The 144,179-nt window shown below is 44.9% G+C and overlaps 6 protein-coding genes across 7 annotated transcripts; 3 read left to right on the top strand and 3 right to left on the bottom strand.

Moving 5' to 3' along the window:
• Positions 1–8,413: 8,413 nt before the first annotated feature.
• On the bottom strand, positions 8,414–19,966 carry SH3BP5L (SH3 binding domain protein 5 like). Its single transcript, XM_069985494.1, has 7 exons — positions 19,811–19,966; positions 16,672–16,896; positions 13,818–13,880; positions 13,605–13,733; positions 13,356–13,517; positions 11,642–11,815; positions 8,414–10,214 (listed from the first exon to the last, which is right to left on the bottom strand). The coding sequence occupies exons 2-7, from the start codon at positions 16,858–16,860 to the stop codon at positions 9,813–9,815; spliced, it is 1,119 nt and encodes a 372-aa protein (XP_069841595.1). The 5' UTR covers positions 16,861–16,896; positions 19,811–19,966; the 3' UTR covers positions 8,414–9,812.
• A 2,868-nt stretch (positions 19,967–22,834) lies between these two features.
• RPS5 (ribosomal protein S5) lies at positions 22,835–30,449 on the bottom strand. Its single transcript, XM_069942930.1, has 6 exons — positions 30,346–30,449; positions 27,238–27,343; positions 26,625–26,834; positions 23,876–24,004; positions 23,053–23,151; positions 22,835–22,962 (listed from the first exon to the last, which is right to left on the bottom strand). The coding sequence occupies exons 2-6, from the start codon at positions 27,340–27,342 to the stop codon at positions 22,894–22,896; spliced, it is 612 nt and encodes a 203-aa protein (XP_069799031.1). The 5' UTR covers position 27,343; positions 30,346–30,449; the 3' UTR covers positions 22,835–22,893.
• A 3,878-nt stretch (positions 30,450–34,327) lies between these two features.
• On the bottom strand, positions 34,328–54,269 carry TEKTL1 (tektin like 1). 2 transcript variants are annotated; one of them, XM_069942926.1, is made up of 9 exons: positions 53,983–54,269; positions 45,018–45,164; positions 42,375–42,817; positions 39,397–39,501; positions 39,178–39,322; positions 38,927–39,081; positions 36,556–36,651; positions 36,212–36,325; positions 34,328–34,615 (listed from the first exon to the last, which is right to left on the bottom strand). In XM_069942926.1, the coding sequence occupies exons 3-9, from the start codon at positions 42,798–42,800 to the stop codon at positions 34,433–34,435; spliced, it is 1,224 nt and encodes a 407-aa protein (XP_069799027.1). In that variant the 5' UTR covers positions 42,801–42,817; positions 45,018–45,164; positions 53,983–54,269; the 3' UTR covers positions 34,328–34,432. The 2 variants fall into 2 exon arrangements, with proteins under 2 accessions (XP_069799027.1, XP_069799028.1); XM_069942927.1 differs by lacking the exon at positions 45,018–45,164.
• Positions 54,270–54,713: 444 nt separating this feature from the next.
• LOC138766604 (olfactory receptor 10C1-like) lies at positions 54,714–125,674 on the top strand. The gene is made up of 2 exons (XM_069944194.1): positions 54,714–54,780; positions 124,662–125,674. Exon 2 carries the CDS (start codon positions 124,667–124,669, stop codon positions 125,672–125,674), a length of 1,008 nt encoding a protein of 335 aa, XP_069800295.1. The 5' UTR covers positions 54,714–54,780; positions 124,662–124,666.
• Positions 125,675–126,237: 563 nt separating this feature from the next.
• LOC138766603 (olfactory receptor 1L4-like) lies at positions 126,238–133,343 on the top strand. Its single transcript, XM_069944193.1, has 3 exons — positions 126,238–126,512; positions 130,700–130,713; positions 132,382–133,343. The coding sequence occupies exons 1-3, from the start codon at positions 126,238–126,240 to the stop codon at positions 133,341–133,343; spliced, it is 1,251 nt and encodes a 416-aa protein (XP_069800294.1).
• Positions 133,344–141,546: 8,203 nt separating this feature from the next.
• LOC138766602 (olfactory receptor 1E5-like) lies at positions 141,547–142,416 on the top strand. Its single transcript, XM_069944192.1, has one exon. It carries the CDS (start codon positions 141,547–141,549, stop codon positions 142,414–142,416), a length of 870 nt encoding a protein of 289 aa, XP_069800293.1.
• The last annotated feature ends 1,763 nt before the right edge of the window (positions 142,417–144,179 follow it).

The following is a 144,179-nucleotide window of genomic DNA, read 5'->3' as shown; positions in this document are numbered from 1 at the left end:
TGTGTCTATAATTGTAACTTTCTTCATATTATTAGTGATACATAGGGGTGCATGGAGACCTCTGTATGCAGAGCAATCTGTATATCTGTGTGTCTGAGATCTCCATATAGCACCCCCTGGAGGTGGTCATGGTGCAAAGCCTGCTCCCCTGGTGTCATGACGCCTCTGCTGTAGTGAGGGAAGAGCCATCGTTGCAGCAGCCAATTCCCCACAGTGTTTACAGGTGTTCCTACAGATGCTGTCATCTGTCTCTATGGTTATCCAGTGGTGAGGCACACAGAGGAGAGATGGGGCACACAGAGGAGAGATGGGGCACACGGAGGAGAGATGGGGCACACGGAGGAGAGATGGGGCACACGGAGGAGAGATGGGGCACACGGAGGAGAGATGGGGCAAACGGAGGAGAGATGGGGCACACGAAGGAGGGCTGGGGCACACGGAGGAGAGCTGGAGCACACAGAGGAGGGCCGGGGCACACAGAGGAGGGCTGGGGCACACGGAGGAGAGATGGGGCACACGGAGGAGGGCTGGGGCACACGGAGGAGAGATGGGGCACACGGAGGAGAGATGGGGCACACGGAGGAGAGATGGGGCACACGGAGGAGAGATGGGGCACACGGAGGAGAGATGGGGCACACAGAGGAGAGATGGGGCACACGGAGGAGAGATGGGGCACACGGAGGAGAGATGGGGCACACGGAGGAGAGATGGGGCACACGGAGGAGAGATGGGGCACACGAAGGAGGGCTGGGGCACACGGAGGAGAGCTGGAGCACACAGAGGAGGGCCGGGGCACACAGAGGAGGGCTGGGGCACACGGAGGAGAGATGGGGCACATGGAGGAGGGCTGGGGCACACGGAGGAGAGATGGGGCACACGGAGGAGAGATGGGGCACACGGAGGAGAGATGGGGCACATGGAGGAGGGCTGGGGCACACGAAGTAGGGCCGGGGCACACGGAGGAGGGCCGGGACACACGGAGGAGAGATGGGGCACACGGAGGAGGGCTGGGGCACACGGAGGAGAGATGGGGCACATGGAGGAGGGATGGGGCACACAGAGGAGGGCTGGACTGCTGACTCCATAACTGCAGAGACCGAACCTCAACTGGTATCAGCACAAAGACTGCTGCATGCACACCGTACATCACAATGCCAGGGGTAGATGGAGGGGGGTAAAGTTGCCAGCAGAACGTCCCCTGCTTGACTACATTGTGCCAGGTGTAAGGTTTGGTGGAGGGGGGAGAATGCTATGGGGGGGCTCCTCAGGGGTCAGCCTTGGCTCCTTACCTAAATTGAAGGGAATTCTTAATGCTTTAGCCTTAAAGGAGAAGTCCGTCGAAAATTTTTATTAAAGTATTGTATTGCCCCCCAAAAGTTATACAAATCACCAATATACACTTTCGGGAAATGCTTATAAAGGGCTTTTTTTCCCTGCATTTACTACTGCATCAAGGCTTCACTTCCTGGATAACATGGTGATGTCACTTCCTGGATAACATGGTGATGTCACTTCCTGGATAACATGGTGATGTCATGACCCAACTCCCAGAGCTGTCCGGGCTGTGGCTGCTGGAGAGGATGATGGCAGGGGGACACTGAGGGACACAGGGCACTGGAGGGACACTGAGCATCCCCCTGCCATCATCCTCTCCGGCAGCCACAGCCCGCACAGCTCTGGGAGTCGTGTGGTGACATCACCATGTTATCCAGGAAGTGACATCACCATGTTATCCAGGAAGTGACATCACCATGTTATCCAGGAAGTGACATCACCATGTTATCCAGGAAGTGACATCACCATGTTATCCAGGAAGTGACATCACCAGGTTATCCAGGAAGTGACATCACCATGTTATCCAGGAAGTGACATCACCAGGTTATCCAGGAAGTGACATCACCAGGTTATCCAGAAAGTGAAGCCTTGATGCAGTAGTAAGTGCAGGGAAAAAAGCCCTTTACGTACGTTTCCCGTAATAAGTGTACAGTATATTGGGGATTTGTATAACTTTGGGAGGGCAGTACAACACGTTAATAAAAATATTCGCCGGACTTCTCCTTTAGGACAATGGGACTTTATAGTTATAGTTATGCCTATGGATATAGAATGCACTGTTCTAGAGGCTCCTGGGGTCGCAATGTGGAGGGATAAATCCATATAGTGTATAAGTACACAGGGGGAGATTTATCAAAGGGTGTAAAATTTAGACTGGTGCAAACTTCCCACAGCGACCAATCACAGCTCAGCTTTAGGCAGTGCTGAAAGGAAAGAGGAGCTGTGATTGGTTACTGTGGGCAGTTTGCACCAGTCTAAATTTTACACCTTTTGATAAATCTCCCCCATAGTGTCCATAAGGTATATAGGTATATAGTTTCCATATAGTGTATAATGTTCTGGATACACTTATACTATGGGGTACAGGATACTGATACTATGGGGTACAGGTACTAATACTATGGGGTATAGGATACTGATACTATGGGGTACAGGATACTGATACTATGGGGTACAGGATACTGATACTATGGGGTACAGGTACTAATACTATGGGGTATAGGATACTGATACTATGGGGTACAGGTACTGATACTATGGGCTATAGGATACTGATACTATGGGGTACAGGTACTGATACTATGGGCTATAGAATACTGATACTATGGGGTATAGGTACTGATACTATGGGGTACAGGTACTGATACTATGGGCTATAGGATACTGATACTAGGGTACAGGATACTGACACTATGGGCTATAGAATACTGATACTATGGGGTACAGGATACTGATACTATGGGGTACAGGTACTAATACTATGGGGTACAGGTACTGATACAATGGGCTATAGGATACTGATACTATGGGGTATAGGTACTAATACTATGGGGTATAAGATACTGATACTATGGGGTACAGGTACTGATACTATGGGCTATAGGATACTGATACTATGGGCTATAGGATACTGATACTATGGGGTACAGGTACTGATACTATGGGCTATAGAATACTGATACTATGGGGTACAGGATACTGATACTATGGGGTACAGGTACTAATACTATGGGGTACAGGTACTGATACAATGGGCTATAGGATACTGATACTATGGGGTATAGGTACTGATACTATGGGGTACAGGATACTGATACTATGGGGTACAGGTACTAATACTATGGGGTACAGGTACTGATACAATGGGCTATAGGATACTGATACTATGGGGTATAGGTACTGATACTATGGGGTATAGGTACTGATACTATGGGCTATAGGATACTGATACTATAGGGTACAGGATACTGATACTATGGGGTACAGGTAGTATAGGATACTGATTCTATGGGGTACAGGTACTGATACTATGGGGTACAGGTACTAATACTATGGGCTATCGGATACTGATACTATGGGGTACAGGTACTGATACTATGGGGTACAGGTACTAATACTGTGGGCTATAGGATACTGATACTATGGGGTATAGGATACTGATACTATGGGCTATAGGATACTGATACTATGGGGTACAGGTACTAATACTATGGGGTACAGGATACTGATACTATGGGGTACAGGATACTGATACTATGGGCTATAGGATACTGATACTATGGGCTATAAGATACTGATACTATGGGGTACAGGTACTGATACTATGGGCTATAGGATACTGATACTATGGGGTACAGGTACTAATACTATGGGCTATAGGATACTGATACTATGGGGTACAGGTACTGATACTATGGGGTACAGGTACTAATACTATGGGGTTCAGGTACTGATACTATTGGGTACAGGTACTAATACTATGGGGTACAGGTACTCATACTATGGGGTATCGGATACTGATACTATTGGGTACAGGTACTAATACTATGGGGTACAGGTACTGATACTATGGGGTACAGGTACTGATACTATGGGGTACAGGTACTGATACTATGGGGTACAGGTACTCATACTATGGGGTACAGGTACTCATACTATCTTGTATCACAATAATTTACTATTTCTGTGACTATTTTGCTGCTGTATCAGGCCTGCAGTGTCTCATCTCTGACCACTAGGTGTCAGCACTTGCGATATTTCATGCATGACTAATGACCGCCACTGCTGATAAAATATTCTCCAGTATAACGTGTGAAGGTGATGTCACTTTCCGAGGCTCCTGTCCCTTTAAGCAAACTGAACAGTGAGACGTGAAGCCTGACTAGCAGGAGACTGCGGGAGGCAGGAGCTCTCAGTGGGCACATGAGCAGCGACACGTCACCAGCTGTGCCAGCCTGATCACTACCAACCCCTGCTGCTTCTACACGCCGCCTCGCACCTCAGGTGTCTGACACAAATGGCAGTCCCTGCGGCGTCACCCGGGGCACCGTGCCCTCCAGGATGTGGGTCACGCTCTACGCTGCGCCATAATATATTCCATCTCGCTGCGCTGTAGAGGAAACGTTCATAGCTATATATAGGATTAGTAAAACACAGCTGTTTTCTTCCAAAAACAGCACCACACCTGCTTTTAGGCTGTATGTGGTATTGCAGCTTAGTTCCACTGAAGTGACTTGAACCAAATTGTAATACCACACACCACCTGAGGTCAGGTGTGGCGCTGTTTGTAGAAGAAAGAAGCTGTATCTAAATCCCGATTAAAGGGGCACTCTGGCAAAAAGAAATTCTTCTAGATCAACTGTTGTCAAAGTTATACAGATTTGTAATTTACTTGTACTTAAAAATCTACAGTCATCCAGTACTTATCAGATGCTGTATGTCCTGCAGGAAGTGGTGTATTCTTTCCAGTCTGACACAGTGCTCTCTGCTGCCACCTCTGTCCATGTCAGGAACTGTCCAGAGTAGTAGCAAATCCCCATAGAAAACCTCTCCTGCTTTGGACAGTTCCTGACATGGACAGAGGTGGCAGCAGAGAGCACTGTGTCAGACTGGAGAGAATACACCACTTCCTGCAGGACCCACAGCAGATGATAAGTACTGGAAGACTGGAGATATTTTGATAGAAGTAAATTACAAATCTATATAACTTCCTGGTACCAGTTGATCTAAAAGATTTTCTATTTCTGCAGTTCTTGTGGCATCCTGGGTACCAGCTTCTTGTCCTGACTGGTGACCACTCTCTCCCTCCTGTGTTTTTGTTTGGCCAGTGACTATGGGTTCTAGAAGGGATTTCTGGCCAAAGCTCACTCATCCAGACACACAGCACTTACAGCCTCCCCTCCTCCTCTCTGTAGTCGGGCTGATCACTCCACACGGTAACATTGAGGACCTGTGGGTCATGTAATTTAGGTCTCTGTGTGCAGGAGCTGGATGAGAGGAGCAGGAAGCTGGATGAGAGGAGCAGGAAGCTGGATGATTGGAGCAGGAAGCTGGATGAGAGAAGCAGGAAGCTGGATGATTGGAGCAGGAAGCTGGATGAGAGGAGCAGGAAGCTGGATGATTGGAGCAGGAAGCTGGGTGAGAGGAGCAGGAAGCTGGATGATTGGAGCAGGAAGCTGGATGAGAGGAGCAGGAAGCTGGATGATTGGAGCAGGAAGCTGGGTGAGAGGAGCAGGAAGCTGGATGATTGGAGCAGGAAGCTGGGTGAGAGGAGCAGGAAGCTGGGTGAGAGGAGCAGGAAGCTGGATGAGAGGAGCAGGAAGCTTGATGATTGGAGCAGGAAGCTGGATCATTGGAGCAGGAAGCTGGATGAGAGGAGCAGGAAGCTTGATGATTGGAGCAGGAAGCTGGATCATTGGAGCAGGAAGCTGGATGAGAGGAGCAGGAAGCTGGATGATTGGAGCAGGAAGCTGGATGAGAGGTGCAGGAAGCTGGATGAGAGGAGCAGGAGCTGGATGAGAGGAGCAGGAAGCTGGATGAGAGGAGCCGGAAGCTTGATGATTGGAGCAGGAAGCTGGATGAGAGGAGCAGGAAGCTGGATGATTGGAGCAGGAAGCTGGATGAGAGGAGCAGGAAGCTGGATGATTGGAGCAGGAAGCTGGAAGATTGGAGCAGGAAGCTGGATGAGAGAAGCAGGAAGCTGGATGATTGGAGCAGGAGGCTGGATAAGTGGAGCAGAAAGCTGGATGAGAGAAGGAAGCTGGATGATTGGAGCAGGAAGCTGGATGATTAAAGCAGGAAGCTGGATGAGAGGAGCAGAAGGCTGGATGAGGAGAGCAGGAAGCTGGATGAGAGGAGTAGGAAGCTGGATGAGGATAGGAAGCTGGATGAGAGGAGTAGGAACCTGGATGAGGATAGGAAGCTGGATGAGTGTAGCAGGACCTTGGATGAAAGGAGCTGGACGCTGGATGAGAGGAGCAAGAAGCTGGATGACAGGAGCAGGAAGCTGTGAGTGAAGCGGGAAGTTGGATGAGAGGAGTAGGAAGCTGGATGAGTGGAGAACGCTGGATGAAAGGAGCGGGAAGCTGGGAGTGAAGCTGGATGAGAGGAACGGGACGCTGGATGAGGAGCAGGATGCTGGATGAGAGGAGCGGGAAGCTGGATGAGAGGAGCCGGACGCTGGATGAAAGGATCATGAAACTGGATGAGTGGAGTGGGATGCTGGATGAGTGGAGCAGGAAGCTGGATGAGAGGAGCAGGAAGCTGGATGAGTGGAGCGGGATGCTGGATGAGAGGAGCCGGACGCTGGTTGAAAGGAGCGGGACGCTGGACGAGAGGAGCAGGATGCTGGATGAGAGGAGCGGGAAGCTGGATGAGTGGAGCAGGATGCTGGATGAGAGGAGCAGGAAGCTGGATGAGAGGAGCGGGAAGCTGGATGAGAGGAGCCGGACGCTGGATGAGAGGAGCAGGAAGCTGGATGATTGGAGCAGGAAGCTGGATGATTGGAGCAGGAAGCTGGATGAGAGGAGCTGGACGCTGGATGAAAGGATCATGAAACTGGATGAGTGGAGTGGGATGCTGGATGAGTGGAGCAGGAAGCTGGATGAGAGGAGCGGGAAGCTGGATGAGTGGAGCGGGATGCTGGATGAGAGGAGCAGGAAGCTGGATGAGAGGAGCAGGAAGCTGGATGAGTGGAGCGGGATGCTGGATGAGAGGAGCAGGAAGCTGGATGAGAGGAGCAGGAAGCTGGATGAGAGGAGCAGGAAGCTGGATGAGTGGAGCGGGATGCTGGATGAGAGGAGCCGGACGCTGGTTGAAAGGAGCGGGACGCTGGACGAGAGGAGCAGGATGCTGGATGAGAGGAGCGGAAAGCTGGATGAGTGGAGCCGGACACTGACAGTCCTCTATTCTAGTTTGACGTTAGCTCACCCTGCAGTACAGTGAGGGGCCTGAACATTACAGCGGTGGGCCCCTCACCCTCTCCAGGCAGTATTTCCACCTCCACCACTGCTGCTATGTGCACCTGTGGGGCAGTCCTAGAAGGTTCTAGACAATTCTGAACAGTTTTAGAAGCTTCTTGAAAGTTCTCACATTTCCACAAGTCTATACTTATTTTACAAACACTGTTAAAAATGTCAAACATCACCATGCTGACCACAAAAGCTACGTGTATGGGGAATAATAACCACCTTCTATTTAATTTAGGTCCAAAGAATTAAGAGAACACATGGAACAAACATTTTGTAAAACTGTTACATAATGCAGTAAAGGAATAGTTCACCAATTTCTTTTGTCTTTCAGATTAACTGGTCCTAGCAAGTGCCAGAGATTTGTATTTTCCTTCTATTAAAAATTCTCGTCTTCCAGTACTTTTTAGCTGCTGTATGCCCTGCAGGAAGTGGTGTATTTTCTCTAGTATGATACAGTGCTCTCTGCTGCCACCTCTGTCCATGTCAGGAACTGTCCAGAGTAGTAGCAAATCCCCATAGAAAACCTCTCCTTCTCTCCAGACTGGAAATAATACATCACTTCATGCAGGACATACAGCAGCTGATAAGTACTGGAAGACTGGAGATTTTTTTTTTTTTATAGAAGTAAATTACAAATCTCTGGCACCAGTTGATCTGAAAGAATTTTTTTGGGGTGAACTACCCCTTTAAGACAACTGCAGTTCTTGTTGGCATCCTGGATACCAGCTTCTTGTCCTGACCGCTATTCCACGAAGAGATGCGCAGTGGGTGACCGATGATTTTAAGTTTGGGCCTAAATAAACGATCAGCCGATGACACGATCATCGGCTAATCGTTTTCTCTATTCCACCGAGTAATAATCGACCGAATCGGGCCGATTATCGCTCCATGGAATAGGCCTGTAAGAATTAGTGAGTGCCGGGATCCTCCTTTACTACTTGCTGGGACCAGTCGCAACCACGAGCACCACCCTATTACAGAGTGCCGTCCTACTCCAGTACCACATACCTTAGTTGGCTGAGAACGTGTTACCCCATGAAGTGTTTAGCGGGTGTTAGGTTACCCCACACAGGACGAGTCCTGACAGTTCAGCACACTCCAGACACCGAGACATCACAACATATTTATTGAGACTGACATAGTGCTGCATCAAACGGAGAGAGTTCTCATAGCAGCGAGACGCGTCCTCCTGCGCTGGCACAGTCCTCGTCGCCTTCCTATGTGCTCAATGCTGAAGAAGCGGCCTCCTCCTGCGCTGGCACAGTCCTCGTCGCCTTCCTATGTGCTCAATGCTGAAGAAGCGGCCTCCTCCTGCGCTGGCACAGTCCTCGTCGCCTTCCTATGTGCTCAATGCTGAAGAAGCGGCCTCCTCCTGCGCTGGCACAGTCCTCGTCGCCTTCCTATGTGCTCAATGCTGAAGAAGCGGCCTCCTCCTGCGCTGGCAAAGTCCTCGTCGCCTTCCTATGTGCTCAATGCTGAAGAAGCGGCCTCCTCCTGTTCCTGCTACAAATACTTCACTAGACCTAGAAGCGTTCTGCTGGAAAATGTCAATGGATTAGACTCTTCCCTTTGTCTGTAGTTAGTAGTTTTACTTTGTACCTCTGACTCCTCCTGGCTGTGTCACCCCGATGCCCGCTGTACTACATATACAAGGAAGCCCCTTCCCTCCTGGCTGTGTCACCCCCCCGATGCCCGCTGTACTACATATACAAGGAAGCCCCTTCCCTCCTGGCTGTGTCACCCCCCCGATGCCCGCCGTACTACACATACAAGGAAGCCCCTTCCCTTCTGGCTGTGTCACCCCGATGCCCGATGTACTACATATACAAGGAGGCCCCTTCCTTCCTGGCTGTGTAACCCCCAATGCTCGCTGTACTACATATACAAGGAAGCCCCTTCCCTCCTGGCTGTGTCACCCCGATGCCCGCTGTACTACATATACAAGGAAGCCCCTTCCCTCCTGGCTGTGTCACCCCGATGCCCGCTGTACTACATATACAAGGAGCCCCTTCCTTCCTGGCTGTGTCACCCCCCCCCATGCCCGCTGTACTACATATACAAGGAGGCCCCTTCCTTCCTGGCTGTGTAACCCCCAATGCCTGCTGTACTACATATACAAGGAGCCCCTTCTTTCTCAGGTGTGTCACCCCCTGATGCCCGCTGTACTACATATACAAGGAGGCCCCTTCCTTCCTGGCTGTGTCACCCCCCAATGCCCGCTGTACTACATATACAAGGAGGCCCCTTCCTTCCTGGCTGTGTAACCCCCAATGCCTGCTGTACTACATATACAAGGAGCCCCTTCTTTCTCAGGTGTGTCACCCCCTGATGCCCGCTGTACTACATATACAAGGAGGCCCCTTCCTTCCTGGCTGTGTAACCCCCAATGCCTGCTGTACTACATATACAAGGAGCCCCTTCTTTCTCAGGTGTGTCACCCCCTGATGCCCGCTGTACTAGTTACCTGCTCTTTGCTAACCTCTGCGCCCCCCCTCCCCCAGCCCCGGCTCACAGACTCACGCTCCTGTTATGTCTGAACAGCCCCCCTCCCCCAGCTCGGCCCCCTCCTCGGTCTCGTTCTGTGCTGCTCTCTCCTCCCTCAGATTCCGAGTCCCTGCCGTCCAAGCTGGTCACGTCGGTCAGGCCCCTCAAGTGCTCCACGGAATCGCTTTTCTGCAGGTCGGATGCTATGGTCTGCAGGCTGAGGAGGGAGACGTTGTCTGCCCCGTCTACCATTGAGGTTGGGGCTTCGGCTCCGAGAGGCGGGGCCCTAAGTGTTAATAGCGGCCCGTGCATGCGTCGGGCGTGGATCTCCTCGCTGATCTGCTCCAGGTTACGTAGCGTCCCGGAATATCTCAGCTTGGCATGGGACACCTTGACTTCCAGGGAGGTGACCCGAGCCTTGTGTTCCTGCAAGACACAGAAGATCACAGTAGTTACAGCAGTGACCCATGACCTGGTCCTTGTTCTACAGCTCCTAATCCTGCAACAACTCACCGATACACAGTAACAAACCTCAGCTGTGTGAAGTATAACTGCAGGGTCTATAGCTCTGAATCAGAATGGTCCTATTCATTGACAGCAAGTACTGATCTCCAAACCAAATCGGTTTTGATGGAGTCTGAGAAGCCTGGACGAGCCCTTTAAGGCCCAGTAAGGGCCGCTGCCTCCTAAACAAGGTCTGGTCATAGGCGGATAATTCCGTAATGGCCACTTCCCGGCCTGGACTGTGCTCTGCGGTGTTCGTAGTCACATGGGCTGCAGGGAAGGTGTAATGGCTTTGTGGTTGGGTGGGTAAATTGTATTTCCATCCCAATGGGGGAGGGGGGGGTGAGCGGCAGCCACAGAGAGCCATCCTAATGGGGGGAGGACTGTATGGCAGCCAGAGAGAACAGTCACCCCCCCGAGACCCATCCTAATGGGGGGAGGACTGTATGGCAGCCAGAGAGAACACTGTCACCCCCCGAGACCCATCCTAATGGGGGGAGGACTGTATGGCAGCCAGAGAGAACACTGTCACCCCCCGAGACCCATCCTAATGGGGGGAGGACTGTATGGCAGCCAGAGAGAACACTGTCACCCCCCGAGAGACCGCTGTGGATCTGCTCTACTTATCTGCCCTGCTGGAGGCCGGACAATGTGACGCAGAAAGGCTCAGAGCCAAAACTGAGGGAGTATATACAGTGTATACTGATACAAACAATAACCCCACAGGCATCCTGCACATATTGTCTAGAGGTCTGGGGCAATGTTGGGGTTAATTCTAGTATCCCCGATGGTCTAGGGAAGTGAAGGGGTTAATGTAAGTGCTCCTGGTGATCTGGGGCTGTCATATTGCTCATTCTGACACTTTTCTTTTGTGAATGGGTTAATACTCCATACCTGGGACTGTGCAGCTGTAACTCTATGACTACACTGTTCTCTCTATGACCATAGAGATGAGTGCAGGGAGGGGATAGAGAGGACTGTGCAGCTGTAACTGTATGACCACAATGTTCTCTCTATGACCATAGAGATGAGTGCAGGGAGGGGATAGAGAGGACTGTGCAGCTGTAACTGTATGACCACAATGTTCTCTCTATGACCATAGAGATGAGTGCAGGGAGGGGATAGAGAGGACTGTGCAGCTGTAACTGTATGTCCACAATGTTCTCTCTATGACCATAGAGATGAGTGCAGGGAGGGGATAGAGAGGACTGTGCAGCTGTAACTGTATGACCACACTGTTCTCTCTATGATCCTAGAGATGAGTGTAGGTCATGCGGATACATGGTTACACCATCACTCATAGACTTATCAGGTTAGTTTGGCTTCTGAGACCTCGGAGCATCTCTCACCTCTAATACAGTGTTGAATTGGGACTTCAGCTCAAAGTAGGGTCGGCTCTTGATGATGACGCGCTTCAAGCTCTTCTGCAGGGTCTGCACTTTGGCTTCGGCCTCGTGGCACTGGCGGGTAACTCTCTGGTGCTCGTACTCACTGCGCAGCCGCTCCTCCTCCGCCTCGTTCACCTAAAAAACATTATCTAGACTGGTAAAATAACCTCAGCTGCCGACCACAGCTCCTCGAATAACCTCAGCTGCCGACCACCGCTCCTCTAATAACCTCCGCGGCCGGCCACCGCTCCTCTAATAACCTCAGCTGCCGATCACCGCTCCTCTAATAACCTCAGCTGCCGGCCACCGCTCCTCTAATAACCTCAGCTGCCGGCCACCGCTCCTCTAATAACCTCAGCTGCCGACCACCGCTCCTCTAATAACCTCAGCTGCCGGCCACCGCTCCTCTAATAACCTCAGCTGCCGGCCACCGCTCCTCTTATAACCTCAGCTGCCGGCCACCGCTCCTCTTATAACCTCAGCTGCCGCTCGCTGCTCCTCTAATAACCTCAGCTGCCGGCCACCGCTCCTCTAATAACCTCAGCTGCCGACCACCGCTCCTCTAATAACCTCAGCTGCCGGCCACCGCTCCTCTTATAACCTCAGCTGCCGACCACCGCTCCTCTAATAACCTCAGCTACCGGCCACCGCTCCTCTAATAACCTCAGCTGCCGACCACCGCTCCTCTAATAACCTCAGCTGCCAGCCACCGCTCCTCTAATAACCTCAGCTGCCGGCCACCGCTCCTCTAATAACCTCAGCTGCCGACCACCGCTCCTCTAATAACCTCAGCTGCCGGCCACCGCTCCTCTAATAACCTCAGCTACCGGCCACCGCTCCTCTAATAACCTCAGCTGCCGGCCACCGCTCCTCTAATAACCTCAGCTGCCGGCCACCGCTCCTCTAATAACCTCAGCTGCCGGCCACCGCTCCTCTAATAACCTCCGCTGCCGACCACCGCTCCTCTAATAACCTCCGCTGCCGACCACCGCTCCTCTAATAACCTCAGCTGCCGACCACCGCTCCTCTAATAACCTCAGCTGCCGACCACCGCTCCTCTAATAACCTCAGCTGCCGGCCAACGCTCCTCTAATAACCTCCGCTGCCGACCACCGCTCCTCTAATAACCTCCGCTGCCGACCACCGCTCCTCTAATAACCTCAGCTGCCGACCACCGCTCCTCTAATAACCTCAGCTGCCGGCCACCGCTCCTCTAATAACCTCAGCTGCTGGTCACCGCTCCTCTAATAACCTCCGCTGCCGGCCACCGCTCCTCTAATAACCTCCGCTGCCGGCCACTGGTCCTCCGGCTGCCATAGCAACCCATCAGCCCCTTGTGATCTAGTCAGCGGGACGCCATTAGGGTGACGGAGAAAATCTCCATCTGCCTAATCCAAATGATACTGATGATTTTACTGAATATGACATCTTACAGGGTTATATCTAATAGGGGTGACATCTAAGTGGGGGGAAGGTGACATCTTAGTGGGGGGAAGGTGACATCTAAGGCCACTTTCATTGCTGGCCCTATCCCTTACAGTGCGGCCTGGCTGAGGACAGCTGGGATCTGGGTAGCGCTGGCGGTAGGGATGTATTTATCATTGGCTCTGCATGTATACATAGAATTTCCATCTCTCTATGTCCCCCAGTGCCGCCCTCTCCCTTCCTCTCTCACTTTGCAGGTTGCGTGGTTCAGCATTTCCTGCCACGTGGGGTCCAGCCTGTTCTTGTCAGCCGTGACTCCTTGCTCTGCAACAAACACCATCTCCCGGGCGGCGGCGTGCATGCTGACCGCCCGCTCGTACCGCAGAGCTGCGCTGTGTGTGTCCTGCTGGGCCTGCAGCAGAAAGACGAGTAAGGTTTATTCCCAATCACTGACTTCTATAGATATTTAAACAAATAAAATCACTGCTCCCTTGGTTACCTCCTTGGCCAGTCTCCGGGCCTCATAGTACGGTCGGGCTTTTTCGATACAGGCTCCAAGCTGAGTGGCCAAAGCGTTGAGGCGTCTGGCAGACTCTGTGAGTATCCGGCGGTAGGCAGTGCGGGCATCCTGCAGGGGGCAGCGTGTAAAACGTCAGCGCTCTGTAGGCTGATACAGTAATAGAGAAGGATGGAGGGCGGACGCGGCACTTACATCCAACTGCAGCTCCAGCTGGTTGATCTCCTCGCTCGCCTGGTTCAGACGCTCTAATTCTTCCTGAGGAACATAAGATAAAGAATCAGCAGGGGAGACGGAGAAGAGGGGGGAAGGGGAGTCACATTGATAAAGCCAATTTTTATGGAAACGAGAGAAGGTCTCCAGACTCCTATAACCAGCAGTGCTTAAAGGGGAACTCCGCTAAAATGGATTGATGCCAAATCCCCTGAGAAAAACACTTTAAAAGAATAAGGACTTCTATCTAGGACAGGTGATACAGTCTGATTAGTGGTGGTCCGACCACTGGGACCCCCTGATCACGAGGAGGGTGGTCCATTGTCCCCCAAGGGAATGGCAGCACCTTCTCGGCCCGGCTCCATCTATGCTCTATCGCAAGGGTAGAGAACCTTGGCTCACCAGCTAAAGCTTTGGTTATCCAGGCATGATGGGAGTTGTAGTTTTGCAACAGCTGGAGAGCCAAGGTTCCCTACTTAGGTCAGCAGCTGAGTATGCCCACCACCAGTCCACTCAGAGCACCTGTGATTAGTGGGGGGCCCCGACAGCCGGACCACAACCAATCAGTCGCCCGTCATCTGTTCTGTGAACCCTTTAGGAGGTATGTAGTCATTCCTAAGCCTGGAGCGGATCTCCCCCATCCTATATGTAAGTTACGAGCCCCCTGTTACCGCACTGCGCTGTCCGTACCCCCCTCATACACAGGAGCTGACAGCCTTCTCCTTCATCTATTATACATGGTGGATTATCGTCCCTCCCCTCGTCCACCTTCAGTAAGTGCTGACTAAGAGGTTACCCAAGGAGATTACACAGGAGCCGAGCACTTACCACCCCCGGCCCCCTGTGTATAGCAGCGGAGGACGGACTGGTCACATGGGCGGGTCATTGGGCTCTGGAGACCGATATCAATAATCCTCCATAAGGCATCACATCGTCTCCAGGTTCCTTTCGCTGTACCATCACTTTATTTCATTGACGTCAATAGGAGGACACATACGGGAATGATCAGAGCACTGATCCCCGGGGACCCCCGGCTCTTCACACTCTTCTCTCTACACTTGTTGCTTTTTACATTAAATGTAATGGCATCGAGTGTGGAAAAAGTGACGCAAACAAATCCAAGGTCAGGGCAGGATCAGAGCTGTGATACATGTAGGGCAACTATAAGATGGCATCCTACTACATACCAGTTCTCCAATATGGTGGGAAGGTCACCAACCCTGGTGCAGAACCCGCTGACTCCAATATTTGTGCCCATTAGATCATCACTTGCACTGATGTATACAGAATAACATATGGTGGTAGAGCTGAGTGCCCTCCATCCAGGCTCGGTGACTAAGGGTCCTATTACACAGGCTACAGGACTATGGCTCCATCATTTTAGTACACGAGCGCCATTGTTAGCGATGTCCATACAGCCCTTGCCCAAACACGTGCTACCTTACCTCTCCCCACTGCCGTTCTTCTCTCCTATGCTCTGTAGCTCCCCGGTCCCGGTAGCTGCAGCATCTGAGAGGCCTGTCAGCCGACATGCCACCCAGCCAATCACAGGCCATGGTGGTGTGCGGCCTGTCAGCTGTGGCCGGGACCGGGGAGCTACGGAGCATAGGAGAGAAGACCGGCAGTGGGGAGAGGTAAGGTATCACGTGTTTGGGCACCCCTGGTCGGCACCCGACGATTTTAGGTTCAAACCTAAAGCAAGCCGATAATCGTTTCATCAGCTTTACATTGTCTCTATTACCCAGGCCGATTATCGCTTGGTGTAATAGGGCACTAAGTAGCTTGTTAGTTGGTATATATGTATTTCATTGATGCCCTAATGCCGCATTCTGCCCTCTGGGGCTCTGCAGCTGTTGCAAAACTACAACTCCCAGCTTGCCCTGAAAGCATCCCTCTGTGGGAGTTGTAGTTTTGCAAAGGCTAGGAAGCTATAGTTAAAGTGAATCCGTCACTTCCAAAATCACTACTAAAATTTCAACACGGCTGTATATACGTTAGGAAAAGGAGGCCGATCGCATCTTACAATCTGCTGCCCATGTGGTTATTCCAGTAAAAAATGTGTCAAAGGGGTGTGGCCTAGAGTCCACAGTGCCCTCGGGTCACAATGACTCCACCCTGAAGCCATGCTTGCAGCCTGTTTGATAGCTGCCCAGGGCTCGGATGCTAGTACTCAGCGCATGGTGATTGCAGAGCATGTGTGGTCGGTAACTGAAGCCAATGCCAGAGCAGGCAAAGCCACTGCGCATGCTCCACAATCACAGCGCATGCACAGGACTCCAACAGGGCTCAGCACTGGTAACCAGGACTCCAACAGGGCTCAGCACTGGTAACCAGGACTCCAACAGGGCTCAGCACTGGTAACCAGGACTCCAACAGGGCTCAGCACTGGTAACCAGGACTCCAACAGGGCTCAGCACTGGTAACCAGGACTCCAACAGGGCTCAGCACTGGTAACCAGGACTCCAACAGGGCTCAGCACTGGTAACCAGGACTCCAACAGGGCTCAGCACTGGTAACCAGGACTCCAACAGGGCTCAGCACTGGTAACCAGGACTCCAACAGGGCTCAGCACTGGTAACCAGGCCCCCGGTGTCTATCAAACAGCAGCTATGACTGGCAGCCTTTACTGAAGTGTATGTAACCATGTAAGCGATTCTGGAAGTGACAGTGGGGTTGCTATCATTACCAGCAGCCAGTAATCCCCACTCGCTGTGGACAGGCTGCCGCACACAGCCATACTGACAGGCCGTGGTGGACCCCCACAGTCATAGTGTGATACCACATCCTAGCATCTGTCATCACTGTATGAGATGGGAGTACCCCTCTTAGTATATACCTGTATCCTGGGGTCCAGCTCCTCCTCCACTTCCCCTTCATCCTTCTTGGTCTCGCTGGAGTCCTCGGTTGGCTTCTTGATGTCACCATCACTCTCTCGGGGTCCCGCCAGCTCCTCGTGGATGGTGCCACCCTCAGCGCCAGGCGTCGGGAGCCTCTCCTCACAAGGGGGTCCTTCTGTCACCTCCATGGCAGGAGAGCTCAGCCGCGCATCGCACCGAGACAGCTGAAAAACAGAGAGGAGCGTGAGCGGCCTGCCCGGAGTGTACGGGAGACTGGAGTGTACGGGAGACTGGAGTGTACGGGAGACTGGATACACAGATACATCACTGCCTCACAACATGGACTCTCCACATATACCACACCTGTCTGATCCTGCCTGCAGGGGGCGCCATTTCCCCACATAACAGCCTCACGGAGACTCTCCACATATACCACACCTGTCTGATCCTGCCTGCAGGGGGCGCCATATCCCCACATCACAGCCTCACAGAGACTCTCCACATATACCACACCTGTCTGATCCTGCCTGCAGGGGGCGCCATTTCCCCACATAACAGCCTCACGGAGACTCTCCATATACCACACCTGTCTGATCCTGCCTGCAGGGGGCGCCATATCCCCACATCACAGCCTCACAGAGACTCTCCACATATACCACACCTGTCTGATCCTGCCTGCAGGGGGCGCCATATCCCCACATCACAGCCTCACAGAGACTCTCCACATATACCACACCTGTCTGATCCTGCCTGCAGGGGGCGCCATTTCCCCACATAACAGCCTCACGGAGACTCTCCATATACCACACCTGTCTGATCCTGCCTGCAGGGGGCGCCATAGCCCTCCTATAAGTCTAAGGATCTGCTTAGCTGCTGTATATGGGAGCCTGTAGCCCCCTTCCTATTAGTGGACTGTAGTGGTCAGCGGGACATATATTCCTGCTTCCTGTACCGAGGGGGTCCTAGTTCCCACATACAGGACTCTCTTACCTGTCTCGTCTCAGCGTCTCCCCACGTGGAGGATGAGGCCATCCTGCTGTACATTATAGTAACAGTACAGGTACAGCAGACCCCTCCCCATATGCCCCTCCCATTGTTACTGGTTGTCACTAACAGTTAAGCGGGCAGGGTCCCCCCAGGCACAATGTGTCTCCCGCTCTCCTGGCGGTGATGATAGAGTGTGATATAGAGAGACTGATAGAGAGCGCCCCCTGTATATAGTGACTGATAGAGAGCACCCCCTGTATATATAGTGATTGATAGCGAGCACCCCGTATATATAGTGACTGATAGAGAGCACCCCCTGTATATATAGTGACTGATAGAGAGCACCCCCTGTATATAGTGACTGATAAGAGAGCACCCCGTATATATATATAGTGACTGATAGAGAGCACCCCCTGTATATTGTGACTGATAGAGGAACCCCCCCCCCTGTATTTATAGTAACTGATAGAGTGCCCCCCCCGTAAACATAGTGACTGATAGACAGCGCCCCCTGTATATAGTGAATGACAGAGAGCTCCCTGTATATATATAGTGACTGATAGAGAGCGCCCCCGTATACATAGTGACTGATAGAAAGCACCCCCCCCTATATAGTGACTGATAGAGAGCTCCCCCCATATATATAGTGACTGATAGAGAGCTCCCCCCATATATATAGTGACTGATAGAAAACGCCCCCCTATATATAGTGACTGATAGAGCTCCCCGTATATAGTGACTGATCAGTCACTATATATACGGGGGCGCTCTCTATCAGTCACTGTATATACGGGGGGCACTCTCTATCGGTCACTATATATAGGGGGCGCTCTCTATCAGTGACTATATATATATGGGGGGCGCTCTCTATCAGTCACTATATATACGGGGGGCACTCTCTATCAGTCACTATATATATATATATATGGGGGGCGCTCTCTATCAGTCACTGTATATACGGGGGGCACTCTCTATCGGTCACTATATATAGGGGGCGCTCTCTATCAGTGACTATACATGGGAGTGCTCTCTATCAGTCACTATATATACAGGGAGCTCTCTATCAGTCACTATATATATACGGGGGGCACTCTCTATCAGTCACTATATATATAGGGGGGCGCTCTCTATCAGTCACTATATATATGGGGGGCGCTCTCTATCAGTCACTATATATACGGGGGGCACTCTCTATCAGTCACTATATATACGGAGGGCGCTCTCTATCGGTCACTATATATACAGGGGCGTTCTCTATCAGTCACTATATATATATATATATATATATATATATATACAGGGGGCGCTCTCTATCAGTCACTGTATATACGGGGGCGCTCTCTATCAGTCACTATATATACGGGGGCGCTCTCTATCAGTCACTATATATATGGGGAGCTCTTTATCAGTCACTATATATACGGGGGCGCTCTCTATCAGTCACTATATATACGGGGAGCTCTTTATCAGTCACTATATATATATATATATGGGGGTGCTCTCTATCAGTCACTTTATACAGGGAGTGCTCTTTACCACTGTACACAGGGGCGCTCTATCAGTCACTATATATATGGGGGGTGCTCTCTATCAGTCACTATATATACGGGGGAGCTCTCTATCAGTCACTATATATATATACGGGGGAGCTCTCTATCAGTCACTATATATATATACGGGGTGCTCTCTATCAGTCACTATATATATATACGGGGTGCTCTGTATCAGTCACTATATATACGGGGGGTGCTCTCTATCAGTCACTATATATACGGGGGGTGCTCTCTATCAGTCACTATATATACGGGGGGTGCTCTCTATCAGTCACTATATATACGGGGGAGCGCTCTCTACCACTGCTCACAGGGGGCGCTCTCTGTTTATGGGGTCACTGTGGGCGTGGTCAGTATGTGTGGGAGGGGCTTGTTCTCCATCTCTCCCTATATACAGCCTGTGCTCTGTGTCAGTGAATGAGTGGTGCCTGTAGCACAGTATCTGGGCGTGCTGGGACTTGTAGTTCCCCCTCAGCAGGAGGGGCACAGGCTCCTATCTCCATGGTGATCTATGCCCAGCTGGCACAGGTCAGGGGCCACAGCCCCGCCGGGGGTCCACTCACCATCGAGGGTCACATGACCCGGGTAATACACCCACCTGAGGCTTCTTCCTAAGCCATCCTGGGGCAGACCACCCGCAGTGACGTCACGGGGCTGCCAATGACGTCACGAAGCCCCCAGCGCTGCGTTGTTGTGCCTGCTAGTCCTGTTGCCTGGGATTTAGGCGGCGCCCAGTGACCCGGAAACGGAAGTAGCACCAGCGGCCGTTCCGTACGCCATGATGGCGGCGCCCACGGGTTGTACGGAATCGGAGCAGTACAGGGGAGTATAGGAACGGCAGCCACGGCTCCGGTATGAGGCTGTACCGGCGGGTATACCCGGGAACAGCGGAGACCCGAGCCTGATGGACAGCAGAGCCTTCTTCAGTTTTCATGGAAACGTCGCTCCCCGTTACCATAGAAACCAGCCGCCATGTTTATTTTTTTTGTGCTTCTAAGCAGCTGTCACCTTCTCTTCAAGGGGCGGATTATATACAGTATCTAATCCCCCCGGGGAGCAATTACATGTCACAACAGTTAAACTCAATGGGCCGTGTATCTAAGCCAATTGTGTGTGATACTGTCTGCACCTCTGTATCTAAGCCAATTGTGTGATACTTCCTGCACCTCTGTATCCAAGTCAATTGTGTGTTATTGTCTGCACCTCTGTATTTTCATGTGTGATACTGTCTGCACCTTGTGTGTGATACTGTCTGCACCTCTGTATCTAAGCCAATTGTGTGTGATACTGTCTGCACCTCTGTATCTAAGCCAATTGTGTGTGATACTGTCTGCACCTCTGTATCTAAGCCAATTGTGTGTGATACTGTCTGCACCTCTGTATCTAAGACAATTGTGTGATACGTCCTGCACCTCTATATCCAAGTCAATTGTGTGTGATATTGTCTGCACCTTTGTATCTAAGCATTTCATGTGTGATACTGTCTGCACCTTGTGTGTGATACTGTCTGCACCTCTGTATCTAAGCCAATTGTGTGTGATACTGTCTGCACCTCTGTATCTAAGCCAATTGTGTGTGATACTGTCTGCACCTCTGTATCTAAGCCAATTGTGTGATACTTCCTGCACCTCTGTATCCAAGTCAATTGTGTGTGATACTGTCTGCACCTTTGTATCTAAGCATTTGTGTGATACTGTCTGCACCTCTGTATCTAAGCATTTGTGTGATACTGTCTGCACCTCTGTATCTAAGCCAATTGTGTGATACTTCCTGCACCTCTGTATCCAAGTCAATTGTGTGTGATATTGTCTGCACCTCTGTATTTAAGCATTTCATGTGTGATACTGTCTGCACCTCTGTATCTAAGCCAGTTGTGTGTGATACTGTCTGCACCTCTGTATCTAAGCCAGTTGTGTGATACTGTCTGCACCTCTGTATCTAAGCCAATTGTGTGTGATACTGTCTGCACCTCTGTATCTAAGCCAATTGTGTGTGATACTGTCTGCACCTCTGTATCTAAGCCAGTTGTGTGTGATACTGTCTGCACCTCTGTATCTAAGCCAGTTATGTGTGATACTGTCTGGTTAGCATTCTGGGATGCAATTCAGCCTGCTTCACCTCTTACTATGGGCGAGCCTGCTGGACTGGTGTATCTAAGGGGGTGTGTACGACCTGTTCTCTGTCTATAGTCTGTTCCTGGCTTTGGCTTCAAAAATCTGTCAGATAATCTGAACAATCCATAAACCTGTTACTTGTGGTACTTGCCTGGGAGCTTCATACTATCATGTGTGATACTGTCTGCTGTGCCCCTGTATCCAAGCTTATGTGTGAGATACTGTCTGCAGTGCCCCTGTATCCAAGCTGGTTTGTGTGATACTGTCTGCAGTGCCCCTGTATCTAAGCTGATGTGTTAGATAGTATCTGCTGTGCCCCTGTATCCAAGCTGGTATGTGTGATACTGTCTGCTGTGCCCCTGTATCCAAGCTGGTATGTGTGATACTGTCTGCTGTGCCCCTGTATCCAAGCTGATGTGCGATACTGTCTGCTGGCCCCTGTATCTAAGCCGGTATTGTTATACTGTCTGCTGTGCCCCTGTATCTAAGCTGGTATGTGTCATATGGTCTGCTGTGCCCCTGTATCTAAGCTGGTATGTGTCATATGGTCTGCTGGCCCCTGTATCTAAGCCGGTATGTCTAATGGTCTGCTGTGCCCCTGTATCTAAGCTGGTATGTGTAATACTGTCTGCTGTGCCCCTGTATCCAAGCTGGTATGTGTGATACTGTCTGCTGGCCCCTGTATCTAAGCCGGTATGTGCGACACTGTCCACTTAATGTATCTGTGAAGGTTATCACTTGTGGTATGGATGAGAGTATATAGGATGCTGAGTATATACACTCTCTAATAAGGTTATATTCCCATTTGTAAACACAAATCTCTTTATTAAAGGGGTATTCCAGGAAGTAGTAACTCTCCCCCATCCACAGAGGTCGGACCCCCCACAATCTCCTACTATTCCCTTATCCTGTGGATAGGGAAGAAATTATTCATTTTTCCTGGAATAGCCCTTTAACAGCTGCAAAGCATTGCTGGGACTATCAGCAGCATCACATGACTATCACTACATAGTGGGGTGGGGGGGGGGTCAGACATATAGCGAGTTCATAATAGTGCACAAGAACACCCACTAAAAGCCTCACTACATGGGTGTCCATGGCTGAGCAGCTGCATGCTGCCTTACATCACCAAGCACAATACAAAGAACCAGATGGAGGGGGGGTAAAGCCGCCACCACTGGACTCTAGAGCAGAGACATGGTCTGTGTAGTGAGGGATCACACCTGTCTGGTGTCTGATGGAGGAGTCTGGGTTTGGTGATGCCAGGAGAATGTTCCCTACCTGATGGCATTATGCCGGGTATGAAGGAGCAGTGGGAGGATAGTGAGGGCGTCCCCTCTGCAGGACCCAGCACATGCCACAATTACAAGCACTTCTCCTGAGGGACCCAGCACATGCTGCCCTGATCACTGTAGAGCGCCCCTTTATGCTGCCACCTCTAGCAGAGCGACATGGAGATGCCTGGCAGCTTTACAACATCTCCGATCACACAAACAAGTAACACAAAGTGACTGAAATATTTTCTTTTTTTATTTGATGTGAAACATGAGCGGAGGATGGTGACACCTTAACGGTTGGATTTGGCAACTCTCTCCAGTTCATCTTTCTTCTTGATGGCGTAGGAGTTAGAGGAGCCCTGGAAGGAGAGGAATGAGAGGAGAGGTCACCTGTATATCCCGACCCTGATCCGAGACCCCCTGACCGGACACATAATGGCGGCACTCACCTTGGCTGCGTTGATCAGCTCATCAGCCACACATTCGGCAATAGTCTTAATGTTCCTAAAGGCGGCTTCACGAGCACCGGTGCACAGGAGCCAGATGGCCTGAGCGAGAGACATCCAGGGTTAGAGACATTGCTATGTAGGGACGTCATGAAAGCAACAATGGCTGCTACTAAGGTGCAGGGTTAGATATCACTAAGGGTATCCTCACAGAGGGGACCTTCCCATGTAACCTAACAGGTCTAAACCTGCCACGTGCACATACCCTAAAGCCGGGGTATCAAACTCAGGCCCTCCAGCTATTTCAGAACTACAATTCCCATCATGCCTGGACAGCCAAAGCTAAAGCTTTGGCTGTCCAGGCATGATGGGAATTGTAGTTTTGTGACAGCTGGAGGGCCTGAGTTTGACACGTCTGCCCTAAAGGTAGATATAAGCTCAAACTAGATCAGGGAGATGGGGAAAACCTTTAGCCCTTCAGGCATGATGGGAATTGTAGTTGTACAACAGCTGGAGGGCTGAAGGTTCCTCGTCCCCGATCTAGATTGATCACAAGGTCTTTTCCACTCATCTTCCACCAAATTATCGTTAACAGCAGTGTTCCCCATTCTGTAATTAAATAGCCTATCGTGCTCTGACACCTGGCGGATATTAGGGCACGATGGGAGTTGTAGTTTTGCAACAGAAAAGAATGGAGGAACACTGACCTACAGCCTATATAGCAGCAGACCCCATAGGGCTTTATGATCAGTGGGGTCCCTGCAGTCGGCAAATCACAATTAGATGCCATATCCCCCCCCCCCCTCACCCCATCTCCCCCCAATACCTGGTTGACTCTTCGCAGAGGGGACACATCCACAGCCTGTCTCCTCACCGTTCCAGCTCTACCGATACGGGTGGAGTCTTCACGGGGGCCGCTGTTGATGATGGCGTTCACCAATACTTGCAGAGGGTTCTGGGAAAGTAGATGGGATGGAAGTGTCAGTATGCCGGTCAGGACTCATACATCATAGGGACATTATCCACGATATGTAGCAACGAGCCAACAAACCACTGGAGCACATGTAGACCTCTATAGAATACCATACAGACACTGTGCAGTACAGAGCCTGGCCTCATCCAACCCTGTGTCTCCAGGAGGGATGAATAAAAGCCATGAAGAAAGTTGCCCTCAGAATACAGGAGTGCTTCTACGCTTATTTCATACTTTGGCGGCATGACCCAAATTTAATAAGCTCCTGAAGTGCTGAGGGCTGTAACACCTCCTCACTCCCCCTCCCATCCCTGCTTGACCAACATTCAGAGCTCAGCTTCCAGCCGGCTGTCAATTAAGCAGGGTCAGGGATGGGAGGGGGAGTGAGGAGGCATTACAGCAACCACAGACTGATACGAAAGGTACAATGTGTCCCTTTTCTACCTCAGCAGTCACAGCACATTGAAGTAGTTGTACATTAGAAAGCCAAAGCCCGTCCCTAATGATCCCCCCATACAGACACTGGTGGATTTTCGATAGTAACGTCAGACACCTATTAACCAGAAAACTGCTTCTAATTCTCCTGAAAATTGTGTCCCCACACGCTAGACCAAGTCCAGACATAGAACCCCTACAGATCACAGCTACCAAGCCAGGGGCAACCCTCCCGATTTACCACTTAGAATTGAAGCCATGAGTGGAAACAGAACCTTAAAGGGAATCTGTCAGCTGCAATTCAGGTACCAAACGGCTGACACTTAGGGTGCGTGCACACTGCGCAATTATAGTGGAATTTCAAGCGGCTTCTGCTGCAAAAGGTGTGCGGAATCCGCTCGAAATTCTGCCTAAAAAAAATTAACATTTCATTTTTCTATTGTGTTGGACGAGCTTTACGCTCATTCATTCACATGGCGGACTTTCTGACAGGAAAATTCCATCGCGGATGCACATCGCTTCAAGTGTCAATTCTTTGGGCGGATTCCGCTAGAGGAATCCTATAGAAGTCAATGGGGCTTGAATTCTGCTTGAAATTCCGCTCCTATTTTGCCAGAGCAGAACAGAAGAGGAATTTCAAGCAGAAATCAAATTGCTCAGTGTGCACGCACCCTTATATTGCTGTAGGGAAACACCTGGTGGTTTTCATATATCCATCCGTGCCTCCACATTGAAGAAAATGCTTTTTACCTATGGGACAAAGAGTCCGAGGCTTTTCCAAGCTCCTGATCTGCTACAAGTTGTAATGCCTCCTCTCTCCCCCTCCTTGCTTGATTGACATCTGGAAGCTGAGCCCCAGGCAGGGTCTGGGAGGGGAGGGGGAGTGAGGAGGTGTCACAGCCTGGTGCATTACAGAAGCCCGGGAACGTCTCTGACTCTTTATACTATAGAATAAAAGCTACATTCTGGAATCACAGACAGATATATGAAAGGTGCCATGTGTTTTACTTATCTAATAGCTATCTAAGGGTAGGTTCACACTACGGAAACAGAGCAGATAAGTTGCGGCAAGTTCCGTGGCTCGTACCAGTTCACGGCAACGCGCATATCCACCCGTGCTATAGACTTCATTCTATGGCCGGGCCGATTCCGCCAAAAGAATAGACGTCCGTTCTTTCAGCGGATTGCGGAAACGGCCCGGCCATAGAATGGTGTCTATGGCACGGGCGGATATGCGTGCGGCCATGAACTGGTACGAGCCACTGGTACGAGCCACGGAACCCGCTGGAACTTATCCGCACGGATTCCATTGTGTGAACCTACCCCAACAGTGTCAGCAGTTTGGAACACTGCAGCTGACAGATTCCCTTTAAGGGTGGGTTCACACGTAACAATCACACTGCAACACCCCTCCTGTCAGCATCAATAGGGTTACATACTAGCAGCAGAATTGTCATCCCGCTGTATATTAGCGTCAGCCCCTTTAACCCCCCCCATTACCTGGTGCATACACTACCCGGTCCGTGCACCAGCTTGCTTCAGGAGCTCCCAGCATCTGGACATCCCGTTCAGCCAATCAGTGGCTGCGGCAGGACAACGTACTGATTGGCTGAGCGGGATGTAAGGACGTTGGAAACCAGAGAACAAGCAGGAGCGTGGACCGGGTAATGTATGCACCGCATCACAGGAGGTTAAGGGGGCTGCCGCCTACAAACTCACAGGGATGACAATTCTGCTGCAAGTATGTAACACTATTAAAGCTGACGGAAGGGGAGCTGCAGCGTGAAATCTGCTGTGATTCCATTACCTGCAAACCCACCCTAACATAGTAAATGGAATAATCCCCAAGATACATATTACAGCCTCATAGGGTAGAATATTTCGTCAGGGTGGATATAAGAGGCGTCCCCCAGACAAGAATACAGCCTGCGTATTTGTATCCATATTAAGGACGACAAGTCCTGGCCTGACCAATAGTTGGATGGAACTTGCAGCCAGAACACAGGGAATACGCTGATCTGCGGAAAACTTCCAATCCAACGCCAGAGACGTGGAGAAGCAGTTACTGGAAGCCTGGACAACCCCTTTAGAGTGAGTGTCCATTTAAAGGCTCAGGATAGAAAGTTACCACTTTGTTATTGTTCCCAGTTTTCCGCCCCAGTCTCACCTCTCCGGTCAGCAGGTGAATGATCTCAAAGGCGTGCTTCACAATCCTGACAGTCATCAGCTTCTTGCCGTTGTTTCTCCCGTGCATCATGAGGGAGTTTGTCAGACGCTCCACAATAGGACACTGAGCCTTACGGAAACGCTTGGCAGCATAGCGCCCTCCGCTGTGAGGCAGGAACTTTGCGTACTTCTCCTTCACGGCAATGTAATCCTGGAAGACAGACACAGGGAGCATAAGTATACAAGATGCCACCATCGCCACTGCCTGAAGGTGGGAAACTACAGATCTACCCCAGCCCAAAGGTGGAACCAGACACATATGGATCAAGGAACGCAGCTAACAGCACAGCCATCCACTGAGATGGTGTAAGCCTCATGTTCCTTATTTGGCTACAGATATATTATATATATATATATATATATATATATATATATATATATATATATATATATATATATATATATATATATATATATATACACACACACACACAAATAAGGAACATAAGAGACGGATGGGCCCATTGTATTATCTTTATTTATATATTACAATGGGCCGATCCGTCTCTCCCGATTAATCCCAGCAGACACTCCTGACCTCCAGCTGACATTACCTGCAGGGAGATGTCGCTGATCTGGACGTCGTCCGTGCTCCATTTCCCAAACAGTTTGATTTCAGGGGTCTCGGCCCCGACAGGAACGGTTTCCCAGTCTGCCATTCTGTGAATAGTAGAAAGTTACATATAAGTATATAGTCACATGTAAGTACATCTATAGTCACACACAGAATCACTGCCTATGGACACAATAAGAGCCCTCCATAGAGATTGCTGGGGCTCTCCCCTCACAGGTAAGAGTGCTGATCACATGTGCAGTTACTACAGCAGGACTGGCAGGATCACTATATAGGAGTCCTGTGAGGACGGGATCTGGAGATTACAAGTTGTGTAGTTAACAGCAAAATTATTCACTTTACTTTTATTACTTAAATTGTACCTGGCGTTTGACATCTCAAGTTTTTTCAGAGACATCATAGAGACCTGTGAAAAGTTTTGATCGGTCCAGGTCTGAGTGTTCAGACCAGTACTGAGCGGCAGGAGAGGCGCTGCACTGCAGATAATCGGCCAATTGTCGCTTCGTGGAATAGGCCCCTTAGATATGGCCTACAGTGTAAAGCCAAGTGCCTTCTCTCCCAGCCGAGACTCCTATAGTTTATGGGACGGTCTCCTGTCGTGCACAGAGCAGCAGCACTAGGCCGTGTCCTACAGAGACTCCACTACATGTGAAAGGGTTTGATCAGTGGGGATTTGGGTGTTCAGACCTCAACAGGTCAATACCTTTGATTTGTCATACAGACTTGTCAGATGTTTGAAATAGAGATTATTTTCTGTACTGAGTGTGAGCCTCATATCTAAGGTGATGGGGGTATATGTGATGTAAGTGAAGTAATGTGCTGCAGAATACACTAACACTATAAACGCTATGTGCATATAATCCCTTTATGTGAGCAGTTAATGGATCAGAGTCTGATCTCTGCACTGATACATTGTAACGACAGCTGCAGTAAAGAGCGGCTCTGCAGGACTGGTGGACCACTGCTACCGGCCCATCTGATAGGGGGCGACACTGGACCCAGGTACACAGTGGTCAGTCCCTTAAAGCCAATGACCACCTTATGCCATACCTCCCAACTTTTGCTGAGAGGAAAGAGGGACAGTCACAGCAATGTGCCACGCCCCTATAGCCACCCCTCCCCATAACCACGCCTCCATAGCCACACCCCCATATCCACGTCACCTATTACCATTATACTACTATACAAGATGCTGGGAAAGCTGGGTGACCTCCATTATACTGACTACCATAAAAGATGCTGGGAAAGCTGGGTGACCGCCATTATACTGACTACTATACAAGATGCTGGGAAAGCTGGGTGACCTCCATTATACTGACTATGAGATACTGGGAAAGCTGGGTGACCGCCATTATACTGACTACTATACAAGATGCTGGGAAAGCTGGGTGACCTTCATTATACTACTATACAAGATGCTGGGAACGCTGGGTGACCTCCATTATAATGACTACTATACAAGATGGTAGGAAAGCTTGGTGACCTCATTATACAAGATGGTAGGAAAGCCGAGTGACCTTCATTATACTACTATACAAGATGCTGGGAAAGCTGGGTGAACTCCATTATACTGCCTACCATACAAGATGCTGAGAAAGCTGGGTGACCGCCATTATACTGACTACTATACAAGATGCTGGGAAAGCTGGGTGACCTCCATTATACTGACTATGAGATACTGGGAAAGCTGGGTGACCGCCATTATACTGACTATGAGATACTGGGAAAGCTGGGTGACCTGCATTATACTGACTATGAGATACTGGGAAAGCTGGGTGACCCCCATTATACTGACTATGAGATACTGGGAAAGCTGGGTGACCTCCATTATACTCACTTCAATAGATGATGCTGGAAAGCTGGGTGACCCTCATTAAACTCACTTCAATAGATGATGCTGGAAAGCTGGGTGATCTAACAGTCCGTGATAAGAGTTACTATACCTCCCGCGGGTTACATCGGGGGCGGGGCTTATCAACAGGGGGCGGGGCTTCCCGGGAGACACCGGGACCGTCCGTAAGTGTAAGTGTGCCCCCAGCCCTGGACCATTCCTCCCCCACCCTACACACCCATTACCTCCATCTGTAGTGTGGCCCGTGCTCCCTGGCCTCCAGCAGCTCTGCCCGGGGAGACACTTGTCGGCCAGACAAGCCTCAGTGCTTCCTCAGCTCCCCCACAGATAGAGCCTGCAGCAACAGCACGTGTACTGCGGTGACCGGGTCACACAGGAAGCAGCTACAGCCCGGGCACCGCAGCACACTGTCTCCTCCATCCACATCACACCAGCCCCCGCACTGCCACAGGGTACACAGGGCGACAGTTACAGCTCCTTCACTCTGCTGCTCCGCACCAGATCCCACAGAATCCGGCGGGTCCGGCTGGGGAGAGGTGTGCGGCAGCGGGACACATCGGGGCTGTACCGGGACGGCGGGACATGACCCCAAAATCGGGACCGTCCCGCCAGATCCGGGACAGTTGGGAGGTATGCCTTATGCTATACACCCGGATTCTGTGCTCATGTATAGTGCGACAAGACTGAATCATGTGACTGCGGCCTAAACACACTGGAGACCTAGATGTCACCCAAAACCTTTAAAGGGGTACTCCGGGCGGGGGTTATTCTTAGTGTATGGTCGGGGAGGGGGTGGATATAGAAGCCACCGGTCACGAGCACACCGGCCAAACACCGGACACACATGGGATGAGGCCTTAGTCACATGACACAGCTGCCTCAGAAGTTGTCAGAACTCCTGTAGGATGGCAGGGTGTCAGGAATCAGACCATGCTATGTGACCATAGAGCAGGACTCTCCATACTGACTCCCTATGACATGTATAGAGTATAGACTCCACAGCCGCACACGTGTGAACGGGGCTCATACATACTGACACGTATAAGTCACTGTACACACTATATAGACGCCACACACAGTGCGGCCCCGGGCTCATGGCGGTAACATGACGGATTTCTCCGCCGCCCCCAGCCACCCGTGCTCCAGCCCCCTCCCGCAGTTACCCCTGGTCTATCCCACACACATCCCTGGCTATACCGGCCGCCAACAGCCTCCATTGCTCCCGCTATCACTCACGTGTGTGCTCGGTTAAGTCCTAACCCGTCGGCGCTCGGAGCGGAAAGAGGCCGGGGCGGGGTCTCCTACTCAGATATACAGGGGCCCACACTTCCGCTTAGGCCTTGTGCCCACACTTCACAAGAACGCGCGCATGGTGTAAAACATAGCCGCCGGCGAGGAGCCGCCATCTTTACTGAGGGCAAAGTCTTAAACGTCACTTCCGTCCACCATTGACTGAAAGGGCAAAGAAAGTTTAGAGCATGCGCCGAAGGGAAAAGGCGTCATGTTAAGTACTGGCAAAGCGGCGTGGAGTTCTGTAGGGCCGCTGACATGTGACGTGAGCCATCTTGGCTGGATTGTGAATCAACTTTATTGAGTGTCCGTAGCTGTGAACACTCACACGTTTTGTGTGTAGTTGTTTGAAAGTAATTTGGAGTAAGTTTCTAATAGTAAAAAGGTTTTCAATTTCTGTAAAAAAAAATATAATCTTTTTAGACTAATCAGCAAATTACAAGGAGTGTTGTCATGGAAGCATGGAAGTAGAGCTTGAAGTGTATCTTTAAAGATTAGGCTATGTTCACATGCTGTACAAACAACGTCCGTTTTGCTGTGAACAGCCATTGTTTAACACTACCTACGGACAAAACGGCTGGATACAGCGTGTGAACATAGCCTGAATGTGGAGCAGTTCAAACCTGCCCATTTTGTATAAGGCTATGTTCACACTATGTATTTGTTAATGACAAGACCGTCCGTTGTAAGCCGTTCTTGTCATAAAATAATGAGCAGCATTAAAATCAAGGCAAACAACGGCCGTTGGTCACACAGTGTATTGAACAATGGACGCTGTCCACTACAGCCAACACAAATAATGACATGTCAGTTATTTGCGGCTGTTGTTCGGAAACAGCGGCCGTGAATGATTGACAGCTAACACACTGCGTGGCTGTCATGTTAGCCGCAGTGTGCCTGGATATGAAGGGTTAATTGATTTCCAGTCACACCGTTTTACCCCTCCTCCTGGTGGCACTCCGGATGGATATTGGACTCATCTCTGCTCATTAGCATAATGTCTTGGCAATGGAACCGACATGCGGAGCGTCACCGGGAGGAGAGGGTAAGTATCCAAAGCACTATTAAAGGGGTACTCCAGCGGGGGGGGGGCACTTTTTTGCTGGGACTGGGGAGGAGGTGGCCGTGGGAAAAGACGTCCACTCACCTCCCCGGTTCCAGCGGCGGGTCCCGCATCGCGGCGCTCAGGTGCCCGGTTCCCGGCCGCTTCCAGGTGTCTGACGCAGGCTCGAGACGTGACGTCTCCGGTCCACTCAGCCACTCAGTGAAGTAGGCGGGATCCATTTCAAGTCCGCTCAGATCCCGCCTCCTTCACTGAATGGCTGAGACGTTACGTCAGACATCGGGAAGCGGCCCGGCACCGGAGCGCCGCAATACGTGACCCGCCGCTGAACGTCTTTTCCCTTGGCCACCTCCTCCCCGGTCCCAGCAAAAAAGTCCCCCCCCCCCCCCCCAGACAGACTTTTTTTGCACTTTGTTGGGTTTTTGCGGTTACGCCGTTTACCGTGCGAGATCTGGAATGTCATAATTTAATAGATCAGGCGATTACGCATGCGGCAATACCAAACATGTTTGTTTGTTTGTTTATTGATTTATTTTTATTTATAAAATGGGGAAAGGGGGGTGATTCAGACTTTTATTAGGGGAGGGGATTATTTAATAATATAAACACTTTTTTTTTCACTGTATACTTTAACTTTTAGTCCCCCTGGGGGACTTTCATTATTACTGCAGTGATCTCCCATAGAGATACATATATACTGCACTGATCCCCCTGGGCGGGACTCCACTACAGCCGCTGATTGGCAGAGCTGCCTTGAGACATCACATCTCATGGAGCAGCTCTGACCAGGAAGTCGCTGCGAAACGGGAGTACCGGACGGCGCAATCCCGGCACCGCCGCTGGAATGGGGGAGGTAATTGACCTCCGGCTTCAATTTCCACCCCCTCCCCGGCGATCCTTAAAAATACCCCCCCACCCGGAGTACCCCTTTAATTGTAAACCACACCTGAACTGGAGACAAGAGAGGGGGAAAAGTGGCCATGTTTTTGAAGCGTTGGATAACCCCTTTAATACAGCAATGATTGATCAGATCATTGCTGTATTAGTCCGGTCTGCATCAGACCAGATGAATCAATTGCCGAGCCGGGATCAGCGTCAGTGCGACGCTGAGCCCCGGCCGGGTCAGTAGAAGGGATCTCCCCTCCGCGATCGCATCTATCCCATTACAGGGGGAAGATCCCCCCACTCAACACCAGGGAAAGGGCCCAATAGTACATTTAAATGCAGCTGCCAGTTTTAATAGCCGCAGTCCCGTGCTACACATGGCACCCGGGATCGCAGTGGTTCAGAGCGGGACCCCCCTCTGAACCACCCCTCCCGCATCAGGGCGTACAGTTACGCCCTGATGCAAGAAGGGGTTAAAACATCTCAAATCTTCCAATACTTATTAGCTGCTGTATGTCCTGCAGGAAGTGGTGTATTCTCTCCAGTCTGACACAGTGCTCTCTGCTGCCACCTCTGTCCATGTCAGGAACTGTCCAGAGCAGCAGCAAATCCCCATAAAAAACCTCTCCTGCTCTGGACAGTTCTCGACATACAGGACATACAGCAACTGATAAGTACTGGAAGGATGGTGTCATTTGGCTGCGAGTATGTAAGTGCCGCCCCCATCAACATCTTGCTGCCAGGAAGATACTTTACCTGCACCAATTTCCGGCCGAATCTGTGGCTTTCGGAGGTCCTGCCCAGCCAATCAGTGACTGCGGCAGGGCCGTGCACTGATTGGCTGCAAAGGACCTTATCCAGTTGCAAGTATGTAATCACGTTCACACCGACAGGTGAGGTATCCGCTGCGGATACGTTACGTATGAATCTAGCCTTACACAGAGAGATTTATTGGACAGATCTTTGAAGCCAAAGCCATTCCTGGCTTTGGCTTCAATAATCTGTCTGATCTGTCTGTGTAAATGCACCATTAGGGTCCATTTACACAGAAAGATCTTCCATAGATTTGAAGCCAAAGCCAGGAATGAATTAGAAAAGAGGAGAAATCTCAGGCTTTCCTTTATGACCTGATCCCTGTTTATAGTCTGTTTCTGGCTTTGGCCTCAAATCTTTGGCAGATAATCTTTCTGTGTAAATGGACCCAGAGACTGCTTTATTGAAACTCTGTAGTTGACCTCCCCCCCCTCTCTCTGGTTAGACGAGGGTCACACCTGGAGGACTCCCAGTACACGGACCTCCATTGATATGTTTTTTCCCTGTATAGATGGTCGCTGTGGATTCCAGCTGTAAAGTGTGTCCGTATATGTTGTGTGTATAGGTGCCATGCAATACCACTTTTCTCCTCTAGTGGCCGCTGCTTCCCCTGGTGAGAGCTGATTGCTGATGGTTTCAGCTACTACACCCGCTGAGGTCACCTGATCCACAGATCCTTTAGGAAAGAGACTGATCACATAAAAATATATCTTACCAGGTCTACTATTGTTTTTAGAGGGGTTGTTCACCAAAACGTTTTTCTCTTTCACATCCACTGGTGCCAGAAAGTTCCAGCGATTTGTCATTTACTTCTATTAAAAAATCTCCAGTCTTCCAGTACTCATCAGCTGCTGTATGTACTGCAGGAAGTGGTGTATTCTCTCCAGTGTGACACAGTGCTCTCTGCTGCCACCTCTGTCCATGTCAGGAACTGTCCAGAGCAGCAGAAAATCCCCATAGAAACTCTCGAGCGGAAAATAATACACCACTTCCTGTAGGACATACAGCAGCTGATAAGTACTGGAAGACTTGAGATTTTGTAATAGAAGTGAATTACCTATCTCCTGCACTTTCTGGCACCAGTTGATTTGAAATAAAACAATTTTTGTTGAACAATCCCTTTAATGCATTGATAAGATTGAAGTTCATTTGACCGTTTATTACACGACACAAAGAGATTCTCATTTATTGACCGTCTTCACTTCCATAGTGCCCCCCTCCCCCGGAGATGTCACCTGACCCCCCGGCTTCCATTATGCCTGGTTATTCCTCTCACAGGCACAGCCTCTCTCTCCGGCCCTTGGCGCTCCGCACCCGCAGTCTGGCAGCCGCCCGGTCGATGCTTTCTCCTCGCTGTTTGTTCTCCTGATCGGCCTTTATTTTTAGCTGAGTGTGATGTAGGAGGCCGACCCTTTCCCGGGTCGCATTGAGAGACTTCTGCAAGGACACAGTGCCCTAGGGAGAGATGAGGACCACAGGTACATGAGTATTAAAATGATTCTAGGTGCAGGAGAGGCGAGAGGTGTGCTGCACCAATAAGGATTCTGCCAAATAGGTAACACCAGGTGATCACTGCGTTTTTGTGTATGTTAAAGGGGTACTTTCACATCAACTGGTGTCAAAAAGTTAAATTAATTAGTAATTTACTTCTATTTAAAATTCTCCAGTACTTACCAGCTGCTGTATGTCCTGCAATTAGTGGTGTATTCTCTCCAGTCTGTCACAGTGCTCTCTGCTGCCACCTCTGTCCAGAGCAGGAGAGGTTTTCTATGGGGATTTGCTGCTGCTCTGGACAGTTCCTGACATGGACAGAGGTGGCAGCAGAGAGCACTGTGTCAGACTGGAGAAAATACACCACGTCCTGCAGGACATACAGCAGCTGATAGATAGGTCATTTTTAAATAAAAGTAAATTACAAATCTCACGTCCCACCTCCTCCTCTACTGAACACTCAGACCCTGACGGATGAAAACTTTTCGTGACACACATCAAAAGATTTGTTTGATGACTCTTTAAAGTTGCCTAAACAACAGGAAATAAAACCTTACACAGCCATGGGTGAACACATGGGGCGTGGTTGTGAGTGCGTGTGTTCACACATGTGGGAACGCAGATGAACAGTCCTTTATAGAGAGGAGCAAGTTATGTGACAGGACATAGAACACAACTATGGTTGAGCAATCTTTAAAGTGTATCTGTCATCTAAAATATTTTTTCAGAATTCAATAGTATAAGAGATTTTAAGAAACTCTGTAATAGGTTTAATTAGGCAAAAAAGACTCTTTCTGTACTTGAAAAGCTGTTTTCCTATAACACTTCTTATCTGTGCATTATCAGGCAAAGCCGTCTTCATTACAGAGGAGCAAAGTGAAGATGGGTTTTCTGTGTCCGTTATATCCTATGGAGGGGGGACGGGCCAAGGGGGATGAGTGAGCAGAAAGAGGAGACAAGCAGCTGTACAGTTTGCAGACTGTCTGGGCACATAAAGCGCTGGAATCCGAGGTCAGAAAGGTCATTGATTATCTGGGGCTTGGTGAGAGATTGCAGGATGATGTGTTGTGCAGGGCTGCCTTTTCTCCTCTCCGTGTTCACTCATCCCCCTCGGTCACTCCCCTCTCCATAGAGCATAATGGACGAAGATAAGTGTGTATGGGGGGAGGTAGGAGAACAGCTGTTTGAGTACAGAAGGAAACTCCTTTGCTTAATAAAACCTATTACAGAGTTTCTTAAAATCACTTGTACAATTGATATTTATTGATTTCTGAAAAATGACATTTAAATGACAGGGAAACTTCTGATCAGCATTGTCCCACAGAGGCCAGTGATTGGCTGAGACGGCTGTCACCCTCAGACCAGTCCATCTCGGTAGAGGCGTTGGGATATTCTCAGCCGGACCTGAAGATGATGTAGGAAGGCGTGGAGGAAGTGCGGAAAGGTATAAATAAGCTGTGTCTTATGTTATGGACAGCAACATATCAAAAGTTATTTCTCAGCAGAATCCCCCTTTAACAACACTGCGTTTACCTTGAGGGCTGATCTGCCGTACTGTACCTGTGAGATGAGCGTGCTCTCTGGGAGCTGCGTCCCCGGATGCCTCTGCAGGATTCTCACTAATGGACGATCTAAGCGTTCTCGTACGGTGAGGTCCAGGCTGGAGACCGGGCCCTATGAACACGAACATAAGGTATCAGTTAACCCCCAGTCTCCATGCATCTCATTGTGAGTGAGCATGCCCACTATTTCCATAACTCCCCATAATACAGGCTGCTGTGTAGTCTTGCAGGTTCCATTTCTACTATACTTGAGTAACTTCCGGAAATTTGGCATCATACAGGCATATGGTTACCCTCCAGCCAGCCATGTCAGGACCCTAGTGGTAATAGGTGTATACTAACCTGCTGTATCTGGTAGCCGGCCTCCGTCTCATCGTGAATTCTCTGCTGCCTTTGGGTCATGTTCTTCACGTCTCCAGACGTCAGGGTTAAATCCTCCTGAAATGCAGAGTCAGGAGCCATTTCTAATAGAAGTCTTGCCCACTGGATCTACAATGTTCCTGGTGGTCTTGAGTGGTTTATCGGTTGATACCAATTATCCCTGGGACTATAGGGTGGCACAGTGGTGAGATAGCATGGTGTAATAGTTGCACTCTGGTGATATAGGGCCGGTGACCGGGTTTATATTGATATATTACGGACAAAAAGAGAAGTAGCTGCTGCACCTCACACCTATGGCTGACACTAATGCCTCTCGGCGACATTTAAAAACCAACGCCAGGATGTTGCTATATAATTTGATCAAACCATATTGCCCCATGTACCATGTGCAGGTCTCCTGGTTCACATGGGTCCCTACACTAACTCAACACTGTGTTGGTCAGCGACCACCAACCCCGCAAAGCGAGCACAAGCGGGGAAGGCCCTGCAACCCCACTGTCACAGGATCAAACCCCAAGAGCCCCCCCCAAACCCAGCAGGTGCCGCCGGCGGAGAAAGAGGCCACCAAACAACACAAGTGTGAACAAGGTCTTACTACTCACCATTGCTCCTGCAGGTAGAATGGGAAGAATCTGCGGCGCCTGCTGGGTTTGGGGGGGCCCTTGGGGTTTGATCCTGTGACAGTGGGGTTGCAGGGACATTCTGTGGCCTCCCTTTCCTGCTTGCGCTCGCTTTGCGGGGTTGGCGGTCGCTGACCGACGCAGTGTTAATTTAGTGTAGGGACTCATGTGAGACAGAAGACCTGCACGTGGTACATGAGGCAATATGATTTGATCAAATTATATACCAACATCCTGGCGTTGGCTTTTAAATGTAGTCGAGAGGCATTAGTGTCAGCCATAGGTGTGAGGTGCAGCGCTCCTTTCTCTTTTTGTCCGTATGATATTGATATATTGTGATCCATGATGGTCTACATTGATTATGTGTAATATCTAAAACCCCATCAACCAACTTAGATCTTCAAGGAACACCCTAGTATGTTTCATATGGAGGTTTAGGGAATCTTGTAATGTCCCTGGTGGTCTAGAATGGTTTAATAGGGAATACCTAGCATCCCTGGTGGTCTAGGGTTGTGAAAGTGATGCTGATGTCTTTGGTTAGGGTGGTCATGGGTAACACTTAGGGGCATATGTATCAAGCTCTGCGTGTAGTGCAAAATCGAGGGGGAAAAAATGCGCACAGACTCTCCTTGCGAAAAAATTATGGAACTTTTTGCCAGTTTGCGCCCTATGCGCCATATTGGCGGAGGTGGGCGAGGAGGAGGCATGGCATATTATCAATATTTTCACCTGGAGGCATGACCCTTATGATAAATCCAGTGGCGCAAACATGGAAAAATTAGTGAGATTAGTGTGGCGCAAAAAAAAAAAAAAAAGTTGTCTCTTGATAAATAAGCCTCTTAACATGTTTCATAGAAAGGTTTTGGGGTTAGTGATTGCTGTAATGTTCCTGGTGGTCTAGAGTGGTTTAATGGTAATAAGTAGTATCCCTGGTGGTCTACAGTAGTTTAATGATTGATACCCAGTATCCCTAGTGGGGTAGAGTGGTTTAATAGTTAATAGCTCGTATCCCTGGTGGTCTAGAGTGAATAAGGTGTTAAAACTTATATCTGTGACCCATTGTGGCCTAGAACGGCTATGAGTATATATCTAGAAACCCATAAACTAATTCAGATCTTCAAATATAACCCCTTTAAAGGTTTCTTAGGTTTGGTTTATTTATTCCTGTAATGTTCCTGGTGCTCTAGATTGGTTTAATGGTTGATACTGTGTGTCCCAGGTGGTCTAGAGTGGTTTAATGGTTAATAACTATTATCACTGGTGGTCTAGAGTGGTTTAATGGTTAATTAGTAGTATCCCTGGTGGTCTAGAGGGGTTTAATGGTTAATAACTAGTATCCCTGGTGGTCTAAAGTGGTTTAATGGTTAATAACTAGTATCCCTGGTGGTCTTGAGTTAATAAGGTGTTAACACTTACATCTGTGATCCATTGTGGCGTAGAAAAGCTATGGGTATATATCTAAAAAACCCATAAACTAATTCAAATCTTTAAATATAACCCCTTTAAAGGTTTCTTAGGTTTGTTTTTTTTTATTCCTGGTGGTTTAATGGTTGATACCCAGTATCCCTGCTGGTCTAAGGGGCTACTACTGATATCTCTGGTGAATTATAGTCTACGGTCATAGCCTTTTATCTAAATACAAGGTGATCCTGTAATAGGGATCTGGCTGCACCCTTGTATATATAGTGATGGATTATTGTACACCATGTTACCCAGATGTGGGCGCTCTCCTCCGCCTTCTTGTACAGCCCTTGGGTCACACTCTCCTTCAGTTCTCGCCGGTCCTCCGGTTTATGCCAGTTTGGAGGTTGCATGTTTCTGAACTTCTCGCACGTGACCAGAGCACTGCCGATAGCGGCCCGACAGTCTGAACAGGGTCCAAGGAGAGAAGCATTAAAGCTAAGGATACATGGATCCATTGGTTCTCTGTTCAGTGTGCCCCCCCCCCCCCCCCCCCGGGTACCTGTGTTTTCGGGACCCAGTAGTTTACTGCCACACACTTGGTCCTGTGGAAGGGTTCGAGGTCGGCCGTTCTCACTGATAATGTCCAAGACGCGGCCCTTTTCTTTACAAAACTCCAAGAGCTTCTGGCGGTGAGAATAGAGAACCTGCAGGAGCACAGGACAATGGAGTCAGAGGCAAGACAGCGAACCGGCAAGAGCGATGGGGGATTTATACTGACCTGGAGCTGGCGGGAGATTTCCTGTAGCTGATGCTCCGAATGTCTCTTCAGGTCATGGAGTCCCTTCTTCTCTTCTTGTAAAAGATGATCAACTTTATCAGGATACTGAAAGCAGAGAAGGGTGTGTAAGAGATTAGGCTACAGCAAAATGGCCGTGTTCACTGCTTCTGAGTAAGCATGGATAGGTCGGTACTATGTGTTATAGGCTCTGAGACTGAAGTCTGTAGTATGCTGCTTCCACCACTTGATGTCACTCTACTACTTACATGACTGAAGGAGAAACGATGCTAAGGTTTAACTGATGACTGTATTGATCATGTGACTTGCGCCACTGTCTGCTTATGTTATGTCTAACCAATCCATGAGTTAGCTACTTTAGGGGTCCCCAACATATTATAGACGGTTATCTTAGTCCCCTTGCCTAATTGGATCCCCCCGAAAAGATATACATATAGTGAGGTTAGGACTAGTTGGGAGTGGAGTTGTTCGTGAGTATTGTATGAGCATATATTACGTATTCTTCCAGGGCCTAGTATGAGTCCAGGACCCATTTGCGGGACTTTCCTATTATGAGAGACTATACCTTATTTCCTCTACCTGGCACTACCCTAGCCATGTCCAGATAATGCCCTAATGATCACTCCAGGACTCAAGACAGTAAACAGTATGTAAGAGCATATAGCCAAAAATCTGCTGGATTTCCTGAATGGCTAGCTTCTTCCACTAGGTGGGTCTACATCCCTGATCCTGTGTCACTTGTTGCCCAAAAGATAACTAAGGCGGACATTCATTCCCATGTAGGACTCTTTTTCACAGCTCCCCAGCTGAGTACCCTAACTTCTTACTGGCAGTCCCAAATCACCACTGATGAACTAGAACAAAGGTTATTTCAAGTCACTATCACTAAAGCCAAGTATTCAAGTATATACTATAGTCAGTGACTGTCTCACGTGCTTATGTTTACTCCATTCAGCGTCAAGGCTGTGCCTGTTAAAAGTATCCTTTACTTTACCTACCAGCTGTGATTCTATGTGAATTCTGTATATATTCATATGAGTGAGAAACTACAAGTGTTTTCTCTTCTACTAAGATTATAGTAATTGTGAACAGACTGCCTATTGTATTCCAAGAGACTGTATACTGTCTATTGCACCTCAAAGATTTCATGTTATCTGGTCTACGTATCTCTTACTGCAATACACCTGTCCTACAAACCAAGAAGCCGTGTGTCAGTGTATGCAGGGGTGGGGGCATACCCCTCCTGGCCACTGTGACAAGTGCCTTGTTTGGTACAACAACACCTCGCCCCAGCCCAACACCACACCCAGCAACCCCGGGTCATGGCCTCCTATGAGGTCGCACACTTCTCTTCTGCAGCCGTCCTCCTCATTCCAGTGATCTGGCTATTGGGGCCTGGTGCAGAACTTAACCCCAACTGCTGTAGTTATTTCTAAGACCCTTCATGAGGTTTACAGCAGTCTATATGACCTGGCAATGCATATGGCGTGGTCTCTGTTCATTCCAGGCCACAATTTTCCTATGTTATTGGGATTTGAAGAATCTCAGAAGCTGGACTCCTATGATGCACTTGTTATATGTTATAACCTAGTAAATTGAAAATACCCCTTAAAAGTACGAGATGGCATATTACCAGTATATGCCCTCACTCATATGTGGTTTGACCACATAGATAAGTGCCATAATGCCTGGTCAGCCAAAGCACAAGGTCTAATTTTCCGTTGCTCAGATAAATGGATGTGTATTGCAGCTCCTTACATAGTTGCATAGTTAGGAAAGGTGGCCATACCCCTTCAATAATTTATCAGTTATCTCTCCCGCTCGCCCGTGGCCATCGTCTTCATACACAAGAGTGTTTGGCACGGCCGACCCCTATCACCAACACCACCATCTGTTAGTGGTGGTCAGGGCCGGCTCTAGGTTTTTGTGGGCCCCACTAACATACACAAACACACATGACACAGACACTGCCTGATTCTGCCTGACTGACACTGACTTACTGATACTGACTGACTCACTCATTGACACTGGCTGACAAACACTCACACTGACTGATTGACACTTACTGACTGACACAGAGACTGACAGACTGACACTCTCAGACACTGATACACAGCACTTACAGCTCAGTTTTCTCCCTCTTCCTCTCTGTCAGGTGCTCTCCACACCGTAAGGTTGAGGACCTTCAGATCATGTGATCAGGTCCTTCACCCTTTTCTCTCTATGTGCAGGTCCTTCTCCTTCTCCTGTGTCTTCTGATGTTCACCCCGTTCACCCTGCACTACAGTGAGCAGGATGAACATTAGAACACTAGGCCCCTCTCCCTCTCTGGGCCCCTAAAGGCGCTGTGGGCCCCGGCACTTGCCCAGGTAAGCTATGTGCTGATGCCGGCCCTGGTGGTGGTTCAGAACGTCTGTCGTCCGAATCAGCCACTGAATCTGTGAATCAGTTCAGCCAACAATAGTCTAAAGTGTATGAGGGCCTTAAGGTTGAAAAAAACCAAGAGTCCATCAAGTTCAACCTATAACCCTACTATGTTGACCCAGAGGAAGGCAGAAACTTTCATGGAGCTGATGTCATTTGCCCCATCACAGGGAGGAACATTCCTTCCCGACTCCACTATGGCAATTAGAATATCCCTGGATCAATGTCCATGCACAAAGGGAGGCCAGGAGCACCACTATGCTCCTATCCTATCCTAAGAGCCATAGCGGTCAGGCCCTTTCTTCTTCAGCTTGGTAGAGATCTGCGCTGGTCATAATGTTTCATGATGTCGTAGTGATATATTCTAACATTAAATCCTGGGAACATGCCTTTTTCTCTTTTTTCTAATATGCAATAATATTCCTAAATATTTAGGTGCCGTTACTATAATCTCCCACTGAATCTTATTGCAGCCGACGCATTTTGTTGACATAAAACCTTCTTAGATGGTGATTAATAAATCCCTCATGTCTCACCCTCTCGCTGGGGGGTCTCGTGTTACGGAGCTGAGTGGTCTCCTGATTTGTCAGGATGTCTCTTCTAGTATTGGCGTGAGACCTTTCCAGGACGCTCCTCTGTTTCTGCAGTCGGTGAATGTAGTGGTCAGTCTCCCACAAGGCTTGTCTCAGAACCGTCATGGAGGTTCGGGTTTCCCTCATGTATCCGCGGGCGTAAGTATTGCATGTGTCGGTTATCAGGTCCCGGTTGAAGGGCGGGGGTGCCGGCCAATATCCTCTAACGTTCTTCATGTGGGTGATCTCATCCTCTGCCCTCATCTTCTCTTGGGGATTCGCAGAGGGTGAAGGACAAGAGAAGGGACGTAACTTAAGATCCTGCGCCATCCGGATAGTCTTATAGGAGGCATCGCGCCAAGTGGCCGATCCCATAGAAGTTACCGCCATGGGGTCGTCAGAGGGGCCTGGGTTACAAAGGTAAAAAAGAGAGTGTTACAAAAATACTTACAAATCTTGTATGTATGAGACTTAATAAATACTCATAGGGTTATCGCTAACTCTGTGCCAGTGCCATAGGCCTCATAGCATTGGTGTGTATGCCCGTTATGGTAGGTATGCCCGATCCTTGCCGAAAGTGAAAAGATACTTGTTATAAGGGTAAGCCCCCATCCAAAGAAGATGCCCATTTTCTCATTGTGGTTCTGCACAGTTATGGTCATAGATTCTCCCCTCCCCTGGGATCTCTGCATCAGTGATCTCTAACTGGGAACTACAACTCCCAGCAGGCTCAGGTTGCAGATCACTTAGGTGTGGTGGAGCTCTGACATCACTAAGCATGTGGCGGTATTCAGTCTGCTTGGGAAATCCCGTCTAGACTTGAGCTTTGCTTCTGTTTGATATGATATGGCCATAGCTACAAGCAGGTAGCCAGACTGGGGCTGTGCCAGCAACACAGCAAGGCAGATATTGTGTCACAGAGAGCCAGAGACAAAGTAACACACCCAGAGATGACATCACAGGGGCCACAGACACAGGGTAACTCACCCTGCACCCAGAGATGACATCACAGGGGCCACAGACACAGGGTAACTCACCCTGCACCCAGAGATGACATCACAGGGGCCACAGACACAGGGTAACTCACCCTGCACCCAGAGATGACATCACAGGGGCCACAGACACAGGGTAACTCACCCTGCACCCAGAGATCGCACAAGGGCCACATATAAAGCCAGACCATATGAGATAGATAGATAGATAGATAGATGATAAATAGATAGAAGATAGATAGATAGATAGATAGATAGATAGATAGATAGGAGATAGATAGATTGATAGATAGATAGATAGATAGGAGATAGATAGATAGGAGATAGATAGATAGATAGGAGATAGATAGATAGATAGATAGATAGATAGATAGATAGATAGATAGATAGATAGATAGGAGATAGATAGATAGATAGATAGATAGATAGGAGATAGATAGATAGATAGGAGATAGATAGATAGATAGATAGATAGATAGATAGATAGATAGATAGATAGGAGATAGATAGATAGATAGATAGATGATAAATGGATAGAAGATAGATGATAGATCATAGATAGATACATACATAGATAGATAGATAGATAGATAGATAGATAGATAGATAGATAGATAGATAGATAGATAGATAGGAGATAGGAGATAGATAGATAGATAGATAGATAGATAGATAGGAGATAGATAGATAGATAGATAGGAGATAGATAGATAGATAGATAGATAGATAGGAGATAGATGATAAATAGATAGAGAGATAGATAGATAGATAGATAGATAGATAGATAGATAGATAGATAGGAGATAGATAGATAGATAGATAGATAGATAGATAGGAGATAGATAGATAGATAGATAGATAGATGATAAATGGATAGAAGATAGATAGATAGATAGATAGATAGATAAATAAATAGATGATAAATGGATAGAAGATAGATAGATAGATAGATAGATAGATAGGAGATAGATAGATAGATAGATAGATAGATAGATAGATGATAAATGGATAGATAGATAGATAGATAGATAGATAGATAGATAGATAGATAGAAAGATGGATAGATAGAGAGATAGATAGATAGATAGATAGATAGATAGATAGATAGATAGATAGATAGGAGATAGATAGATAGGAGATAGATGATAAATAGATAGATAGATCATAGATAGATAAATAGATAAATAGATAGATAAATAGATAGATAGATAGATAGATAGATAGATAGATAGATAGATGGGAGATAGATAGATAAATAAATAAATAGATAGGAGATAGATAGATAGATTTAGATGATAGATAGATAGATAGATAGATAGATAGATAAAAAAAAAAAAAAAAATCTTGGACTGTAGATAGATAGATAGATAGATAGATAGGAGATAGATGATAAATAGATAGATAGATAGATCATAGATAGATAAATAGATAGATAGATAGATAGGAAATAGATAGATAGATAGATCATAGATAGATAGATAGATAGATAGATAGATAGATAGATAGATAGACATTAGATAGATATAGAGGATAGACAATAGAGTTGATATGGAATTCGTATTAGATAGATACTTGATGAGAGATATGGTATAACCCTAGATATATAGTATATTACCTTCCTAGTCCTGTCCTGTATATGTGATATATCTGCAGTCTCATCCGTCTCTCCCCTCCCTGTGTCGCTCTCTCCCGGCCTGTGTGTGTGTCTCTCAGGATACAGTTACTATGTACGGCCTCTCATGTTCTCACCCCATTCAGATCACTGTAAGACAATGTCACAGAATGTCACAGAGTAACAATAACCCTGAGCCCTTCTCCAGAGATCATTACACCATATAGAGTTCCCTCAGCAGATGGCATGGTACATGGTGGCATCCTATGGGAGTCTGCGCCATACATGATGCCAGTCCTGGGTGACCAGGGAGCTGTAGGTTGTCTCAGGGGGGGTCCTGGATATAACGCCATTACTGGGGCCTTAGAGACTAATTCCACCTACAGACAATTACCCCCGTAGGATCAGCTGCTCCGGGTCATGTACTGTGACTATTACTGGGGTGTTTATATGCTCCACCTACCCCCATGACTGTCTCTGTACTAGGGCTCCTATTATACAAAGTGATTTTTAACAATCACAAATGAAATCGTTTATCATTAACCTGAAATCGTTCACCATATTACACAGAGCTATAGTTGTTAGTCACTGTGATCGCTTACTCCATCTGATCCCAGCAAATGAGGGAATAATGTGGAATTACACTGAACGATTAGTGAATGAATGTGGAATTACAGCCAACGACTGACGATGATTTTGGTGTCTGCACCAAACGAACCATGAACAATTTCTCATTAGTCGTTTGATCGTTGATGCATAGTGGTGTTTACACAGAGAGATTTATCTGACAGAATTTTGAAGCCAAAGCCAGGAACAGACTATAAACAGAGAACAGGTCATAAAGGAAAAACTGGGATTTCTCCTCTTTTTATATCCATTCCTGGCTTTGGCTTCAAAAATCTGTCAGTTAAATCTCTCTGTGTAAACACACCATTATAAGGAACAATTATTGTTTAAATTCGAACGATATAACAATAATTCGCAGAATAATTGTCCGGTGTAATAGGGCTCTAACAAGCGCAGTCAGCAGACGTGCAGTCAATCATTTGTGCCCATATAGTCCAAATGCCCCGGGTATTTTAATGTGCTGGGTTAACGGCTATAGGTGATTTTTGCATTTTCTTTTATATACAAAGTCTTCATGGGTTGCAATATTTGGTGCAGAACATCAGCTCTAATCTGCAAATAGAATTCCCCTGCAGCACTACCACAGTGAAAATGATGCATTACATGAAGCCTATTGAAATCAATGGTCTGCCACTGTAATGGATAGACTTAATGAGTCTTTCAAAGACTGAAGAGCTCATTGTTGCTGCTTTCCAACCCAACACGAGTGATAGAAGAGGTTGGTAGGTTAGTCTGGCCAATCCCAGAATCCTCTAAATTACTTCAGACCCCAGACTAGACCTCCAAATTGCTTAATATCCCAGACTAGATCTCTAAATTAGTTCAAGCCCCAGCCCAAACTTCTAAGTTACTGCAGACCCCAGACTAGACCACTACATTAATTCAGGCTCAAGACCAGACCTCTAAATTACTTCAGATCCCTGACTAGGACTCTAAATTAAAGCAGACCCCAGACTAGACCTCTGAATTAAAGCAGACTCCAGACTAGACCTCTAAATTAAAGCAGACCCCAGACTAGACCTCTGTCACGGCCGCGGCGGCGTCCCATGCTCCGGGCCGCCGCCGCGACCTCCCCCCGTCTCATGCAGCTGCCGGGGTCCCGGTGCAGGGACCCGGCGCTGCTACATGTTCGGCCCCGGGGGGCGCCTTACCTGGTCCCGCTCCTGCCTCCGTCTGTGCCGGCCGGCGCGTGCGTCCCCGCCTCCTAGGGCGCGCGCGCGCCGGCTGTCTCAGATTTAAAGGGCCAGTCCGCACCTAATTGGCCAGTTGCACCAATCACTCCCTATTTATTCCAGCCCTGCCCCACTACAGGTGTTGGAGCCTCTACATGCTTCCCATAGCGTTTGGCCCAGCTCCCTGTTGTTCCTGTGTCCTGTCCGTTACCTGGTCCCTAGTCCCTGTTCCTGAGTCCTGTCCGTTACCTGGTCCCTAGTCCCTGTTCCTGAGTCCTGTCCGTTACCTGGTCCCTAGTCCCTGTTCCTGGTTCCTGTTCCCCTGTCACTCCACCTGTTCCTGTGTCCAGCCTGTCACGTGCTCTCTCATCTGCAGACTATTGCCTGTGCCATCTCCTGCCACGCCTCGCCTGCCGACACCAGCAACCAAGCCAGGGGTAGCGACCTGGGGGTCGCCTGCCGCAGCAAGTCCATCCCGCCTTGCGGCGGGCTCTGGTGAAAACCAGCGGCCCCTTAGACTCCGCTCCCTGGTGAGGTTTGTGCCATCGCTGGTGCCGGTCCAGTGGATCCACTACTCCGGGCGTTACAGTAGGCTCCAACCATGGATCCCGGCGAGGTGCCTGATATCCGTGAGGTAGCCCGAGTGGTCGCCCTACAGGCTCAACAGATCCAGCAACAGTCACAGCTGATCCAACAACTGACTGCAGCCGTTCAACAGCATACCACAGCTCAGCAGTCATCACCTCCGGCAGCCTCTTCAAAACTACGACTGGCTCTCCCAAGTAAATATGGAGGTGACCCCAAGTTGTGCAGAGGGTTCCTGACCCAATGCACTATGTACATCGAACTTTTAAGCAGTCAGTTTGCCACCGAGCGCTCTAAAGTGGCTTTCATTATCAGCCTATTGGAGGGAAGAGCTCTGGCCTGGGCCACGCCACTATGGGACCGTAATGATCCGGTTGCTGCCAATTTTCGAATCTTCCTGGGCGAGTTCCGCTCTGTCTTTGAGGAACCTGCCCGTGCGTCTTCGGCTGAGACTGCTCTCCTCAATTTATCCCAAGGGACTTCCTCCGTTGGTGATTACGCCATCCAGTTCCGCACCCTGGCTGCGGAACTAGACTGGAATGAGGCCGCTCTGATTGCCACCTTTAAAAAGGGCCTGTCCAGCCAAGTGAAGGATGTGCTCGCTGCCCGGGATCTGCCTACCTCCTTGAACGATCTTATTCTACTGGCTACCAGAGTCTACACCAGGTTTTCCGAGAGAGAGGAGGAGGTCCGGCAAGGACGGCGTCTGAGTCTGCCCCGTCGCCATCCTCGGCTGGCACCGGTGTTCCAGAATCCTGTTGCTCCTATGTCCCAGTCGCTTCCAGAGGTTCCTATGCAGGTGGAACGTGTTCGCCTGACGACTGATGAGAGGAACCGTCGACTGGACCAGAATCTCTGCCTCTATTGCGGTGGCGCGGATCACTATCGACAGAGATGTCCCCAACGCCCTCAGCGTCCGGGAAACGCCCGCACCTAGGTCCGGTGGGAGAGGCCTCCCTAGGTGTGAATGCCACCTCTCCAAGGTTGACTATTCGACCGTCTTCGTGGTGCTAAGATCTTCTCCAAGCTGGATCTCAGGGGAGCGTATAACTTGGTCCGTATTCGTAAAGGAGACGAATGGAAGACCGCTTTCAACACCAGAGATGGGCACTACGAATATCTGGTCATGCCATTCGGCCTATGCAATGCCCCAGCGGTCTTCCAGGAATTCGTGAACGATATCTTCCGAGACCTCCTCTATGTCTGCGTCATTGTCTATTTGGACGATATTTTGGTCTTCTCCCCGGACCAGCAGACTCATGTGGCACAAGTGCGTCAAGTCCTACGAAGACTACGGGCCAACCATCTATACGCCAAGCTAGAGAAGTGTGTTTTTCATCAGCGCAGTCTTCCATTTCTTGGCTATATCGTTTCCGACCAGGGTCTACAAATGGATCCAGCCAAGCTCGCAGCTGTCCTTCAATGGCCACGCCCTGTGGGACTTAGAGCCATCCAACGTTTCCTTGGCTTCGCCAACTATTATCGGCAATTCATCCCTCACTTCTCTACCCTGGTCGCACCCATAGTGGCTCTCACTAAAAAGAAGGCGGACCCCAGACGTTGGCCTCCAGAGGCCGAACAAGCCTTCAATAGCCTCAAGTCTGCCTTTGCCTCTGCTCCTGCGCTGGTCCGCCCGGATGTCTCCAGGCCGTTTTCTCTCGAGGTCGATGCTTCTTCTGTGGGCGCAGGAGCCGTTCTCTCGCAAAGGGACACATCAGGCAAGACCAGAACCTGTGGGTTCTTCTCTAAGACTTTCTCCCCTGCCGAGAGGAACTATACCATTGGGGACCGTGAACTCCTGGCCATTAAGTTGGCACTGGAGGAGTGGCGTCATCTATTAGAGGGGGCTAAACACCCGGTTAACATCTACACGGACCACAAGAACCTCCTCTACCTCCAATCGGCTCAACGCCTCAATCCCAGGCAGGCTCGGTGGTCCCTCTTCTTCTCTCGGTTCAACTATACCATCCACTTCCGTCCAGCCGAGAAGAACCTAAAGGCCGATGCATTATCCCGAGCATCCGATGTCATGGGGCAAGAGGAATCTCCTCGTCACATAATACCTCCCGACCGCCTAGTACCAGTTGCCACTTCTGCTCTGCAGAGACTACCTCCCGGGAAGACTTATGTGCGCCCCGCACTCCGTAAACGCATCTTGAAGTGGGGGCATTCCTCTTTGGTAGCCGGGCATCCAGGAGCCCAAAAGACCGGGCAATTGATCTCCCGTCACTACTGGTGGCCCAATCTCCTCCAGGATGTCAAGGATTTTGTGGCTTCCTGTGCAGTCTGTGCCAGGAATAAATCTCCCCGTCTAAGACCTGCCGGCCTACTATTGCCCTTGCCAGTCCCGGATCATCCCTGGCACCACATTGGGATGGATTTCATCACTGACCTACCTCCATCTGCGGGCAATACAGTTATTTGGGTGGTGACGGACCGCTTTTCTAAAATGGCTCACTTCGTGGCCCTTCCTGGTCTGCCCTCTGCTCCTCGTCTGGCTCAGTTGTTCTTCCGACACATCTTTCGCCTGCATGGACTTCCTCTTCACATTGTGTCCGACCGAGGCTCCCAATTTGTCTCTAAATTTTGGCGTGCCCTATGCTCGCAACTCCAAGTGAAGCTGGACTTCTCATCGGCCTATCATCCTCAAACTAACGGGCAAGTGGAGAGAGTCAATCAGATTCTGGGCAACTACCTACGCCATTTTGTTTCAAGCCGCCAAGACAACTGGTCCGATCTACTCCCATGGGCAGAATTCTCATATAACCATTTGGACTCGACTTCCACAGGCAAGTCCCCTTTCTATGTGGTCTACGGGCATCATCCTCGTCCTCCTCTGCCTCTCTCTCCATCCTCTGAAGTCCCAGCCGTGGAGGAGTTGTTATCTGACCTGCAATCGATCTGGGAACAAACTCGACAGTCCTTACTCAAAGCCTCTGAACGCATGAAGGACCAGGCTGATAAGAAGAGGAGACCTGCCACGAATTTTCTCCCAGGTGACAAAGTCTGGCTCTCGGCCAAATATGTCCGACTCAAGATCCCCAGCTACAAGTTGGGTCCTCGATTCCTCGGTCCTTTCTCGGTGCTAAGACGCATCAACCCTGTCACCTACAAACTCCGCCTACCCCCCACTATGCGGATTCCGAACTCCTTCCATGTTTCCCTCTTAAAACCAGTGGTCCTGAACCGGTTCTCCGATAGATCTTCGTTCTCTACTCCTCAAGCCGTCTCTGACGACGTCTACGCTGTTAAGGACATTCTGGCCATGAAGACTGTCAGAGGGAGAAGGTTCTTCCTGGTGGACTGGAAAGGATTTGGTCCTGAGGAGAGGTCCTGGGAACCCGAGGCTAACATCCTGGACCAAGATCTCATCAAAAGGTTCCTGCAGGTTAGAAAGAGGGGGAGGCCAAAGGGGGGGGGTACTGTCACGGCCGCGGCGGCGTCCCATGCTCCGGGCCGCCGCCGCGACCTCCCCCCGTCTCATGCAGCTGCCGGGGTCCCGGTGCAGGGACCCGGCGCTGCTACATGTTCGGCCCCGGGGGGCGCCTTACCTGGTCCCGCTCCTGCCTCCGTCTGTGCCGGCCGGCGCGCGCGTCCCCGCCTCCTAGGGCGCGCGCGCGCGGCTGTCTCAGATTTAAAGGGCCAGTCCGCACCTAATTGGCCAGTTGCACCAATCACTCCCTATTTATTCCAGCCCTGCCCCACTACAGGTGTTGGAGCCTCTACATGCTTCCCATAGCGTTTGGCCCAGCTCCCTGTTGTTCCTGTGTCCTGTCCGTTACCTGGTCCCTAGTCCCTGTTCCTGAGTCCTGTCCGTTACCTGGTCCCTAGTCCCTGTTCCTGAGTCCTGTCCGTTACCTGGTCCCTAGTCCCTGTTCCTGGTTCCTGTTCCCCTGTCACTCCACCTGTTCCTGTGTCCAGCCTGTCACGTGCTCTCTCATCTGCAGACTATTGCCTGTGCCATCTCCTGCCACGCCTCGCCTGCCGACACCAGCAACCAAGCCAGGGGTAGCGACCTGGGGGTCGCCTGCCGCAGCAAGTCCATCCCGCCTTGCGGCGGGCTCTGGTGAAAACCAGCGGCCCCTTAGACTCCGCTCCCTGGTGAGGTTTGTGCCATCGCTGGTGCCGGTCCAGTGGATCCACTACTCCGGGCGTTACAACCTCTAAATTAAAGTAGACTCCAGACTAGACCTCTAAATTAAAGCAGACCCCAGACTAGACCTCTAAATTGAAGCAGACCCAAGACTAGATCTCTAAATTAAAGCAGACCAGACTAATGTCCAGACTAGACATTGAAACCAGACCTCTAAATTACTTCAGACCTCAAACCGAACCCCAAAATGAATTCAGACTCCAGACCAGGCCCATAAACCAATTCAAACCATATCCCAGACCATGTGTTTGTGTACGTTAAAAAAAATAAACCGATCAGCTTTGATCCGTTTTTTTGTAATGGAAGTCAATGGAAAAACGGATCAAACCGGATGTACACACATGCATTTAATTTTTTATCTGGTTTTTTTTTTGCAGTGTGAAGCCAGTTTCACCTTTATCCTCGGCATCATTCTTGTGAAGTTTTAATGTAGTACCTCCAAAATATTATTTATTAAAATTTCACTATTGTTACACATGTAGCGGTTTTATTTTTCACCTACGGAGCTGTTTGGGGTATACATTTTTGTGCATGATCTCTAGTTTTTATTAGTATCTTATTTCTATAGAGCGACCGCTTTGATCCCTTTTTATTATTTTTTTTAATACATACAATGGCCTTTTATTTCCTCTTTCCGTGTACGCTATTCACCGTGCAGGAACAATATTGTTGTATGTTATTAGATCGGACAATCACGCACACTATGATATACAATGTGGGACATTTACTAACAAATCTAAAACGACGATTTTTTTAAAGTTGTTTTGGCATAAAAATCGATCTAATCTTTTGAGTCCAATTTATTGTTAAAGTCTAATAGCATAGTAAATGTGTCTTTAAAAAAAATGGTCTTAAAAATAGTCCAAAAAAGATTGTTGTTTTTTTTTAAGCTCAATTTATTAAATGCTCAATTTGTTATACAGTCGCATATATTGGCGCATCGATACGTCTGCTCCGAACCAGGTGAATAACATTCACCTTTTCCCAGTTCAGTCTAGTTTTCTGTGAATGCTTTCCCCTTGCTGTGTGTTGCACATAGGTAAAACAGACATGTGGATAAAATTTATTGTATAAACATAATTATTAATCAATAAACATGAGGGTGAAGGTGGTGATACATACTCTATAGCCGGCGGGGTACAGGGGAGCTGTAGCTTATTCATGATCGGCCGCCGCTGTAAGCAAAGGAGCAGTGTGTGCGGCTGGAGAGTGGTCACTGTAGGTATCGGAGCGACGTGAACGGGCGGTGGGATCTCCATATAGCGGTTGCGTAGTGGGCGGAGTTAAGCGTGACCACTAAGAGCTGCTGCGGCTGTACGGAGCATGCAGGAGACCGGCTGCTGATGTGTTGGAGTGCAGTGGAGTCGGTTGCGGTCGTGTGCATGTGTGGCCGAAGTAGAACGGGTCCATACAGTGAGTTGATGTTTGTAAATATATGTAGAATGTAATTAGAAGGATGTGTTAGTAATTAACAAGGTAGAGGCAAATAGTTAGATGGTTAGTATGTAGTACATAAGAAGTGTGTAAATACATGATTAAAGGATACATAATGAATGAGAAGTACAGATGTACAGAAGTACAACACACAGCAAGGAAAAAGCATTCACAGAAAACTAGACTGAACTGGGAAAAGGTGAATATTATTCACCTGGTTCGGAGCAGACGTAGCGATGCGCCAATATATGCGACTTTATAACAAATTGAGCAGTTAATAAATTGAGCTAAAAAAAAAATATGCCTCATCTTTGATCTAATTAACAACAAAAAATCTAATTCTAAAAGTCAAATCTAATTTGGATAGTCTTGTCTAAAAAAGCTTCATAAATTCTTATTAGATTTATTTTGAGCGCAAACTAGATATATAAGACTAAAAACAGGAGCAATTAGTTTGATAAATGTCCCCCAATATGTTTATTTATTTTGACATGGGGGGATTTAAACTTTTATTGGGGGAGGGGCTTTAGCATATTTTAAAAAAACATTTTTAATTTGCACACTTTTTAAGTCCATCTAAGGGACTTTTACATGCAATCACTGGATTTCATATACTGATCAATGCTATGCCATAGCATTGCCTTGATCATCGTTAGCTGTGATCTGCTGTAGAGCCTGCCAGACTCTATTAGAAGAACACCTATCAGACTACGCAAAGGTATGTAGAACTTATCTGGTGGTCAGGGAAAATGGTCACACTAGAGGGATCCCGAATGGTAAGTGACAGGAGCTGTTCCTGTCACTTAGATGTTTAAAGGGATAAGACAGACTGCAGCATGATCATCAGTAACAGTGAGGGCAGCCGGTCCCCACCCATTATGAAGTGAGCTCATCTTCTGAGCTCGCTTCATAGCGCCACAGCACATAATGGCGTACGGGTACAGCATGGGTCGTCAAGGGGTTTGAGGTCAAGTACAAAACCACATTGTGTTCTTACCACGAAGCTTCAGAATTTTTTTCCATGAATTTCGGCACTATTATGCTGCAGTTATTGGCAATGGCGAGTTACCAGGTAAAATACACAGCGGGGGATATGATCAATAACTGTCTAGCTGTAAATCTGTTTAATCTCATAGCAACCAATCACAGCTGAGCTTTCTTGTGATGAGAGGTCGTTAAGATAAAAGCTCAGCTCTGATTGGTTGCTATGGGTAGCTGTAGAGAGATGTTTCCTGGTTACACAATGAGCCGTCAGTAACCACATTGTACACCTGAGGCCATAGACTGTGACTAATACACAATGGGGGAGATTGATCAAGCATGGTGTAAAGTCCTTGCCCTTAGCAACCAATCAGATTCCACCTTTCATTTTCCAAAGAGTCTTTGAGGAATGAAAGGTGGAATTTGATTGGTTGCCAGGGGCAACTAAAACAATTCTACTTTACACCAGTTTGATAAATCTTCCTCCTTGTAATCACAGCTCCTATACATAGAAGTATCACAGTTACCCATAATAACCAATCAGATCACACCTTCAGTTGTCACACCTGCCCTGAAAACCTAGAACCACTGATCTGATTGGCTGCCACAGTGATATAACACCATGCTTGTGGCTGTGGGATCAGACACAGATCTCATACACAGCTGGCTGCCACCAGAGACAATACACCACCATATATCCAGTGCAGGAGCGCCCTCCATCTCTACAATGTCCTACATGTGTCTGCTGGGAGTTGTAGTTCTGCAACAGCTGGAGGGAGCGCCACAGGTTGGAGACCACTGAACTATAATAAAGGTGGGTACAGTATATCTAGGCAGATTGTGTGCAATGTGGGGTGATAGGGGATGATGGGGATGTGTAAGATTATAACTAGAGATGAGCAAACTTAGAGTAAGTTCGGGTTTACACAAACCTGAATGCTTGGTTATCAAATCCCGTTGGCTGGAGAAGATGGATGCAGTCCTAAGGCTGCCTGGAAAACATGGACACAGCTTATGGCTGAACCTAAATTGATTTAAACCCCAGTCCAGACCCATACATTATTCAGACTCCAAACCATACCCTAAATGAAACACAGACCCCCAAGTGAAATCACAGAATAAATACAGGCCTCAGACCAGACTCGTAAAATAATTAATTCTAAGAAATTGAGACATCGTACTAGACCATTACACTGATTTCAGACATCAGACTGCTTATGAAATTCAGATCAATTCAACCAGACCAGCTTCCCTAGGTTAAAGGAACCCGTCACCAGGCCTGTATTTAGAGTATCATGCTGCCCTGGGCACCGTGGGGTACCTGGGGCCCACCAGAGGAAATGATCCTTGGGACCCACCTATATAGAACCAGTGAGACACGACACGCTGACCCCGCTCCTTTCCTGGATTAATTTGTATCTGTGACAAATTCCTTGTGAATGACATTTTCAGTTGCACTACAACTCTCAGAACACCCTACAGAAGAGGGGAAGAGGGAGCGTCTGGAGGGCAGGGGGAGCAGCCAGGGGCAGGGGGAGGAGCCGGAGGGCAGGGGGAGCAGCCGGGTCAGGTGCCCCCCCCCAGTGCAGTTACGGGGCCGGGGTGAGCTTCTGGCACAGACAGCCTGTATCACACAGGCCCGGAAGCTCACAGCTTCAGCCCTGCGCTGCCCAAACTTCTGTGTGATACAGGCTGTCTGTGCCAAAGGCTCACCTTGGCCCCGAAGCTGCACCCCAGCGGACCCTATAACCCAGCCCCACCTCCCGGGCGCAGATGTTAGCGGCAGCAGGCGGTGGAGAAGGTAAAAAGAAAAAAAAAATTTAATTGTTCCCTGCATGTGCCGCCGCCCTAGGCACTGGACCACGGGTGCCTAGTGGCAAATATGGCCTTGCCCATCAAAATGCTGTCTAAATTATCGGCATCATGTAATAGCGCAGAAGGAGTTGGGCTGAGTGATATATAACTTTATGGGAAAAGATTCAGTGAAACCTGTAATTTATTGATATAAATCTATTATGTTTCCATGCTAAATAGTGCTGTCCATTGAGTGACTCCGCCCACTGGACTCTTAAACACAGAATGAGCAGGGATTTCAATCAACAATTTACAAGTTATACTGAATCCTCCCCACAAAGATATATATCAATCTGCTCAGTTCTTTTTTATTTTAGAGCCTAGACAAGACTGGACAATGTTAATTAGTTAAGAACCCAGACCAAACCCCAACAACCCAGACCAAACCCCAACAACCCAGAACAAATCCTAACTACCGAGACCAAACCCCAACTACCCAGACCAAACCCCAACAACCCAGACCAAACCTCAACAACCCAGACCAAACCCCAACAACCCAGACCAAACCCCAACAACCCAGAACAAATCCTAACTACCGAGACCAAACCCCAACTACCCAGACCAAACCCCAACAACCCAGACCAAACCTCAACAACCCAGACCAAACCCCAACAACCCAGACCAAATCCTAACTACCCAGACCAAACCCCAACTACCCAGACCAAACCCCAACAACCCAGACCAAACCTCAACAACCCAGACCAAACCCCAACAACACAGACCAAACCCCAACAACCCAGACCAAACCATACAACCCAGACCAAATCCTAACTACCCAGACCAAACCCCAACAACCCAGACCAAATCCTAACTACCCAGACCAAACCCCAACTACCCAGACCAAACCCCAACAACCCAGACCAAACCCCAACAACCTAGACCAAACCTCAACAACCCAGACCAAACCCTTACAACCCAGACCAAACCCCAACAACCCAGACCAAACCCCAACAACCCAGACCAAATCCTAACTACCCAGACCAAACCCTAACAACCCAGACCAAACCTCAACAACCCAGACCAAATCCTAACTACCCAGACCAAACCCCAACTACCCAGACCAAACCCCAACTACCCAGACCAAACCCCAACTACCCAGACCAAACCCCAACAACCCAGACCAAATCCCAAAATAATTCACCAAATTAAGACTGCAAATCCCTAAATATATTCAAACCCCAATAACAGAGAATACCAGAGAAGGAAGCCCATTGCCAAGGGGTGCCTCCTAGTGGGGAGAGCACCAAACCACCCTGATACGTAGTCCCTCAGGTCCTCACTCTGTTGCGAGCTTTAGGACCCAAATAGGGAAACACCAGGGTGGCCCCTGTGAGTCAAAGTCTAACTCTGTGGCGAGTATAACAACATAAGACAAGGGTAACCATGGCTAGGCATCCATCCACAGACTGCAGTTTCAGGGTATTTGCCCCTTGTCAGTGTGGAGCAGGATTCTGGCTACTGGGGCAATGATAAATAGACCAACAAAACACAACAATCACTGAACTCAGGGAGAACAGTGAAAAATTCCAATGCAGTACTCATTTACGAGTCTCCATTGATTGTCCCATACAAAATTTGAATATGCAAAAAAGGGGTCCGTGGAGCCTCAGTTACGAGTCTCAAAACACGGGAATAGCCAGCGGCAGCAGTTCGCTGCTATCCTGGTCGTTTGTCTTTCAACATTTTGAAAGACAAACGACAATGACATGAACGATGTCGGCTGATAGTTGTGTTCTATTACACCAGACAATTATCCGCTGTAACAGCCGATATCAGCCAAATACGGCCAATAATTGTTTAGTGTAATAGGGCCTTTAGAGATATATAGATGGCCAGGAGTGAATAGGGCATCATTGTGCTTTTATATTGGATAAAGCCAGTAGATGATGGTCAATGAAGAAGAAAACAATTGCCCCATGGCTTCCAGGTCAGACTACTAGGCCAGACAGATGTCTGACTGGATGTGAACAGAGCCCTAGGTAAATGTATGATATTTTAGTAAGTTCACAGTTTTATTTGGGTCTGGAGAAGGTAGTCTTACACTTTATTATGTCCATCTACTTTCACATGTCATTCAGATTACGTTATCTTGTATTTCCTTTCGTCTCGGCCTCAGTGGGATCTTATTGCAACATGAAGTGATTAAGGGCTGGAAACCTTAGAGATTTGGCTCAGTGTTGTAATAATTAGCAACATTTCACTAAAGTGAAGAAAAAAAGAAGCATCACCCAGACGTATTGGCGTTGTGTAAACAGCTCATTAATTACCCCTCCGCGGGACGTGTTAATTGGGAGGCGATTATTGCTGTGAAATCACAATCCTAAATGATATTGAAAGTGCAAGTCAATTACCTGGAGGATACAGAGACGCCGATGATGTGTTCCTGGTGGAAATCATTACTGACGATGTGTGAAATAATGAAAATTTGTTAACCATTTGCCTTGATATTTGTTTTGTATATGTTAGATTACTTGTATGGCATATCTTATCACATAACAATGGTGGAACAATGCGGCATCTTCTCTTATAGCAGTCGCTTTTTTTGGGTCCTAGCGTTGGCTCCCAATACTCAGCTACCCCCACATCATATGGTATCGTGGAACCATCAGCAGTTTCCTTTGGTGTAACATTGATGGGTCACTAGACTGCAGAACTAGACTTCTCCTATAGTAGTCACCTTTCCTGGGTGCTACCAATGGCTCCCAATACTCAGCTACCCCCACAACATATGAAACCATCAGTTGTTTCCTTTGGTGTAACAACATTGATGGGTCACTAGACTGCACAAGTAGGATTCTCCAATAACTCCTTTTCTGGGTCCTAACAATGGCTCCCAATACTTATTACCCCCATAACATACGGTAGGGACGAATAGTGGATATGTGGTAACCCAGAGCAACTAATTTCTGCCCAAAGTAAGGTAGAAGGAGATGTCCTTAGGTTTGACTCTGTGGTGTGGTGTATTTTACTGCGGAAGCCTCTGTAGAGCCCTCCATTTTGTTTGTTAGCTATCTCAGCTCAGCTACATCCATGTGTTAACATGTGCTTGTGTATTTCTTGTCTGTATACCAAGAGTTAACAAGAGATCTGTGAGGTAAGCCTTGTATCCTTGGTACCAAGACAGGACTTCTCTGATTGGGCCAAGAGATATCTTGTCCCTGGACTCCACCCTTCGTCTGGAAGGAGTGAGATTCCCTGGTTAGGACCAGTGTAGTGTGTAGTGTGTAGTGTGTAGTGTGTAGTGTGTAGTGTCTGGCTCTGCCAGGTGAAGTGACCACTGTTCTCAGTCCACCTTTAGGTCTGGGAATTAGAAGAGAAGCAAAGCAGCATCTTTTTTTTCCCACAACTACTAGATCCCTTTGGTAGAGGAGCCTGGATCATCTGTTTGGGACCAGTGTAAGAGTAAGTGATCTACTGGATAGAATCCCCAAATGCCACAGGACTTCTCTGAACTTACCAGTATACCAAAGTGTCCCACTCCAGTTCAAGCTACTGAGATATCTTCCTCTAATTTCTGCAATTCAGAAAACTTCAGTCATTAGGTCCACCCTGCTCCAGAGACCTTCTGCACAGGCACAAGGTAAGTATTGATGAGCGAACTTGTTAAAGGGGTATTCCGGGCAAAAACTTTATTGCCCCACAAAAGTTATACAAATGCTCCATAGACACTAATCACGGCTTCTGCCCCTATAGTGCTTTTTATACTACACTTACTGCCACAGGAAGTCTTGTAGTCCTGTCTGAAATCATGTCGTCACGGCACCCTGCGCCATCTTGGGGCCGTGACGTGTCAGTGTAGTGTAGGGCAGGGCCTCAATCTGGGGGCGTGTTGCAGCTCCCCGCCTACTTCCCCAGTCTCACCAGTGCAATGAAAGAGCAAGGGGCCGTGACGTAACGGCCCCGCTCTAATGTCTGACAGCCCCCAAACTCCCAATCCCTGACGCGGGCTTCCCCCCTCCCCTCTCGGTGGCCGGCTAGAAGTGCTGTGGCTGCAGAAGACATGATCCCGTACTGTCTCGTCATTGCGCCCTGCAACCCTCGCCTGTCCCATCCCTCAGTGCGCCCTGCGCCAGTGCATCACCGTCCCCCCCCCCCCCCGCCCGTGTAACCATGAGTGCCGCGGCTGCTGTGGCGGAGTGAGCTCAGCCTACGACGAGTCACCCCCAGTATGTTACAGAACTTGAGAATCTGCATACTGGTACAGGACAGAGAAGGGACCTCCATCCTGCACCGCCATGCTGCCAGCCCCACACACACCACGGCTCTAGTGCAGGGTGGGCTCTACTGGGGAGCTATGAACTCCATGCCTCTCCACACACTTTCAGAGGGTCTGGCAGCATGGCGGTGCAGAACGGAGGTCCCTTACCTTGGCGGATGGAGCATGGCTCTCCCTCCTGTCATGGTAGCAATGTCGGTACCTTACAATACCTGAGAGTAATGTAAACCTATCCTGTACAAGCATAAAAAACAAATCCTCCACTCCAATCACTGGGTAAGATCGGCACTGGTGCAAGATAGGCCAAAAGTAAATGATGAAAATAAAAAACTATTTATTAAAACACAACGCGTTTCGAAGTCGTGCTGACTTCTTTCTAAAGTGCAAGCGCCCGATCTTACCCAGTGGTTGGAGTGGAGGATTTGTTTTTTGATGCATTACCGGTTTGGTTCTGGGAGTGGCTGCGGTCCACACACATGTGATCATTGAGAGTTGGGCCTTGCATTTGCACAACCACGCCAGGTGAGAGTCGTCCTTTACTCCACTGCATCTACCTATGTCCTGCAGACCTCACACATTGGAGCGCTGTTCACATTTATCTCTGTACAAGCATAGGGATCCTCATGTTCTGTAACATGCTGGGGGTGACTTGTCCTGGGCTGTGCTCACTCTGGAGCTGTGTCACCATGAGTGCGACACCGCACACATCACAGCAGCGCCGCACCTCTGGGACTTACAGCAGGGACAGGAGGGAGAGCTTTGCAGAAGGGTGTGGGGAAAGTTTACATTACTCTCAGGTATTGTAAGGTACCGACATTGCTACCATGACAGGACGAGAGCCATGCTCCATCCGCCAACACAGACTACCACAATCATCATGCATTACAATCAGAAATGATGGTGGTAATGATGGTAACTACAACCACCATCATTTCATGATTATAATGCATGATGATGGTAAACCCAGCTAAGGATAGAGGGCGGAGAGTGGGTGGAGACTTAAGTGGGAGGGAGACATGCACAGTAAAGTGAGGCATGCTGGGAGTTGTAGGCACTGGCAAAGACTGAAACAGAAAGTAGGGGGCACTGACAGCAACCAAACCAGACATAAACTGGACAGAAGGGAAGCCAATGTGCAAGTAGTTTTTATTTTTCAGGGGGGTGGGTGGAATTCTTCTTTAAACCGTACTAAAACAGCTAAATGTCAGGTAAATTTATGTATCAGTCAGAGGTTATATTGTCTAAGTCCATCTTAGTCCAATACAAAGAGCTGATGGGCATGGTGGTGTACTAAAAAACAGGCTTTGGTTTGTAAGAAATGTGGGAAGGACCAGGAGAACAAGGAACACAGGCAGGGAAACCGAGGGGGTTTCCAAAAAATATCACAATTCATAAGGGGAATCTGGCCATTGGAAAGAAACATTGATACAAATGTTCATTTGGCCAGTATTAGGGCAAGGTAAAAGGCCTTTAAATGGGTTATCCAGGATTACAAAAACATGGTGTCCTGTCCATGTTTGTTCAGACCTCAGCGCGGTCCTCTGATCGTAAAATACGTCTGATTCAGTGCTTCAATTCTAATTGGAACTCTTATCATCATTAGCGTGTGAGTTTGACACCAGGAGGGAAATGTATCAAGTGGCGTATTTTATTTTTTCGGCAGAAAGTGCCGATTTGCGAATATGTTATTCGCAAAATGGCCATTTGCGAATGAAATATTCGCAAATCGCCACTTTCTGCCAGGTACGCTAGGGGGGCGGGGGGAGGTGTGAAGGGGGGCGAAAAAGGGGGCGCGGACTCAGAGTCCGCGCAATTCATCTTTAGTTTCACCAACAAAAAAAACAAACAGGAAACCTACTCCATATATTGATGTGATGGTAAGTGAGTGTTTTTGTAAGACTTTAGTAATTAGAAACAGCACCGGCACAGCAGGAATGACCTTTTAATGAAACACACTCTTGTTTTAAGCATATAGTGAGTGAGTATTTGCAGGTAGATGTAATAGGTTAAAGGCTATGTGGGGTGCTCAGCTGTTCACTTCACAATATCTCATAAAAGGAAATTAGCGGCACTCACCACTTTAGTAGCAATTCCATAGTTCCCTTATTGACAAAACCAGAACATCATAACCGCAGGTGAGACGCAGGTGCAAGCCAAACTGTGTTGCCGGTTACAGCTGTTTTGCGCCCCTTTCCGCTCTTTTACAGACCCGCCCCTTCTCCTTACGTTAAGGGTATATTCACACAAACGGACTGAACGACCGCAGCGAGTATGTAATTCTTCCACCCTTAACCCCTTCTGCTCCGCCCGGCTCCCCTGTATGACAGTAAATGAAATCTTTAACTTTCAATGATACTCCCCCTGTTTGTACATGTTTTAATAGGGTAAAGTAAGAACACCACTTACATCCCCCACATTTAAAGTGTCACAGTGTTTTTTTTTTTTTTTTTTTCCAGAGATCAATAGTACGGGAGATTTTAAGAAACTTTGTAATTGGGTTTATTAGGAAAATATGCCCTTATCTGCATTCAAAAAGCCTTTCCCCAGGTCCCCCCTCCCTTCTCTCTCTCATTCACTGCTCATTATCAGGAAATCTTGACTAGTTTACATCAGACGTGCCCTGTCTAATCTATGAAGAGGGGAGGAGGGAGGAGGAAGATTAATTGCCAGCAGAGAGCAGAGATTGAAGGATTACACAGTGGGAGCTGTGTGAAAGCCGGTATTTAGAGGTCAGCGAGGTCAGTGCTGACTTTAGAGGAGATAGGCAGTGATGTAGCTGTAAAATAACTCTTTGGTGCCTCATCTCCCTCCACCCCTCCCCTCTCCATAGACAACCATGAAGACAGGGGGGAGAGCTTCAAGCTGCTTTTTCATCATAAAAATAAATTTTTCGGCTAATAAACCCAATTAATCATCTGTACTATTGATTTGTGCAAAAATAAATAATTAAACAACAGTGACACTTTAAAATTACCTTTTGAAGAAGTTTTTTCTAACCAGATATCTTGCTTTTTTGGGAACGAATAAGACCGTGTTCAGTTAGGCAAAAACGCTTGCAACAAGCTTAAGCACGTTGGATTCTTAGGACTGAAGCCCAGGGTAACATAGGGTTAAATGATAAGTTGGACTATAGTGTCTTTGTGGAACAATGTGTTTTTAATACGTTTTTAATTTACTTTTGCACGTTGTAATAATTGCCAAGCCCCAAGGAAGAGATTCAAGGGTATTTAACTTATGACGTAAGAAGAAGTGGCGGGTCTGTAGAAGCGCCGATAGGGGCGCGAAACAGCTGTAACCGGCAACACAGTTTGGTTTGCACTGGTGTCTCACCTGCTCGCCTGTTATGATGTTCTGGTTTTGTCAATAAAGGAACTATGGATCTGCTGCTAAAGTGGCGAGTGCCGCTAATTTCCTTTTATGATGGTTGTCACTTATAGTAAGACTGTTTCTGGTGGGTAAGGTCCACCCAATCTGTGAACCAATAAACTTTGCCTGGTCTTATTATGTTTCTTATTTTAGGAATAATAATTTATATAATTTATATTATAATGATAATAATTTTTGTCCTGAATGTGGGGTAATACAAAGGGTAATACAACCCCAAAATGTGTTATTTTTGGACATAAAAAGTTACTGGGGAATATCTTTGTCCAACTGCAAAGAGCACAATCTCCAGATCGTTTTATATTGGATAGATTACTTCTATGTTTTTACCAATTCCAATCGGAAGTTCGGGTCACAGCTCGTATGAAGACTGGTGCACTGGTGGACCATTGGAGGTGTGGTGTACACAGTGATTAATATGTGCTTGTGGCTGTTGTGGCTCTGGATTCCATCACCCCAAAAGGTGAGCGGTTTCACTATTTTCTGCTATGATCAATATCAAATATCTATCGAGTGATACTACTGAATGAGGCACTCATTGTTTGTTTTATCTTTTTTCAATGTTTTTGTAGAAAGATTATTTTATTACTATATACCAAGGCACGATGATACAACGATCAACTGTAGATGTTGGTGGTCAAGGAGCACCAGATAGTGTGGTCATGGAATGGCATCCATCTACCTGAACATGTGGTCATCTGCATAACACAATAATGAAAGCCTTCAAGTGTACCTGTCGTTTTTATTGGTCCGGAGTGTTCAGATCCATACCGATTGGGAGATAGAGCAGGAAGAGGACCGAAGCTGCAGTGCTTCCTCTCCCCACCCTGGGTTAAAAAAAACCCAGTTGTGCTCCATAGGAGTCCATTATAAGTACAGAAAGGGGTTGCACTGCAGCACGTCCTCTCCTGGTCGGTACAGGTGTAAACACTCAGACCTGGACCGATAAAAACTTTTGACATGTGTCTATGACATGTCAAAAATGTTTCATAACGACAGAAACACTTTAAGGGGGACATGTATCATCGTGCGGTCCGGGGGTTTTCGGCGGAAATTGCAGATTTGCGCAATATTTTATTCAAAAATGGTCGATTTGCAAATAAAATATTCGCAAATCGGCACTTTCCGACGGGTACGCAGGGGGGCGGGGAGGGGGTGTGAAGGGGGCGGAACAGAGGGCGCGGATTCAGAGTCCGCTCAATTCACCATCCGTTCCGCAAAAACATACTCCAAAAACCTACTCCAGTCCTCAGCTGGCGTAGGTTTTCGGCGGTGCGCACCAGAGTGCACGGGATTTATGTAGAGGCAGTCCGCCTCTACATAAATCCCCGTAGCGCCGGAGATGCGGGGACATTTATAAGTCCGGCGTAAAAAAAACGCCGGACTTAATAAATGTCTCCCTAAGTGTTCAAGAAATAATAAAAAGTAGTAATAAGTAAAAAAAAAAAAAAAAAAAGAATGTATAGCATTAACTTAGGTAAAACCTATGGGGGGGGGGGGGTTTCACCTCTTGGAACACTTGAAAAAGTGAGAATGGCAAAAATTGTAAATTGATTTATCTTAACATACTTGAAATCTCAGTAGTCTTATTACATTTATACGGACAAGGAGAGAAAGGAGCGCTGCACCTCACACCTATGGCTGATACTAATGCCTTTTGGCTACATTTAAAAGCCAACGCTAGGATGTTGGTATATAATTTGATCAAACCATATTGCCTCATGTACCACGTGCAGGTCCATTGGAACACGAGTCCCTACACTAGCTCAACACTGTGTCAGTCAGCTATCGCCAACCCCGCAGAGCAAGCACAAACAAGAAAGGGAGGCCATACAATATTGCCATATTGCCCCATGTAGCACGTGCAGGTCTCCTGGCATAATGTATAGCATTAACTTAGGTAAAACCAAGAAAGGGGGGGGGGGTGTTTTCACCTCTTGGCACACTTTAAAAAGTGAGAATGGCAAAAATTGTAAATTGGGTCTATGTCTAGTCAAATTCAGAATTTCTGTAAGAATCAGGAACTGACATTGACCATGTGACGTATTATCAGAAAACATGGCTGGAATTCAATCCCTTATAGGAGATTTAACTTAACATACTTGAAATCTCAGTAGTCTTATTACATTTATGATTCTTTTATCTCTTTTGATTGTGTCCTTGATGGGAATTTAGTGACATTTTTAGATCTCTAGAGTTTATCTCTCGAGAGTGAAGATTGCTGTTGACTGTCTTTAAAATCCTAGATACAAGCAGCGTTCAAACATATCACCTATGTCAGTTTTGGTTATGATGGGAAAGGAGAATAAAAATGATAGAAAATTTCACCTGCGTTTTATCTGTTCCTATACTTTAAGCTAGTAAACCCAATGACTCAGAGGCTTAGTGGAACCCCATGTTCAGTAACCAGTCTTGGTCCTGCTATCTACCTATGGATGTCACCATGACAGATGTTTTATTCCTTTGAGAGTTTATGGTGGACTGGTAAGAGATAGCTGTCCCATGTCTATGGCCGGCATTAGTGTTTGAATCTATAAATTGGTGAAATCTTCATGTCTTCACTTGTTTTGTAGGGTCAGGACATACAATGGAAAATAAGACCTTAGCCACCACCTTCATCATTGTGGGGTTCGAGACAACGCGTGACATTGAACTCTTCATATTCTGTCTGTTCTTTGTTATGTATTTAGTCACTATCGGAGCTCATATACTTATTATAGGACTTGTAGCTATAGATAAGCGTCTTCACAAGCCAATGTATGTGTTTTTAGCCAACTTTTCAGTAGCAGAGGTTGCCTATATAACATCTACGGCACCGAAAATGCTTGATGGTCTCCTGACCAGGAACAAGAAGATCTCTTATACTGCTTGTCTTGTTCAGTTTTATTGCTTCTTTGCATTTGGTGCCACTGAAAACTGTTTCCTTGTAGTGATGGGATATGACCGCTATGTAGCAATATGTCGGCCGCTGCACTATACTACCATGATGGCCAAAAGGACAAGTCTTGGCTTGACAATTGTAGCCTGGATAAGTGGGTTAATGGCGGCCGGTTCTCCTGCTCTCTGGGTTTCTTCGTTGAAGTTTTGTTATCCCAACCAGATTGACCACTTCTTCTGTGATTATGCTCCTCTCCTAAAGCTCTCCTGTGAGGACACGTCCAAAAGTGAATTTGTATTTACTGTCGCGTCTTGGACTATAATTTTGGGATCCTTTTTTCTAACCTTATTGTCTTATATATTTATAATCCACTCTGTTTTAAAAATTCCTTCAATTGAGGGACAGAAGAAGGCCTTCAGTACTTGTGCGTCCCACCTTACGGTAGTGTCCATATTTCATGGCACCATTATCTTCATGTACATACGTCCCAACTCCACCATCCGGTTCACTTTTGACAAGGTGGTATCTATCTTCTACAGTGTGATAACACCACTCCTGAACCCCATGATATACTGTCTGAGGAACAAGGATGTTAAAAAAGCTTTGGACAAGGTATTACAGAACTGTGGAGCTTGACGTGTCCAACATAATATGATGAATATAAATGAATATTATTTCCGTTCTCTTTGTTCCAGATTGTTCGGGAGGCAGTGTATATACTTGATTTGTATCAATTATACATACATGATTTTGTACCATTTGTTACAGCTGACCTGGGCCTGTATGTGTAGGGAGTATAGTATATTGCCATTATATGGTATTTGTGACCCTCATGCGTTTCTTTAGGTTTTGTCTTTTATACTCCTGTACAAGAGCCCTAATCTTCTTGGTGTCAATACCAAGAACTATCGTATTGAATGATTTAAGTTAACCCTCCACTGGGTTCTCAATATATAATGTAAATTCTTGACAAATGTCAAGAAACCAACTCTTAGTATCTTTGTTTTCTGGAAAAGTTCTGATAGATGTTTTTATGTTTTGCTGCTGCCTAATAATTCCATAGTTAGATCACTGATGGTTTCTTAACACTCTGCCAGCATTGACCTTTTTACTCCAGAAAGGTGGAGAACATTCAATAACTCAGGTCTGTTGTCTTTACCTTCATAAATCATAAACCGTACGTGTAACTTAATGTAGCCTTACACAACTTACCTATCTTCATGCCATACCTTGCCCTCTTAGGGTATGTGCACACTACAGAAAGGAGGTGGAAACTTCAAGTGACTTCCGCCCCGTGGCCCCACTTGAAAGCAAAATCTGCCTTAGCACAGAATGGAGCCTATGAGACGGGCGAAATTTCTAGCAGGGGCCTGCAGCGGAATCCATGTGAAGTCCTCTGCCAATAGTCCATAGTGTGTAGATACCCTTATTGGGCAATACTGGCCTTCATTTAGGGATTCATGAACAGAAGTGCACATCTTATAATATAGGTCTGCACACACTTGGTGCTGGAATAGCTTCTGGCCAGACATACTGTGGGATTGCTTTGGTGAGCCAGTGATAACCTAGGTAATTTATCGTCAAGAGTAGATTAAGCTTGTGTTCTCTCTTTTTTAATACGAGAAGCCAATGAAATGAATTTGCCCTTCAACGAGCCCTTGAGAGCCATCCACGTTCAGCCAGGGTCCAAGTCAGGACCAATGGTAGTTGAAAAATTTTGAGTGAGGGATCAGTCAGACCTCAGGTCTGGATAGGAGGGACTCATTGAGTCTCCATTGGAAGGGAGTGACCTGCCCACCAACCAGGTCAAATACTGCTAAAACCATGCCCTGGTCCGACCATGCACACTGAAAGCATAAAGAAGTGCAACAAAAGTGTTTGTCCACATATGGGGTACTTCTTTAATCGGAAGGAATTGCTGGATACATTTTGGGGTGTGTACATTCCTTTGTTCCTTGTGAAAGGTCGAAATTCTGAGATACAGACATATAAGAAAAAAAAAAATTTTTTTACGGCCTACTGCTAAAACATTTCCTCAAACACTTGTGGAGTCAAAATGCTTACTAAACCCATAGATGAATTCCTTGTGTAGATCTATACAGGCATAATGATAGTGAGTAGGAGAAGTAGGGAGTAGGTGAAGTAAGTATCCCCTTTGTGGACCATTATGTTCACGCAAAACATCTGCATGGAACAATTGTTTAGAGCTGGATAGATGGTGCGTTGTTGGGACCCTGTCTGCCATAGCAGGGTGGGGTGGAACCTATGTAAAGCCTGTTCAGTGCAAAATCTAAATCGCCACACCGTATTAGATGGTCAAATTAGAGGGGATATGAATGATGGGTGAAATTAAATTCTTCTAGGCACATGATATCTGTATTTGGAGTGATCCAAGAAGGCCTTTTTGCATTTTTTAGGAGTGAATTAAACCCTCTGAGATTATTCAAGATATTTCTACGCATTATGGGAGAGAGACAACAGAAGTTAACCAAAACCAAATGTAGGTTACCAACAGGACCTGAATCATGGGATTATGAAATTTAGGTAAACGTCCATCAGTAACCCAATGGTGTGAGACACTGTGTGGCACCACAGATAGGAGGAGGGTGTGATGGGAAAAAATGGGGATATTGGGGTCAGGTGTGGGGAGGGTAAGAATGGCATAGGTCTAATTGCTCAGGCCAGGTCAGGAAGGCAAAATAACGCCACCATCTGGTTAGTAAAGCAATAAACATAACATGTAACAAATAAAAACCTGTCCCAGGCATAGACCAGTCCTCCTTCTGTGAGGTCAAGTGCTGGTGGATCAGACACACAGGGCCTTGACCAGGCAAGCAGCCCTTGCAGACCCCAAATGGCACACATATGCATATGAGGTTCAAGGGTTCTACAGTCCTCAGGTTACACTCTGACCCATAAGCAGGAATTTTGGGATCGCATGGGTTGGAAGCTTTACGACTTCTTGGGTGTCCGGTCAGACCTGTCTGGCATTTATGTGTGGTTTAGGAGCCAAAATGTAATGGCAGGTTACAGGTCAGACCCTCAGACTGGAGCGCATCTTGTGCTTTCTTTAGTTTCTTTCTGGAAGGCAAATGTACATCTGGTGTCATCTCTCCAGTGTGGAGGGAGCTAAGTCGGCAGATCGATGAGGGCAGGCCCAGTAATTTGGCCAAGTTTCTTGCTGCACCTAGGAACACGTCCCACATTTTAGCGTAGTGCAGGCATAATATTATACATATACATACAATATACATATAAATACATATCATTTTGGCCAGTGTTTCTGACAGTCTTTTGGTATTTGTAACCAAAATCAGGATGGGAACGACAGCACAGTTCCTTTGTTTCTTACCCACTTCTGGTTTTGGTTGAAAAAACAATGAACAAAATACTAAGCGTAATACTGTGTGTGAACGTAACCTACAATGGAACACTTATTAGTTGCTACTAAGGTGATCTGATTCATACTTGCAAAACCAGTGCTGTAGTCCAAGTGTTCTGAGTATTGGTGGGGACTAGTGACGGGCGAAACGAATCCAGCAAAGCTTGCAGAACTTTGGCTTAGTTAGCAAAGCAAATTTCCGCACACTTTGTCGAAAAATCTGCAAAAAATTATATGCTCACCTGTCCTTGCTCCTCCGATGTCCTCTTCTTTGTCCCCAGTGTCTTATTCGGCTCTGGTGTCCTCTTCTGAGCTGCCTCCAGCACGCTCATACAATTACTGACTGAGGCAGGAGAGAGAAGGTCACTGATTGGCTAAGCAGGCTGTCATTTTCCAGACAAGTTTGACAGCCTGCTCAGCCAGTCACTGGCCATAGTGCTGTCCCGTTTATGGAGTGACAGCCTGCTCAGCCAATCAGTGACTGACTTGAGACGGGAAAGTACAGTTGCCAGTGATTGACTGATTGGGCTGTCACTCTCCGGACAAGAGTGACAACCCACTCAGGCACTTACTGGCCCATCTCAGTCAGTCTCTGATTGGCTGAGAGGGCTTTTACTCTCATCTCTGTAGTGACAGCCCATTCAGCCAATCAGTGACTGACTGAGACGGGATAGCGCCACAGCCGTTGATTGGCTGAGCAGGCTGTCTCTCTTGTCTGCAGAGTAACAGCCCACTTAGCCACTTACTGGCTGCCGCTGCCCTGTCTCAGTCAGTAATCGCCTGAGCAGACTGTAGGTTGCTCAGAAGGGAACACCAGAGATGCAGAGGACATCGGGGAGAATGGACTGGTAAATTTAGCTGTTTAAGTGTGGTTCGTTAAGGTCTGGTTCGCAGGTTTGTAAATTTTACAGCAAAAATTTGCAAACCTGGCGAGCCGAATTTAGGAAAAATTTGCTTATCTCTTGCGGGGACCTCAAATCATCATAGGATTATACGATAGGATAAGATAGGAACACCCATTTAAGACGGACAAAGAGACTTATGGGTTTTTAGGTTGCTCACATTTAGGACACTCAAACCCCTTATAAGGGTACAAACACACTGGGCGCATCCGCAGCAGATTTCTCGCTGCGAATTAGCAGATCTGTACCCTGTACACTCTATGGGCAGACAAACACGAAGTGGGATGGACATCCTGCTGCGAGTATGTCAGCAGCCCGCCCCGTTAACCCCCCATCGCCAGAGCGTATACATCACTTTGTCCACGTTCCGGCTTGCTTCGGGGGTTCCAGGCAGGTCCCTCACAGCCAATCAGTGCGCTGCCTCGCCACAGCGCACTGATTGGCTGAGCGGGACGTGAAGACGCCTGGAGCCCCGAAGCTAGCCGGAGCAGGGAAAAGGTGATGTATACACTCTGGCGGCGGGGGGTTAACGGGGTGGGCTGTCCATCCGCTGCGGATACGCCTAGTGTGTTTGTACCCTAAGTCTGAATTTGAGGGTATGTTCTCACACACTGGAGTTACTGCAATGAAGAGATTCAGTAACACAGTGATATCATGCAGCACTGCAATTAAATAATCAATTACTGCAATTAAATTATGCATTCACATTGCATTTCCTGCATGTTACTGCATGTGTGAACACAGCCTAAGGAAATATTCAGAAATACTCAGAATACTCAAACTTAGGGCTCTTAATTTAAGAGGCACCAAAGGAACTGTGAACTTTAAAACACAGAGTTTTGGAAGACCCTGTCTATTCCAAAAATGGTAAAAGAAATTATCCCCTAGAATGAATGGAGAGCACCACATGCGTATAGCAAGTTGCTTAAATGATTCTCTTGGAATCTTCCAAGCATTGCCAAGCTCAGCACTAAGCAATGTTCGAAAGCCACAAAGAGAATGAACTGGGAGCTGGCTGTGCATGCATGGTGTTCTCTGTTCTATCTCAGGGACATCACCCCCTTTATTGTAATTGGTTGAGGTTCTTTGGTCGTTTAGACTTTTGAAGGACCACTGCCCTTACAGACCCCAAATGGCACACATAGGTGTGGGATGTCCAGGGGTTCTGCAGTTCTCAGGTCACATTTCAACCCATAAAGACGAATTTGGGTTAAAATGTGACTTGGGTTGAAAGCATTGTGACTTCTTGGGTTTCCAGACAGATCTGGGATGCTGTGATTTAGGTGCCAAAGCCCAAGGCGGGTCCCAGGTCAAATCCTCAAACTGAAGTGTGTCTTGTGCTTCTTTGGGATTCTTGACCACGTTGTCATGGCCATTCAGACCAAATTGCAGAGTGAAGGGGGAGCTCTATCTGTAGTGGACTTCTGATGAGTTGGCCAAGTTTTTTTTTTTGGCTGCCCCCAGGGGCGGGTCCTACATTTCAGCATGATTCAGGCATAATATAATGTGCATCTACCTGTACATGTGGTCATCTGCATAACACAATGATGACAACCTTAAACGTTCAAGAAATAAAAATTACTAGAAAGATACAGTGAAGAAAGGTCTTTACCATTTTGATCCTTTAAAAAATAGTAATACAGTAGCTAAAAGAAGAAAGTATTGCATTGCCTTAGGTCCAATAAGATATACTAAGAGAAGGGGAGCAAAAAAAAAAATAGGTCTATGTGTGGCCAAATTCAAAATTATTGTAAGAATTTGGAACTGACATTGACCAGATGATGTGTTATCAAAAAACAAAGATGGAAGTCAAGCCGGTATGAAAAAGATTTATTTATTTTTGAACTCTCAGTAGCCTTATTACATTTAGAAGTTTGTTATCCATTTTAATTGGAACCAAATCTAGTGAAATATTTAGATCTCTCGAGTTGATCTCTCGAGAGTGGAGATTGCCTATGACTGTCTATAAAACCCTCGCTGTTATTTTCCGATACCGGCAGGATTTAAGAATATAACTTACATTCATATTGACTACGATGCGAGAGTAGATGCTGCCAACACAGAATAAAAAGGGATTGAAGATTTCACCTGTGTTTTATTTATTCCTATTATTCAGGCTTAGAAAAACATGGCCACTTTCTTTTAGAAACAGCATAACTCTTGTCTCCAGTTTGGGTGCAGGTTTTTCAGCTCAGTTCCATTAAAGTGAATGGAGCTTAATTGCAAATCTACACCCAAACTGCAGATGAGTTGAATTGTTTCTGACAGAAAGCGGCCATGTTTTTCTAATCCTGGATAACCCCTTTAAATGGAATTGGTTAAATCCTGAAACTTGTCTGCGAGACACAGTGAAACCCCATGCTTAGTAACCTGTCTTGGTTCTGCTACGTACCTATGTTGGACATGTCGAAAGTCAGCGTGACAGATTTTTGGCTCCTTCGAGAGATTAGCCATTTTCAGAAAAAATGAATGGGAACAAATAGTTATCCCATGTCTATGCTTGGCTTTACTATTTTAATGAATATATTGGTGAAATCTTCATGTTTTTACTTGTTTTAAGGATTATGGCATCCAATGGAAAATAAGACCTTAGCCACCACCTTCATTATTGTGGGATTTGAGACAACTCGGGGGACTGAGCTCTTCATTTTCTGGCTGATCCTTGTTATGTATGTCGTCACTATCGGAGCTCATATACTTATTATAGGACTTGTAGCTATAGATAAGCGTCTTCACAAGCCAATGTATGAGTTTTTAGCCAACTTTTCAGTAGCAGAGGTTGCCTATATAACATCTACGGCACCGAAAATGCTTGATGGTTTACTAACCAGGAACAAGGAGATCTCTTATACTGCATGTCTTGTTCAGTTTTATTGCTTCTTTGCCTGTGGTGCCACCGAAAACTGTTTCCTTGTAGTGATGGGATATGACCGCTATGTAGCAATATGTCGGCCGCTGCACTATGCTACCATGATGGCCAAAAGCACGAGCCTCGGCTTGACAATTGGAGCCTGGACAATTGGGTTAATGGCGGCCGGTTCTCCTGCTCTCTGGGTTTCTTCGTTGAAGTTTTGTTATCCCAACCAGATTGACCACTTCTTCTGTGATTATGCTCCTCTCCTAAAGCTCTCCTGTGAGGACACGTCCAAAAGTGAATTTGTATTTACTTTCTCATCTTGGACTATCATTTTAGGTGCCTTTTTTCTAACCTTATTGTCTTATATATTCATAATCCACTCTGTTCTAAAAATTCCTTCAGTTGAGGGACGGAAGAAGGCCTTCAGTACTTGTGCGTCCCACCTTACGGTAGTGTCCATATATCATGGAACTGTTCTCTTCATGTACATACGTCCCACATCAACCATCCGGTTCACTTTTGACAAGGTGGTATCTGTTTTCTACAGTCTGGTGACTCCACTCATGAACCCCATCATATACTGTCTGAGGAACAAGGATGTAAAGCAAGCCGTGTACAAGGTATTACAGAACTGTGGAGGTTGACGTGACCAACACGTTCTAGGTTGAACCTGATAAACTCTTTCAACCTTATTAACTATTTAACTATTTTAACACAGTATGCCAAATGTAATGAACTAATTTCAGTTTCTTATAATCCAGATTGTGCGTGTATGGTGGGGGGGGGGGGAGGGTTGTATATACTTTTATTATCAATTATCAATATACATTTTTTATCAATTATGCAAATTAATTATGCATACCTGTTTTTATATCATTAGGTAGAGCTGTTTCTATATCGTATTTGTGTCCATCATATTCTCTTAAATTTCAGGTTTACCTTTAGGTTTTTTCTTTCATACTGTGTAATAGAGCTCTAACTTTCTTGGTGTCAATATGTAAGGAATTGTAGAATTTAAGCTAACCCTTCAATGTGTTCTCAATATATTTTACACGTGAAGTAATCAACCCTTTATATCCTTTGTTTTCTGTGTAAGGCCGCCAGTCTTAATAAATGTCCCTCAATATGTATAAGCAATCTAATAAATGTAATGTGCCAATAGCCGCACTGTATGATTAGTGTCCAAGACCGCTGAGTCGCCAGTCCCAGCACATTTCCAAGGTACGGGTTTGTCAACTGTTTGAGCGTAGGGCGGAGGCGCACATGGCATCCAGTTCCCGTCTTTACACTGCAGCCGCAGCGCTCATCAGCGGACGCAGTCCACAGAAGAGTCTTACTCTCTAGGGAACAGGATTGTGATGTCAGACGGCACTATTGCTTCACGAACCTGTTACCCAGAGAGTGAGAGATTCCTATGGAATGCATCCCCCAATATGTATATCCAACATATTTATCATTTCATGTTTAACTTGTCTTTTGTACTCTATATCTACATACTTTACAACATGAGCCCCATTATTGTCATTCATGTAGACCATTGAAGAAACTCTTCCAGCTTCACTGTGGCGTGCCACCAGGTGATGTTAGTACTGGTGGTTGTTTCAGCTCAGCCGAAGGTGTTAGTGTTGCGACGCCAGTACTAGTCCAGCACACAGGTGGGATGTTGATACCTGTTTGTTCTGCGTCTCGCTGTGTTCCCCAAATGGTCGGTAACCTGCTGGGCTTTATTGTAAGGCTTCTCAGATAACAGTACATGTTTCACACAAGAAATAAATCTTTACACAGACTAAAGTGTTTGACCTTTTGTGCTTGAGGAGGTGCTTGAGAAGAAGTAAGAGAGGTAGCTGTAGCGGTGCTTGTAATGTAGAGTAAAGTAGAGGAGTTGGCCAGAAGAGCCCCAAGGCAGTGTAGCAATGTACTCTGCCAGAACTTGAGAGTATCTTTGTAGTGAAAAGTCTACTTGTATTTGTGCATAGACTTTGGTCTGACCACCTTCTGCCCCCTGGTATCATCTAACCCCTCCCAGTAGGGTAATAGAAGCAGTCGTGGTTATCTGGGTGTAGCTAAGTGTCCAGGGGTGTCCCAGTTACCTGCACCGCGCGATAGGATACCTAGGCCTGCATCTATACATTGTGGTGTCTAGACTAGAATGATTTTCTCCCACATGGAGCTAGCTAACTCCTCCTATAGGGAGTGAGTGTGTAGATAGCAGGGATAGGCAGAGAAAGAGAAAGCAACTCCTATTGGTCAATAACAAACACATGGTACAAAAACAACCTTAACCCATAACTTTCTGCAGCTGTGCAATACATAGACATATAGAAAATACTGACACCTAGTGGTGAAACTTTAGAATACCTCATCACCACTTTAACCTGAAAGAGAACTTTGTGACAGGTGCATAAGGCACTCAATAGTGGGATACCACATCACCACTCCCGGACCCCCATCGGCCTCCTCTAGCTCCCGCTCCTGCATTGTCATGACCTGGGCTCAGGAATGCCAGCTAGGCCAGTCTGTAGATTTTTTAGGAGGACTACAACTATCCCAAAAATTGGGAAAAAATGTCCCCCTGGAATGAAGGGAGTGCACCACATGTGTTTTGCCAGTTGCTTGAATGATGCCCTATGGAACTAACAAGCATTGCCAAGCTCAGCACTCAGCAATGTCCAGAAGCCTCATAGACAATGGAGAGTTGGCTGTGCATGCATGGTGTTCTCTCTGGGGGAACGCTTCACTCCTGTTCTTATGATCGGTTGAGGTCCTGGACCCTCACCAATGAACTTGTTGTTCCTTATAATTTGTATAGGGGATAATTTCTTAAGAAAAGAATACTCCTTTAACCATTTTTAAGAATTTAGCTATATCTGGCCTTCAGAACACAGTCCTATTTTTCTACGTTGACCTGTCTCACTTTATGTAATTAATAACTGCAGAATAATTCTACTTAGCTATTCTAAAATTGTTGTTTCTCAACATTTAGGTTATTGTTAATTTTGGTTCATATGTTTTAAAATTTTTCAAAAATTGTTTTTTTTTTAATATTTTAAGTCCTTTGATTTTAAAAAGAATAATTATATGACACAAATTACTAAATAAACAAGATTTACTAAATGTCTTTTAAGGATCACAATTTCACATTTCCAATAACGTACTTAAAGAGTAAGTGGCCTTATAAATAGTTTTTGACATCAGTCAAAAGCTGTTCATTGTGGAGACTAGCTGCAATATGAAGATACAGCTGTAAGGAGAGCGCAGCAGCAGTGCAAACCACTCCCTGGCTGCATGCTAATTCCCACACTTTCGCAGTCCCTGCATGCAAGTCCAGGTCCTGCCTGTAGTTTACATGCACAAGCCGAGGTGGCAAGATCAGAGCACCCATAAAGTGCTGAAAGGCATAAACATAACCACAATTTGGGAACTAAGCCCAACTCTTGACTTGCCTCTCTCTCCGCTCCTGGGGGCGTTGGTTCAGGGCATCAGAAGTCAAAGTGCCTAAGGCAGTATGAACTCCAAATACAGGCCTGTTTATGGGTTTTGGGGATTGCTTAGACATTTAGGATACTCAGACCCCTTATAAATCTGAATTTAAGGAAATACCCCAAGAGAACTTGATAACCCAGGCTTGGGCTCTTGTTTTTGAAGGGCAACAAAGGAAATGTGAACTTTAATACATGGATTTTTCTTGAGGACCCCAACTATCCCAAAAATGGTGACAAAATTACCCCCTGGAATGAATGGAGGTCACCACATGTGCATGGCCAATTGCTTAAATGTTTCTCTTTGGAGTTGTAAGCCCTGGCGGGCAGGGTCCTCTTCCCCATGTACCAGTCTGCCATTTGCCTTTATGTAATGTGTTTTGATCTTGTGTTGTTTCTGCTCGTTACCCCTATCTATTGTATAGCGCTCTATAAGGGCGCTCTATAAATAATAATAATAATAATAATTAGAGATGAGCGAACCTGGAGCATGCTAGAGTCGATCTGAACCCGAACGTTTGGTATTTGATTAGCGGTGGCTGCTGAAGTTGGACAAAGCCCTAAGGCTATGTGGAAATCATGGATATAGTCATTGGCTGTATCCATGTTTTCCAGACAACCTTAGAGCTTTATCCAAGTTCAACAGCCACCGCTAATCAAATACCGAACGTTCGGGTTCGGATCAACTCAAACCCGAACCCATTTCGCTCATCCCTAATAATAATAATAATAATAATAATATGAAGCTTCTAAGCATTGCCAAGCTCATCACTCATAAAGAATAAATTCTCTAGAAAGTTGTTTTTAGTCATGGCAATGGTCATAGAATGACGCCAATCTACCTGCATAACATGATAATAAAAGCCTAAAACATTCTAGGATAGAAAAATACATAATATTTGACCAAATGTACACTTTTCTGTAAGAGTCGGGAACAGATGTTGACCAGATGACGTGTTATTGGAAAACATGGATATTATTCAAGGAGACTTATCTTAAAATTTTTTAAATCTCTGTAGCCTTATTACAGTGATATTTTTCAGGTTCTTGGTTTGTTGTATCCATCATGGGAGTTGATCTCTCGAGAGTAAAGATTGCTAATGACTATCTATAAAACCCAGATGTTGTTATGACTTATGACTTATGTCAGTATTGATTATGATGGGAGCGGATATGCTACCAACACAGACTATAAAATTGTGGAAAGTTTTATCTTTTAGCTGTGTCTTCACTTTAGTCTAGTAAATCTAAAGGATCGGTCTAAGCCTAAGTTCAATGCCCTGTCTTGGTTCTCCGATCTATATTGGACAGGTTGGATGTCAGCATGACGGACGTTTCGCTTTTTTGAGAGATAAACTGTTGCCAGAGCAGCTTATGGTGTTTATGGTGACTGGGGAGGAAAAACTGTCCCATGTCTATGACTGCTTTAGTGTTTTCATCTATATATATTGGTGAAATCTATGTCTTTTTACTTTAAGGGGGTCACGTTATGAAATGGAAAATAAGACCTTAGCCACCACCTTCATCATTGTGGGGGACTGAGCTCTTCTTATTTTGCCTGATCCTTGTTATGTATGTTGTCACTATCGGAGTTCATATACTTATTATAGGGCTTCTAGTTATAGATAAGCGTCTTCAAAAGCCAATGTATGAGTTTTTAGCCAACTTTTCAGTAGCAGAGGTTGCCTATATCACATCAACAGCGCCGAAAATGCTTGATGGTCTACTAACCAGGAACAAGGAGATTTGTATACTGCTTGTCTTGTTCAGTTTTATTGCTTCTTTGCCTGTGGAGCCACCGAAAACTGTTTGCTTGTAGTGATGGGATATGACCGCTATGTAGCAATATGTCGGCCTCTGCACTATACTACCATGATGGCCAAAACGATGAGCCTCGCCCTGACAATTGGAGCATGGACAATTGGGTTAATGGCGGCCGGTTCTCCTGCTCTTTGGGTTTCTTCCTTGAAGTTTTGTTATCCCAACCAGATCGACCACTTCTTCGGTGACTATGCTCCTCTCCTAAAGCTCTCCTGTGAGGACACATCCAAAAGTGAATTTGTATTTACTGTCTCATCTTGGACTATACTTTTAGGTGCCTTTTTTCTTACCTTACTGTCTTATATATTCATAATCCACTCTGTTCTAAAAATTCCTTCAGTTGAGGGGCGGAAGAAGGCCTTCAGTACTTGTGCGTCCCACCTTACAGTAGTGTCCATATATCATGGAACTGTTCTCTTCATGTACATACGTCCCTCCTCCACCATGCGGTTCACTTTTGACAAGGTGGTATCTATCTTCTACAGTCTGGTGACTCCACTCATGAACCCCATGATATACTGTCTGAGGAACAAGGACGTAAAGCAATTCGTGTACAAAGTATTACAGAACTGTGGAGCTTGACGTGACCGACATAATATGACACATCTAATGAAATAATTTCTGTTCTGTATGTTCCAAATTCGGGGGTGCAGTGTATATACTTGATTTTCATCAGCTATGCTAATTCATTGTACATACATCATTTTATATCGTTAAGTAGAGCTGGCTTGGATGTTTAGTCAGTATAATACGTTTTCGCCATATGGTATTTGTCAATGCGTTAGGTATTGTAGGATTTAGGCTAACCCTTCACATAGTTCTTAATCTAGTAGTCATATGTGAAGAAACCTACGAATCCTTGTTTTCTGTGTTATTTCTAAGGGATGTTTTCGAGTATGACAGACGTGAAACAAGAAATTACCAGAATCCACAGGTTTGGTTCATTCATGGCTTCTATTTCTTTACAATAGAGAAAGGAAAATATACATAGAGGTAGTCAAGGAGGCAGTTTTAGGGCCCATAAAGAAAGAGGTCCATATTGGATTGCTTTATTCCACTATGAGTATTGTGAGCCAGCTTAAAGTTTCTTCTCTACAGGAATTGCCACATTTGCCAAAAATTGGCAAAAAGTTTACGATCAATTTCTTTTTTTTTCTTTTTTTAATTCAAACCTTTTCAGTCTGCCATGTCCAGTCTCCCTGTTTCTTACTATACCGGTAAGCTACCTGCCCATGACCTCTACCTGTTCACTTAGTGCCTCTTGGCCTGCTGGGCCAACCACCACTCGCAGCGGGGATACTCAAAGGTAGCAAACTAGTAATCCCTAGCAGCAAAATCCAGAAATCCAGCGAAGCTCTTTGTTACTTTTAGGATTCTGCTCATAAGGCTGAGGGACTTAAAATCTGTTCCACTCCTTCACGGGTGCTGAAAAAAGATGGATCCGGTCCTGGGAAACTGGGAGAAGTTTCTCAGGACCGGATCCATCTTTTCCCAGCACCCAGGGAAGAGCGGAAGTTAGCTGAGCAGCCTGATGAGCAGAATTCCGATAGGAATAAAGCTCTTCACTTCATTCCTACCCTAGATTTACTAAACTCTACCTAGCACACATGCAGTACATACCATCAGCACACCTGTGTCATCCGGAATTTTTACTTCTTTATCCCAGGTTGCAATTGTGAAAGCGTTAGCCCCGGTCCTGCTCTCGGGCCACCTCTTTATCTTCAGGCCACGGCCTCATGAAGATACAGCGGTGGCCAGAGAGTGGGACAGAAGCTCACATTGTCACAGACCGGCATCTGTCAGCCCAGAATAGGGAAGGTGAAGATGCAGGATAACATAGCACCCCAGATGGTATGTATGCACTGCATGTGTGATAGGCATCTGGAAACTGGCAGCACTTATATTTGCATATCCATGCTGTCAGTTTCCCTTTATTCACTGTATATATTGTACATTCATTGTCTAGAGTGACCCAAAGCCAAATCTGTTGGCGCGGTACAGAAGGTCCATACTCACTGCCCTTTACATGTGGAATGATTCAGGTTGACCTTTGTGGTATGTAGGGCTTCTGTCTAGGCCTGGAGAGATTAGATTACCCTAAAAGATCCTACTTCATCTGTCCTCGCCCTTGTTTATCAAGACATGAAGCCTCCGCATGATGCCACTTACCTTAAGCTCTCCTGTTAGGACACGTCCAAAGGCAAATTTGCATTTACTATCGTATCTTGGACTATAGCTTGGGGTTGCTTTTTCTTAACTCTAGTTTACACCTTCATTCTCCAATGTACTATAAATTTCTTTTGTTTAAGGACACACAAAAAAATTCTAGCGGTGACCTTATTTAATTGGACCATTATTTTAATACATATGACCCACCTTCACCATACACTTCTTGACTAGGTGGTATTTATCTCCTACAGTACAGTGACTCCACTCACAAAACTATCATATACTGTTTGAGGAATAAGGATGTCAAGAAAGTCGTGTACAAGATTGTAGTCTACATCTATAGCTTTCATACTCTACTACAACTTCATGAGCCCCAACATTCTTCATGTCGATACGTAGACCATTAAAGAAACAGTTCAATAGGTTCCCAAAGATACAAGTCAAGAGACCACATATCTGTTGTTGCGATGCTCTTTGTGCACATTCTACTGTGAGATAAACATTTTTTAGATGGAAAAATGAAAGATACTGTAGATTGCCAAGTACCAGGCGTGATGCACCTCCAAAAGGAACCCCTGTTTTATTTTCCATTGATGTTGACGCTCTCTCAAATTGGACCTAAATTTTGTCTAAATTTTGAAAGGAGAAAAACAAATAGACAAAAGTATCAAAGAAAGTATATATTTTTAATATTTATATTTGTAAGGCCCACTTATTCCCCTCACCCATTCCATTATAAACTTTCTATAAGATAGGAATACCCATTTGAAAGGGATATAGATGTAGAATTGCTCTACACATGCTTATGGGTTTTTAGGGGTGCTCAAACATTCAGAATAGTTAAACCCCTTATAACTTTGTATTTAAAGGTGAAGTCCATGCAAATCCATTTTTTTAAAAAGCGCTGGGGAGACGGAAGATAAAAGAAATAATGTGTTCTCAACTTCCCCACTCCAGCACTGGTGGCCACATACCTCCGCTCCCCGGGTCCCTGGCCGCTTCCTGGTTTAAGCAGGGCTTGGACATCAGGTGCATCACGCCTGGTGCTTTGCAATCTACCTATCAGTTTTCTATCTAAAAAATGTTTGTCTCACAGGAGAATGTGCACAAAGAGTATCACCTGTCGAGACATGTGCGGTCCCTACTCTGACCCGGAAGCAGCCGGGAACCGAAACAGTGGTACGCGGCCACAAGCGCTGGAGTGGGGGAGGTAAGACCTTGTTATTTTTTTTTAATCCTCTCCCTTTTCAGTGTTTGTTAAAAAATCGATTAGCCCGAACTTCTTCTTTAAGGAAATACCCAAATATACCTTGAGAACTTAGCTTAGAGCCCTTGATTTTAGAATTACCAAAGGAACTAAAATAAAAGGACTTTTCTTGAGGACCCCCACTTTCCCAAAAAAGGGGAGCAAATGGATTAATTGAAAGTGAATGAATAGAGTGCACCACACATATATGGCCGATTTCTTAAATGATTCTCTATGGAGCATTCAAGTATTGCTAAGCTCAACCTTCGGCAATGTTTTTTGTTCATTTTTTGGGACATATCACTCTCCATTATTGTGATCAGTTAAGGCTCCATGATCGGACCCTCACTAATGAACTTGTTATGCCCTATTTTTTGCATTGACAAATTTTTTTGAGATGGGAATACCTCATTAACCACTTAAGAATTCAACTAGATCTGGCCTTCAGTTTTCAAACTGTCACTTTATGTAGTTTTAACTATGGAATGCTCTCACTTTATAAAGCTGAATTAGTTTTTTCACAATACATTATATGGTATTGTAAATTTTGGTTCATATTTTTTAAAGTTTTCAAAATCTTTGTAGTCCTCCGATTTTAAAATACATGATTGTATGACACAAATTACTAAATAAATAAGATTTAGGCTCGGTTCACACTGCCTTTTTGAGATCTGTTTTTGTCATTCTTTTATGCAAAAAACAGCTGAAAAACTTATGAAAAAAACTGTTGCATTTAGGAAGGGGAAGAAGGGGATTAGATTCAATTGCCTAGGTCTGTCGAAAAGGCTAAATGAGGCCACCATCTGGCTAGTATAGCAATAGTGTAGTAATCATAAAATGTAACAAATAGGAACCTTTCCAAAGAAGAGACCAGTCCTCCTTCTGTGAGGTCAAGAACAAGTGGTTTAGACACGTAGGACCTAGAACAGTAACACAGGCTTTTGAAGGCCCACAGCCCTTGCAGACCCTAGACGGCACACATAGGTGTAGGAGGCCCAGGGGTTCTGCAGTTCTCAGGTCACATTTCGACCCATAAGTAGGAATTTGGGGATCACATTGGTTGGAAACATTGTGACTTCTTGCATGTCCGAACAGACCTGGCCAGCATGTATGTGCGTTGTGGATGCTGCGGAATAAGGTGAATCCCAGGTCATACCATCAGACTGGAGTGTGTCTTGTCCTTCTTTGGGATTCTTGACCATCTTGGTCATGATTCATCTCCAGTCAGGAAAAATTGCAAGAGTGAAGGGGAAGCCCCATCTGTAGCCTTCTGGCTGGCTAATGTGGACTCAATTCTTTGGGCCTAATCCTAAATGTCATTTCGGTCGGAATCAGTGGCATCCTCCTTGTAAAACATAGATGATCCTGTTTTTGGAGAAGAATTGTCTTATTACCATATACCAAGACATGATGATACAACTGATCATCCGTAGATCCGTACAGTTCATTCTTGGCAAGGTGGTATCTATCTCCTACTGTGTGTTGACTTCAGTCACAAAACCCATCATATCCTGTCTGAGGAAAAAGAATGTAAAGAAAGTCATGTACAAGGTATTACAGAACTGTGGAGGTTGACGTGACCAACACAATATTCCAAATCTAACAGAATGAGACTTTTTTTTTTTAAATAAAAGTACTTCTGTTTTCTTTTATTCAGTTTGGGTTGGGGCAGAGGGGGTTAGAGCTGGCCTATATGTGTAAATCATTGTGGTCACTACATCTTTTCTACACAATGGGGGAACTTATGAAGACTGGCTTCATCTGTAGCTTTCTGGATGGCTAATGTGGACTAAGTCTGTGGGCCTAATCCTAAATGTAATTTCGGTCAGAATCAATGGCATCCTCCATGCAAAACATAGATGATCATGTTTTTTGAGAAGAATTGTTTTATTACCATATACCAAGACATTATGATACAACTGATCATTATTGGATGCTGAAGCTTTATATGGTCAAGGAGCACCAGATGAGCGCGGTCATAGAATATACATGTGGTCATCTCCATAATTCAATAATGAAATCATAAAACATTCTAGAATTGTCCAATCGTAACATTTTTGAACAATTTCGGAAACCAATGTTGACCAGATGACGTATCGGAAAACATGGATATTATTCAAGCCCATATAAAGGAGATTTATCCTAATTACAATTACAATCCTTATTAGAATTACAATCCTTTAACAATTATAATAATTTTGCTATTTTTTATTTGGGATGGTAATTTAGGTACATTTTTAGATCTCTAGAGTTGATCCCCCAAAGGTGAAAATTACTAATGTCTGTCTATAAAACCCTGGTGTTATTATTCAATGCAGACGGGATTCCAGCCTATCACCTTTGTCAGTATTGGTTATGATGGGAGCGGATACATTTCCAACACAGAATACAAAATTGTCGAGGGTTTTACCTTTTATCCGTCTCTACATTTTAATTTAGTAAATTGTAAGGATCAGTGTAAGCCAAAGTTTAATACCCTGTCTAGGTCCTGCTATCTACATTGGTCAGGTTGGATGTCAACACGACAGATGTTTCACTTCTATGAGAGATAAGCTATTCCGAGAGCAACCCATGGTGTTTACGGTGACTGGGGAGGACTATGGCCGGCTTTAGTGTTTTTATCTATATATTGGTGAAATCTACATCTTTTGGTTTAAGATGGAAAATAAGACCTTAGCCACCACCTTCATCATTGTGGGGTTTGAGACAACTCGGGGGACTGAGCTCTTCTTATTTTGCCTGATCCTTGTTATGTATGTCGTCACTATCGGAGCTCATATACTTATTATAGGACTTGTAGGTATAGATAAGCATCTTCAAAAGCCAATGTATGTGTTTTTAGCCAACTTTTCAGTGGCAGAAGTTGTCTACATCACATCAACAGCCCCAAAACTGCTTGATGGTCTACTAACCAGGAACAAGGAGATTTCTTTTTCTGATTGTCTTGTTCAGTTTTATTGCTTCTTTTCATGTGGAGCCACTGAAAACTTTTTCCTTGTAGTGATGGGATATGACCGCTATGTAGCAATATGTCGGCCGCTACACTATAATACCATGATGGCCAAAAGGACAAGTCTTGGCTTGACAATTGGAGCCTGGACAAGTGGGTTAATGGGGGCCGGTTCTCCTGCTCTCTGGGTTTCTTCCTTAAAGTTTTGTTATCCCAACCAGATCGACCACTTCTTCTGTGACTATGCTCCTCTCCTAAAGCTCTCTTGTGAGGACACATCCAAAAGTGAATTCATATTTACAGCATTTTCTTGGTCTATACTTCTAGGTGCTTCATTTCTAACCCTAGTGTCTTATATATTCATAATCCACTCTGTTCTAAAAATTCCTTCAGTTGAGGGACGGAAGAAGGCCTTCAGTACTTGTGCGTCCCACCTTACAGTAGTGTCCATATATCATGGAACTGCTATGTTCATGTACATACGTCCCTCCTCCACCATGCGGTTCACTTTTGACAAGGTGGTATCTATCTTCTACAGTGTGGTAACTCCACTCATGAACCCCATGATATACTGTCTGAGGAACAAGGATGTTATGGAAGCCATGTACAAGGTATTACAGAACTTTGGAGCATGGTTTGACCAACATAATATGCCAAATTCAATTAAATAATGTCTGTTTTCTATGTTCCATATGGGGGGGGGGGGGCGTGGAGTGTATATACTTGTATCAATTAGACAAATTTATTATACATTTTTATATCATTGTGTAGAGCTGGCCTGTATGTGAAGGGAGTATAGGCTGTTTGTCTCTATGTAGGATTTAAGAATATACAAGGTCTATTTAGGATTACTGTATTTTTCTCCTCCTTGAGTAGTGTGAACCTGCACAAAGTTTCTTCTCTACGAAAATTACTACATTATTAAAGAAAAAAATCTGAAAAATGTCAACTAGGGATGAGCGAACTTTTGAAAACTAAAACGAACCTTGCTATAACGGCTGAATAATTGCAGCTACAATAGTGGGAGTCTGATAGGGTATAGTAGTTTCGTTTAGTTGCAGTTGCTATTACAATGAAAAAAGTGGAAAAAATCAAAGTGCAAAAATAGTGAAAAAAAACTAGCCAAGGTGTAAGTGATTACACGGGACATAGGACACAAAGTTCCTTGGACCCAGTAGGGTGGAAAACAGACATGTCCTTTAAGGGTTAAAAGAGACTATTGGAGGAGGCGGCACCACTTGATTGCACCCAGCCCAGGTAAGAATCCCAATGAGTCAAACCAAACTTTTTGCAAAGTTCGTAAAGAATCTGGTTAGTTACGGTTCGGTTCGCTCATCCCTAATGTCAACAATTACTTATTTTTTTGCTACAAACCTATACAGCCTGCCATGCCCAGGTACTACACCGGTTAGCTGCCGGCCCATAACCTCTTCCTGTTCTGTCAGTGCCTCTTAGTCTGCTGGGCCACCTGCCACCGATATTGGGCCTACTATCAGACTTGGCAGCCCCTAGCAGAAAAGACCAGATAATCATAGTTGAAAAGTGAAAACCTAGTGAATACATGGATAACTTGGCGGTACAGCGGCTCTGTACTCACTGCTCTTTAAATGTGGAATGATTTAGGTTGACCTTTGTGGAGTGTAGGGCTTCTGTCTAAGCCTAGGGAATCTATATCACCCCAAAATATCTCACTTCATCTGTGCTTGCCTAGACACTTGTTTACCGTGACCTGGTGACACGATGGATGCCTCTCTACTAAAACTCTCCTGTGAGGACACGAGCAAAGGCAAATTTTGATTTACAGTTCTATCTTGGACTATAGTTTTGGGTTGTTTTACTTTCTTATGCCTTATACGCCAAGGAGATGAGGTGCAACATTGATAAATGACCCCCAATATGTATATCTATCATGTTTTTTCTTTCACGTTTGACTTGTTTTTTTATATGGTACTATAAGTTGATGAGCCCCAACTTTCTTTATGTCGATACTGCACGTAGACCATTAAACATTAAATAAACTTTTCTATGTGGAGAAAAAGGAAAAGACAAAGACTGAATTATTTTCTAATGTATTTGTATGGCCAACTGAACCTCCATCAATGGCTTCTCAGTTACAGTATTGGTATTAAAATGCATTCTTACCATAGGACACTTATTAGTTGTCTAATCTGCTTAGGTGATCTGCTTCATATAGAACATTGTATAAATAAAAGCTCATAACTGACTGTAAACTATAATAAAGATATTTAACCCCCTTAGTTTGTGTCATGGAAGCTTGTATATGTTGTAAATATCCCATGTGGAGAAGAAGATCTCTATGGCAGGCAGTCCATTTCTTTTGCTATGTGTTGACGCTCCCTTGAAATCACCACATTTTTCTAACTTGACCTATGAAAGTATTCAAAATGCAAACATTGTATCAACCATTTAAGAATTGAACAGGAATAAAAGCAAAGTGGATGAGGGATTTTAAAATTTACTTTTTGTGATTTCTTTTCCAGTTGTTTAGTTTTGGTCCATTTTCCCTGTAACAATGCTGGTGTTATCAAAGAAATAGCGTAATATTTAATGTCCTGGTTCTATAGCCCAACATGCATACAACCACCATGTTAGGATTACAGAGGCCTGGAAGTGAAAAAATATATGCAACAACCAAAGGAGATACTATTTAGTAAAGTAGACCATTTACCCCGAGTACAGTGACCCCACAACCAACCTCGGGGGGGGGGGGGGGTAATTTATCAAGCCTGTGCTCAATGTAAATTAGAAAAAGCACAGATTTTTGTGCAAATCATTTTTTTTACACAAGCCTTGCTCACCTAATGGACAGGCAGGAGATGTGGCCGGGTGGGAGGAGGCGTGGTCTCCTAATGGACAGGAAGGGCGGGAGGAGGCGTGGTCTTCTCCCACTTTATTCATCATCATTTACACCGGATAGGCATAAATCATGGTAAAAATCTACACTAGTTCTGGAGCTGGTGTAGATTTCTGTGACTGCCGTTCGGCAGCCTTAGACCTGATGGATTTACTAAGAATCGCGCCCCTCTTATTAAATCTGCTGTGAAGCTTTGGGGGCGGGGCTTTATGTAAGACTGGTGTTCAGGCACAGCCTTCTTGATCAGGGGCGTAACTAGAAATGGCTGGGCTGCATAACAAACTTTTGATTGGGGCCCCCTTCCCGACTGACCACAAAGCTATCAAGTCTAGTCATAACTGCATAGCTGCAAGCGCTGATAGCACTAAGGTTGTGCACTTGCACAACTGGTTTGCACAGACCCCTTCATTCAAAATCAGGGATCCTGGCTTCAGCATAGACTTGTAACATGCACTTGTGGGTGTATGGTGCCATAGAAATTAATAGGCGATTATTCTGTCATTTGCAGGTAAATGCGGACAGAATAAGCGCATGTGTATGTGGTGTCCTACCACGGGTATTACAGTTCTATACACCCCTCGCAAAAGTCTGTACTTATTGTACTTGTGTGGTGATGAAAGTAGTACTGTAGTTTCACCACTAGATGTCACTGTGTTATATATGTGTATTTGGAAGCTGCACAGCTGAAGGATATAAAGGGTTATTGTTTCTTTATGTGTTACACAAATCTGCAGACCAGTAGGAATCTGTCTTTCTTCTCTCCTATCAACTCTCTCCTTGTTTCTTTTGTTGCACTCTTCACCCACTCACAGCGCACCTTACATGCTGGGAGATAGGAAGTCACGTGGGAGACATGAAGAGTAGGTCAGTCTTAGCTAGAACCTCGTATGGGTAGGAAGCAAAACAGTACACCTCTAACAACTTTCTTCTTAGTAACACTACACAGCACTATGCACTGTTAAATCACTCTTAGGAGAGGACAAGCCAGAGTGCCTATATGAAGTGCCTATTTCATATGTGTAGAACACTTGTTTTAATAAATTTTTTACTTTTAATGCATATCTAATAAAAGTTAGATTTTATACGTGATTCTGGGAAAGACAAGCCAGAGACACCCTCAACCCACACTGTGGACTAGGAGAAGTAACAGAGCAGGACAGTATCCACACCCAAAGCCAAAGAGCTAGGAACACAATAATGCTCATATCTTCCTAGTAAAGCTATGAGTAGGATAAAATATAAGCTGGATCTGCACATCTGACCACAAATAGCGAGAGCCCTGGTTTAATAATTACTATTAGCAATCGTGTTGCACAAAATCCACATAAAAAGGGAAATCAGTTACATGTACTGCTTCTGTTCAGTATGAACATATACATTTACATGAGCTAAAGACAGATAGGGCAAGGCAGGGTTAGAAAGATAGACTTAAGTAGGGTTATAGAAGGTTGAGGAATGTAGGAATAGTGTGAGGGTAGTAGTGTAAGCTGTGTAGCTGTCAAATGGCATCAACATTGAGGACATTTTAGAGTAACACTTAGTAGCCTAAGCTGCACATGAAAATTTGGGGTGAGATGCAATACTCAATATAGGTTCCTGTAGTCTCTCTGAAGTCTTTCAGTTTGTTTCTGGCTCTCTTCAGGCACCTTTCTGCCTCCATTCCCCCTACCCTCTACACAGACTTGTATGGGCAGCTTGTAATCTGATCCATCAATGAGCTGCTAGTCGCGCTTTCTTCTAAAGATGGAGTTCAAGACAATATTAATCACCATCGCTAGAGTGGGGGAGGTGTGACCTTTTTATTTTTTTATCCTCCCCCTCCCCAACGCTTGTTATAAAAATCGATTTGCCCCGACTTTTCCTTTAAGGAAATACTCAAATATACCTTGAGAACTCAAGCTTAGAGCCTTTGATTTTAAAAGCACCAAAAGAACTTTAATAAAAGGACTTTTCTTGGGGACCCACACTTTGCCAAAAAAGGGGAGCAGATTTCTCCCTGGAATGAATGGAGTGCTTCACACGTGTGCGGCCAGTTGGTTAAATGATTCTCTATGGAGCACCAAAGTATTGCCAAGCTCAACCTTTGGCAATGTTTTCTGTTTATTGTGATCAGTTTAGATTCAATGATCGGACCCTCACCAATAAACTTGTTATTTCCCATCCTGTGCATTAACTAATTTCTTGAGATGGGAATATCCCATTAACTCCTTAAGAATTTAACTAGATCTGGCCTTCAGAGTTTTCAAACTTGACATTTGCACTTTATGTAGTTTCAACTATGGAATGCTCCCACTTTATAAAGCTGAATTTGTTTTTTCACGATTCATTATAAGGTATTGTAAATTTTGGTTCATATGTTTTAAACTTTTCAAAATCTTTGTAATCCTCTGATTTTAAAATAAATTATTGTATGACGCAAATTACTAAATAAAAAAGATTTAGGCCGGGTTCACACTGTGTTTTTGAGATCTGTTTTTGTCATCCTTTATGCAAAAAAACCACAAAAAAAACAGCTAAAAAACTGATAAAAAACGGATGCATTTGGGAAAATGGGGAGAAGGGGATTATATTTAATTGCCAAGGCCTGTCAGAAAGGCTGAATGGGGCCACCATCTGCCTAGTATAGCAATAATGTAGCAATCATAAAATTTAACAAATAGGAACCTTTTCCAGGAAGAGACCAGTGCTTCTTCTGTGAGGTCAAGTGGAGGTGGTTTAGACACGTAGGACCCAGAACAATCACAGTGGATTTTGAAGGCCCACAGCCCTTGCAGACCCTAAACAGCACACATAGGTGTAGCAGGCCCAGGGGTTCTGCAGTTCTCAGGTCACATTTTGACCCATAAGTAGGAATTTGGGGGTCACATTGGTTGAAGACATTGTGACTTGTGACTTGCATGTCCGAACAGACCTGGCCAGTATGTATGTGCGTTATGGATGCTGCAGCATAAGGCGGATCACAGGTCATACCATCAGACTGGAGTGTGTCTTGTGCTTCTTTGGAATTCTTGACCATCTTGGTCATGATTCATGTCCATTAAGGAAAAATTGCAAGAGTGAAAAGGAAGCCCCATCTGTAGCCTTCTGGCTGGCTAATGTGGACTCAATTCTTTGGGCCTAATCCTAAATGTCATTTCGGTCGGAATCAGTGGCATCCTCCTTGCAAAACATAGATGATCCTGTTTTTGGAGAAGAATTGTCTTATTACCATATACCAAGACATGATGATACAACTGATCATCCGTAGATCCGTACAGTTTATTCTTGGCAAGGTGGTATCTATCTCCTACTGTGTGTTGACTTCAGTCACAAAACCCATCATATCCTGTCTGAGGAAAAAGAATGTAAAGAAAGTCATGTACAAGGTATTACAGAACTGTGGAGGTTGACGTGACCAACACAATATTCCAAATCTAAGAGAATGAGACATTTTTTTTTTTAAATAAAAGTACTTCAGTTTTCTTTTATTCAGTTTGGGTTGAGGTAGAGGGGGTTAGAGCTGGCCTGTATGTGTAAGTCATTGTGGTCACTACATCTTTTTTACACAATGGGGAAACTTATAAACACTGGCCCCATCGGGTGAGCAGGGGATACGGCTGGCGTACGCCAAGGAGAAGGGGTAAATCTTGCGCAGCTTTGATTAATGACCCCCAATATGTTTGTCCATTATGTTTTGTTTGACTTGTCTTTTATACAGTACTATAAGTTGATGAGCCCGAACTTTCTTCATGTCGAGGTTGGGTTCACACTATGTATATTTGAGGCTGTATTTGGTCCTCATAGCAACCAAAACCAGGAGTGGATTGAAAACACAGAAAGGCTCTGTCCACACAATGTTGAAATTGAGTGGATGGCCGCCATATAACGGTAAATAACTTCCATTATTTCAATACAACAGCCGTTGTTTTAAAATAACAGCACATATTTGCCATTAAATGACGGCCATCCACTCAATTTCAACATTGTGTGAACAGATCCTTTCTGTGTTTTCAATCCACTCCTTGTTTTGGTTGCTATACAGCCTCAAACATACAGCCTCAAATATACGTAGTGTGAACATAGCCTCCGATACTGCATGTAGACCATTAAAACATATAAACTTTTGTATGGCCAACTGAACCTCTATCAATGGCTTCTCAGTTACAGTATTGGTATTACAATGCTTTCTTACTATAGGACACTTATGAGTTGCTTAATCTGCTTAAGTGATCTGCTTCATATAGAACATTGTATAAATAAAAGCTGAGATGACACTGTAAACTACAATAAAGATATTTTACCCTCTCAATTTGCATCTTGGGAGCTTGTATATTTTGTAAATATCTCATGTGTAGAAAAAGATCTCTATGGCTGGCAGTCCATTTTTTTTTTTACTACATGTTGATGCCCCCTTAAAATCACCACATTTTAATAACTTTACCTATGAAAGTATTCAAAATGCAAACATTGTATTAACCCTTTAGGCACTGAACAGAAATAAAAGCAAAGTGGAGGAGGGATTTTAAAATTTACTTTTTGTGATTTCTTTTCCAGTTGTTTAGTTTTGGTCCATTTTCCCTGTAACAATGCTGGTGTTCTCAAAGAAATGCAGTGTAATATTTAATATCCTGGTTCTATGGCCCAACATGCATACAACCACCATGTTAGGATTACAGAGGCCTGGAAGTGAAAAAATATATGCAACAACCTCTGAGGAGATACTTTTTTGTACACCATTTACCCCAAGTACAGTGACCCCACAACCTACCTCGAGGGGGGGAATTAATCAAGGCTGTGCTCGATGTACTTAAAAAAAAAAGCACAGATTTTCAGCTTCATGATAAACATATCATGTCATTGGTTATTAAGGAGTAAAATAAAAGTTATCTTTACCCTACAGGGACAACAAAACAGCCATCTAAAAGCCATCCTTCTAAAAAGAGAGATTTTTGTTTTGCTAGTAATTCTAGACATCTTTCAAAGCTACTTTAGCTGTTAAGCATTTGGCTCCATATGGCTTCTAGCACTCTCCTTTACCCCTTACTTCTGACAGAGATTCTAACTTGGCTATTATTCCCCAGTCATGTTTCAAGGCTTCTTTTATAAGTTCAAGTGCTGACTTGCAAATAGTGTTAAGCAGAGTTGACGAACTGTCCGGGATTGGCAACGTTCTCCGAACCCAAACACTCAGCATTTGACTCCATGTTGCTGCGGCCTGTAGCTGTATCCATGTTTTCCAGGATTTCTTAGGTCTTCATCCAACTTCTGCAGCTGGGGAAAGTCAACTACTGAGCATTTGGGTAACGTCACTGAACCAGAACAGTTCAGCTAGTCCGCCCAACATTACTTGCATAGATGCGTTCTCCGATAGCTGGCGCCAAAAGGTGAGCTCTCTTCCTTCTGGATGAAGGCTACTTTGCGTACATGAAAAACCAGAAACTACAAGATTTTTTTTCTGTATATAAAAGATCCCAATAAAAAAAATATAAATCTGATCCACGTCACTAACGCAATAGACAATAATGCTGCCCAATATTGGGAGAAGCCTGTATCAGTGCAGTAAAACCAGAGTCCTAGAGTATGATAAAATATCACATCTGGATCTTGCACCTCTGATCACAAGTAGCAAGAGAGCCCAGTTTTACATTTACTATTAGCAATCGCATTGCACAAAAAAAATTATATAAAAGGGGGATCCGTAACATGTAGCCCTAACCCTGATGAAGGTGAACATTCCTATTTGCCGAAACACGTTATTTTTTTGGCGTAGACGAGCATCCATAGTAGTAGAGAGTATTCAACCCTTGGAGATTAGCGTATTAAATAAAAATTCACCTTTTTACTTTTTATTGGGAGTTGCCACCAGCCAGGGCATCTCCAGGAATACAAGTTTGGCCTTTTTTTTTCGCTTTCCTCGGGATATATAATGGGATTATAATGTAATTTCGACATGTACAGTTTATAATACAGAGGTACATGAGGAACATCCCACCAACTATGTAGATCGTGGAAAACGCCATCGCTCACCCACCATCAGCTGTGTGGGTATTGTAGGGTATTGTAGACAGTGCCTAAGAGCAGTTTTCAGTGACAAGGTCTGAACAGGTACCTATTTTTATCTAACTTAAAGTGACACCCCCTTTGTGCATTCTGACATCTCTACACAGGTGTAAAGAGTAAATTTAGCAGTTTTCACACCTTATTTTATATCATACGTCATGGTGCTTGTTCAAGTAAAAAGTGATCTTTTATGAACTGCAGATTGTGTTAAGTGGGCGGGGCCTCGTGGCATTAGCGCCACTTAGCTTCGCCCATAATGCCGCCGTTGGCCCACCCCCTTGGCGGCCATTGGTGGGCCGACCTAGAGGGGGTGGGGCCTAGACCTTTAGGCCAGACTGTTCCGATGGCTGGTGCGGGGGCGGGGCCAACGGATTGAGGTCCCACCCACTTAACCTATAATCTGCAGTTGATAAAAGATGACTTTTTACTTAAACAACCACCATGACGTATGATAGAAAATAAGGTATGAAAACTGCTAAATTTACCCTTTACACCAGGGTAGAGATGTCAGAATGCACAAAGGGGGTAACAGTGTCACTTTAAGTGCATGTAACAGATACTCAGCCTATACTGTATACACATGCATTTATTATTCTAACACCACATTATACTATTGTTGACACTAGTTTTTGCACTGGGTATATCTGTTTTTTTCCCCACTGTATCTGATATGGGAATTTAATATTATGACAAATGGAGACAGAATGTTGTTTATCCAGATCTCAGGAGTTAAACCCTCTAGAGTGGAGATTGTTACTGACTGTCTATAAAACCTTGGTGCTGTTGTTCCTGGGGGCTCATACAGGCTGAATTTACACATATAACTTATGCTGATACTTATCACAGTAGAGGATATACAGTGTCCCAGGACCCTTGCGTCCACTGCTGCTGTATATAGGTATGTAGGGCGGCACTGTTATTGTCTGTGACTATGATTCAGTGACCGCTGAACGTGCTGTAGGGGATAATGGTGTATGTGACTAAGGATTTTCTGTCTGCCACCTGCATCCCAGGCATTAACCATTCCCTGTAAAGGTCACCCAGAACATGTTACTTTCTTGAGTACCTATCCTATCAGAGCAAAGGCCTACTGTTATCCCAGGTTCCCCTCCACCAATAGGAAGTCACCCAAAAGTCTATAAGTTAGGGTGTAGAGGGTCATATCCTCAGTCTAGAGTTTAATCTAGTCTCTCTCAAGTGTGATAAAGCACCAAGACCTGTCCATGCTGAGGGGTTAGCCAAGTTTTTGGAGTCCTGCAATCTGCAGGGAGCTTTTGTCACCAGACAGTGGTCGAGGAAGCTTGCTTTCTGCATACGTGTCTGCTGCAACTTGCCAGGTCTGTCCTAGAACCCCTACTGGGGCCTGTGCCACTGCATATGCTTGTTCAGCATTGACAGACTTTCTTCATACCGTGAGTATGGATTATTCCAAAGTATCTGCCATGGACTCCAAAGTGGTTAGAACCCCCTGCAGCAGAGTGCTGTGCTAATTGGACAGGTCCCAATTAGGTAGTATATCACTAAAGACACAACCTATTCAGGTTATCCTCCTAAAGTGACTTTGCCTGCCATATATATCCAAACTCAGCCAACCTGCTAAAAGCAGTGATCTTAAAAACCTCAAAATGAACCATCTGACAAGCCAAACTCAAGCTAAAAATCGTGAACAAGGTCCTTGGGAGAAAAGATGTCTCATGCCCGTCTTTAGTTCTCCCATCTCTATATTTATTTACCATGTATGATGGAATCTTCCTCTCCTTGATTATTTTAGCGATCTTACCATACAATAAAGAACCAGAGCTTTAGCACCATTATCTTTGTTGTAAGGTTAGAAATGAGCATGGGCCACCAGAGAATCCTCTATTACTCTGGTTGTCCCCACCATCCATTGTTGTCTTTTTCTCAAATGACCATATGAGGGGAATTCTTGCTCTTTTGGTTAATTTCAGAAATCATACTGCGCAATATGAATTGGACCATAGCCTCATCCTTCATCATTGTGGGGTTTCAGACGGCTCGGGAGACTGAGCTCTTTCTGTTCTGCCTGTTCCTTCTCATGTATATCATCACTATCGGAGCTCATATACTTATTATAGGACTTGTAGCTATAGATAAGCGTCTTCACAAGCCAATGTATGAGTTATTGGCCAACTTCTCCGTGGTGGAGATTATTTATATCACAGTGACTGTGCCAAAGATGCTTGATGGTCTACTGACCAGGAACAAGGAGATATCTTATACTGCTTGTCTTGTTCAGTTTTATTGCTTCTTTGCGTGTGGAGCCAGTGAAAACTGTTTCCTTGTAGTGATGGGATATGACCGCTATGTAGCAATATGTCGGCCGCTGCACTATACCACCATAATGGACAAAAGAATGAGCCTCGGCTTGACAATTGGAGCCTGGACAAGTGGGTTAATGGGGGCCGGTTCTCCTGCAATCTGGGTTTCTTCCTTAAAGTTTTGTTATCCCAACCAGATTGACCACTTCCTCTGTGATTATGCTCCTCTCCTAAAGCTCTCCTGTGAGGACACGTCCAAAAGTGAATTTGTATTTACTTTCTCATCTTGGACTTTACTTTTAGGTTCCGTTTTTCTAACTTTATTATCTTATATATTCATAATCCACTCTGTTCTAAAAATTCCTTCAGTTGAGGGACGGAAGAAGGCCTTCAGTACTTGTGCGTCCCACCTTACAGTAGTGTCCATATTTCATGGAACTGCTATGTTCATGTACATACGTCCCACATCCACTATCCGGTTCTCTTTTGACAAGGTGGTATCTATCTTCTACAGTGTGGTGACTCCACTCATGAACCCCATGATATACTGTCTGAGGAACAAGGACGTAAAGGAAGCCGTGTTCAAGGTTTTACAGAACCGTTAAGCTTGACGTGACCGGCATAAGTAATTTGACAAATCTAATAAAATAATATATTTTTTAATATATTAAACATAAGTTGTGTGTCTATTTCTATTTCAGATCTGTAGAATGATTGTGATGCTCTTGATGCACATTTTGGAACAATTAATATAAAAGACAAATTTTTGCATAAAGAAAAAATCACCAGAATCCCATGAGTTTGGTTATTTCTTCTACTTTTTTAGAAATAGTGATTCAGATGTGCATCCGCAGTTGTCCACAATCTGTCCACATTTGCACGGACCCCTTCATTCAAGATAGTGGATCCTGGCCACAACACAGACCCATAACAAGTGCAAGTAGACGTATGGAGTAATAGATAATTTGGGGTCATTGTTGTGGTTGGTTGAGTTAGATGCAGACCTAAGGCTGCCTGGAATACATGGATAAAGTCATAAGCCAAAGGCTGTATCCAGGTTTTTGAGCACTCCCTAATGCGGCATCCAACTTCTTTAGCCACTGGTAAATAAGCGCTGACTTGTAAATAGTATTGGGCAGATTTGCCGAACCGTTCAGGTTTGGTAACCCTCTCCGAACCCAAATGCTCAGCATTTGACTCCCAGCAGCTGGAGAAGTTAGATTCAGCCCTAAGGCTACCACGAAAACATAAATATGGCTGTATTCATGTTTTCTAGGACTCCCTAGGGCTGCAAACAACTTCTGTAGTTGCAAATGCAGAGTCAAATGCCAAGCATCCAGGTAACATTGCTAAACCCGAACAGTTTGGCAAATCTGCCCAACATTACTTGCATAGATGCAAAGAGTAAGCTCCCTTTCTTCTGGATGAAGACTACTTTGCATACTTGAAAACAAAAAACTTAAGATTATTTTTTTCTGTTTATACGAGATCCCAATAAAATAAATCTAAACCACGCAATAGTGCTACCGAGTATCGGAGGAAACCAGAATGATAAAATAACAGATCTGGATCTTGCACGTCTGACCACAAATAGAAATACTTGATTACTTTCAGCAATTGTGTTGCAAAAAATCCTACAAAAAAGGCAGATCTGTAACATGAAGACTTAATCCCGATGAAGGAAAATGTTCCTATTTGCCGAAACTGTGTTTTTTTTTTTAAACAAGCATCCATAGTAGTAGAGAGTGATGTCACTTGGACCCAGGAGACTAGTGTAATACGTTAGAATTTCACTTCCTTACTTTTTATTTTTTAAAATCCCGCCAGCCAGGACATCTCCAGGAATACAAGTCTGGACTTTTTTGCTATCCCCAGGATATAACTTCATTAGGATTATCATGTAAGACCTACATGCACTTTTACTTTTTTTCAAAATAGTGATTCAGAAAATAAGCAGTCAACAAATTTGGAGGGATAGTAAAATGGATAACCTTAGGTGCTTGCTACCCCTGGGCCTTAAGGGCTTTTCTGTAATAGACATGCCAAAACTGTTAACCAAACACTGTGGTTCTTGGCTCAAACTAGCCTTAATAAAAAAAGCTAGAGAGAGAGCATTCGAGTCTCGGTGTGTGTGTCCCATATGGGATCACTGTCTCCCGTTTCACCAAACTATTAATATACAATTAGTTGGTTTGCCACAAATCTTTCAAGCGTTGTATTACTATCTTATCTGGACAAACAAAGCTCTGGCTGTCTAGGCATGATGGGAATTTTAGTTTTGCAGCAGCTAGAGTGCGAAGGTTCCCAATCCCTGGCTTCAACCTTGGCCTTTACGAATGGTTAGAGTAGGATCTACTCTTCTCTTTCTACTCGAGTAACCTAAGCCTGGGTTTTTACAAGGAAAATAAGTAACACTCTTCCCAACAAAATACATCTGGGTTATTACTCTTTTTGACAGAACGCCAACAAATAGTAGCTGCACTGCCACATATCCCCATCCAGATCATGGCCATAGGTCTGATCATTTTAATCCATCCACCTAGGTCAATGCTTGTTTATTGGTGCACAGTCTTACATACAGAATGCAGGAAAAACAACAGCTTTTTTCTCCAAGCTCATAGATTCACTAAATAATAGCGACAGTCACCAGCAGTCAACATTATTTTACATTACAACTATTCTGATGCACCTCCGCAAACTTGTCAAACACTTTATAGGAACATGCATCTTGCGGTCAAGGATTTATCCAACATAGTTCATGTTAGTCCAATTACTAATGGTATTCTTCCAACTGGGCTTCAAGGCCATTTTCAATTTGTTATGAATCTTTCCCTGTGGCAGCTTTAGAAACCCAATTTCTGTCACGGGGCAGGATAGATGTATTTTAAGGAGGTGGCAACACACCCGGCCTGGTTATGGCAGCAGCCCACCATCCTTGTGGCACTCACAGTGGGGTGTATCCCACCTTCTCACCTGGTTCCAGATTATGCATAAAGTCCAGGGGGTAGTCCTCTATGACAGAGCTACAGGCAACACACAGGTTGCCTTTCTCCGTTCAGGACATGCTTCACCTGGGTCTGGCTCCTCCACACGTCTCCTGTTATTCCACTCCTGTTTCTTTCTCTGTCCAGACCATGTAAGATAAGTTAGGGCTGGTTATAGTGTAGTGACCTGGTACGGGCCCCTAAGCTTAGTTGCACCTGAATAAGGTAACTCTCTCGGGCTCCCACATGTGGAATGAAGTGTCCACTGTCACTACTGTGTTTTGTGTAACCTCTCCTTTGCACAAAAAAACTACAATTTTAGTCAAATGACTAAACTGAACCCCTTACGGTAAATCATATACAAAAAACAAAATAGCAAAAAGAGCTAAATGGGGAAACACCAATAAAACATCACTTTTAATGATAATATTAAAAATAGAAAACACCCCACAAACATTTAAATACCACAGCCGTGGTGCTCACTAGAAAAGAGAACAATTTGTATAGCCACACACCTATATCATGGCACTCATTGGACTCAATACACACTACAACTCAAACTCTGTGGTACAAAGGAGAAATAAATGGTTCAATCTCACCCACTCCACGGTCAGTTCAGTGTTTCTCTCTTAGGAGTCCAACTTGGTAGAAGACAGGGGTACACCAAAATGCCGTGCTGTCAGGATAACTCTCCCTAGACTAAAAAGGGCGACCCCTGCCCCGAACTACCCCTTTGAAAAACTCTCCCTAAAAAAACCCTAAATCCACATCCCGACGTGGCCGTTTCTATTGGGTCTTCCAATTATCATCAGGGGAAATTTCCTTTGTTCACCCATAACAGTAATTTATTTGCGGGAGGCTGTATATGAGGAGCTCGGGGTAGTTCGGGGCAGGGGTCGCCCTTTTTAGGGCGAGTGCTCCGACAGACCCTGTGCAAGCAGGGGTAGAGACACATTCACACAACTAGGGGCGTCTAGGGAGAGTTATCCTGACAGCACGGCATTTTGGTGTACCCCTGTCTTCTACCAAGTTGGACTCCTAAGAGAGAAACACTGAACTGACCGTGGAGTGGGTGAGATTAAACCATTTATTTCTCCTTTGTACCACAGTTTGAGTTGTAGTGTGTATTGAGTCCAATGAGTGCCATGATATAGGTGTGTGGCAATACAAATTGATCTCTAGTGAGCACCACGGCTGTGGTATTTAAATGTTTGTGAGGTGTTTTCTATTTTTAATATTATCATTAAAAGTGATGTTTTATTGGTGTTTCCCCCATTTAGCTCTTTTTGCTATTTTACTCTCTTTTGCACAGCTGAAGTTTCTCAGGGGTTACCTATTGTCTATCACGTGTTATCTTTTGTCCACTTACAGGTGCAAGGGCTTTCCCTCCTTTCTTTAACCTTCCTTTTCCTCTCTCTGCACACACGCACCCCACCAGTTACAGCTGGGATTAGTTAGATCTCTGAGGTTAGGACCTAGTTCCTGGTGGGTGGAGTTTAGTCTCAGTGTAGTTCAGTCTGGTTAGTGTGTGTAGAAAAAGCTAGACAGACGAGTCTCTGGAGAAGGTAAGCCAGGGCCTGGCTTTTGCCAGGTCCCCTAAAAGGGACACAGTTAACAGCTACAAGTTTCTTCTGATTAACACTACAACAAGTATGCAGTGTTAAGCTTTTATAAGGGGATCACCTGTGCAGCGCAGGACAACTGGGAAACCTTGGGGTGGGTTCAATACCACTCCAGGCTACTGTGACAAGTGCCCAAATGACCCCCAGACCCCCACAGCTGCCACACCACCGCATAGATGCCCCCAGTATACAGCACTGGCCCATGGCATCGAAAATTCGCATCACAAACAGGATACAGACCTTGCTGCTGCCTACCATTACCCTCTACCCGTCTGCAGAGACTGTACGTAAAAGAAAATCTACAATTTTTGAATTTTTGTGTGGTGCGGTTTTTTTTTGTTTTGTTTTTTTGTCCAATACATTCTGGTTACTGCTCCAAGCAAATCTGCAAAGCGTTTCCTGCCAAAAGTATAGGGTCAAGCGCTAACTTGCAAATAATGTTGAGTAGAGTATACAAACAGTTTGGGATTGGCAAGGTTCTTCAAATCCAAACGCTTTGCATTTGACTCCCGAGGCTGGAGCAGTTGAAAACAGCCCTGAATGCTGCCAACTATGTAGATCGTGGAAAACGCCATTATACACCCTCCATTACCAGTGTGGATATCGTGGAGAACGCCTACCCACAGTTTTTACTAACCTGGTCTGAACAGGCAGCTATTTTTAGGGTTACTTAACTAAAGTGCATGTAACGGATACTCGGCCTGTACTGTATATACATGCATTTGTTATTCTAACACCACATTATACTATCGTGGGACTACATTTTTGCACTGGGTATACCTAATATTTTTTTTCTACTGTATTTGAAATGGGAATTTAATATTATGACAAATGGAGACAGAATGTTGTTTATTCAGATCTCAGGAGTTAAACCCTCTAGAGTGGAGATTGTTAATGACTGTCTATAAAACCTTGGTGCTGTTGTTCCTGGGGGCTCATACAGGCTGAATTTACACATATAACCTATGCTAACCTATGAATTTACACATATAACAGAGTAGAGGATATACAGTGTCCTAGGACCCTTGCGTCCACTGCTGCTGTATATAGGTATGTAGGGTGGCACTGTTATTGCCGGTGATTATGATTCAGTGACTGCTAAAAGTGCTGTAGGGGATAATGGTGTATGTGACTAAGGATTTTCTGTCTGCCACCTGCTGAAATTTGGTTTGCAGGGCATCTCAGCATCACCTATTCCCTGTAATGGTCACCCAGCACATGTTACTTTCTTGACTACCTATCCTATGAGAGCCAAGGCCTACTGTTATCTCAGGTTCCCCTCCACCAATAGGAAGTCACCCAAAAGTCTACAGTGGACAGTGGTCGAGGAAGCTTGCTTTCTGCATATGTGTCTGCTGCAACTTGCCAGGTCGGACGGCTGTCTGTCATAGAACCCCTTCTGGGGCCCATGCCACTGCACGTGCTTGTTCACCATTGCCAGACTTTCTTCATACCGTGAGTATGGATTATTCCAAAGTATCTGCCATGGACTCCAAAGTGGTTAGAACCCCCTGCAGCAGAGTGCTGTGCTAATTGGACAGGTCCCCATTAGGCAGTATATCACTAAAGTCACAACCTATTCAGGTTATCCTCCTAAAGTACTAGAAACAAAATATAAGACAGCGCTCCATAGCGTAACTCAGACAGGGCTGAAGTGGTGAAAGTAAGCACATAGTACTCTCACCTGAGTAGGTTGTGCTGATGTAAGGCACAACTCTTACTGATAGCATGTGAATGAACCGCAGCCACTCCCGACTAATCCCCACAGGGATTAAAGACAGTCAGTATCCTCCTCCACTCCAAGGCGGGTAAAACAGGCGCAGGTCCAAGAGGTAATAGTGATATAAAATATCATAAAATTTATTAAAAGAATTATGCCAGCGACACAACGCGTTTCGAGACCGGTCCGGTCTCTTTATCAAGTGTCTAAAGATAGACTTTGCCTGCCATATATATCCAAACTCAGCCAACCTGCTTAAAGCAGTGATCTTAAAGGAGAAGTTAAGGCCAAAAGTATTTTTTAATATGTTATTACTTATGGAAAGTTAGACAAATTCCTAATGTACATTAATTATGGGAAATTGGTGATTGGGATGGCCCTGGTACTACTTCTCCATCATCTGCTCATACTATGAGGAGATGATGGGAGGAGTAGTGCAGTGTATATGTGTCCAGCACCAAGCTCGGTGCCTTTCAAATGTATTGATTGAATACATTTAGGGAATACTTTGGGGAGCAAGGACACTTTTTCCCTAAAGTAGTCCATAAATGTATTTATTCAATAAAGCACACTGTACATTCCATTCCATTACTTTTTACATAGACATCTATAGAATCCATAGAGTGTCCAGCAGGGGGCGCAATACATGTAGAAGTCAAAGGTACTCATTCACTTCTATATATAGTGAGCCCCCTTCTGGACATTCCATAGGAATTACAACTGATTCGTGACATCATGGTTTTTGAAAGAATTTGAAGACTCCCTAATCTACTAAATTAAGGGACATAGCAGTATATGTGCATTTCCCATAATCAATGTACATTAGGAATTTGTCTAACTTTCCAAAAGTAACACATCTCAACTTTCCTTTACACACCTCAAAAGGAACTATCTGACAAGCGAAACTCAAGCTAAAAATCGTGAACAAGGTCCTTGGGAGAAAAGATGTCTCATGCCCGTCTTTAGTTCTCCCATCTCTATATTTATTTACCATGTATGATAGAATCTTCCTCTCCTTGCTTATTTTAGCGATCTTACCATACAATAAAGAATCAGAGCTTTGGCACCATTATCTTCGTTGTAAGGTTCGAGATCAACATGGGCCACCAGAGAATCCTCTCCTATGCTGGTTGTCCCCACCATCCATTGTTGTCTTTTTCTTAAATGATCATATAAGGGGAATTCTTGCTCTTTTGGTTAATTTCTGGAATCGTGCTGCACAATATGAATTGGACCATAGCCTCATCCTTCATCATTGTGGGGTTTCAGACGACTCGGGAGACTGAGCTTTTTCTTTTCTGCCTGTTCCTTCTTATTTATGTCATCACTATCGGAGCTCATATACTTATTATAGGACTTGTAGCTATAGATAATCGTCTTCACAAGCCTATGTATGAGTTATTGGCCAACTTCTCAGTGGTGGAGATTATTTATATTACAGTGACTGTTCCAAAGATGCTTGATGGTCTACTGACGAGGAACAAGGAGATATCTTATACTGCTTGTCTTGTTCAGTTTTATTGCTTCTTTGCGTGTGGAGCCACTGAAAACTGTTTCCTTGTAGTGATGGGATATGACCGCTATGTAGCGATATGTTGGCCTCTGCACTATACTACCATGATGGCCAAAAGGATGAGTCTTGGCTTGACAATTGGAGCCTGGACAATTGGGTTAATGGCGGCCGGTTCTCCTGCTCTCTGGGTTTCTTCCTTAAAGTTTTGTTATCCCAACCAGATTGACCACTTCCTCTGTGATTATGCTCCTCTCCTAAAGCTCTCCTGTGAGGACACGTCCAAAAGTGAATTTGTATTTACTTTCTCATCTTGGACTATCATTTTATGTTCCGTTTTTCTAACCTTATTGTCTTATATATTCATAATCCACTCTGTTCTAAAAATTCCTTCAGTTGAGGGACGGAAGAAGGCCTTCAGTACTTGTGCGTCCCACCTTACAGTAGTGTCCATATATCATGGAACTGTTCTCTTTATGTACTTACGTCCCACATCCACCATCCGGTTCACTTTTGACAAGGTGGTATCTATCTTCTACAGTCTGGTGACTCCACTCATGAACCCCATGATATACTGTCTGAGGAACAAGGATGTAAAGCAAGCCGTGTACAAGGTATTAAAGAACTGTGGAGCTTGATTTGACCAACACAATATGCCAAATCTAATGAAATTATTTCTGTTCTGTATGTTCCAAATTTGGGGGTGCAGTGTATATACTTTCATTATACATACATAATTTTATATCATAAGTAGAGCTGGACTGGATGTGTAGGGAGTATAATACGTTTCCGCCATATGGTATTTGTCAATACGTAAGGTATTGTCGGATTTAAGCAAACCCTCCACTTGGTTCTTAATCTAGTAGTCATATGTAGAGAAACCTACTACTTTGTATCCTCCTTGTTTTCTGTGTCATTTCTGAGGGATGTTTTTGAGTATGACATACGTGAAACAAGAAATTACCAGAATCCACAGGTTTGGTTCAATCATGGCTTCTATTTCTTTACGAATAAAGGCAAACATATATAGAGGTAGTGTCCGTGCTGGGGCGGCCAAGGAAGCCCTGAGTTTTTGTCTGTGTTTTTGTCTGAATTGTGTTTGACTTCACTAGCCCCACCTGCCTTGCCTGTCAGACTTCTGGCAGTGAAGGGGTTACTGCACTGCTAGGTCAGTTCAACTGAACTTGGTACTGGGATCAGGGCTGGGCCAATCAGCTGCTAGACCTAGTCTCTGATCCTGGTTAAAAAGCTGCTAGCTGCTCACTTCCCTGCTGGTTATTTAGGTTTCATACCCTGATCCCAGCTTCCCTGTCTATTCCTGCGATCTCCGTCCTAACTCCCTCCGGTTGTTCTACTTTGTTACCTGACCTCTGCCTGACTTTTGACTCTCCGATTGTGTATTAATTTTGTACTGCGCTGCCAGTTTGGTTCTGACCTTTGCTAGTTTACTATCCGTTATTGTTTTTGTCTGTCTGTTTTGTTCTTTGTATCACTTATCCAGAGTAAGGACCGCCACCGAGGTTGTCCACGACCGTTTAGGGCCGTTGTGGCAAGTAGGTAGGGACAGAAGGTGGGTTTTGCTACTAGGGCTCATTGTCTTGTACTATCTCCTTCCTATCCAGTCCCTGGAATTTTACATCTAAAAGGACCTGGTCAATTACCATTCTAAGCTGAAGATGCCTGCCCTCATCAGATAGCAGACTGCTACGCGGCTTAAGGCCCATCAAGTACCGGCATGGGAGACCATCTAAAAGGACCCATTGATGACATTGTCTAGAGCAGTGCTTCGCAATTCCAGTCCTCAGGCCTCACCAACAGGTCATGTTTTGAGGATTTCCCATACAAAGGATAGCTGTGAGAATACCTGATGGACTGAGTGTAATTAGATCACCTGTGAAATACTAAGGAAATCCTCAAAACATGACCTATTGGTGAGGCCTGAGAACTGGAATTGAGAAGCACTGGTCTAGAGAGACCCAAAGTCAAACCCGTTGGGTGGTAGAGCAGGTCCATACTCACTGCCCTTTACATGTGAAATGATTCAGGTTGACCTTTGTGGTATGTAGGGTTTCTGTCTAGGTCTGGAGAAATTAGATTACCCTAAAAGATCCTACTTCATCTGTCCTCGCCCTTGTTTATCATGACCTGGTGACTCTGCATAATGCCTCTTATCTAAAGCTCTCCTGTTAGGACACGTCCAAAGACAAATTTGCACTTACTATCATATCTTGGACTATAGCTTGGGGTTGCTTTTTCTTATGTCTAGTTTACACCTTCATACTCCACTGTACTAAAAATTTCCTCTGTTAGAGGACAAAAAAATAAAAAATTCTACATGTGTGTCCTACCTTATGGTAGAGACCTTATTTAATGGGACCATTATTTTCATACATATGACCCACCTTCACCATATACTTTATTCTTGACAAGGTGGTATTTATCTCCTACAGTGCGGTGACTCCACTCATAAACCCATCATATACTGTTTGAGGATCAAGGATGTCAAGAAAGACGTGTACAAGATTGTAGTCTACATCTACAGCTTTCATACTCCCCAGCCCCAACATTCTTCATGTCGATATATAGACCATTAAAGAACTTCTTCCATGGGTTCCCGATGTATAAGGAACAAGTGAAGAGACCACATATCTTTTATTGCGATGCTCTTTGTGCACATTCTCGTGTGAGACAAACATTTTTTAGATGGAAAAATGATAGGTATATTGCCAAGTATCAGGCACGAAGCACCTCCAAAAGGGGCCCCCGTTTTATCTTCCATTGATATTGACTCACAAATTGGACCTCTGTCTAAATTTTGAAAGGAGAAAAACATAGACAAAAGTATCAAAGAAAGTATTTTTTTTTTTAATATATATGTAAGGCCAACCGATTCCCACCCATTCCATTATAAACTGGCTATAGGATAGGAATACCCATTTAAGAAAGACATAGATGTAGAATTGCTCTACACATGCTTATGGGTTTTTTGGGGGGCTCAAACATTCAAGATAGTCAAACCCCTTATTCAGTTTGTATTTAAAGGTGAAGTCCGGGAAAATAGAACTTTTTTAACAAATGCTGGGGAGACGGAGGGTGAAAAAAAGAACATGTACTTACCCTACTCGCTCCAGCGCTGGTGGCCACGCACCTCTACTCTGGTCCCTGGGTCCCTGGCCTCTTCCTGGTTTAAGCCGGACCCGGGTCGTGACGTGTGCTGTCCCCAATCCAGGGAACCGGAATGGTGGCACGCAGTCCCCAGCGTTGCTGTGGCAGAGGTAGGAACACATTTTTTTTTATCCTATAAATAAATCGATTTGTCCAGACTTCTCCAGATCCTCTCCAGCAGCCACAGCCCGCACAGCTTTGGGAGTCGGGTCGTGACATCACCATCTTATCCAGGAAGTGAAGCCTTGATGTAGTAGTAAGTGCAGGGGAAAAAGCACTTTACAAGCATTTCCCGTAATAAGTGTATATTGGTGATTTGTATAACTTTTGGGGGCAATAAAAAAACTTTAATAAAAATTTTCGCCGGACTTCTCCTTTAAGGAAATACCCAAATATATTTTAAAAACTCAAGCTTAGAGCCCTTGATTTTAGAAGCAACAAAGGAACTTTAATAAAAAGACTTTTCTTGGGGACCCCCACTTTCCCAAAGATGAGGAGCAAATTTCTCCCTGGAATGAATGGAGTGCTTCACAGGTGTATGGCCAGTTGCTTAAATGATTCTCTATGGAGCATCCAATATTGCATCTGATTTGTGTACGTGCATTTGTTTAGTGATTCCTGCTGTATTCCTATAAGCTCAAAAACGTCCTCTGTCCGTCACCAAAAATACTAAATACTTGACATCAGTTATACAGTAATTAAACGTACATCTGATTTGTGTACGTGCATTTGTTTAGTGATTACAGCTGTATTCCTATCAGCTGACATACGTTCTTTGTCCGTCATAAATAAAATATGGAATACTTCACATCTGTTATACCCAGTAATTAATCGTACTTCTGATTTGTGTACGTGGATTTATAGACAGTGGGTTGATCTGTTGATTTTTTGTTGTATCTTCTATCTATGATTTTATATCTATCTTGTGAACATGGTGAGAACCAGAGGTGGTAATCGAACAATATCAGGTGTAGGAAGGGGAGATAGAGGTGTGGTGTTCCACCCGGATGTGTTATATCGGAGGGACGGACGGTCACTTGATGTTGTAGTATGACACCACTCCGGTTGTGGATGGCCGAGATACAGCTGGACCTTACTATGTTGTCACATAACGCCAGTGCCTGGTGGGCACACAGGTGTGATGGCACACCTGCTTTTAGTGTGTAAGGCCGGTTGTACCCTTTTCCCCTGTGGTCAGTGTCCTGCCGGATTGCTACCGAGTCCCTTGGGATAGTGTAGTCACAGGTGATGTAGTTATGGATGGCCAGAGCAGTGTAATGACCCTCCCGGATAGTAGGACCCGCCACCCACAAAAAGGGGAAGTGTCACAAGGTTGTGGTGTGTATGCTTTGTAGGTATTGATGAATGACCACAGACCCTTAAGATAATGTTGAGTTGGTTTACTACTTATAAATGTGCGACAGGTAATATAGAAGATCTTTAATATACACTTAACAAAATTCCAATAAAGACTTGAACATAGGAAAACCAGATCTGTAGGATGAGTGCAGAGTCGGAGGTAGTTGTGTCAATAAAGTTGTACTGAGGTAGCGTAGTAGAGAGGAGAGTGCCGTGAGAGTCTCAACCCATGTAGTAATGTGCTCTGCTGGGATGTTGGAGGATACAATAGAGTACTTGTAGAAGAAGAAGAACACCTGTGCCTGTGTATTGACCTTTGCTCTAGTCTTCACACCACCTTATACCCACTAGCGTTAGCCAAACCATACTAATGGGTGACACAGGCCCCAGACCTTGTTATCTGGGTTGAGCGGAATGCTTTGGGTTCCCTGCTGACACCCACACTGCGAGATGGAGTTCATAGGCTTAGGGTCCTATTCCACCGGACGAGCAACAACGTAAATGAGCGCCGATCTGCTAGATCGGCGCTCGTTTACTGGGCCTATTCCACGGCCCCGATGATCGTGAAACAAGGGCTGCAGGGACATTGTTACTGATGTCCTTGCAGCCCTTGCTTCATACATTACCTGTCCGGGCTGCAGGTCTTTTCCTTCTTCCTCCCAGTCCCGTGCCGCAGCAGCTTCGGAGCGGCCTGACTGAACTGACAAACCGCTCAGCCAATCACTGGCCGCAGCGGTCCCAGCCAGTGATTGGCTTAGCGGTCTGTCAGTTCAGACAGCCCTGCTCAGAAGCCGATGCTGCCACGCGGGACCGGGAGAAGAAGACCTGCAGCCCGGACAGGTGATGTATGGTTCTGCTGAAATCGTCGGTCGCCACCGCGCACCGCTATTCAACTGTAGCGATGCGCTGGTGGCGAACGACGATTTTAGGTCTGAACCTAAATGAACGATCAGCCAATGACACGAGCTGGAGCTGGAGGTTGACCTCTGGTAAATCTTGTAGATCTTCTCAGCTGGTTACTTTCTTCTGGAGAGTCAATTAGATGGCTGTCTATCGGATTATAGGGAGGAGGGTGATCCAGGCTTCTTGGCTGAGAAAAGGGAACCTCTGCCGCAACTGGGCCTAGAGTTAGGCTGCAAGGCAAGTAAAGGAGTTCAGTATTCAGCAGCACTTCTCCTATTGAGGGCAGGCAAGCTGTTGACGGTCTCAACAACCACAGTTCTTCCTGGTAGATCTCTGTCACAACAGAGCTTCAGTCTGTTGCGGTGGACATTCACGGATGATTTTCTCATCCTTTGAATCTGGTACACACCATAGCTTCATGGGGGATTGCAACAATGGTGTAGAGGTCTTCCTCCCAGAGTGGGTCAAGCTTTCCGGAGCGATGTCCGTCTTTCAACCAGACTTTGTCACCAATTTTGAGAGGTGGGGCACGCCGTTTAAATTCTTCCTCTTGGCGGTGGTGAACTTCCTTTATCTGATTACTAACTATCTCTTGAGCTTCTCGGATTCTCTGCTGGTGTTCTTGTACCCAGTTGGTTTGTGGTAATAGATCCGGAGAGTCTGTGACCTGGATGCCTAAGGCCCTGTCCTTAGGTAATTGCCTCTGTCGCCCAAACATCAGATAGAAGGGCATTGTCCCAGAAGGTTAGGCCATTCACCTGGCTTAGACACAGATGCTGTTCTCAGCATGTTGATGACCACTTGGTTCATGCCCTCGCATAGTCCATTCCCCTGAGGGTGATATGCGGTGGTCCTGAGTTTCTTACACTCATGATAGTGGCAAAGTCCCTGGAAGAGTTAAGACTCAAAGGCCAGGCCCTGGTCCAAGAGGATGGCCTCAGGGCACCTGTAGTGCTTGAGAATACAGTACAGTAGCCGTGGTCTTTGCTGTTAAGTCTCTGACTAGTACAACTACTGCCCACTTGCTGTAGTAATCAATCATGGTCAGGGAATAACAGTAGCCAGATCTGGTAGGAGCCAGTTTCACATGGTCTATGGCCACAATCTCTCCTGGTCTGGAGGTACTGATGGGATGTAGAAGGGCTCTGATATCTGTCTTCCCTCGCTTAGCCTTAGATGTCTGTTTTGATGCCGACCCAATAGAATCTCCTCCGGATTGTAGCTTCTGTCTTGTGTATTCCGAAGTGGCCGGACTGATCATGATAAGCATCCAAGATCATATTGGCATCTCGCTTGGGGATAAGGATCTGCTGGACCCTCTCTCCTGTCAAAGGATCCAAAGAATTCCTGAGGAGGAGGCCTCTCTGGAGGAAGAGACGTTTTCTCTGCCGCCAGAGTCTCTGTAGCTCAATGTCTGAGGGAGCCTTACAGAGCCGGACAGGTATTTTGCCCGTAAGCAGGTAGCCTTGGAGTTCTCCTCCTGGCCTCTCGGCCTGTAGCAGCTTCCACTTAGACAAGTCATGCCGGGGGTCAGCTTTAGGACCTTCTTGCTTCTGCTGGGCCACAGTTACTACTTCCTGGTGGGCAAAGCAATCATAAAAGGGCAGCATCGCCACATCTTCCCACTGGTCTTCAGAAGATGGCTCCTCGCCGGCTTGTAAGTGGGATAGCGAATCATCGTTCACGTTGGCTTTGCCACTGTGGTACTTGATGGTGAAGCTGAAGTTTGCCAGGCGTGAGGCCCATCTCTGTTCTAGAGCACCCAGTTTGGAGGTGTTAAGGTTTGCCAGGGGATTGTTATCTGTGTAGACAGTAAAGCTGGAGGCTTGTCAATTATTTGCAGCCGATAATACAGGAACAATGACAGTTTTATTCTCCAAGCTCATAGAGCCATTAAATAATAGCGACCGTGACCATCAGTCAACATTTGTTGCCCATTACAACTATTTTAATGCACCTCAGCAAACTTGGCAAACACTGTATGGGAACATGCATCTTGCAGTCAAGGATTTATCCAACATAATTCCTGTTAGTCCAATTACTAATGGTATTCTTACAACTGGGCCGTTTTCAATTTATCAATCTCTCCCTGTGGCAGCTTTAGAAACCCAATTTCTGTCACGGGGCAGGATAGATGTATTTTAAGGAGGTGGCAACACACCCCGCCTGGTTATGGCAGCAGCCCACCATCCTTTTGGCACTCACATCGGGCTGTATTCCACCTTCTCATCTGTTTCCAGATTATGCGTAAAGGCTAGGGGGTAGTCCTCTTTGACAGAGCTACAGGCAACACACGGGGTACAGCCATGTACTAGGTCTTTTACATATCCATACCCTTCACGGTTTTTGAACTCCTGCACGGTTGTCTTTCTCCGTTCAGGACATACTTCACCTGGGTCCGGCTGCTCCACACGTCTCCTGATATCCCACTCCTGTTTCTTCCTCTGTCCAGACCATGTAAGATAAGTTAGGGCTAAGGTAGAAGGCAATGGTGTAGTGACCAAATACGGGCCCCTAAGCTTAGTTGCAGGTGAGAAAGGTAACTCTCCCGGGCTCCCACATGTGGAATGAAGTGTCCACTGTAAATAGTGTATTTTTAGTGTATGTTTTGTGCAACCTCTCTTTTGCACAGCTGAAGTCTCTCAGGGGTTAAGTATTGTCTATCACATTTTATCTTTTGTCCACTCAAAGGTGTGAATGTTTTCCCTCCTTTCTTTAACCTACCTCTTCATCTCTCTTCTCTGCACACACGCACCCCACCAATTACATCCGGGGTTAGTTAGACCTCTGAGGTTAGGACCTAGTTCCTGGTGGGTGGAGTTAAGTCTCAGTGTAGTTCAGTCTGGTTAGTGTGTGTAGAGGGAGCTAGACACATGAGTCTCTGGAGAAGGCAAGCCAGGGCCTGGTTTTGGCCAGTTCCCCTAACAGGTACACAGTTAACAGCTACAAGTTTCTTCTGATGAACACTACAACAATTATGCATTGTTAAGCTTTATAAGGGGAGAAAAGCCTAATGGGATCACCTTGCCCATGCCATGAACCTCTCCACAAAGTGCAGGGTAATTACCTCAAGTGCCAGAGGAACTGACCCTAGTGGGACAAACGTCTACGTATCTCACTGTGCAGTGCAGGACAACTGGGAAACCTCAGGAGACTACTAAGCCCATATATAACAAGGTCCAGGACTCATATTACCTACCTAGGACGGGTAGCTCGCAACTAGGGGGCATAAAGCAGTCAGGTTTAGAACAGTCATCCGTGAGTATGAGTAGTCTTTCTTCTATTCTATCTACCTCTACTGTTCTGGCAGAGTACACTTCTACTTTGGGCAGGGCCACTCTGGAAACCCCTCTCCTCTCCTCTCTTTACTGCAAAGCACCTATTTACTACACACACCTGCTCTTTTACTCAACTGTGAGCACCTAAGTTATTGCCAACTGTAACAATTGTATTGCACTGGACTGTATTCAGATATCAGTATTACTTGTATTGCACAATGGTTACTTCCAGTAAACTGTTTTATTTTTTGAAAGCAGCAAACTCCGGCTTGTCCATTCTGCACTTGCACCCACCCACACACACACACACACACACACACACACACACCTATACGCTTCTTTGCTTTGGGTTGTGCTAGTCAAGTACCAACTGTCCAGGTCGGGTTCAATACCACTCCAGGCTACTGTGACAAGTGCCCAAATGACCCACAGACCCCCACAGCTGCCACACCACCGCACAGCTGCCCCTATAAAGCACTGTCCTACGGCATTGAAAAGTGGCGTTACGAACAGGATACAGACCTCACTGCTGCCTACCAGTATCCTCTACCTGTGTAAAATTTTTGAATTTTTTGTGTGGTGCACTTTTTTTTCTCCGTCCAATACATCCTGGTCACTGCTCCAAGCAAATCTGCAAAGCGTTTTGTGCCAAAAGTATAGGGTCAATCACTAACTTGCAAATAGTGTTGAGCAGAGGTGCATTTGACTCCCTGTGGCTGGGGCAGTTGAATACAGCCCTGGATGCTGCCAGGAAAACCATGTTTTCCAGGACTCCCTAGGGCTACATACAACTTCGCAGCTGCGGGAAGTCAACTGGCAAGCATTTTTTGTTACGTTGATGAACCCAAACAGTACTGCAAGTCTGCCCAACATTACTTGCAATGATGTTTTCTCCAATGGGTGGCTGTGAAAGGTAAGCTTCTATCCTTCAGGATGAAGGCTACTTTGCATTTGAAACTTTAGAAGTGTTACTACAAGATTATTTTTTTCTGTATATAGAAGATCAAAATAGAATAAATTTAATTCTGATCCACGTCACCAGCGCTATACACAATATCGAGGGAAGCCCATATCTCCCTACTAAAGCAATGAGTATGCTAAAATATCAGCTCTGCATCTTCATGTCTGACCACAAATAGCAAAGAGCCCTGTTTTAACTATTACTATCAGCAATTGTGTTGCCCAAAAAATCCTATAAAAAAGGGAGCCTTAACCCTGATGAAGGTAAATGTTTCTATTTTCTAAAACGCGCATCTGTAGTAATAGAGTGATGTCATTTGGCCCCGGGAGACTAGTGTAGTACAATAAAAGTTCATCTCCAGGAATACAAGTCTGGACTTTTTCGCTATAACTCCATTAGGATTATAATAACGACATGTACAGTTTATAATACAAAGGAATATTGGTGGACTTTTTTTACTCATGAGCAACAGCCTGCCAACTATGTAGATTGTGGAAAACGCCATTATACACCCTCCGTTAGCTGTGGGGATATCGCAGACAACGTCTACCCACAGTTTTTACTAACCTGGTCTGAACAGGTAGTGATTTTTAGGGTTACCTAACTAAAGTGCATGTAACAGATACTCAGGCTATACTGTATACACATGCATTTGTTATTCTAACACCACATTATACTATCGTGGGACTAGTTTTTTGCACTGGGTATACCTAATAATTTTTTTTCTACTGTATTTGAAATGGGAATTTAAGATTATGACAAATGGAGACAGAATGTTGTTTATTCAGATCTCTAGAGTTAAAACCTCTAGAGTGGACATTGCTTATCACTGTCTATAAAACCTTGGAGCTGTTGTTCCTGGGGGCTCATACAGGTTGAATTTAAACATATAACCTATGTCAATACTATCCTATAAGAGCCCAGGCCTACTATCACCCCAGGTTCCACTCCCCCAATTAGAAGCCACCAAATAGTCTCTAAGTTAGGCTTTAGTGGGTCATATGCTCAGTCTAGAGTTTAATCTAGTCTCAGTCTAGTGTGTAGTGGATATCAGTGTACTGTGGAGTGACCACCTCTGATAAGGGACCAAGACCTGTCCAAGCTGAAGGGTTATCCAAGTTTTTGGAGCCCTGCAGAAGGAGAAGCTTGCATTCTGCACATGTGTCTGCTGCAACTTGCCAGGTCGGACCACTGGCTTTCCTAGCACTCCTACTGGGGCCCATGTTATTGGATATGCCACTCTGTGTACTTGACCAGCATTGACAGTCTTTCTTCATACCGTGAGTATGGGTTGTTCCAAAGTATCTGCCAAGGACTTCAAAGTGGTTAGATCCCTCTGAAGCAGAGTGCTGTGCTAATTGGACAGGTCCCCATTAGCTAGTCCGTCTTGTCACTAAAGTCACAACCTATTTAAGTTATCCTCCTAAAAAAACTTTGCCTACCGAGTATCTCCAAACTCAGCCTCCTGGCTAAAAGCAGTGATCTGAAACACCTTAAAAGAGACCAATTAATAAACCTCCGAACAAGGTCCTTGGGAGAAATGCTGTCTCATGCCCGTCTTTAGTTCTCTCATCTCTATATTTAATTACCATGTATGATGGAATCTTCCTCTCCTTGCTTATTTTAGCGATCATTCCATACAATAAAGAACCAGAGCTTTGGCACCACCATCTTGGTTGTAAGGTTCGAGATGAGCATGGGCCACCAGAGAATCCTCTGTTACTCTGGTTGTCCCCACCATCCATTGTTGTCTTTTTCTTAAATGACCATATGAGGGGAATTCTTGCTCCTTTGGTTAATTTCAGGAATCGTGCTGCACAACATGAATTGGACCATAGCCTCATCCTTCATCATTGTGGGGTTTCAGACGGCTCGGGAGACTGAGCTCTTTCTGTTCTGCCTGTTCCTTCTCATGTATATCATCACTATCGGAGCTCATATACTTATTATAGGACTTGTAGCTACAGATAAGCATCTTCATAAGCCAATGTATGAGTTATTGGCCAACTTCTCCGTGGTGGAGATTATTTATATCACAGCTACTGTGCCAAAGATGCTTGATGGTCTACTGACCAGGAACAAGGAGATCTCTTATACTGCTTGTCTCGTTCAGTTTTTTTGTTTCTTTGCGTGTGGAGCCACTGAAAACTGTTTTCTTGTAGTGATGGGATATGACCGCTATGTAGCAATATGTCGGCCTCTGCACTATACCACCATAATGGACAAAAGAATGAGTCTCGGCTTGACAATTGGAGCCTGGACAAGTGGGTTAATGGCGGCCGGTTCTCCTGCTCTCTGGATTTCTTCGTTGAAGTTTTGTTATCCCAACCAGATTGACCACTTCCTCTGTGACTATGCTCCTCTCCTAAAGCTCTCCTGTGAGGACACGTCCAAAGGTGAATTTGTGTTTACTTTATCATCTTGGACTATAATTTTATGCTCTGTTTTTCTAATCTTAATGTCTTATATATTCATAATCCACTCTGTTCTAAAAATTCCTTCAGTTGAGGGACGGAAGAAGGCCTTCAGTACTTGTGCGTCCCACCTTACAGTAGTGTCCATATTTAATGGAACTGCTATGTTCATATACGTACGTCCCACTTCCAGCATCCGGTTCTCTTTTGACAAGGTGGTATCTATCTTCTACAGTGTGGTGACTCCACTCATGAACCCCATGATATACTGTCTGAGGAACCAGGACGTGAAGGAAGCCATGTACAAGGTATTACAAAACTGTAGAGCTGGACGTGACCAGCATAAGTAATTTGACAAATCTAATAAAATAATATTTTATTTTGGGAAAAATAAAAAATCAACCAGGAGTTTTGTGCAGTTATTTCCTCTACTTTTTCTTAGAATAGTTATTCAGATGTCGTCCATAATTTACATAAACCCCTTCATTCAAGCTACTGGATCTCGACCCCCAAGACCACCTTCACAAGCCAATGTATGTCCTCTTAGCCAGTTTCTATACACCATGGTGACTGTACCTAAAGTGCTTGATGCCTTCTTGACCAGGAGCCAAGAGAGATCCCCATCTTGTCCCATTTTGTTTAATTCCTTTTTTGCATTTGTTGTGGCTGAGAATTGCTTTCTGGTAGTTTTGGGCTATCATCCGTATGTGGCCATTGTATTACCCCACATCAATGACTAAAAGGATGACTACCAGACTGGCATGTGGACCATGGGCGGAGGCTTCATAACCGCTCCCTGTCCTGCACTATGGATTTCTGCTCTCACCTTCTGCTGTCTTAAGTATATTGACCATTTCTTTTGTGACTATTCTCCTTTTTAGCAGCTATTGTGTGAAGATACATCGAGTGGAGAATTCACGTTTTCCGTGATGTCCTACAGTTTTACTCTCGCTTGCTTCTGTCTTAATTTAATCTCTTATTCCTTCATCGTTCTGTCTGTTCTTGAGATCCCATCTGCTGAAGGGCAAATAAAGCCATCAACACCTGTGCGTCCCACCTCACCATAGTATTCATCTTTAATGGGACAATTTTTTTTTGTGCACATAGGTGCAAACTCCCACGTCAGATTCACCCTTGAGAAGGTGGTTTAGATTTTCTACTCTGTGGTAACCCCAGTAATGAACCTAATGATATACTATTTGAGGAACTGATAGTCTAAGGAACAAAGAGGTCAAGGAGGACCTCAGAAGGGATTTCCAAAAATAAGTAATTATGTGTAAGTAGTAATGTGCAAAACTGAAGAGCACGAAACCTATTAGACTTAAATTAAAATTATCACCTACATCCACAAGAAAGGGGATAACAATCTGATCTGGGCTCCAACCACCACCAGTCATGAGAAACACCTTTGGGACCTAAGTAAAGCATGACTACTTGGTTGCCACTCTTGCCCACTCTCTATGGGATTTCCTATGGTAGACCTGTGCTGTACTCTGGGGTATCCTGTGTATTATGTGGGTTTTGGTCACAGCAAGCATATACTGAAGGAAAGTAACTGCATGTCTGTGTTTCTGCACGTACAAGTCTTCCACCTGCTTTTGGAGTCGATCTATCTGGGATCCTCCCCATCAAGGCCATAGCTAAGTCTCCTTATGGCCCTACTCCACTGGCCGACTGTGCGCTCGTTTGCTCCTCGTTCCCCGCTCACTGCCACCGCTATTACACGCTAGAGCAGCGGCGAGCAAGTGAGTGCGGGAGGGGCCGCGGGGAGCTGCAGAGGGCTGCCCCGGTGATCGCTAGATTGTCCGGGCAGCCCATAGAGGATAGTGGAGCGACGGCAGCAGATCTCTGCTATCACAGACATTTGTTTTTTAACTTGATTGAAAGACAAACAACAGCAATGAACAACCGACATGAATAATGTTGGCTGATCGTTGCCGAATACGGACGATAATCGTTCTGTGGAATAGGGCCTTTATTCCGCTGAAGTGGCTAACTGCTGCCTGAGGACTCTCTGCACCAATAGGGAACAAGCTCTTTGAGTCTACATTTAGTGGTAGAGAGGGCCATGTGTTCAGTCTAGTGAGGAGTTCAGTCTATAGTCTAGTGTAATAGTGGAGTGTAGACTGCTGTCTATTCCTGTTTCCTGAGCATGTGATGCTAGAACACCAGAGGTGCGACTACCATTGAGGGAATCAGCCTGTCCACACTGTGAGCCAGGAGTCTAGCCAGAGGTTTGAGATATTGCGTCTTGCCAACGGGCCCCCCTGCTTTTGCTGAGTCCTGTTTCTGTTGATCCCAAGGGCGGCTCCTACGAGTTCCTATAATGCAGGATGTATTCTCTCCAGTCTGACACAGTGCTCTCTGCTGCCACCTCTGTCCATGTCAGGAACTGTCCAGAGCAGGAGAGGTTTTCTATGGAGATTTGCTGCTGCTCTGGACAGTTCATGACATGGACAAAAGTGGCAGCAGAGAGCACTGTGTCAGACTGGAAAGCATATACCACTTCCTGAAGGACATACAGCAGCTGATAAGTACTGGGAGACTGGAGATTTTGAAATGGAAGTAATTTATAAATCTATAGAATTTATAATCTATAAAAGAAAAATTAAATAATAAATAAATATTTCTAGGAGTACCGCTTGAAATATATTATAGGTGGTTGTTATTTCCATTCTTCCTCTGACATAACAGTGACTGGGCGACCATTGACGACCAGTAGTTGGTACAGCTCAGATTTGACTTGTTAGTTTCATTAGACAAAAAATGATATGTCAAATCTCCAGTGTATGGGTTAAAAACCTTTGTAGTTGTAGGGTCTAAATATGGATTTGGGGAATTGGGGGCTTGGTGTATAGTTTACCCAAGAGCTAGTGGAGGGTCTTCATGCATAGAGGTTACATACTGTAGGTTGCTGGTTTGGTGGGCTTATCTCATATATCTTTTAGAAAATAAGACATAGGTATGTGGAGGTACAGGAATTTGGTGTCCTACTATGTGAGTTGTTTAACCTTGTTTGTTTGTTTTTTTGACTCACCACAAACCAACATATGCATAACAAAGACATAGACGCGGGGGGAATCTATTAACAACTGACTTTTTACAGATCACTATTTTTTATAGAAGGTGCTTAATGATGTTGGTGCATCTGTGTCTGCCCATGCACCACACATTGAAAGAGCAGCTGGTGTACATATGAGCAATAATTTACCCCAATATCTTTCATAAATTGTATTAAATGCAACTGTCCGTGTGAGGCCACACCCTCTTTCTGATAAGCCCCACCTATATTTTAAAAACAGCTGAGTATGGTGTAAAAATACCCAAAAGTGCAGCAAGCTTTTTTCAAGAATGAGTGACTTTTCTACATAGAAAACATAGGTACAGGTGATAATAAACTCCCCTCGTAATTCTTGGGTTTATATTGCTCCAGAATATTCTGCAAAAATAAATAAATAGGGAAATCCACCAATTTTGTCAGGTTTGGGTATGTGAAAGTAAAGAAAATAACATACTCTTACCTCCCCCGCTCCAGTGCTGGTGGCCACATACTGCCGCTCTGGTCCTCGGGTCCCTGGTCCCGTCCTGGTCTGAGCTGGGACCCGGGTCGTGATGTGTGAGGTCTGCTCAGGCTGTCAGTGGCTGTAGTGGGGTCCCCCTTGGCCGCTGACTGGCTGAGCAGACCTCAAATGTCACAACCCTGGCCCCCGCTCAGACCAGGAAGCGGCGGTATGTGGCTAAAGCGGGGGAGGTAAGAGCTTCTCTTATGGGTGATGGCCTGACCTCTCCTATAACTGTTATAGGAGAGCAGCGTTCAGCACATGCATAGGCCTTGAATTGAGTGGCGGTTGGGTATGGGCATGGCCTCTCCATTCAGATTGGAGATTTGGAAGTCCCATTCTTACGATTGAGTGTGGTCCTAGTAGTCGGACCCCTCGCCTTGCAATCATCCCCTAGGCTGTCTATATAGGGGACAAAAACGAAAAAGGAAACAAAACGAAGGCACAGGCGCCTCGTGTGATACCAGAGGCATGAATGAATGAAGAGCGGTGATGTGCTCACCTTGTAGCCACTTGGGCTTGAAGCATATCGCCCAAACAGGGTATAAATCACGGAGGGATCCTCAATCGCGAGCTTGAATATCAGGACTGCAAGCTGGTAATACCTTATCGGCGGGATACTGCCATGCTGGGGGCCGCAAATCATACAAGTGAAAATAAAAAAAGGAAAAAGAAAAAGGTATATACAAGGACCAGCACTGTCACTGAATGAATTCACCTCTTTCAGTCGATATGGAGATACAGGACGCTTGTTTTATCCGTGGCTAGAGATGAGCGAACCGGGTTCGGGAGGATCCGAAACCCGAACGTTCGGTATTTGATTAGCTGGGGCTGCTGAACTTGGATAAAGCTCTAAGGTTGTCTGGAAAACATGGATACAGCCAATGACTATATCCATGTTTTCCACATAGCCTTAAGGCTTTATCCAACTTCAGCAGCCACCGCTAATCAAATGCCGATTGCTCGGGTTCGGATCGACTCGAGCATGCTCCAGGTTCGCTCATTCTCCCTTCCTCAGAACAAAAATGTGCAGAACAAAAATGTAAATGCACGTTTTTGTTCTGAGGAAGGGAGAATGCTCTCCGGAAACATGTTAACTTTGTGCCACGAATAAAACAAGCGTCCTGTATCTCCACATTGACTGGAAGAGGTGAACTCATTCAGGGTCATCGCTGGTCCTTGTATATACCTTTTTCTTTTTACCTTTTTTTATTTTCATTTCTATATAGGGAACAAGTATTCGTGGTGGAAAAAACTCTACAAAGGGGTATTCAAAGTTAAAATGATTTATCCCCTATCCACAGGATGACAGTGGGCCCTATGAACTTCTCATGAACAGGGCCCTATGTATTTGTTACTATGATGTGTACTAACACTTCATTCTTTGTCTCCTTTAAGTCTCCAGCAGATCTCACAATGTATTTTCCAGGTTGATTGGTCTTGTATGATACTGACCCCAGTGTGGGCGAGTTAGGAAGGTTATCTATCTTCTCTATAGACAGACATTTGCCGTCCTTCTCGTCTTCTTCTCCGGTTGTGCACTGGTTAAAGATTGTAAAGTGGGAAATTAGATTTTCAGCTCAATCTCTGGGGATGTTCTCCATAGACGCAAAACTGTCTCCGACACTCCATAAATACCTGCTACATTTCATCCTAAGGGGCTCAGGCTGGACAGGCTCTCAGGCGTATGACAGGTGTGTAGTCATGGTATAACATGTACGGGTTACACTATGCTCCACTACATGCCGCAGGTTCAGTGGTGATCTTAAAGGGGTTATCCAACGCTACAAAAACATGGCCACTTTCTTCCAGAGACAGCACTACTCTTGTTTCCAGCTCAGGTGTGGTTTGCAATTAAGCTCTATGCACTTCAATGGAACTGAGTTATGGTGCGTTTACACGGAACGATTATCGTGCGAATTTGCGCGATAACAATCGAGTTCGAACGATAATCGTACGTGTAAACGCAGTGAACGATCTAACGACAAACGAGAAATCGTTAATTTTGATCTTTCAACAACTTCTCAAATCGTCGTTCGGCGTTCGCAAAAAATTCGCAGATCGTTCGGTGTAAACAGTCATTCGCCGATTTAATCAATGTGTGAGATAGGCTTAAGCGACCGCAAAACGAATTTTCCGTATGCTATATCGTACCGTCTAAACGCTGATCTTTATGGAAAAAAAATCGTTACTCCGACATCGTTTATCGTACGATGGGGCCAATTATCGTTTCGTGTAAACGCAGCATTGCAAAACCTGCACCCAAACTGGAGATGAGTGCCTATGTTTTGTAGCGCTGGATAACCCCTTTAAGTTCTTTCCAGATCACCTTCTAGAGCTCATGTTATGTTATCCCTTACAACACTATCAGCAACAAGTAACCTTCCTCAGGTGGAGGGGGACCTCTTCTAGAATGGTCTCATATTTTGCCTTTTTATCACACAGGGACTATAGGAACATCTGGGCTGTTCATGATCAGACATTATAAGGTTAATCCCCCCCCATCCTTGGCTCTGAACATATTTCGGAGATCATTGTTTTTTTTTTAATCAGGTTTTATATTTCGAGGATCGGTCTTGTCTCGTGTCTGCACTTGTCTCGTGAATCAATCACTTCTGCAGCCGGGCACAAACATTCCCTCCCCTCTCCGTATATTGGCCAGAACTGAAGGAAAAAAGGTTTCATTGAGAAACTGTGATTTTCTGTTATTAGAGTCACAGAATTACAGACAGTATGGTTCCCGACACCCTATCAGCTACACAGAAAACGCACCTCTATATAGTATCAGTATGGTTCCCAGCACCCTATCAGTTACACATTGGACGCACCTGTATATAGTATCAGTATGGTTCCCGACACCCTATCAGTAACACAGAGGACGCACCCCTGTATAGTATCAGTATGGTTCCCGACACCCTATCAGTTACACAGAGGACGCACCTCTATATAGTATCAGTATAGTTCCCGGTGACACCCTATCAGTTACACAGAGGACGCACCTCTATATAGTATCAGTATGGTTCCCAGCACCCTATCAGTTACACAGAGGACGCACCTCTATATAGTATCAGTATGGTTCCCAGCACCCTATCAGTCACACAGAGGACACACCTCTATATAGTATCAGTATGGTTCCCGGCACCCTATCAGTTACACAGAGGACGCACCTCTATATAGTATCAGTATGGTTCCCGGCACCCTATCAGTTACACAGAGGACGCACCTCTATATAGTATCAGTATGGTTCCCGGTGACACCTTATCAGTTACACAGAGGACGCACCTCTATATAGTATCAGTATGGTTCCCAGCACCCTATCAGTCACACAGAGGACGCACCTCTATATAGTATCAGTATGGTTCCCAGCACCCTATCAGTCACACAGAGGACGCACCTCTATATAGTATCAGTATTTATAAGCCAAAACTAACAATGATTCCAGAACACAGAAGAGGGGCGTATTGTTCCGGTACTGTATGATGCTGCGGATGTCGGGGAATCTGCAGGTACAGTTTATGGTGGAATGAAATCTGTGCCGGTGCTGATAGCTGATGCGGAGGATTTCATTGCGGATTTGATGCTGCATTCAATGATTGAGAGAAGAATAAAGGGAAATTATTACTAATAACTCGCTACTATAGATGAGCGAACCTGGAGCATGCTCGAGTTGATCCGAACCTGAACTTTCGGCATTTGATTAGCGGTGGCTGCTGAAGTTGGATAAAGCCCTAAGGCTATGTGGAAAACATGGATATAGTCATTGGCTGTATCCATGTTTTCCAGACAACCTTAGAGCTTTATCCAAGTTCAGCAGCCACCGCTAATCAAATATCGAACGTTCGGGTTCGGATTGACTCAAACCCGAATCCGATTCGCTCATCTCTACTCGCTACCAAATCTACCTGCAGATTCCCTTATTCTGCCTGTATTACAGTCCTGGTGTTGGTTTCTGTAGGCCCTTGTTTGTACCCTCTTAATTTATTTTACACTGATATTTTAGAGGTGTTATACATAGGTAGTAGTCATGTCAGAATGACCTATATGGGGTGAGGTGTCATTCACACGTCCGTAGAATTCTGTCCGTACACGGACGGTGTTCTAAGGACTGGACCTGGCTTTCAGCGTCATGAATAATTATGATGTCGGGAGCTCCTAAACAGTAGAAAAGTTTGTGCTAGTGTACTGACACAGCCCTGCAAACGTTTAAACAGTATTGGAGCGTCCATCATTATAATTATTCATGATGCTGGGTGGTTCCGGGTCCAGTCCGCAGAACACCATCTGTGTACGGACGGAATTCTACAGACGTGTGAATGACCCCTTAGTTCAGGCTTTATGGACGGTTTATGAATCACAGTATCATCAGGTCAGGATGGATTTTAAAGTGTTACTGTCATTTGCAGTCATCAGACATGTTTAAAGTTACCGATCACACCCGGTCTTGCCTGAAACCCGCTGTGACCTCAAGATACAGCCGGGGGAGTGCATGTCTCTCCACTCACTGGCTGGCAGAACATCAACCAGATCCATAGACTGTAATGAAGCAAACCAGTCAGATTGGATTGACAGCCAAGAAGAGAGTCGCACTGCCAAGCACTCCCCCGACTGTATCTTAGGATCGTAGTGGATTTCAGCAATGAGACCCGGTGTGATCAATAACTTTTGACACCTCTGATGACATCTCAAAATTGACTACAAACCATCCCTCAATTTGCTGGGATCAAATGGAGTAAAATATCGTAGTAACTAACAACTATCGTACTGTTCTATGGCTCTACTATCATTTTTCCTCTTCTTGATCTGCTCTGTTAACCTTGATCCTGGCTCGGATTTATGTATGCTTTTATGTTATGACCACGATGATCTCTGTATGGCCATTGTGTTCCAGGTAGAATGCCAAAAGTTGACAATGGGAACCGCAGCATTGCCACCACCTTCATCATTGTTGGGTTTGAGACCCTACAGGAGATTGAGCTTCTGTTGTTCTCGCTGTTCACAGGTATGTACATCCTCACTGTCGGAGCCCACTTCCTTGTCATTACATTGGTGGCAGTGGACAGACGTTTACATAAGCCCATGTACTTACTTCTAGCCAACTTCTCCATGCTTGAGGTGCTTTACACCACTGTGACTGTCCCGAAAATGCTGGATGCCTTACTCACCCGGCGTAAAGAGATCTCTTCTCCATGCTGCCTGGCTCAGTTCTACTTTCTGTTTGGTTTAGGGGCTGCGGAGAACTGTCTTCTTGCAGTGATGGCCTATGATCGCTATATAGCCATATGTAGGCCTCTTCGTTATACTACCATGATGACTGGTAGGACCAGCATTAGGTTGGCCCTTGGAGCTTGGGTCGGGGGTCTCTTGGCAGCGCTTCCTCCCGCTGTGTGGATTTCCACTCTAAAATTTTGTTTTCCCAATTTAATAGACCACTTCTTCTGTGATTACGCTCCTCTTCTGAAGCTCTCGTGTGAGGACACGTCAGCCGGAGAGTTTGTATTTATGGTCATGTCCTGGAGTGTTATATTGGGCTGCTTTTTCCTGATCATGGTGTCCTACACCCTCATTATTCTTGCAGTAATAAGAATTCCATCTAGTGAAGGGCAGAAGAAAGCCTTTGGCACTTGTGCTTCCCACCTGGCCGTGGTGTCTATTTTTTACGGAACTGTCATATTCATGTACATTCGGCCCACCTCCCATATTAGGTTTCCAATGGACAAGGTGATCTCTGTCTTCTACTGTGTGGTGACTCCATTGATGAACCCGATCATATATTGTCTCCGCAACCAGGAGGTTAAGGGTGCAGTGATGAAAACTTTACATTTGTTATCAAATGAAAATGATCTTGTGTTGAGAGCCATTGGGGCCCACAACATCAACTTCTCGGAAAGTAGGAAGGACTAATACCAATATAACTTGTACCTATCACAATGACACTCCTGGAGTGTGGGAGGAGCCTATAGTCAGCCCATCAGTCCACCATTGGTTTGTAAGGTGATCGTCATTGGGTTACGTTCTTACAAAGTCCATATATTGTTGATATAAAATTTTTGTAGTTGATTTTTTTCTCTGATATATATTTTATTGTATTTTTCTATTATATTGTATTTTCTCTCAATTTCTTGGTTCAAGACATAAATTGAGTGGACTCAAAAATGTTGTACAAATTCTAGTTTTTTATTGTATTGGAATATTTATGTAACTACAAATGTTACTTATAAGGTTTTATTGCGAATCCTACACGATCAGTTGTGACCACTAGGGGAAATTACGTCACGGTGGCCATCCAACAGAAGTAACTCTCCATTCTGGCTCCCTGGAACCACCTTCTATGATGTTCATATTCCCTAATAGACAATCCCTAAAAAATATATGCATTTACGATAAAAAAAAAAAACGCATTTGTGTTATTATCTATATAAAAGAAACTATTTCTAACCTGTAATCAACCGATTGCACCAATAGTCATGAATTTACAGTGTTGGATGTTTTGGATACAACTAAAGAGGACCTGTGGTCAGTCTAAAAAGATTGAGTCTTACATCACCTCGTACATTTGGGTTCCAAGATTTTCTCAGGGATTCTATTATTTGGTTGACTATCGGTACATTTCACTGAATTGTCAGATGGGCGGGAACTCCATGGGAAGCTATGAAGGTGTGACTATGAGGTTGAGGGGCAAGGAATCAAACTTGTGGGATCAGGGCTCTGTGACAGTGGCAGCAGCTCGGGATCAGGGAAGGTAAGTATTTATTTCTTTATATTTTTCAACTGCTTGAGCACATTTAAAAAATAAACTTTTAACCAGGCAAGTTAAAAAGGAAAAAACAAAACTTCTATATGTCAGGAACCAAAAAAGTAAAAACTGTGTGAGCAGGGGAAGTGGGTCCTCCCAACATCATCAAACCAGCAGGGAGCACCTCTACACCCATCATCATTACAAAAAAATAATAAAATCGATATTTAAATCGAAAACTTAAACACTAGTCCTAAATTCTCTTTCTTAAAGGTAAAACTGCAATTGGTTGACTCCCAGTAAATCTTGAAGCAAGTACTGTATTTCTTCACTCTTGAGCTGCATGGGCTAGACATGCTCGAAGAAAGTGTTGCTAGAGTCCTTGTCCAGCTTTCCCTCTCTTGTTTTACCAATTTTCCCTGTCTGGATTAGGAAAAGGTGCTTGACCATAGAAGTGTCCTCTCAGTGTGGCCTAAAGCAGTGCTTCTCAATTCCAGGCCTCAGGCCTCACCAACAGGTCATGTTTTGAGGATTTCCTTAGTATTTCACAGGTGATATAATTATACTCAGTGCATCAGGTATTATCACAGCTGCTCTTTGTATGGGATATCCTCAAAACATGACCTGTTGTTGAGGCCTGAGGACCGGAATTGAGAAGCACTGGTCTAAAGGCAGTCATGGTTGAAACCTCCTAAAGTCCACACATTGCTGTGATCACTGTGTATATGACCAGATCTGTCTTAGGTGAAGGTAGCAACTTAAAAAAGGTGGTTGGTAACTTGCTTGTAGAAGGATTCAAATGGGAACTGGAAATTGACTAGGCCTCAGGCTGGGTGTAGGGCCTCTCAAACAGGAGGAGATAGGGGCAGATGTTCTCACTCCTGTAATCAAGGCAAGACTAGGTAAAAAGTCTCAGCCCTCGGCCCAGGACTAAGTAGAAGGTCTCGGCCCTCTGGGGAGAGTGTTGGCGTTAGGGTTGAAGGAATTGATTCTCACCCGGAAAACCAAACCACGGTTTGGATAGAATTTGTCTGTGGAAAAGCCTTATAACCAAAGAGTTAGGCAAGTGCAAAGCAATGGTAAAACTATACAGTACTAATGTGGTGTCCCACTACGGGTGTTGTTAGTAGTTACACCCTTCGTAAAAGCCTGTACTTTTTGGATGTAAGTGGTGATGTAGTAGTGTTAAAGTTTCGCCACCAGATGTCGCTATTGTAAGTGTATGAACTTAGTTGAACTTAGCTGTAGGATTCAAAGGGTTATTGTTTTTGTGTCACATAAATCTGTAGACCAATGAGTGTACTTTCTTCTATCCTATCATTTCTCTCTTTACTTCTTACATATGCACTCTTCACCCATCCACAGCACATCTTACAGGGGTTGTAGATAGGAAGTCACATGGGTAGAGGAAGTGTAGAGGTCTTTTGTCGCTACACTCTGTGGAGGAAGGGCGCAAGCCAGAGTGCTCTCTACAGTAGTCCAGTTGGGCCCTGGCTCCTTCCAGGTCCCCAGTAGCAGTGTGCAGCCCAGGCACATAAAGCTAACCTTTCTTCTCAAGTAACTCCACACAACACTATGCAGTGCTAAACCCTTCACTAGAGAAGACAAGTCTGAGATCATCTCAAACCATGCCGTGGACAAGGAGAGAGACAGTGCAGGACAGTATGCCCCAAGCAAGGCTAAGAACTGATCGGGATAGAGCAGGATTGAAAGTTGCTAGAAGCCTATGAACTCTATTCCACAGCGCGGGTGTAAGCAGGAAACCCTCAGCATTCCGCTCATCCCGGTTAACAAGGTCTGGGGCTTGTGTCACCCACTAGGACAGGCCCCCTGACACTGGTAGGGTAATAAGTGGTGCAAAGACCTAAGAGTCAAAACACAGGCACAAGTATTCTCTCTCTCTTCTCAAGTATTCTTCTATTTCTACCTCCGGCATCCCGGCAGAGCACAGTACTACTTGGGTTGGGACTCTCACAACACCCCCCTCTCTACTCTTCTGAACATCCTCTATAAACCTCTCAACACCCAAGTCGGCACAACTGTACTACTCCCTATTCACTCACTACAGATCTGGATCCTAAGTTATCAAGTGTGTTATCAAGTGCATACAAGTATTCTCAGAGTAAAGCAGATTTTACTTATGATAAAGAGACTCTGTGATTCCTCATCAGGCACCAACACAGTACATATACATTCCTTGGGTCATCTCCCCTTTCTGTGGGTGGCAGTGCCAAAAGTCTGGATGGGTCACTACTCCACTCTGGACCACCGTGACAACCGCCCAAGGGATCTCGCAACAACCTGGCAGGTCACTGTCCACAGGGGAACAAGGTATAACCGGCCCGTTAAACTAAAAGCAGGTGTGCCACCATACCTGTGTGCCCAACCTGAAATGGCGTCACAACACAACATCTTTGGGCCCGGCTATATCTCGGCGTCACACTTCACCATCTGGCAAGTGACCGGCTGTCCCACCTCCATACTACTGGGGGTGGGCACCACACTAACAGTGTGACAAGCAAAATGTGTATTCAGGTTTCCTCACCTATACCTAGTTAACTGGGGCACTGGTATCTGGACACTACAATAAGAACAATATAAAAGGACAAAAAGTACCATATAAAGGCACACGGAAAAGAAGCACCATTAAAGGGGTTGCTCACCAAAGAAAACATTTCTTTCAAATCAACTGGTGCCAGAAAGTGCCAGCGATTTGTAATTTACTTCTATTAAAACATCTCCAGTCTTCCAGAACTTATCAGCTTCTGTATGACCTGCAGGAAGTGGTGTATTCTCTCCATTCTGACACAGTGCTCTCTGCTGCCACCTCTGTCCAGTGCAGCAGACAATACCCATAGAAAACCTCTCCTGCTCTCCAGACTTTAAAGAATACACCCCTTCCTGCACGATATACAGCAGCTAACAAGTACTGGAAGACTTGAGATTTCTTAATAGAAGTAAATGACAAATCTCTGGTGGCAGTTTCTGGATTTAGTTGATTTGAAAGGATTATTTTGTGTAAAAAAAAACAAAACCTTTAAATACCACTAACTAACTAGCCACATGGGGTATACAGCGGGATACTGCATTAGTAACTTTGGTGCTGTAAGACCATGAAGGGTTAAGCATCAGCATACGGAGCTAATGGAGGGGTGATAAGTGCAGAGCTGTATACACACTTGTACGGCTGCCCCATGTGTGCTAGAGTCACCTAGGACCTCACCATGTCCCATAGCAGTGATGCTAAGCTCTATATTAAGGGGGGTGATAGAGATAACAGGGGCTGAAGATTAAACTCACTGAAGGATCCGCATACACGGTCAGTCGGCTTTATACCTATTATTACTACTATGAACAAGCTTTATTACTGCAATATGTGCAACAAATGGGAAACTACAAAACCCAGCATGTCTGTATCTGGCAGTGTATGGAGTATATTACCTACCACCACTCACTGCTATTCTGTATTACCTGGGAAAAAACTACAATGTAATGGGATATAATAGGGTTTACAGCAGGAGGCACCTGAGCCCAGTGTAATCCAGGTCCAGTCTGACACCTGCACATAGGAGCTTACAATCTGTCAGGAATAGGGGGTAGTGAGTACATGATAGAAAGGAATCCGGAGATCAGAGGGAATGCTGGGAGTCAGCAGATATACTGGTCAAACTGGTAAAGATGATAATAAAAATACATATCCTGCAGGATCCTCTATAAATGTATAATAGGTATTATCCTGTAAATGCTTCAAATTCTTAAAACTCATAAGACCTCTTAGGCTGGGTTCACACTATGTGTTTTGTTTTTTTTATCCGTTTTTGCAACAAACAAAAAAAAAAGGATGGAAAAGCAGATGCATTTGTGTGTATCCTTTTTGATCCATTTTTCCATTGACTTGCATTGTAAAAAAAAAATTTATCATAATGCATGTTTTTGTTTTTTTTAAAAAGGATGTTTTCATTTTTTTTTTTTTCATGGAGGTCAATGGAAAAAAAACTGATCAGAACAAATCACACAAATGCATCCGTTTTACATCAATTTTTCAAAAAATGAATGGAAAAAACATAATGTGAACCCAGCCTTATACTATATGGACAAATATATCAGCCCCTCCATGTTACACCTGCAGGAACTCTCAGCACGTCCTGTTCTATGTCCATAGACATTAATATGGAGTCGCCCTTCCTTTGCAGGTATAACAGCATTTGTGAGGTCAGGAGAGTTCACCCATCAAAACAGAAATCAAGTGTTAAAATCGCACCTAAAACGTACAGAAACACAATGGGGGGCGTTTACTAAGGAATCTTAACTATTGTAATGTGGGTCGGTGTTTAGGTTGTTCCAATATATTGTGTGTGATTTATGGAAAAGTCGCGCTGTCAGAGTAAATTCTAAAAAAAGGTCTAAAAAAAAAAGTTGCAAGCATATTTGCCTGTACTGACCAGATGTAGGCCTGCACCAGTTTTTGCGAAAAGTTGGGTGCAAATCCTGTATTAGGGTGCATTCACACGTACAGGATCCGCAGCAGATCTGCAGCAGATTTGATGCTGTGTTGTTATTTAGATTAAATCTGCTGTGAATCTGCTGCGGATTCGGTACGTGTGAACGCATCCTTATGCAAATTTTTGTGAGAATTATTAAAACAGGCGGATTAAAGAAAAAATTTGCATCTGAAAATAATCGCCCAGTGAATACTGGTTCATAGAACTTGGACTAAAAATTCATGAAAAATCCAATCACTCACCTTAAAATAGGCGCAGACCCTTGAATAATTTCTCCCAATGTTTAAAATAATAAAACCACCATTTTTTACTGCAGTTCAAAGACACAATGAAAATAAAAGTCTAACTAAATTAATAGCAGACAAACCGATGTGCCATTTATGTCTTTTATTGATTACATTGGGTAAACATCCACAGTGCAGGGAGAAAATATATGTGAACCATTGAATGTAATAACATGTAGATCTCACTTTCACAGCATTATCTAATGTTCTGTATATCTACAATATTGGCACAACTATGAGGAGCACAAGCAATAAGATTTGTACACTCAGTCCTTCCACGTTTCTGTAATGCTTTAATTGCACAATCTTCTTCAGGACAGGACACAGCATCTCCATGGGGGTCATGTCAGGGTGCTGGCTTGCCATTGTTATACACTGTTGTCTTGATAAGGATCCTGATATAAAATCTGCCTAGCAAGCATTTCTGTTACAATTATTTAATGATAGGGGACATCACCCTCCACCAGTTATGTGGAACGGCCATGGGCAGGAGGACGGCGCTCTCATATGCAACTATATTCATGGGCCAAGGTTCCTGCAGGATGGTGGGACAGGGCTTAGTCTAATCAACTAATGTTTCTGAAGAAGGTTCATTCTTCAGCTCTAGTGTTGAACCTATGATGACTTATCGGAAAAGGTTCACTATGTCAGCTCCCATATACTTCATGTGTTACTGAGTATTGAGCTTTAGTTTTGTACAGGGATCAGGAGTGTATTGTTGCCGTATCATGCTCTCGTTTAGTCTTTATACATCTATAGTTTGTGAAATAGAGAACAGGTCACATTTTTTTGCTCAATGGAGAAATTCAAGGTGTTCTAAAGACTTTACGTGTTCATGTAACTGTATAGGCCAGGGAGGAGGAACCTTCAGTCCTCAAGATGCTGCAAAACTGCAATTCCAATCCTGCCTGGACAGCCGAAGCTAAAGCTTTAACCACCCAAGAATGATGGGAATTGTGGTTTTGCAATAGCTGGATGGCTGAAGGATCCTCATCCCTGGTATAGGCTGCTTTATGTAGGATTATATATTACAAAACTGAAGCTATAAGAAGTATAAAAAATAATCTAATGTAAATAATTCCTTCGCAGGGTTTCCACCATCACACCTCATGAACATCACTCCACCTACAGAATTCTTCCTTTTCAGCCTCTCGGATGCTCCGTCATTCCGTCTTCCTCTCTTTTTATGCTTTCTTCTCATTTATCTGATCACATTTACTGGAAACATCATGATGTTAAGTGTCATAGTGCTCACCCCTCGTCTTCATTCCCCCATGTACCAGCTCTTGAGCAGCTTCTCCCTTATGGACTTCTCGTTTTCTTCTACCACTGTTCCCAGTATGTTGGCTACCATGGTATGCCAGAAGACCATTATTTCTTTCCCGTCATGCATTATTCAGATCTTCTTCTTCCACACCTTTGGAAATAGTGAAAACTTGTTACTGTCTGTGATGGCTTATGACCGCTATGTGGCTATATGTCACCCACTGAGATACTCTGCGATCATGAATAGGAACACGTGTGTGGCCTTGTGTAGTGTGTGCTGTGCATGTGCATCTCTTCACGCTCTCCTCCACGCTATGGTGACATCTAGGTTAGACTTTCATCATCATCATGTGCATATTCCTCACTTCTTCTGTGACATCCCTCCACTTCTGGAGATATCTTCCTCCGACACAACATTCAACCAACTTCTGATCTTCACGGAAGGCTCCTTGGTGGCCCTGGTCCCTTCATCACTCACCGTCCTTTCCTATATTCGTATTACTATCTCCATTCTTCGTATACACTCATCTACAGGTAGACAGAAGGCATTTTCCACCTGTGCATCCCACCTTATGGTCTTCTTCCTCTTCTCCGCTTCAGCCGTCTCCATGTATTTCAGACCTTCATCTGTTTCGTCACCCCACAAGGGTAAATTTGTTACCCTCATGTATACCACATTGACTCCAATGTTCAATCCATACATATATTGTCTAAGGAACAGTGAAGTAAAGACTGCTGTCAGGAAGTGGTTGCCCTCTAAGAACCTAAAACAAGTCAAAATATAATATTTTCTTAAAGGCTACTATTTTCTAAATTTCTATGCAGAATCCAACAGCAAACACTTAAAACAATGGGGGAGGTTAATCAAACTGGTAAAAAGTAGACGTGTTTTAGTTCCCGCTAGAAACCAATCAGATTCCACTTTTTATTCCTCACAGATGCTTTGAAAATAAAAGGTGGAATCGGATTGGTTGCTAAGGGCAACTGAGACAATTCTACTTTACACCAGATTGATAAATCTCCCCCACTGACTTTGTATATGATGAATTAAAGGGTCTGTTATAGGGTAGTTATATAATAAGTGAAAAGTTTGGTTAAAAGGAATGTATCATCAGAAAATTTCCTGTTTTTTTTTAAATCAAGTTTTTATGTTTAAGGGCCCGTTTGCACTACGGATTTGGCACGGAGATTCCACCAGGAACCTCAGCTTGTGGTCTCTGTGCTGAATCCCTCCTGCTCTGTCTTTGAATGGGAGGGCTCACGCGCCTCTGCGCCTCTCTACTCAAAGACGTGACATGTCAATTCTTTGAGCAGAGAGTGGAGGCGCGCGAGCTCTCCCATTCAAAGACATAGCAGGAGGGATTCAGCACAGAGACCAAGAGCAGAGGTTCCTGGTGGAATCTCCCCAGCAAATCCGTAGTGTGAACGGGCCCAAAGGGTCTATACTGATGCATTATGTTAAATGAAACATGTTTCCAATGTACAGGCTTTACTTGAAATGTATTGCTTCATGGTTTGATAAGCTGGTTACCCCCCCCCTGCCTCCGTAGCCTGTTTTGGCCTTGAAACCCAGGGCCTATTTTTCGAATCTGACCTGTCTCTCTTTATGTAGTTATAACTCTGCGGTGCTTTAAACTATTGCGGTTATTCGGAGACAGTTTTTTCCTGACATATTCCTCTTTATGTTTGTGGTATACTTTTGTTAATACACTCGTACACACTTGTAAAAAAACAATATTTGCACAAAACTTAGAAAAATATAAGTTTCTTTATATTCTAAATTTTCGTTTTCTATGAAAAATAGTCATGTCACATGAACTAATTATTACTGCAACATCTACAACATGTCTACTTTATGGTGACGTCATTTGGTGAACGTCCTTTTACTTTTTAGGATGTTAAGAGTTTTTTGAAAATTTGCAGCGAATTTTCAAATTATCGGGAAAATTTCAAGTTCTGACTTTATTAGGGACCAGTTCAGTTGTGAAGTAGATTTGTGGGGCCTGTATGCTAGTTACCCCCATAAATCCCTCCACTGTAATAACTGCACCCCTCAAAGTATTTAAAGTAACATTTCATAAGTTTATTAAAACCCTTTAGGTGTTTCGTAGAAATTTAGGTAAGTAGTGGGGACATTTAAAAATTACATTCTTCTGGCAGCTTTCTATTTTAATCCATTCTTTCCTCCAACACATCAAATACTAACTGAGAAATGGAACTATTTATTCCGCTTATTCCAATATTTCTAGAAGTCCCCCATATGCGACCACAGTGCGTCACCTGACATGACAGAGACCTGGGGAATTTTAGGGCTTTTTTTTTATTTGTTTTTTTTTAGCCATTATATTAAGTCACAGAGGCCTTGCGGTGCAAGACAAGTTGACGTTTCCATCGGTACCATTCTGGGGGACATGTGACACCCTAACCATTTTTTATTTTATGAGGTGGTACTAATAAAAAAACAGAATTTAGCAGCGGCTTTTCATAATTTTTTTGAATGCCGTTTACTATACGTTACATATGACATGTTATCGTTATTTGTCAGGTCGGTACGATTACAGTGATATCCATTTTATATAGCTTTTGTTATAATTTATTTTTTTACTAAAAATACTGTTTGTGTCCTGCATATTGTAAGAGCAGTAATATTTAGATTTTTTTAGCCAATGGTGTTATGTGAGGACTTTTTTTTTGCGACATAAGCTGACACTTTTAGTGTTACACCTTTTGGGTACGTGTGACATTTTGATAGCTTTTTCTATATTTTTTAGGGGGCTGGATTAACAGAAAATTGTCATTTTGGTTAGTTTTTTTACTGTGTTAATCAGGCAGGATTAATAATGTAACAGGTTACTAAATGGGGTCATTAATGACGCTGGGATACCAAATATATGTATCTCATTTAGAGGGGATCATCTATAAGGGGTTGATGGGGAATGTGTATATTTATTTATAGTTATTGATTATTTATTTATTTTATTTATTGTGGGTTTTTTACTTTTTCACACACACATACACACACACACACACACACACACACACACATATATATATATGTCATGATCTGTGCTGTAATGCATTATAACTGTATCAGCTGTCAGTTTTACACTGACAGCTCATACAATACTTTTGATCAGGTCCCTGCCTTACTGCAGGGGCCTGATCATTAGACAACATAGCAACCCAGACTGCACTGGGCAGCGTCTGGGTTGCTATGGAGAGTAGGGGTTGGAGGGAGCGAATCTCTCTTCGGATTCCCCATAGACGCTGTGGTCTCACAGACCGCAGTGTCTATGGGGTTAACTGCCCGGGGGAGAGTGCAGCTCCTCTCCGGGCAATGTTCGGCAGCCTCCTCCCACCGCCCGATCTCACCTAGGGACAGAGGGGGGAGGGAGGGATAGTATGACATCCAGAGACGTCATGAGGCGGTCTGGCACTGCTTTTCATGACGTCCCTGGACGTCATTTTGGGGAAAGGGGTTAAAGAGTCTCTGTCAGCAGGTTTATATGTCCTATCTGAGAGTAGCATGTGCTAGCGACAGAGAAGTTGAACAGAAGGATGTATCCCTTACATTGTTCTGTGAAGCTGATCCAGAGATATCCTCCTGAATAACATGGACAATAAGTAGTCCTCTCCATTATGTGCATGAGCCCAGTAGTCCTGGATATTCATTAGAAGCAGAAAACTCCGCCCACCAGCTGCTAATTCACAGTTATCTATCCATGCTGTGTATAGGCAGTCAACTGTCAATCAGCAGCGGGAGGAGGGGTGTGGAGAACGGCGTGTGGAGAACGGCTGTACAGAATTATACGAGTAATACACCGATATACTCAGCAATTCTCTCACTAATTTATGCTGCCCTCATTTAAGGCTGCATAAACCTAGTGACAGATCCCCTTTAAGGGCCGCCAGGCATCCACTAGCTTGGGCCATTCATGTTCAGTTCAGTCGCAGTCACATGATGTGTCCTGTTAGTAATGGCATTTGGTTTGTGATGATAAGGAGCACGCTGCTGTAAAATGATCTGTACAGCATGAGGCCATGTTCCCACATTTGCAATTAGAATGCAACCAAAATGAAGCCCCTATTTCTAGTTGTGTGATGTTGCCAGGATTATCAGTGACATTGTGCGGCTTTTGGCAAAGAAATGGGGTTGTGATTTTGCAGCCTGAGGCGATGTTCACACATGGCAAAACAGCGGACGCTCTGTGACACAGCCACTGTCTGAGGTTAAAATCGTCATAAAAGACTTCACTTTCTGTTACAAAGTAAGATAAACATCTTTCTTCATTGGGGATAGAGACTCATATATTTTTTAAATATTCTATGATATTCCCCTGCACAGTTACCTAGAGATCACAGCATTGATGTATTCAACTAAGTCTAAATATACATATTTTTTCTAAGTCCCCGCGCAGGCGCTCTATAATAGTCTACTCCGCTATATTCTCGCTACTTTTTCTAAGTCCATGCACATGCGCAATAGGACACATGATTGGGTTTTGAAGCAAAGTCACAATACATGCGCAATAGAAACAATGACATTGCACATGCGCGGTTTTTCGTACGTTCATCGCGAGAATACTACGTCATAAGTACAAGACGTAGTTCAATTCAAAAGTGACTCTAGTTGGTCAAGCAATTTGCATTAAAGGGATTCTCATAGGTTTATGCAAATGCCAATCAGATTGGATGAATTTCATTGGTTGATTCAAATGAGATCACTCACACCCCTTTGAGAACGTACTTTGATCGTATGGTTTAAATATCACCGCAACACGCGGCGCCGGTCATTATAGAAATCCTCTTGATAAAGCCACTAGTACATGTGGCGAAACATTGGGGTTTGGTGGCGGGATGTTTGTTCTATGTTATTATCCATCAACTAAGTGGCAATAGCACTATAGTTAGCCGCGCACCGGCTGAGCCGTCCGACAGCGAGGTGTTTTGTGCTTATCCTCATTTCTACAGTCAATTTGAAAAAATTCAGTGACTCACTCTTGCTATCCCATAGTACCTAGGTACTTAGGGTATTATTATAATACTTTATACCCACATTCTTTAGCTGAGCCCCTTCTCTCTATTGTATTTAGGTTCATGTGAACCAGTTTAGGATACTCCTATCAGCCCCTTGGTCTTTTTTAAAATCACTAGAGATTTTTTCGCACATTTTTATCTACAGAAATAAAAATAAAAGTTAAGTTTTATTTAATTTGAGATCTTCACAGTTTGTTAGTTATAATTGTTGTATCTAAGCGTGAAGATCTGGGGCATCTATAGTGTTTACTCAGCAATGTAAAGTATGGCTGTGATCCAGGAGCCGGACTTTACATTGTGTGCACAGTCTATTTCATGCGGCCACTGTTCACTGAATAGCAGCCACACAAAGTAGACATAGCAGTTTTTTTGTGCGGCTGCGTGGAATTCCGGCCGTGAGATATACAGTGTGTATACACTACGGCTGGGATTCCATAGGGGTTAAATGATATCGGCCGCTATGATTAAACAAAGACCGTTGTATTATATAAAAAATAAATTGTGTGAACTTGGCCTAACAGTGAAAGGTGACACCAGTATATAGTCAATAGGAACAATGGCTTCCCCCTCCCTGAGGATGTCCAGTCACCTATCCCATTAATGTCAATGGGACTGCTCCTGTCCATTGTTGGCCCTATGTCCCTGGGGACTGCTGTAAAGCATATCTCTTAATGCTGTTAAGAACAGCTCAAGTAAGATGGCTTTCCCCATTGTAATGTATAAATAATAACAATACAAAATCAGAAACCATCTTTTATACTATTGGTTTTGTGGCAGAATAGCAGGCTGTGATACAAGGTGGTGGCACCATGTTGTATTGCTGTGGCTGATATCAGGAATGGGAGTCTTCTAGGCTAGATAAAGGCTCCTGTGAAGTATACAGGGACATAACAGATTCTACACCAGGGGACAATCTCTCTCTATGTTATTGTATATTTTAAAATGCTCAGGCAATATTAGTACCTAGTATTTATTATAGGGGTATTCCAAGAGAAACTAACTTGTCCCCTATCCACACATTTTTGCTTTAGGGTGCGTTCACATGTACAGGATCCACAGCATTTGGGATGCTGCAGATATCAATGTCACTAAATAGCTAAACACAGCCTCAGATTTGCGCCATCAAATCTGCTGTGGATCCTGTACATGTGAACACACCCTAAAAGTAAGCCAAAGTAAACTTAAATTAGACAAGACAGTTTTAAAGATGCCAGACTTTCCCACAGCCTAACCCACTGTTAAAAATCTGGTGCACATGGGGCCGTCTATAGAAGAAAATAAGTGCCGACCAGCACTCGCTTGCAGTGCCTTTACAACTAACGGAGTGGCTGGGCCGCACAAAAGATCCATTACACTTTGACGATAATCGTCTCTTGTAAAAGCGACCAGATTTAAAACTGTCTTGTCTAATTTAAATTTTAATTTGGCTTACTTTTAGGGTGTGTTCACATGTACAGGTCTAGTCTAGTCTAAGTTAAAACTGTCTTATTGTTTATCTCTTTCAATGTCTTAGAAACATTAAAGGAGAAGCCTGGCCCTGGCTAAAACCTAACGGGAAGAGGCAAATATAACAACCAGTCCTTACTTACCACTCCCCATACCTGCGATGTGCTGCATGACTGGCCCTGGGACCCCTGCCGGAAGGCATTTTCCCCTGGGTTGTGATGACTCAGGGGAAAATGCACAACTCAGCTGATGGACTGACCGCTCAGCCAATCAGTCACTTGAGTGGCGTCCTGCCCCAGTCACTGATTTGTTGAGCAGCCAGTCCATCAGCTGGATCATGACGTCACCAGCGTAGGAGATCCCGAAGCCCAGCGGAAGGTCCCGGAGCGGTGATTCGGCACTAAAGAGGCAGAGGTGAGTTATTACCCTTTGTTATTTTTGCCCATGTCCCTGCTATTAAAAAAAAAAAACCTGGAGGTCGGACTTCTCCTTTAAATTAAAGTTGCTCTCAATTGCCCTTTAAGAAAAAGAAAAATAATTCAAAAGTTATAACGATTTCGGAAATTATAAAACTTCCTTGGAAATTACTAAATGGTAAATATTTGAAACAAGATCACGTTATAAATTAGATAATAAAAATAGATGTCAGTTGTGACTGGATGGTCTGAGTTTTATTGTGGGATCTATCACTCTGTGTAATGGCTTCTAAGCTTAGACTATATGATACAGTAATGGTACAGTTTTTTCTTTTTCTTTTCTTCTATGATAATCCTCAGAACTACAGAACTAAACTACAGAAACTACAGAAATACAGAACTAAAACCAAGCTTAAATCATAATGTAAAAAAGCTAAGCTTAATGCATAGATATGGTGACAGATTCAAGTCGACTACATAGATACAGCAACAATCCAAAGCTGAGAAGCTACATTAAAAGAACCAATCTTGCTACACAGATAGGATAACCAAACCAAGCTTATTGCATATATACAGTAACAGAACCAAGCCCACTGCATCAATGAACTATCTGCATATATATATATATATATGTGTGTGGTAACAGAACCAAATTTACTATATAGCTCCAGTAAGAGAGCCAAGCTTACCACACAGATATAATAACATTGTTTCATAGAAACAATAACATAAATCTTTATCTCCTCTTGCTACATAATGTGCTCCTTCATACACATAAATACAGCATTGGCCCAATGCTCTGGGAATGTTGATATTTTTAGGAGCAGGCTCTTTGGAGCGTTTAAGGCCTTTATAATAGCTTTGAATAATTTATACAGATAGATATTTTTTCCATCAATTTGAATTTAATTGGTAATTTGCTCTATTCCCAAAGTCATATATTGATAATTGGTCGGTATGTAAGATGTCGTATCCTCTGGAGTCACTTGGTGCTTGTATATCTAGATGTGATTCAGACAAGAATGGATTCATGATACATGTGAGGATCACGGAGTATGCGCGACTTATGAGCATTGTGTTACTCTTGGACATGTTCGATGATTTCTTCTTCTCTCTTTCTTCTGTTCTAGTGGTCTTCTGTAGTAGAGATTCTTTATATTGTCTACATAAGAGACCTCCAGACTGTTGACCTTAAGCTGTTGCAAAGCTACAATTCCATGTACACCCTGATAGCCTGTAGCTATAAATGTCCAGGAAGCCATGGAAGAGCTCCTGTTATCCATTATAAGCCAGAAAGAAGCATGGATTATAAACAAGAACTCTTCACCCTTGTGTGATCCAGTCTAAACATAATCATCTTCCTAAAATTCATTTACGTCACCGATGAACTGAGAACTTGTCTTGTGTAAATTAAGAACTAAATATTTTTTCTACTAAGATAAGAGACCCCACACACTTTGTAAAATGTTCTTCTTCTCATCCATCTCTACTGTTTCTGTGTTATTTTGTTTTCCTCAACAGGTCTGTAGGTGGAAACTGCATAGAAGACCATATAAAATTGCACAGTTATTCCATCCAGTCTCCTCCTCACTTTAGTTTCAAAATGTAATTCATGAACCAGCAACTAACTACAGTTCAATGCGGAGGTCTTCCATCTGTGGTTTGACTACCATAGGTTGTGAGCTGTTCCTTCTAACTGCCGGGAGCCATTGTGTGAGGACAGAAACCAATAGTAACAAATGTGGATTTGATCAGTAATCCAGGCTCTGTCTGACGCTCTAGTTGGGAGGAATCTGATCCTGACTGTTTTTCTCCAGGATACTTTTGTACACCACAAATCTTCTATTGACCTTTTAGGTTAAACCAAATGTCTAATGCATGGAAAAGTAACCCAGAGTAGGTTCTTCACGTCAAGGTTCTTCTACCTTATACGTAGCTCTATGAATTACCAAGACCAATACTAAGACATTGGCAGTCATAGTCCTGAGATCTCTGATGATATGGATCTGAAGAACCAATCCTGTATAAGCTTCACTCTTCTGGGCCTATCAGAGAAGCCAAATCTCCGACTGCCCCTTTTCTCTTTTTCATGGGCGTCTACATTCTCTGTGTTATGGGCAATGTGCTTATCCTCATGCTCATCTCATCCCAGTCTCGGCTCCACACCCCAATGTACTTCTTGTTGGGGTGCCTTTCCATTGTAGATGTTTGCTTCACATCTGTTACTATTCCTCGTACTCTTTACAGCCTCATCTCCCAGGACTTATCCATCTCATTTCATGGTTGTTTTATTCAACTCTTCCTGTTCTATTTAGCAGGTAACATGGACAGCTTTTTGCTGGCCGTCATGGCCCTAGACAGATATGCTGCCATCTGTCAGCCATTACATTACAGAGCCATTATGAGTAAGAGGACGTGCATCTGTCTGCTCACCTTTTCATTCGTTCTACTGAGCTTTCATGGAACTCTGTGCACCATCATAACCTCTACTCTTCCCTACTGCGGTTGGGTCATCCACCACTATTTCTGTGATATCCCAGCCATGCTCTTACTCTCCTGCACTGACACATCTGCTCAGCAAATGGTCATCTTCATTGAAGGTTCAGTAATAGTCATGGTACCCGTGTTGTTCATCCTGGGCTCCTATGTTTTCATCATTAGAGCCGTAGTTAAACTACGTACATCCAAAGGCCGAACCTTCTCTACATGTTCCTCCCACTTGACTGTTGTTTTCTTATTTTACAGCTCAATTATTTTCATGTACTTTCGCCCAAGTTCCCTTTATTCCATAACCTACGATCGGGTCATAAGTGTGGTGTACGGCATCATAATACCAACACTCAACCCATTTATATATACCCTAATGAACAAGGACGTAAGAAAATCAGTGAAGAAAGTAATGCGATGTGGTAGTGAAGATGGTCGGACATGGAAGAAGGAAGCAGAAGATGAGGACTGAGAATATATTTGTTTTTTATTTAATTAGTATTTACAATGGTGAAATATATGATTTGTCTGATCAGAACAGATATCAGCACAGTCCAGGTACAGGGGATGTGCGGAACTACAAATAAAATAGTCTCTATATGATGGTGCTGGTATGTCCAGGAGTTAACATGATCTTTATGTCTCCTTGTTCAGACACAGATTATGGAAATGTCCTAGGTTTTATTAATCCCTTTTTACAGTTCAGTGATAACAGACATTGATTGTTGACCCGCCATGCTATTTGGGCCACACCAGGGAGCAGAGACTAAGAACTCTCTACGTCTTTATCCCGCTTCAGGATACAGAAACTGTACTTCTCTGGCGAGAAGACATCAGGTTGCTCCACAAGTGTGTTCCTGGTGTGAGCAGCAGCTGGCCCCCCAAAGACCAGACAGGGTCGTTTGAGGCATCGGAGGACAGGTTGAGTCAACATAGTTAGACACATAAAGAATCAGGAAAAAAGGAAGAACAGGTAAGGATACACGGGATATCAGTAAAATCGCAGAGCACACCTTTGCTTGCAATACCAGAATCCAACAAAGCTCAGGCAAGGAGTGAATTTAAAGAGGCACAGGTAGAAATGGATTGGTAAAATGCAATAGCAGATGAAGACACGCTGGCTCTTTTAAACCAAAGTAAGTGGCTGTGTGCACCATAGTGGCCAGAGGGTTCATTGCAGCGGCGGCCAGAAGAAGGGGGCAGACAATGGGAGACAGGAGCGTAGTGGTTAGCAGAATTTGAATAAAAAAATTATTTAAAAATACAACCAGAAGAACACGTGCAGGTAAGGATACTCCGGATATCGGTAGAATTGCAGAATGTAACTTTGCTTATAATACCAGAATTACTGTATTTCATCAATCCGCCTCTGAAAAGAGAAGCACTCAAAAAGTCATGTTCAATGAAAAAATGGTATCAGCAAAAACTATACACAAGCCCGGCTCTATCAAGAAAAAAAAATAAGAAAGCTATATATTTTGTATTGTAGCAAAAGTTTTTTTTTTCTCTACAAAACACTATAGACTTAGCAGGCAACAAGAAAAAAACTTTAAAAAAAATTGCTTAGTCACTAAGGCCAAACATTGGCCAGGTCACTAAGGGGTTAAAAGACCTTTTACATTGATCGAACTTATTGGTCTTCCTCATGGGTGGGCTCTCCTGTTTCCTGTTGCTGTACTATCTTGATAGGTAACCTGGTACTAGAAGATATTTGTATGAGCTCTGTCACCACCACAAGGTCCGGCTCCTTTGGATAATTTTTTCCTTTTATCTCTTTTTTTGTTTTTTTACTTTATTAGAATTTCCAAACAGTTCACATAATATCATAAAGAAAGCAGCAGAAAAGCAGATTCCCCCCCCCCCCCCTTTTTGTGTTTCTCATGATGGGTAGAAGATGATGTTTTATGACATTGAACTTTTTAGGCTATGTTCACACAATGTTTTTGTAGCGAAAATACAGCCATGTTTTAAAAATTATGAACATAAATAATGATCATGTTCTTTATGTATGGACATAAAGATTAAAATACAGATGTAATTTGACCTGAGAAAACATTGTGAACATAGCCTAAAAGTAAATCTATGCTTCCAGCACAAGACAGTTAGACCTTTCCTGTACGAAGAAAATAACTCTTAGCAATAATAAGTAAGTCTTTGTTTCAGCCATAATCTGAGAAACAGTAACATAATGAATTCTCTATAGAGCTATGTTCACACTGTCCTTTCACCGTTTTT

Source organism: Dendropsophus ebraccatus, chromosome 10, assembly GCF_027789765.1.
Source record: "Dendropsophus ebraccatus isolate aDenEbr1 chromosome 10, aDenEbr1.pat, whole genome shotgun sequence".
Lineage (NCBI taxonomy): Eukaryota > Metazoa > Chordata > Amphibia > Anura > Hylidae > Dendropsophus > Dendropsophus ebraccatus.
Note: the sequence above shows the minus strand (reverse complement) of the source record. Positions and strands in the feature narration are given on the sequence as shown.

Excerpts from the sequence above, each read along its gene's own strand:
- RPS5 (XM_069942930.1), bottom strand. The coding sequence starts at position 27,342 with ATGGCAGACTGGGAAACCGTTCCTGTCGGGGCCGAGACCCCTGAAATC. Across the intron at positions 26,835-27,237 it reads TCAGCGACATCTCCCTGCAG|GATTACATTGCCGTGAAGGA; the intron begins GTAATGTCAGCT and ends TCTGTCTTCCAG. Across the intron at positions 23,152-23,875 it reads CTCTGCGAAGAGTCAACCAG|GCCATCTGGCTCCTGTGCAC; the intron begins GTATTGGGGGGA and ends TCTCTCGCTCAG.
- SH3BP5L (XM_069985494.1), bottom strand. The coding sequence starts at position 16,860 with ATGGAGGTGACAGAAGGACCCCCTTGTGAGGAGAGGCTCCCGACGCCT. Across the intron at positions 13,881-16,671 it reads AGCTGGACCCCAGGATACAG|GAAGAATTAGAGCGTCTGAA; the intron begins GTATATACTAAG and ends TATGTTCCTCAG. Across the intron at positions 13,518-13,604 it reads CCCGGAGACTGGCCAAGGAG|GCCCAGCAGGACACACACAG; the intron begins GTAACCAAGGGA and ends TTTCTGCTGCAG.
- LOC138766603 (XM_069944193.1), top strand. The coding sequence starts at position 126,238 with ATGAATTTACAGTGTTGGATGTTTTGGATACAACTAAAGAGGACCTGT.
- TEKTL1 (XM_069942926.1), bottom strand. The coding sequence starts at position 42,800 with ATGGCGGTAACTTCTATGGGATCGGCCACTTGGCGCGATGCCTCCTAT. Across the intron at positions 39,323-39,396 it reads AAATCTCCCGCCAGCTCCAG|GTTCTCTATTCTCACCGCCA; the intron begins GTCAGTATAAAT and ends GTGCTCCTGCAG. Across the intron at positions 36,326-36,555 it reads CCGGCTACCAGATACAGCAG|GGCCCGGTCTCCAGCCTGGA; the intron begins GTTAGTATACAC and ends TCGTGTTCATAG.
- LOC138766604 (XM_069944194.1), top strand. The coding sequence starts at position 124,667 with ATGCCAAAAGTTGACAATGGGAACCGCAGCATTGCCACCACCTTCATC.
- LOC138766602 (XM_069944192.1), top strand. The coding sequence starts at position 141,547 with ATGGGCGTCTACATTCTCTGTGTTATGGGCAATGTGCTTATCCTCATG.